The following is a 144,179-nucleotide window of genomic DNA, read 5'->3' as shown; positions in this document are numbered from 1 at the left end:
ACTCAAATTCCTTTCGAAATATCTAAAAAAGACAAACCTCGTCAAATTTCTTTTTGTGCCTTTGTGCACTTTTCTTTTAAAATCTTTTTTCAAGAAAGGTTATTAGTTTATTCTAGTAGTGATGCAAACCATTATACTTCTACAAGGTGTTGTGAAGTGATTGACATTTTCCACATGAATGTTGAGACATGCTTGTGAGAAAGTCCAAGTAAAAGTTCTCCATGTCAAGATGATGCAAATCTCACTTCTTTGTACTTGAGGGTAGTAAGTTGTGTTTTCCACTCGAATATGATAAAATGTCTTTTCAATTCAAAATCAATCAACAAAATTTCATGGTAATTTTTACTACGATCTACAAGGCTTTGATTCTTCATTGCACATGGGAATATGTAGGCACAAGACTCTAGAAGTCTTGGCGAGCATAAAAATAATGAAATACTTATTTTCTCATCACCCCAATCCTTTTGCAAACAACACATTTTTATCATAACGCAGATTTTCAAGAGGTTACTATGGTGTACCATAGATGTGATGAGTGTTAATACCTTCCCCTTGCATGACAAACCCCCGTATTTAAATCTCTCTTTTGTTTTATTTTTGCGTTGGATTTTATTTATATTTTCCCTTTCCTTTGGAAACAATAAAGTTCGGCGGCGACTCTCTATTTTTTAGTTAAGTTAATCAATAACTTAATCTCAATTTTCCCCCGAGTCATGTTGCTAAAAGCCAATGTTTTAAAAACCGGACCGGTCATCAAACCGGTGAAGGTATTGGGTCACTGGTTCATCGATCGAATCACTGGGTCACTGGTCGAACCGCATGACCAAACCGGATTAAACCGGGTAACTCGGTTTAGTAAACCTGTCATTATAACCAAACTATATAGGTATAAAACCGGTCGAACCGGATCATTCAATCTCTAAAAAATCTACTTTAAAGCAAACTTAAAAGTTTAAACGGAATCTTATAGTCATTCACAAAAAGCAGAATTTCTACAGTCAACACTATAAAAAATCTACTTTCTCCGAACAAAAAAGTAGAATTTCTATAGTCAACAAAAACAGTATTAAGTATTATCAATTTCATAAAATTAATCTTGAATCCTAATACAAATTTAGCATTATTAAAACTCAAAACTCAAAACAAGATGAATGGAACAAAGAACAGAGATGGCGGAAAAAAAGAACCTGGAAAGTGAAAACAAATCAGAAAAGACACGGAGGAGAAAGATGCACCGCGACAGAAACCAATCTTCTCTTTCTGAAGTTCTTCTACTTCTCTGCGTTTTGGTCTTTTGGATTTTGGAATAACATTTTTTTGTTTTATTTTTTTTAATACTTAAAAGTGGTAAAACGTAAAAAAACAGTTTTGATTAAATTTTATAAAAAAAAATGCAATTAGACCGCCGGTTTGCGGTTCCCGATTTTTCCTGGTCCAACCTGGTTTTTACCGCTTTTCACCGATTCAACGGTGCAGACGATCCAACTATTGGACCAAACCGGTACCTGGTCCGATTCCCGGTTCAACCGGTCCGACCGGCCGGCCCGGTTTTTACAACACTGCTAAAAGCTACGCTGGTACACGTCTCCTCTTTTTCGAAGATTTTCACAACTTCAAAGCGGTAAGTCGAGTGGGGAACAAAAATTTGTCCAACATGGTGGAGAGGCATCTAGTCTCGGATTGATGCATGCACTTGTATTATTCAACACTGGTGACCAAGATGATAAGTTCACTTGTATTATGAAGTTAATGAGAATATAATATTAATAATTAATTCTACTAGAACTAACTCCCATCAAAATAGAATGACTCTTTTAATTGTTAAGTTTCCAACCGTTGATCCTGAGAAACAGTGTGATGTTCAATAACAATATTAGTGACGTAGATAATATTGTTGCAAATACTAAAATTGTTTCATGATATTAGCTATAAGTAGTAAGTGTAGGTTTGGTGGAACCTTTTATGATTTGTGCAAATACTCAAAATTTCTTATGGTAATTTGATGCTTTCATATTGGATTTGGGTATCCTTGTACTCCAATAGTATTTGTTTATAAAAAAGACTTATTTAAATAAATATAATAAATTTATTATTGTTACTATATTATATTTTGTATTTTGAATAAAAAATACAACAATAAAGTTTAATTATCTTTCAGTGCTTATAAAAATAAAGTAAAATTTCTTTATAAATAAGAGTTAAAAGGTAGTGCACAAAATAATTTTACACTGTCATCCAATAGAAAATCATAAATGTGCCATGTCATTAAGTTTTTTTTAAATAAAAAAATTATTTAATTGGATACATGGGTGGTGATTGGTTGACAGTATAAAACTATTTTACACTGTCAGTGCATCATCCATTTTCTCTATAAATAATATCAAAAAGTTGTTTCATAAATTTTAAAAAAAAATAATATCACAAAATTTATAGTAAACAACGTCAGACTTAAACTTTAAAATTAAAATTTTTAACACATCATACTTAAACTTAGCAACCTAACTCAGTCCAACTGATTCGTACCCATGCTTGTCTCCTTACTAGGTTTTCACTGAAAGATTGTGGATAAGTTATTGTCCAATAAATTAAAATTAATCCTATGTATTTCACTAAGTATGTCATACATAAAGTTCTAAAAAAGTTTAATGTAATCCATTCACTAAGCATGTTAAAACATTAACAACTTTATATTTGTCTTTTCAACTAAAATCACTTCATTCAAAACTGACTCTCATCACCACAAAATCAAACATATATTAAAACATAGCATTCCCTTGTAAAGACTGTCTCTATTGTTTCTATTATAAACACCATTAATTCTTAGCTCATTGGACTCATGGGACACCTTCTTATAATCTCTATTACAGATTCACCAACTTTGATGATATATATATATATATATATATATATATATATATATATATATATATATATATATATATATATATATATATATATATATATATATATATATATATATATTGAAAAAAGATGCTAAGATGAATGTTATGCATAGTACTAAGATCCGAATATATGTCCTAATACTTGTATTTAACTTAGCAGACAGACAGGGAGACACTGAAGCGAAAGATAAACACCAAATGAAACTCAAAATATGGTCCCACTTTTCAACTACTATACTGATTTGAAATACGTCTGCCTCAATGTTTGGTAAGCAAATTACCCACTTCATTGGAAAATTATTTACCTTGTCCATCCTTCGTCGTTATTCATTAAATTATACTAATTCTTTTAAACTTGACCCAACAAAGTGACAATTCAGATGCATATGCATATGGAATATTGAACATTTCAAACACATATTGTTTATAAATTCTGTGATGGGTGACTACTGAATGTAATGAGCAGCAGCAACAGTTTTTTTTCTTCTTCTTTCCGACATCGATTCATGAAGTGACAAATCGAGTATCAATGGGTCTATAATTGGACATTAAAGTTTAGTGTTGCATACTTATTTTGTTTACTATATATGTTTATCAAGCCTGCCCTACAACTTCCAAGAGTACAGTCTTATTTAAAAGAATAAAGTATAGGCACGGTCAATATTCACCACTAATATTTTTATTACATTTATAGAGTACTTCTTTGTATTGCATTGAATAGTTATACTCATGTGTGATATAAATTCAAGATACGTTTTATGTTAAGCTACATTTCTAGTATCTACATTCAATAGCATAAACTATTAGATGTATAACATTTGTATTTCACACTTGGACTTTCGGTTATTAGATTGGGCCATTATTGTTTAGGCCCAAAGCTGATAACTGTAGCAGCAGGACAATGTATTCGGTTTTTTTTTTTTTAACTTTTTGCGAAACATTATTCAAAAGTTTTTCTTCCTGGCATGGGAATTCAAACACTTTATTCATATCATTCATGTAATATGGTATCAGAAGATATTAACTCCACTCTTTTCATTCATCATCTTCATCCTCATCAACATTTATAAACCTTTCACCGCCCTTTCATAGCTTTTGGAACGAAATCTGATCACAACAATTTCGTTAATGAAGATCCCAAGAAACCAGAAACCGACTCAATCTTGAATCGTCACAACCCCTATTATCTTCATCCCGGTAAAAATTCAGGCGCCACCATCGTTGCTCCGCCCCTCGATGACAACAACTATCACAACTGGAGCAAATCCATGCCGCATGCTTTAACCTCGAAGAACAAGCTCGCCTTTATCAATGGTAATCTCCTGCAATCCTCAATCTCTGACCCTAACTATGAACTCTAGGATCGTGTAAATAGCATGGTCCTTTCTTAGATTAATCATACACTTTCACCACACATTGCACAAAGCACTGTATGTTTTGACTCTGCATATGATCTATGGGAAGATCTTCGTGAACGATTCGCCAAGGGTAATTACTTCCGCTTCTTTGATTTTCTCCGTGATTTACATTCAATTTAACAAGGAGATCGATCTTTATCCACATACGACACTGATCTCAAGATACTCTGCGATGAGTTAGAGGCTCTGTGCCAACCCCATCTCGCACGTGTCCTATCTAGTTCTCATGTTCCCTATCTAAATTTGTGCACAATTCCAAGCATACGGAATACGTCACTTGCTTCTTAAAGGGTTTGAGTGATAACTACCACAATATTCGTACGCAGATCTTGCTTCTAGATCCTCTCCCTAGCATTAGTCGTGTGTACTCTCTTATTGCATAATAACAAGTGGCTACTTCCATGGTGTGTGCACCTCAATCGACCATTCTCTTTGCCAACATCTACAACAACAAACCTAAAGGAAAATTCAATTCCAAAACCCCTATGTTGTGCACAAATTTGTCACAAGAATAATCATACAGTGGAAACATGTTACTTTAAACATGGATTCCACCTGGCTTTAGGAACAAAAACCCAAAGCCAACTTTAGAAGCCAAACCTCTTTCTGCACCAACAAAGGCAATCTCATCTCCAAGGAGGATTATTAATGTCTAATGCAGCTTCTTCAACAGTCAAGGAAGGAACATCAAAGTTCCAGGTCATCCAATACTGATAAAAGCTTAATCTCAAGTATAGTCAATACAAGTAGTATTCTCCCTCTTTCTAACATATGGATATTGAATTCAGGAACATCACATCATGCCTGCCCTGATATCCAATACTTCTCTGCTATATCTGCCATTAAATTTGTCAACATTAACCTACCTAATGGCAATCATGTTACTGCTAATTATGATGGCTCTGTCATTCTTGATACTTTCCTGGACTTAACATGATGTTTTCTAAATCCCCCCATTCAAATTTAGCCTTACATCCATATCTAAACTATGTCATACATCTAAATATTGCATCACATTCTTACACAACTCATGCTATATTCAGGATGTGTATACCAAGCAAATGATTGGACAAGTGACACAACATAACAATCTCTACATCTTACATAAGCTACATGTTCCCAAAATCACATTTGCCATTGTTGAAGCGGTTAAGCGGCAAGCAAAAGATTGGAATTATTCCAAGAATTATCGTCTCCACATGGATCGGTGCGAGGGAAAAAATATCGTTCAACGGTTTCCGTGTTTATGAGCTTGGGTTTGAATGGTTTAACGTAAAAGCGGGAATTAAAAGATATGAACATAAAAAGAATTCCCTCTTTGAATCCGAGAAAATTTGACAGGTTTGTGTTACAACCACTTATCAACTACCTAAACCTACTTATCAGTTACACTCAACCCAAATCACCCGTTAATATCTTCACGTATCGCTCACAACCTAGGCCATTTCTAACACAAAGCTGAGAGAACAATCATGTCATCTCGAAGGCGATGTCTCGCACAACTCCACAACACAGAAGCATTAAGCTTCGATACCCAAGTAAATATTTGGCCTAAATCTATCTCTAGAGTCCAAAATCTAACAGATAATCATCCTAGATAGAGATTCGAAAAGTATATGTTTATAGCAACCCAAACCATAAGCATAAAACAAAAAATCAAGGATAATCACCAATAATAATTTTTTTCAAATTTAAAATTAGTTGAAGTTTTAGGATTAATTCATTAACATTTTATTCTAAATAAACTTTTTAAGGTTATGTTCAATTGTGTTTCTAAAACTTATTCTAATGGTCGGTCTAGCAAGTAATTGTGGTAGCTCATGTGATGTATTAGGGTGTCAATTTGTACCCACTAATGTGAATTCACGCATGGCTAGAGACAGAGAATATGCCCCCTCGCCCCGTCTAGAGTATCATAACATCTTTGAAAATATATAACTTTAAATTTATATATTTTCATATAATTATCAAAACATATATTCAATGGTAGAAAAAGAGAGATAAAAATAATTATTTTAAAGCTTTTGAAGTATTGATTAAGTATCCTCAAAACTATAAATTTGTTAGATTAGTTTCTAGACTTCTTTGTTAGTTTTTGAATTTTTTACTATTAATTTTATTACAATAAAATATTTATTTATTTTTATTAAGTTCATTCGTTGGATCCGCAAGGACAAAACGAAAGAAAAATTCAAATTGTGAAAGACTTTGAAAATGAGGACGAGAAGTGATTTGATAGCGAGGATGGGACAAAGAATACATCTTCATCCTACACATTGACATCTTTATCAAATTCAAATGGGTGTCAAAATTTTCACATATTGTTAATTTACAATAAAATATTTATTTATTTTTATTATTTTCACATTTTGTTAATGGGTAAATTTACAAGTTACACTTTAACATATTTTTTTATTATAAATTTTAATATCTTTAATTAAAAGAAAATAAACTAAATAAAATATCACATCTCTATAAGACTTGCTAATAGATGTCTATAAATCTTCTTAAGCTCTGCCGCTGAATTCTGGGTTGGTTGTAAACAATGTATGTGTTGCATTATTGAAACATGTGTATTCTGTCAGAAAATATATGTATTGGTTTCTGTCCAAAAATATGAATATGTGGTGTTTGGCTGTGTGTCGTCGGTTGAAAACATGTGTATAGGTTAATGTTAGGAGTGAATTAATGGTAATTTAATGTGTTAGATTAACTACCTTTTGAGCTAAAAGTGAATAGATCTTGTGCATTTTACGGATTTTATAGTTAGAATTGGACTTTCAAGGTTCGAAGCTAATTTTAGAACAAATTGCATCACTTTGGGTGTTAATTGTGCAGATATTGAAGCTAAGAGGCAAAGACTAGGAAACACGCTGGCGTAAAGCTCTAGAGAGGAAGAATCACAAAGAAGGAAGAAGAATTAAAGGGCGAGCCGCGCCAATAAAGGGACGAGACGCGCCAAACTCTCTGTTTGGGTTCGCGCCGCGCCATTGCGTACCGAGGCGCGGTGGCTGCGTTACAAGGCCCAAAACTTATAAATAGAAGCCCTAGCTTCCAAGTAAAGAGAGATCCTTAGTGAGCGAAATTAGGAGAGCATTCTGAGTTTGCAATCAAGAACAACAATTTAAGGCCAATTCTTTACCAATCGAAGACATTCCATTGATGAAGATGAATCCCTCTATTAATTCTTGCGTGTTCTTCATGTCTATGGAGAGCTAAATTCCTCTTGTTGAGTTTAAGGTAGTACTTAACCTATGAATATACAATATCATTGATTCTTTCCTATGAACAATTGTTTGAATTTATTATCAATAAGAAACCTTGTTTTTACTTTACACCATTGTTGAATCTTTGATCGAAAGAAAGGATTTAACTTTTTCCCTAGGTTGCTATATTGATTCAATCCCAATTTGCAGAGATGGAATTGTGATTGAGTTTTCATAATTATCGTTCCTTATTACTATTATCGATATTGATATTTGGAGAGATCGAATCTCATATCGGTAAAAGTTTATCTAATTTGATTTGCAGACATGGAATCAGATTTGAGGATAAGTGAAGATAGTAATTCAAATGATTGTTCAATTGTGAATTAATTGATAAGTTGTATAGGAATAGGTTGATGAACTCTAAAGCTCAACATACCTCCTTAATCGTTAACAAACGTTCATTATTTGCATTTAAATTATTGTTTAAATTTGATAGTAACATAATCATAAAACAAATCCAATTACTTTTTCTAACTCAAAATAATTAACTATAGAACGGCAGTGATATTAACCAATCCCTGTGGATACGATATATTACCGAAAATATTTACCCACAAATACTTTCAACAAATTGGCGCCGTTGTCGGGGATTGGTGTCAATATTGCACGCATTGCAATAGTTTTTTATTTTGAGTTATTTCCTTATTTTTAGTTATTTACTTATTTTTAGATTTTTTTTTTGGTTTAGTTACTTATTTTAGTTTTTTTTTTGTTTAGTTACTTAAATTTAGATTTTTAGTTTAGTTCCTTTATTTTAGATTTTTAGTTAGTTACTTTATTTTAGATTTTGTTATTGCAATAGTCTTTTAATTTTGATTTTTTTTATTTATTATCATTATTTTTATCTTGTTATTTCACTTGTGTGCTAGTTTTGTAGATTTTTGTTTGTCGGAATGTTTGACCCAAACATAAATGCCAGGATTCATGCTCATAACGAGATCCTATTCCAACAAATGGAGTACCTCCTTCAAAGTGTGTCACAGTTCACACCTCAAGTTAATGAGTTTTATGATAGCGGATGGGGCACACCGGAAGATGCGATGGAGTATCATATGGCTAACCATGAGTATCAACAACAAGCCTTTCAACCTTACACTCAACCGTCGCCACAACAACAAGGAGGACAATCTAAGTTGGAAGAGACCATGAATCAGTTCATACAAATGTCAATGACAAATAAACAAGGGCTTTCACATTATAATCAAGGTTATCAAAGAAGACCCACTGAGTTAGAGGAAACCATGAATCAATTCATGCAACTCTCTTTATCCATTCAACAAAACCCGGAGACGCGAGATGTTCAACTTACCCAATTCTTAACCGAGCAAAACGAAAGTAAAATCCCAACTTTTCAAAACCCTACGACTTATGTAGAAACTTGCAATACTACTTCTATAAGGAGTGTAAAAGTGTTTGGTGAGGATGTTGGAAAGAAGAGAGTGGAAGAGGAAGTTGATGACAAGGAAGATGTTGTTGAAAAAGAAAATATAGAGCATATAAACATCAAGAAAAATATAGAAGTTGAGTATGAGCCCTCAATGAAACTACCTTATCCAAGACCTCCTAAAAAAGTAGATGATGTGTTAGTCGAAGGAACAAAAAAGGAGGATATAATCAAAAAAGTCGTGAATAAGTTAGAAACTTCAAAAGTTGAAACTTTTTCAAAAGAGAATAGGGTGGACTTAGAGTTGAAGAAGAGTAGTAATGCAAATGAGCATAAACTCTCATTGGAATTACTTCCTCCACAAGTTCCTAATAAAGAATGGAAGGAGAGTCATTGCTTTCGACCAATGGAAATGTTTAGCCGTTTGCAAATCACCATCCCATTTTTAGAAGGTTTAAGAGTTAAAGCCAAAATGTGTCAAATTCATCAAGGATAGGTTCTCATCGACGAAGAAATTAATGGATAAAGAGGTTATCTCTCTTGAGGAGAGGAAAAAACATATGAAGGAAGAAAGATCGCAAGTTGAAGTGGTAAGAATTAAGGATGAAGAAACCAAACAAGAAAACATGAAATACTTTTGGGGCTTCACATTGGTAAGAAAGGTGCCAAGAAAACGAGACAATGGTTGATGATTCAACCATGAATCGTCGAGCCATGCGACGTTAAACGAAGCGCTTCGTGGGAGGCAAACCACGCTTCTAATGTTTTATTTTGTTTTGTTTATTTTTATTTCAGGAAATAATAAGGGAACCTTTCTGGTGAAAGCTAGGAAGAGGCAATTGATATTGCAATACCCTCTGTGAGTCAACCCTCTCGGGCTTGTTACGAAACATTGAGGTCAATGTTTAGTTCAAGTTTGGGGGTGGATTTACTCTTTTGCATTTTTCAGTTTTCAGTTTATTATTTGTTTGTTTTATTCCCAGTTTAGTTCAAGTTTATTATTTGTTTGTTTTATCCCCAATTTAGAATGAGTAGTTTCTACAACATAATGAAAAGCTCGAGTGAAACAATGAGAATATCAACAATGGAGCAACATGTATGAAAGTGGTAGTGAGTGAATTTTCAAAAAAAAAAAAAAAATTTTTTTTTCAGTTTTCACTTTCTTTTTCAATAAGTAACAAGTCAGGTATGAATTTTCAAACTCAAACTTCTACTGTGTGCATGAAACGTAAGTTGTCAGTAAATACTTTGCAGAAGTTCTTTATGGTACACTATTCTGTTGGATCGGCTTAGCCTTAACCATTATGAGGAAAGCTTTCCATTGTTTACTATATGCAGGAGACCATCAATTATTTTGACTTGTTTGTATCATGCTAAACCGTTTGTCGCATCGCTTGTGGAAATCTGTGAAAGTGATTTAAGCATTTGTTTGAATCTGAGAGTTTTTTTTCTGAGTCGATTCCATCTTAAAAGAATTTTTCTGTGAGAGTGTGATCCCTTGCTAGCCATTCTTTGAGCCTGAGATCAAGGTAAAGTTCATCATATGCACCAAGGAAAAACCTGGTGAGTTTTGATCTCAATAAAAAAGTTTTGTTTTGGACCATCAACCATAAAATTTGGTGATGTGTTTTCTCTTTGACCTTCATAGAAGTAAGGGAGCATTCATATAATCTAAATACAGGTTGATCTCCAAGTTGGGGAGAGTCATGATCAAAAGAAGAGTAAGTTTGTATGTGGTAATTTGCAAAGAACGAAAGAAATTTGTAGCTTGAAAAAAAAGGGGGAAACAAAAGAAAAACAATGTTTGAAAGAAAACTATTGTTGAAAAAAAAAGAGAAACATCGAGCTACGAATGAAAAAGAAGAAGGGGTGAAAAAGTTGAAGGTATGAAGGAAAAGGAAAAGAGTTATGATTCGGATGCTTCCCTAAAATAGGAACAACCCCCGTTTGTCTTCTTTTCTTTGAATCTTAAACCACATTACAACCCTGGAAAGACCTTCTGATTCTCAGATTCCACAGGACTGGATGCAAACAACATGGTGAACGTATGATATGGATTTTTGTTGATTTAATTGTTTGGATGAGTGTTTAACCCCTCTATTATTCATCATACTTTTTGATGCGAGTGATTAGTGCTGATTCAATTGCAATTGTGTAGTGTTTTGAACTTCTGGAGGTAATTTCCTTTCAAAATTTGTTTCATGTATATGTTCTAAGTTTGCAGGGAGATGAGGAGTAGCCGAATTGGTTGCTGAATTGAACCACTTGAAAAAAAAAACCTTTGTGAAAAACTTGTGCATGATTATTGATATGTTGTGTTGAGGTAAGTAATTTTGTTTAGGGACAAACAAAACTCTAAGTTGGGGAGAGTTTGTTAGGAGTGAATTAATGGTAATTTAATGTGTTAGATTAACTACCTTTTGAGCTAAAAGTGAATAGATCTTGTGCATTTTACGGATTTTATAGTTAGAATTGAACTTTCAAGGTTCGAAGCTAATTTTAGAACAAATTGCATCACTTTGGGTGTTAATTGTGCAGATATTGAAGCTAAGAGGCAAAGACTAGGAAACACGCTGGCGTAAAGCTCTAGAGAGGAAGAATCACAAAGAAGGAAGAAGAATTAAAGGGCGAGCTGCGCCAATAAAGGGGCGAGACGCGCCAAACTCTCTGTTTGGGTTCGCGCCGCGCCATTGCGTACCGAGGCGCGGTGGTTGCGTTACAAGGCCCAAAACTTATAAATAGAAGCCCTAGCTTCCAAGTAAAGAGAGATCCTTAGTGAGCGAAATTAGGAGAGCATTCTGAGTTGCAGTCAAGAACAACAATTGAAGGCCAATTCTTTACCAATCGAAGACATTCCATTGATGAAGATGAATCCCTCTATTAATTCTTGTGTGTTCTTCATGTCTATGGAGAGCTAAATTCCTCTTGTTGAGTTTAAGGTAGTACTTAACCTATGAATATACAATATCATTGATTCTTTCCTATGAACAATTGTTTGAATTTATTATCAATAAGAAACCTTGTTTTTACTTTACACCATTGTTGAATCTTTGATCGAAAGAAAGGATTTAACTTTTTCCCTAGGTTGCTATATTGATTCAATCCCAATTTGCAGAGATGGAATTGTGATTGAGTTTTCATAATTATCGTTCCTTATTACTATTATCGATATTGATATTTGGAGAGATCGAATCTCATACCGGTAAAAGTTTATCTAATTTGATTTGCAGACATGGAATCAGATTTGAGGATAAGTGAAGATAGTAATTCAAATGATTGTTCAATTGTGAATTAATTGATAAGTTGTATAGGAATAGGTTGATGAACCCTAAAGCTCAACATACCTCCTTAATCGTTAACAAACGTTCATTATTTGCATTTAAATTATTGTTTAAATTTGATAGTATCATAATCATAAAACAAATCCAATTACTTTTTCTAACTCAAAATAATTAACTATAGAACGGCAGTGATATTAACCAATCCCTATGGATACGATATATTACCGAAAATATTTACCCACAAATACTTTCAACAGTTAAGTCGCAACATGAGTATGTAATATTAAAAAAATTCTCTTTGGTTGGAACCAATGTTTTAAAAATCATACCGAATCGTCCGGTTCAACCGATTGGACTGGGAACCGTAGGTGACTCCGATTCTGTCAGCTTTGTAAAACTGCATGTGGGTCAAAACCAAATTAAAATTGGAAAAACTGGATTAAAACGTTCACAATCGTTTGAACCAAAGAACCGGAGTCGATTTTGTAATCCTCGTCTAGTTCAAATAAATGCTTGTCATTGGCCCATTTTAGTATTTTTTTTATTAAAAAATTGAAAATGACTAATATGTTAGCATCAATACTTAGAGTATGTTCCCTTCGCAAAAATGACCTTCTTGTATAACACAAAAGAGTGTATCATTATATTGTGTAATTATGTCTACCATTAATCTCATGGTATTAAGTTTGTAATAGATTTTTAAAACATTTATTTTATTAGTTGTGAACATATGATTATGTAACTTATCCATCAAATTTAGCTTTATATTTTTAATTTAATTTTGTTTAGGGACAAACAAAACTCTAAGTTGGGGAGAGTTTGTTAGGAGTGAATTAATGGTAATTTAATGTGTTAGATTAACTACCTTTTGAGCTAAAAGTGAATAGATCTTGTGCATTTTACGGATTTTATAGTTAGAATTGAACTTTCAAGGTTCGAAGCTAATTTTAGAACAAATTGCATCACTTTGGGTGTTAATTGTGCAGATATTGAAGCTAAGAGGCAAAGACTAGGAAACACGCTGGCGTAAAGCTCTAGAGAGGAAGAATCACAAAGAAGGAAGAAGAATTAAAGGGCGAGCTGCGCCAATAAAGGGGCGAGACGCGCCAAACTCTCTGTTTGGGTTCGCGCCGCGCCATTGCGTACCGAGGCGCGGTGGTTGCGTTACAAGGCCCAAAACTTATAAATAGAAGCCCTAGCTTCCAAGTAAAGAGAGATCCTTAGTGAGCGAAATTAGGAGAGCATTCTGAGTTGCAGTCAAGAACAACAATTGAAGGCCAATTCTTTACCAATCGAAGACATTCCATTGATGAAGATGAATCCCTCTATTAATTCTTGTGTGTTCTTCATGTCTATGGAGAGCTAAATTCCTCTTGTTGAGTTTAAGGTAGTACTTAACCTATGAATATACAATATCATTGATTCTTTCCTATGAACAATTGTTTGAATTTATTATCAATAAGAAACCTTGTTTTTACTTTACACCATTGTTGAATCTTTGATCGAAAGAAAGGATTTAACTTTTTCCCTAGGTTGCTATATTGATTCAATCCCAATTTGCAGAGATGGAATTGTGATTGAGTTTTCATAATTATCGTTCCTTATTACTATTATCGATATTGATATTTGGAGAGATCGAATCTCATACCGGTAAAAGTTTATCTAATTTGATTTGCAGACATGGAATCAGATTTGAGGATAAGTGAAGATAGTAATTCAAATGATTGTTCAATTGTGAATTAATTGATAAGTTGTATAGGAATAGGTTGATGAACCCTAAAGCTCAACATACCTCCTTAATCGTTAACGAATTGGTTGCTGAATTGAACCACTTGAAAAAAAAACCTTTGTGAAAAACTTGTGCATGATTATTGATATGTTGTGTTGAGGTAAGTAATTTTGTTTAGGGACAAACAAAACTCTAAGTTGGGGAGAGTTTGTTAGGAGTGAATTAATGGTAATTTAATGTGTTAGATTAACTACCTTTTGAGCTAAAAGTGAATAGATCTTGTGCATTTTACGGATTTTATAGTTAGAATTGAACTTTCAAGGTTCGAAGCTAATTTTAGAACAAATTGCATCACTTTGGGTGTTAATTGTGCAGATATTGAAGCTAAGAGGCAAAGACTAGGAAACACGCTGGCGTAAAGCTCTAGAGAGGAAGAATCACAAAGAAGGAAGAAGAATTAAAGGGCGAGCTGCGCCAATAAAGGGGCGAGACGCGCCAAACTCTCTGTTTGGGTTCGCGCCGCGCCATTGCGTACCGAGGCGCGGTGGTTGCGTTACAAGGCCCAAAACTTATAAATAGAAGCCCTAGCTTCCAAGTAAAGAGAGATCCTTAGTGAGCGAAATTAGGAGAGCATTCTGAGTTGCAGTCAAGAACAACAATTGAAGGCCAATTCTTTACCAATCGAAGACATTCCATTGATGAAGATGAATCCCTCTATTAATTCTTGTGTGTTCTTCATGTCTATGGAGAGCTAAATTCCTCTTGTTGAGTTTAAGGTAGTACTTAACCTATGAATATACAATATCATTGATTCTTTCCTATGAACAATTGTTTGAATTTATTATCAATAAGAAACCTTGTTTTTACTTTACACCATTGTTGAATCTTTGATCGAAAGAAAGGATTTAACTTTTTCCCTAGGTTGCTATATTGATTCAATCCCAATTTGCAGAGATGGAATTGTGATTGAGTTTTCATAATTATCGTTCCTTATTACTATTATCGATATTGATATTTGGAGAGATCGAATCTCATACCGGTAAAAGTTTATCTAATTTGATTTGCAGACATGGAATCAGATTTGAGGATAAGTGAAGATAGTAATTCAAATGATTGTTCAATTGTGAATTAATTGATAAGTTGTATAGGAATAGGTTGATGAACCCTAAAGCTCAACATACCTCCTTAATCGTTAACAAACGTTCATTATTTGCATTTAAATTATTGTTTAAATTTGATAGTATCATAATCATAAAACAAATCCAATTACTTTTTCTAACTCAAAATAATTAACTATAGAACGGCAGTGATATTAACCAATCCCTATGGATACGATATATTACCGAAAATATTTACCCACAAATACTTTCAACAGTTAAGTCGCAACATGAGTATGTAATATTAAAAAAATTCTCTTTGGTTGGAACCAATGTTTTAAAAATCATACCGAATCGTCCGGTTCAACCGATTGGACTGGGAACCGTAGGTGACTCCGATTCTGTCAGCTTTGTAAAACTGCATGTGGGTCAAAACCAAATTAAAATTGGAAAAACTGGATTAAAACGTTCACAATCGTTTGAACCAAAGAACCGGAGTCGATTTTGTAATCCTCGTCTAGTTCAAATAAATGCTTGTCATTGGCCCATTTTAGTATTTTTTTTATTAAAAAATTGAAAATGACTAATATGTTAGCATCAATACTTAGAGTATGTTCCCTTCGCAAAAATGACCTTCTTGTATAACACAAAAGAGTGTATCATTATATTGTGTAATTATGTCTACCATTAATCTCATGGTATTAAGTTTGTAATAGATTTTTAAAACATTTATTTTATTAGTTGTGAACATATGATTATGTAACTTATCCATCAAATTTAGCTTTATATTTTTAATTTATTCAATAAACGGTTCGATGGTAGGTACAACCAGTTGAACCAATTGAACCAAAAGTCTTGTCGATTTGATATCCGTCTGATTTTTAAAACATTGGTTGAAACTATCAACTAAGGTAAATACTAACTTTTTACTAACTTTTTACCTCGAGTAATAAAAAATATTAAGAGATAGAGTTGTGCGCGCTTTTGAATATACAAAAATCTAGTTTTGGGTGATAAAACCCATGACTGGTACAACTTTCCTCTTGGTTGGTATATCAACATATGGAAACATGGTGTACTTTCCATGACACTCTTCTTTACAGTAAACCGAGATAAAACCCCTTTCCTAATCGGGGCAAAAACACTTATTTGTAGTAGTGCTTGTTTGTTTGTAAACAGAACTCTGTGATTGATTTTTAGTCACAATATAAAGCAAACTGAGATTACCAATTGAAATTTTAAGATTTATTAATAGAGAAAAGAAAGCGGTTCTAATTTGGCACATTGAGAATTTAACACCTATAACTTACTCAAAAGAATTATGTTCTCTTTATTTCTTTACCAACTTTCAAATTCATGATTTTCAAATAATAGGATATCTTCTAAATTAAAATTCAAAGAAGTTGGGTTAATGATTCAGAAACTACATTCAACCAAACCGCTTTAATAAAACAAATGATTTCTGTTTATTTAAAACTAGTTTAAAATCAAGGTTTAAATGCATTTTTGGTCCCCTATTTTTTAATTTTTATAAATTTTAGTCCCACTATTTATAATCCGCCTTTTGGGTCCCATGATTGAGATAAATGAATAATTTTAATTATATTTTTTTTATGATTGAGATAAATGAATAATTTTAATTTTTTTTTAAATAATTAGTCAAAATGACTAAATAAAACATATTGGGCCAATCCCTTGTAAGCCCATTTGTGTTGATTATTATTGCCTTTATCTCTGAATCTTGGTAGAAGAAACACATATGGTGTTAAGAAAAATGACATCATTAAATGTTTTACAATCAAAAGAGAAATCTTATTTACAACATATATTCATATGGAGGAGTCTTCTCAAGAACCAATTCATGTAAATTAAGTTTTAATTATAAAATCTTTATTTAGTATCTCTAAGTTATTTCAGTACTTTTACATTTTAACCTGCTACAAGTGATTATCCACCCACCCATTTTAAGGAATTGATGAACTTTCCAAAGAACCTTGGTGCTCTTAGTGTTGGTGTGCATGTGTATAGGCATCACAAAAGAAGTATATTAACATAACTAGCTTTATCCATTTCTTCTTCCAACCCCTCTAATTTCTAGTAAATATCTAATATAAGCAACATAATCATCTTAATTGAATCGTTTAACTTCCCCACACGACCAAGCAAATTAACCATGGTGGAATAATGTTGAATCATACTATAATCCTTCATCAACTCAAAGTAATACTTACCCTTCTCTACCAACCTTGTAGAAAAGATGGGATTAAGTGTGACTGATGCCGTCTTTAATGCTTTAAGCAAAGAAGGTTGAAAATGTTTAGTCCCGCGTCGTTTTCACAGAGAAATGTTCAAGAGTTGATAGAGTTCAAACAAACATCACTAAATGAATACCTGTGGTCTCATGGGATTTTTGATTGTATTGGGCCTTTAATCCCAAAAATTAGTCATCTTTTAAAATGGAGGATTAAAATTTTTATACCAAAACTGCTAAGTCTAAAATTAATTTGTAGGTATAAATCAGCCATTTTCATTTATAAATCGATTATAAATTTTTGTTTTCTAAATATTAAAGTAGAGAGAATGCCAAAAGTCTAAAATAACGAAATAATTATGTAACATGTAACAATAAATTTATAATTTTTTTAATAAAAAAATATAGAAAAATAAATTAGGAGAAAAGATTATACATATATTATTTAATTCTTAGTTACACTTTTAACTCTAGTATACGAATAAATATAGTAAAAATAAGATGGTGTAGAATTGAGATAGAAAGTAAAATACTAATAGAGAGTTTTTGTAAAAAAAATGTTAACAAATAAAAATCAATTCAAAGCATTAACTGTGAGAAAATATTTATATAGCATCATTTTTACATTTTTACACAACTTCATAATTAACACATGTGATCATATTTTGTATGATGTTATGAACAAAACCTCTTAATTAACACATGTCAACATTTTGGTGTGAGTGTTACAAACAAAATTATAAAATATATAAAATTTGCATGTTATTTATGTTGGACATGAATTTTTTATTTTCATCTGGTTATATCGCATAATGTTTATGAATGAATATTAACATTCATACATACAAATATTATAAGATAGATTTATGGGTGTAATCGATTTGATTTGGATTGATTTTTCGTTAAAAAAGATCTTAACCCATAATTCCTCCATCGGTTTAGTTTGGTTCGATTTTTAACATTTTAAAAAATGAAATCGAACCAAACTAATTAATTTGGTTTTGTTTGATTTGATTCAGTTGATCGGTTTTTAATGATTTTTTCAAACATTACCTTGCGGTTCCTCAAAATACTGAGAGTGGTAATTGTAGAGAAAATTTAGGTAATCCGTCTATCTAGGATTATAGGATTGTAACAAGAGTACTTTAGTCTATACAGTGCAACAACGAAGTTACGGTATTGACTAAATTGGTCACCGGCGACGGCGCCTAGAATTTGATGCGTTTGCAAGTGCACGAAAATATCGAAGTAATATAAAATATTGTCAAACTCACATAGACCAATAGTCAATTTTATCGTTATCTATTATTGTTTTGTAAATCTAAGGCTATTAGAAAGGATTTTTAGTTACAAAAGGAATTTTAAAACAAGAAAATAAAATTTGATTAAGAAAATACTAATAAAAACGAGACCGAAACGTGGTTTAAAGCGTACATCTAGGACTTATTGGTGTAAGCCCTAGAGGCCAATACTTATGGTACTTGTATCGAATTATTTATTAATAATAAAGGGCATTTTTTTATTATGTTTGTTTTTCCAAAATAATAAAGTCCATAGAATAGCTAAGTCTGTTTAATGAAATGTTAAGTGCAACTTAATCTTGAGATCCCATTAAACATAAGGACACTATTCTTAAACTCTCCATAGTCGAGCTTTATTGTGAAGCGGGATAACATTAAAGCATCAAGACTATTATGAAGATAGATTGATGATCGCATCTCATGGATCATGGATAAAGAGTTATCAAGTCTTGACATAGATATAAATATTAGGAGTAATTAATATTTATACTAGATTGGCCCGCTATGAGAATACTACATAGAATATTAGCAAAGTGTCATAAGTTATTCTCATGGTGATAAGTAGTGTATACCACCCTTCAACCTAAAACCACTATGGACCCTAGATGTGGAGTCAAGTGCTTTATTGTTGATCAAACATTGTCAGTAACTGGATGACCATAAAGACAGTTGATGGGTACTTCATAAAGCATGTTGAGGGACATGAATGACCAAGATGGAATTTGCCCATTCTCCATAATAGGATACATGTCCAAGGGCCCAATATTGAACTGGACAATGGTGACACGGTCTATGCCTTGTGTTCAATATAGATATAAAGGCAAAAGGGTAATTGTACACACAAGCATTATCACAGAAAGATTTTTTGTCAGATCACATGACATTTTCGTGACTTGGGTAGCATTGATGTGTTGCTAGATACTGCCCACTGTTTATTGTGTTAAATGTGTGATTTAATATAATTGTCAACGTCGCGAAAACCTACAAGGTCACACAAATAAGGACAAGTAAATGAGCGACAGGGTAAATAAGGAACACCGTAAGGTGCGGTGTACTTAAGTGAATTCAGAATGTGGTAAGGTATCACACGTTTAAGTGATATACAACTTAATTGGGCTTTTAGCTTGCAGCCTTAATTGTACGTTTAGCTTGTAGCCGACACAAGTGGTTCTATAAATAGAGCCCTTATGCTGACGCATTTCACTTGATGAAAATTCAGTCTGAGAAATCCTAGGCGTATTTTCTTCTCTCTCACTCAAAGTCGTCAGTAAGACTGAAGGGATATGTTTGTGAGTTATTGACAATGATTTGGACATTATTGTTGTTCTAAAGAGAAGAATAGACATAGTGGTTTTGGAAGACAAAAGTTGAGGAAGTTGGTGGAAACTAAGAAGAAGAAGAAGAAGAAGAAGAAGAAGAAGAAGAAGAAGAAGAAGAAGTTCCTGGGAGAGAAAAGGTGGCAAATAATTAAAAAGACAAATATACCCTTAATTGTAGTGATATGTTAAACTTTAAGAAAAATGACAAGGTAATGATTTTGGCTATGTTTGGAATGATGAAATATGATGGAATTGAGCATATAATGGAATGAAATAAAGTTATGTTCCATCGTTTGGATTGGTAAAAAGATGATGAAATTGGACGAAATATTATGGGATGCATTTCATCCAATTCCATTACTTACCCTTATTTTTGTTCCTTTCGATTTGAACAGAATAACATCTTTTTTTGCTATATTCTATCCTATAACATCCAAATAATGGATGGGTTATTTATTTTGCTCTTCTCTATTCCATTTTGTTCCGCTTGAAATATCTGAACATAGTTTCATAGATTCTTTTATTAAAAAGAGCATAACTAAAATAACATTTTCGTAAAAGTAAAACTTCTTATAAAAATGAGAAAGTGTTAAAAAGAGGAGAAATTAACTTGCCACCCTCTAACTTATCCCTAGTACCCCCAATTTTGCATGTTTTTACCATTATACCCTTGCCTAAAATTATCGAATTTCAAAAGTATGAGTTTTTATTGGAAATTTCAAAACTATACCAAAAATTTCAAAATTTCCATGAGTTTTTACTAGAAACCATGAGTTTTTACTAGAAACCATGAGTTTTTACCGGAAGTTTATGGTAAAAACCCATGAAAATTTTACCAGCAATTTCGAAATGTGTGCGATTTTACCACAAATTTTTGGTAAAAACTCTTGTATTTTTTACCAAAGTTTAGACATACATATTTCTAAAAATTTTGAATGAACTATCGAAAATTTTGTTCAGCAATTTTTTTTATTTTTATCAAAGGTATTTTAGCATTATGAAAATATCGGGGGTGTCAAGTTTTAAATTTGGGGTGGCAGGTTAAATCCTCTAAAAGAGAGTCTTCTTAGTATACAATTGTGATGGTTGGGCCATTCATCTAACAATGCGTGAAGTTTGGATTTTGTAAAACCGAATATTGTTTATGTGGAACAAAGTTTGGCATCATTGTCGTCAATGACCAGAATCAGAGTTTCAAAGCTTCATGGATTTCTCAAAAGCCTTTTCATTCCTTCTCCTTTCACAAAAACCCATTTCCTTCATCAACCTCAACACGCACAATCAAATTCAACCAAACCCGTCACTCCATTCAACCAGAAATACAACTTGACATGTGCACCTCTGGTGCTCTCACGCTGCATTAAGGCTTCTATTGGTCCAACTCCCAAATAAATCACTAGCATATCCACTACTTGCCTCCTCGCGTATGATCCTAGAATGATTAAGTAACCTTCCTCTGATGGGAAGGTTTGAGAGGTAAGCGATATCATATGATGTAATCGTTATCTCGCCAATTAGGAAGTGGAAAGATGATAGCAAATGGCATATGCATGTCATAGCTGATGATGTTGTACCCGAAAGCACATAGACCAACAAGATAGAAGTTCCATCCATTTTCCTTGAAAAAAACATAAAAAAAGATATTAGTGCATCGAGATGGAAAAGAATTCGGATATGCGTCTTCAAACACTATAAAGGACTCATTTCAGAGATGTTTCTCCAAAAAACTTTGTGTTCTGCTTCAATGGCTGCAACATGTCCTACACTTGCCCTAACCATTCAAAAAACCATTTCAATCATCCAAATCATTTTCAAAGATACGTCTTTTGGAAAATACATTTTCAAACTAAATTTAGTCATAAAAATTTATTCTAAAAATATATTTTCAAACTAAATTTAGTCATAAAAATGAAATTTGACTCAAAAACAAATAAATAGTGTATATTTGGACGTGTAAATCCACCTCTAAAATTTGAAGGTATGTTTGTATTTTCATGTTGCATTTAAGAAATCCCCAAACACAATTGTGTTTCACATCATTGTCGTCAATGACCAGAATCAGAGTTTCAAACCCTCACAGATTTCTTAAAAACCTCTTCGCTCCTTCTCCTTCCACCAAAACCTTCCATTCCCTTCATCAACCTCAACACACACAATCAAATTCAAACAAACCCAACACTCCATTTCGCAGCAAAACCACCCAGAAACCCACGAAATCCAAGAAAAACGGTTCACATTCTCCTCCTCCTGTTACCAGAGAATACATGAGGAACGTAATTGGGAATATTCACAAAACCCTAAAGTATTCATCTTGGGATTCCGCTGAGCGAGAGCTTGAAAATCTCCCTTTGAAATGGGACTCATACACTGTGAATCAGGTTCTGAAATCACACCCTCCAATGGAAAAAGCATGGTTGTTCTTCAATTGGGCTTCTCGTCTCAAAGGGTTCAAGCACGACCAATTCACTTGCACAACCATGCTTGATATTTTCGGTGAAGCAGGGAGAATTTCCTCCATGAAACATGTTTTCAATCATATGCAAGAGAAAGGGATTACGATTGATTCTGTTACTTACACTTCGATGATGCATTGGCTTTCGAGTTCCGGGAATGTGGATGAGGCAATTGCGTTGTGGGATGAAATGAAATCGAAGGGATGTTACCCAACTGTTGTTTCTTACACTGCTTTTATCAAGATTCTGTTTGATAATCATAGAGTTAAGGAAGCTACTGGTGTTTACAAGGAGATGCTTCAATCTGGTTGTGTTCCGAATTGCTACACTTATACAGTTCTCATGGATCATCTCATTGGCTCTGGTTAGTGTTGCCATCAACCTGTTTGTTATATTGCCTCTGAGAGCATGCAAGTGTATTTTTTTGTTGGTCTTTTTATCCTCTTTACGGATACCAAGTTATAACTCCAGCTGAACTTACCACGATTCTTTGCATTTGAGTTTGACGCGTAAATCATAAGTATCTTACATTCACATTCATGAATTCTTCTTAGGACTTATTGAGAACTCAATAATATAAGTACAAAACCATTTAAAAATAAAGGATATGAATAGAAGCATGACCTTGGATAGAACATTATGCGGAAGTTGATCCATGTAGCCGACTGCCCGACCCCACTTAGTGGGATAAGACTTGGTTGTTGTATCTTGCCTGCATTATTTATAAGAGAAGAGTGTATTGCTTCTTCCGTTTAAAAGTTTCAGCTGATCAGAATGATAGGATAGGGTTTTGTGCCGTGCATTTTTTGCTTAGTTAAGTTGAAAAACGTCTAACTAACTGCTTCACCTTATCACCTGTCCTAGTTTGTTTAGTATTTCGTTTATGAAAATTTTAATTCTTGCTTTTGTGCATTTTAGGAAAGTGCAAAGAAGCTCTTGAGATTTTTGAAAGGATGCAAGAGGCTGGAGTTGAACCTGATAAAGCCGCATGTAATATTCTGATTGAAAAGTGTTCTAAAGTTGGTGGGACTGAGTTCATGACCCATATACTTCGGTATATGAAAGAAAACCATTATGTTCTTCGTTACCATGTTTTTGTGGAAGCAATTGAAGCTTTTAAAATTGCTGGTGAGAGTGATACTCTTCTAAGGCTAGTCAATCCACACTTTTATTTGGATTGTATTTTTAGGAAGAAGGCAAATGACAGTGACAAAGTCATTGATGATTCCTCTGCTAATATTGATAAAGAACTTTTATTTGCTCTCTTGAAAAGTAGAAAGGTTGTTGCTATTGACCACTTACTTCAAGCAATGATGGATAAGAAAATAGTTGTAGATAATAAGGTTATCTCAACCATTATAGAGGTCAATTGTAATTGTTCTCGGCCTGATGGTGCTTTGTTGGCTTTTAAGTATAGTGTAACGTTGGGAATAAGTCTTGAGAGAACAGGATATATTTCCTTAGTGGGATTGTTAAACAGATCAAATATGTTTCCAAAACTGGTGGAAATTGTTGGGGAAATGACTAGAGCTGGGCATTCTCTTGGAATCTATTTGGCGTCGCTTTTAATTTATAGGCTTGGTTGTGCTAGGCAGCCATCTATCGCTTTGAAGATTTTCAATTTATTACCTGATAATCATAAGTGTATTGCTTCGTACACTGCTTTAATTAGTGTTTACTTATCTGCTAAAAGAGTTACTAAGGCACTTGGAATTTACAAAATCATGCATCGAAAAGGAATTTGTCCTACATCAGGCACTTATAATATATTAGTAGCTGGTTTGGAAAAAAATGGCAGATATTCTGAAGCAGAACTTCATAGGAAAGCAAAGAAGAGCCTACATTCTAATATTGGTTCTCGAGAAAATCTTTCCATAGAGGGAAAGATATGTAACCTTCTATTTGCTGGGGATGTAATACTTTGAATTTGATGCACTAAGAATTCTCATTGTTGATTCAAGATGAGGGCATGTTAAGCAGTTGCTATTGGAGAATCAAATATGTCATTTGTGCCGCATGGCACGAGCTGCTTTTTTGTTGAGAAGTCATGCATGTTTTGATCCCAAGATCAAGTTCATGAGATATTCCAACACAGTCTAACTGTACATGTCTATCTGCCTTTGCAACATCTTGCAGGAAATGCTTTGGAATAGTTTAACTTGAGAACCAATATTGGCTAATATTCCGAAGCAGAACTTCATGTTGATTAGATGCCAACACGGTATAACTGTACATAAAACAAGAACTCTGTAAAGGATGCTCCTATGCTGCTGCTCATAACCTTGATGTCCCAGCCAGAGACATGATGTGGGGGCACTGCTCTACGCACATAGTACTGAAAAGTCCCTGACTTACGCTGTTACGCATGGTTACTTTTAAAGTATGTCTTCTCCATCATAGGCATCCATGGAATTTTTTGGAAACCAGTCTAATTCAATGGCAATTTTTCTTTCAACTGAGCAGGTGTCAATTACATGGATGAGCAAGATCCAAGTGTGAAATTTCCATTATTCATTTCCATGGGAAAATTAGGACTTATCTTCCTCTCTCGTTGTCAATGGTGCCACACAAGTGTAGTAGTTTATTTTATCTACTTCTAGTCTTATATAAATGATAAATATCTTTTTATCCTCATCTTCTTTTGTGCTTGTTTGCGCGCATATTAATGAATAGTTATGAGGATATACCTATGAGAAACAGATTTTTTGTGATTTTTGTGATGATCCTTTAGTTTTAGTTGAACATCTAACATATTTATATTTAAGCTTTGTTTAGACTAGTTTTTGCTTAAGCATACATAATACAGAGAATATGAAATGTAAGTTTAACAAAAGAAACGTTTCTAACCTATCGGTGAAAGTTGAAAATCATATTATTCTTCAAATCACACGATTTAAATATTTTGGGTCCAATACAAAAATGATGGGGAAATAGAATGGGATGTAAATCATTGAATTCAAACGGGGTGATTGAAATGGATGAGAGCTTTAGAGATTTTATGTGGTAAGACCTACGTTGTTGTATAAGACAAAATGTTGGGTGTTTAAGAATCAATACAAGAATAAAGTAGGTGTAGCAGAGATGATACTACATTTGATAAATAGTAAGACTAGACGTTTGATGAATAGTAAGACTAGCCAGGATATGATTAGAGATGAAAATATATTAGAGAATACATATAGCAGAGAAATGGTAAACGTTTGATGAATAGTAAGACTAGACATGATATGATTTAGGGGTGTTCGTGGTGTGGTTTAGTTCGGTTTTAAGCATAAAAGTCATCCTAACCGCGAGATAAAAATGCATGTGGTTCGGTTTGGTTCAGTTAATTTTTAAAAAGTCATCCAAACCAAACCAAACCAAACCAATTAGGTTAGGATCGGTTCGGTGGGTTGCGGTTTACACCATAAAATAAAAAGGTGAACTCTTATCTACCCAACTCAAAAAGTTGGGTAAGGTTACATTCTGTGTAAAATGTCTTGAAAACAACAATCAATTGTAATATTTAATAAATAATTAATTGTGTTAAAATTAAATGGCATCATATGATTGGTTGAATGTACACTACCCAACTTTTTGTGATGGGTAGAGAAGTTGTCCCCAAATAAAAATGTACTGAAATAAAAAAAGGAAAATAATTCATTATTCCATACATATATTACAGTACCATAAAAAAAAAGTTTTTCATACTAATTACAACAAAATAATTCATTCTTCTATACATGTATTTTACACCAAAATTACTACCATATAAGTATCAGTATCATATATTTTACAGTACCATATCATGTATTTTACATATACTACATACTAAATTACTAATATAACTTCAGTTTTTCATACTACATACTATATACAGTTTTTCATACTAATAAACTACATACTACATATACAAGTATCAGATAACTTCAGTTCTAAATATTAATACAACATTACAACTTCAGGACTAAATATTATCAGTACTACATATACACCAAATGCGTCTCTAGAATGAGTGAGAGAAATCAGAGAATGATAACTTCAGTTCTAAATATTAATACAACATTACAACTTCAGGACCAAATATTATCAGTACTACATATACACCAAATGCGTCTCTAGAATGAGTGAGAGAGAAATCAGAGAATGATAACTTCAGTTCTAAATATTAATACAACATTACAACTTCAGGACTAAATATTATCAGTACTACATATACACCAAATGCGTCTCTAGAATGAGAGAGAGAAATCAGAGAATGATAACTTCAGTTCTAAATATTAATACAACATTACAACTTCAGGACTAAATATTATCAGTACTACATATACACCAAATGCGTCTCTAGAATGAGTGAGAGAGAAATCAGAGAATGAAGTTGAAATGTTGAATAGGAAGGAAGAATGAAGGAATAGTGAGTCACGTGACGTGAGTGTACAATATTGCAATTGGATTGGAAATATAATAAATTAATTATAGAAATTCAAAAGTTTAGTTAAATATGCGGTTTGGTTCGGTTTTGTGAAATGAAAACCGCAAACCGAACCGAACCGTGCGGTTCAGCTCAAAAATCATCCAAAACCATCCAAACCAAACGCGGTTTTTATGGTTTTTGGTTTGCGGTTTTTCTTTTGGATTGGTTCGGATACGATCACCCCTAATATGATTAGAGATGAAAATATATTAGAGAATACATATGGCAGAGAAATGGTAAAAAATAGTGGTTTGAACAAGTGGAGAGAAGACCTACAGATTCGGTAGTAGTAGATCAGATGGAGAGAAGTCAAACAACTAGAGAAAAATAAATATATATAAAACTGTGAAATTATTAAGAAAGATTTTGGAATTAACGATTTAGATAGAAACATGATCCTAGATAAAATATTATGACGATAGTTGATGCATGTAGTCGATTAATCGTTAAGCTTTGTTTGATGGTTGTGGTGAGAGAATTGAGTAGACTGGAGTAATAAGGAAGTTAGAGTTCGATATTGACCGGTTCAAAAACTTGTTTTTTTCTTCAAAATTGCAGGCTTTTTTGTGAACTGAGTTCCTAGAACCTAAAGTGGAATAGTTCAAGCTTTTTTTCCTAATCGTAACTCTTTACTACGATTTGTATTCCCAAATTCTCAAATTCAGTCTCCTTTCTCTGTCACTTTCTTTTAACTCTTTCATCACCATTTTTTTCTCTTTGCAGTCACGTTGGAATGAAAATGGACAAGAGAAACGCCGTTTAGGCCTCCCAAGTGGCATCACCCTTGATATTGTCAAAAGAGATGCTAATATTATTATATGCTAATAAATAAAAAATGACAAGAGCTAACACAAAATAAACTTAATATCTTATTATCAAGTTGCTCTATGTCAGTGATGTTTGCACATATCATACAATTCCTTATTCCATGCTGTTACTATTACTATTACTACATCAAATAAAATGATGTGAAGTGAAGTGGACTTTCTTAGCAATGTAGAATAGGCCGGCGGTGTTGCAAGCAGTGGCTTACATCTGGCAATCATTCATGTAATCATCACCATGTGATCTCATCCTCATCCTCCACTATAAATATGCAACCAAACCAACCTTTGCTTCTTCCAAGTTCAAGCTCTGATAGAATTCGACAGTTGAAAAATCAGTTTAGTTTCCATTTTGCGTCTGCTAAGTTAGTTATATAGTTAGTGCTGAAAATGCGTGAGATTCTTCACATTCAAGGAGGACAGTGTGGAAACCAAATAGGAACAAAGTTCTGGGAAGTGGTATGCGAAGAACACGGGATTGACCCTGTAGGACAATACATAGGGAACTCTCAACTTCAACTCGAAAGAGTGAATGTTTATTACAATGAGGGATCCTCTGGTCGTTACGTGCCACGGGCGGTGCTCATGGACCTTGAGCCAGGCACCATGGATGCTGTCCGGACCGGTCCTTACGGGCAGATTTTTCGGCCAGATAACTTTGTATTCGGACAGTCTGGTGCTGGAAACAATTTCGCCAAGGGACATTACACCGAGGGTGCTGAGCTCATTGACTCTGTCCTTGATGTAGTAAGGAAGGAGGTTGAGAATTGTGATTGCTTGCAAGGTAACCAAACTTCTTCCGGTAGACACAATACTATATACTGTTTCATTAAAATAATATGCAGAATTTAATTAAAGATGTTGGTTTTTTGTGATTGATAAATATAGGATTTCAAGTGTGCCACTCTTTGGGAGGAGGAACAGGTTCTGGAATGGGAACTCTGCTGATTTCAAAGATCAGAGAGGAATACCCTGACCGAATGATGCTCACTTTCTCTGTCTTTCCATCACCAAAGGTGTCAGACACTGTTGTTGAGCCTTACAATGCAACACTTTCTGTTCACCAATTGGTCGAAAACTCTGATGAATGTATGGTCCTTGATAATGAAGCACTCTATGATATCTGCTTCAGAACTCTCAAACTCACCACACCAAGCTGTAAGTAATTATAACATATAGTACTAGTATAAGATACAATATAATTGATACGGAAATTGATCACATATGTTGTATTATATATGAATTGTTTTTTTCTTGAATATGCTTTACCAAATAGATTTATTTCCAGTTGGAGATTTGAATCATTTGATATCAGCTACAATGAGTGGAGTGACTTGCTGCTTAAGATTCCCGGGTCAGCTGAATTCAGACTTGCGGAAGCTAGCAGTAAACTTGATCCCGTTTCCACGACTTCATTTCTTCATGGTGGGTTTTGCTCCTCTGACATCTCGAGGATCGCAGAACTACCGAGCATTAACTGTGCCAGAACTTACACAACAAATGTGGGATGCCAAGAACATGATGTGTGCAGCAGATCCACGCCATGGCCGTTATTTAACAGCCTCGGCGGTGTTCAGAGGGAAAATGAGCACAAAAGAAGTGGATGAACAGGTGTTGAATGTGCAGAACAAAAACTCTTCTTATTTTGTTGAATGGATTCCCAATAATGTGAAGTCAAGCGTCTGTGATGTACCGCCGAGAGGCCTTTCCATGGCTTCCACTTTTGTTGGCAATTCGACTTCTATACAGGAAATGTTTAGGAGAGTGAGTGAACAATTCTCTGCCATGTTCAGAAGGAAAGCCTTCTTGCATTGGTATACTGGAGAAGGAATGGACGAAATGGAATTTACTGAAGCGGAAAGCAATATGAATGACCTTGTTGCTGAATATCAGCAATACCAAGATGCCCCGGTCGAAGAAGATGCTGAAGATTACCTAGAAGAAGAGGATGCTCAAAACTGAAGATGTTCTACAAGTTTGATGCTTCACATACTGCAAGCAATGTTTTCGTAGACATTAACATATTTGTTCTTTGATTATCAAAAAATATGTACTCGAGTTCTTTGGTTTTCAAAATGTATGGTCATGTTTGCGGTTTGCTGTTGCTGGCAATTCTACTTGTTTTTATATACATTTTTATACAGTTCAATAACAGTTTCTTGATATAATAACAGTCACTAACACTAAGGCCTAACACCATTAAGTTTGGTTTCTGCTTTACCTCAACATCAATTAAATAATATAAAAACAATTAGGCTTTGGAAATTGTGTAAAGTATATAAAAAACAAAAGCAGATGAAACTACCTCAAATTCTTACCTGACATGTTATTCAATGCAAATTCTAGATATAGCATCTGCATATAGTAATAACTAAATAATTGAAGTCTGGCCAGTGGCCATGAATTTAAAAACCTCATATGAACAGCATTCATTGGGACAGACAAGTTAACTGCATTTGCAGTCTTAAATATGTTTACAATTGCCCTTCCTTGTGAATCAATAAGGCACTAAAGTCTATCTAAATTTAAAATTTTGCTATTAACAAAAGGGAGCGTGAAATCTAAGGACCTAAAACCAAGTTAATCATGTTCAAAGCTCTGGCTGAAGTTCCATTTTTTATAGAACAAGTACCTTTTGCTGCTATCATTTCCACATGACTGTTTGTTGCTTGTGTTCCTTTTGACCAAACTTTTGAAATGAAGAGCAATAATATGCTTTTTAGGTCCAAAAATGCATTTCTCCCTTGAAAATTCCACCACGATTCAGTCATTTATTTCAGAACTCTTTGGTTTGCTTCATTATTGATGTTGTGTCTAGATGAGATACGATTTAGCTGATCGTACCCAGCAAGCACCCCAGCTCCAGCCATTCCAAGAAGCATATTTGCGGTAACTCCTCGAAATAGGGCTAAGAAACCCTCTTGTGCAACAATCTCACGGAATGCATGCATTGCATTATTATACTTGATATGGTGTCCGGAGGTTAGCATCATACGCCGCCGCAGTGTGTCAAAAGGGTATGCACAGACGCCAGATACAGTTGTGATGCTCCAACCTAACAAGAAACTAGCAAAGAAGTTCCCCTGCAGAAAATAAATCAAAAAACTCATTCAAATGCAAGGGTATAGATGAACAGAACCAATGCTCTGATCTGAATCCATCCGAGTGCTATACCATAAAGAGATATACTATGAAATTTTTATGAATGTATTTGAAATTGCCAACAAGATGAAAGATTTCATTGTGACAGAATATAGAAGGCTTGTTCAGGAGAACGCGTTTTAGACATTTTCAAAATTTCTAGAAATACTGAATTTGTTTTTAAAAATTGTAAGAAAATGATGAGGGAAATACTGAATCTTGTTTTCTCTAATGCTTTTTAGTTTCGGTGGAAATGAAAACATAAAATAAGACAAGTATTTGGGCCATTATTTTTCCAAATTACTGCTGTCTAACTTGTCATGTGTCTTACTCTTGAAGATGCATGTTCAAACTAAATAATGTTTCAAAAATTAATGCAAGTATTAAGTAGCACAGTATAAAATAACTCTAATATTGGCTTGCATACCAGCACGGAACAGACCAACCAAACCACTCGTTGAGTAGTACTAATAAATGGCAAAAATTCCAGTAAAAAGTATCAATTGTTCGTATATTTTCCCATTGGCTGTGAATTATAGATTGCTGTTATAAATATAAATGTAAAAAAGTTTACCTCAAGAGCCCCAACTAAAACAACAGGCTTCATGGTGTCATAGATCCCAAAGTACATCCCTCGATACATGGTGATTCCCAATATCGAAACCCCAAATCCTCTGTACAAGCCAGCTATTCCATCACTTGATAAAGTCTTCCGATACACATCAATTAGTCCTTTAAACTGACGCTGACCAGTAACATGGCACACGACAGCATCGGTGGCCAATCTTGTACGTGCAAAGTCCAAATGATACAAAAGCATTGAAGTAGTGGCTCCTGCAGCACTGCCTGAAGCAACATTCCCAGCAAACCACTTAACGTACCCGTCTTTCTCTTTGGAATATCCAAAGATGCTTTTGAAGTATCCTTTGAATGCAAAATTGAAAGCCTATAGACCAATCAACTGTTTGCTCAAACATTATTTCTAATATACAAAAAATACATAATCTGTTGCACAAGACTTGATTGAAATACAAAGTATGTGCTATTATACAAGTGCCAATGAACAACGGCGAACAATGATAATGTCACGAGATGAATAACTCACCTGTGTGGGAAAATATCTTATAACATTGGCCTGGTTGCCTCTCCAGAAGGCAACCAGACCCTCTTCCGCGAAGACTCTCTTAAAGCCATTAGTCACGCCGAGGTATGGTCTTTTGAGCTGTCCTCTTTTGATCATTTCACTTTGATTTTGTAGTAAAAGCTTCACTCTCTCAATCGGTGCTACTGCACTCTTCGATACGATTGCCGCTGCGCCTCCCATTGCAAAATCCTTCGAAAATCTATCATATTGGGGTGATTTTACCATTTTTTCCCCCTCTCCTCACTAATCCTGATAGATGTAATAAAACTTGATTAATTAGAAATTTCCGATGCAAATAATCACATGCAATGAATCAAAAGGGATAATTGAAAGGTAAGAAAATTGAATAATTATTGAATGAAAAAGTACCTGAAGAGAATGGAATTAAGGTAGAATTAATTGGAATGCATCGGTGATGGGAGAAGTTTCAAGTTTCACCTTCACTTCACGTCAGGTACCAAAATTTGAGGTTGGTGAGTTTGTTAAAATGAAGAGCGCGATTGTAATTTTGCTTATTTGTGTAAGGGAAAAGCAGCGTCACTCGTGGTATGAAAGAGATTTTGTTTGGGAGCGGGTAGGAATCTTTTCCGTTTAAATATTTGCAATTTGCAATTGCACAGCCAATAACAACTCACGTGATCCATACCATAGGTACATGTTTGTATCTATCAAGCTTGGGCTTTTAATTCATTGTTTTCTTTTTAGGATTTTCTTAGTCCAACATATGAGGTGGAAAATACCTCTCATTTTTTAGAAATTAATTTTCGAAACGCACCGTTTATATTAAATTGTATGTAAAAAATACTGTCACCCTATTGGTCAAAGAAAATTTTATTCTATATCTTTATTACAGCATTTGGATTAAATTTTTGTTACACGTTTCAATGAGTTATTCAAAGACGTATCTCCAAACATTTGAAACAGAAATTCAATGGTTTGTCACCTTAAGCGTTCCGGTGAGTATTTACGAAGATACATCTCTAGAATAAAATTTGGCATAAATTTAAGGCATGACTCAAAAACAGACTAATCAGTATGCATTTGGTGTGTCCGGAATATGAGGACATAATCGTATTTTCATGTGGTGTGCTAGAGATGTCTAAAGTGCATTACGAAATCTCGTTTCTTTTTGTTACATAACCAAATGAAAAACAACCTTCATTTTATAAAATTTCATGAAAAATGTTATTTTCACCTTATGCGTGTGCACTACGGGTGTGCAAAAATATGGTTAATTGAACCATATTCTTAATCAGAATTGCATTGAACTACAAAAAACGTGAACTATTTAAATGGTTAATTAACTGAACCATATATTAGAAACAATCTAGTAAGCCAAATTTAAGTTAAAGACCACTTTAAACCGTTTAACTAACTGTTTTTAAAAACATCAAAAATACTTTTTAATCAAATTTTTTTTTTCTTTATGAAAATTAAGTTTAAAAAGATCTTTTTATTTAAAAAAAACTGTAAACTTTTTTCCAAAAAATAATAAATAGTTAATTTCTTTCTCTAAATATTAAAATAAATTGTTTTTTCTGAAAATAAAATAATGCTATAATATTTCAATTACTTGCACACCGATATGGTAAAATACGATAAATGTTATAGGAAGAAAACTTCATTCTTGTATTTTATCACATCAACCGGATCTTGTATTTTATCACATCAATCGGGTCTGCATTTCATCTACCATATCAAGTTGTACTCAACCTAAATCACTCGTCAATATTATCACGTATCACTCACATAGAGGTTATATCTAACGCAAAGTGAGATATTAACCATTTTGATCTCGTTGGCGATGTCTCGCGAAACTCATTCAACACGGAGTCGATGCCCAAAGTGAATACTAAGCCTAAATCTATCTCTAGAGTCTAGGACCAAGTAAATATTCATCCAAAAACAAGATTTGATAAATTTATGTCTAAAGCAACTCAAATCCAAGCACAAAGCAAAAACAAGGATAAACATCAATATTGATTTGTAAACTAGATTTTACACAATACCATGAGCGATGAATATACATATAATTAAGGTAAAGTTACATACAAACTCCAACAAATAGAGATTACAAAGAAAAGAGAAGAAGAAGAACCAAACATTTCTTGGTTTGTCAACACCAATAAATGAGAAATTTGACTTCAGATCATTCAGATGCAAACTTCATTGTTGCTTTCTAAGCTCTCTAGACCAAAAAATGAAGGTTGGTGGAGTAGGGAACAAATACCCAAAAACCATACCGAAAATATGTGTTTTTTTTTTGCCCTAAATACACAATTTTGCCTAAAGCCCACTCTGGTGCAACTTGAGATCTTGTTTCAGCCATAACTTGAGAACCGTAACTCTGATTTACACCCGGTTTGAAGTGTTGAAAAGTTTATTCAATGATCTATCTAACAGTGCCTAAATATCAACCAAATTGATGATTTTTCTCATCTTTGTTTTAAGCATTATTCTTTGATGAATTGTTAAAAATTGCATTCTTGAAGCTTAGTCTTTGGCCTTTATTACTCAATGCTCCAACCATGCATGAATACCTACAATATATTCAACACAAAGGCCCAACAATTATTTGCATCAATATATTATATGCCACTTAATCTAATAACAAATAATTAATAATTATCTTAATTAGATTGATATAAATGGAAATTTTTCCTATAGTAAGAATAACAAAAATATAATACTCTCTAAAATGTTGACATTTGACAAATTTGTCAAAATACTCATTTTGCTTTATTCTATTGTATGATAATCAATTATTGAATTGAATTAACGATAACTAGAGCCAACAATCAAGAAAATGTTTATTCATATAGAATATCTAAGTAAAAGTTAACAAGAAAGCCCCTTACAATTTAAAAAGTGGATCCGTAGCCACAAGAAATTTATCCGAAATTATCTATAAAGTATCAATACATAAACTATCGCTTGCAAAACCGTAAAAAATTTACTTTCACTTATATGTTATAACTAACAAACAAATTTTTCATAGAAAATAAAATAAAAAGAAAATAGTAATAATTTATACACTACACTGGATCTATTATGGTTTTGAAAATTAATTTATATATATATATATATATATATATATATATATATATATATATATATATATATATATATATATATATTGAAACACTTTATAAAATAAATCTAATTTTTAACTAGTTTATAACTAAAAACTAAATATAAATCAGTTTATAAATACAAACTGATTATGAACTAATTTAAAACTGAATTGAAATTGTTTTATCAGTTAATTGGTTTTTTATTAAAATGATTTTCAAAAACCGAATTGAACCATTAATTTGGTTCAGTTCAATGCAGTTCATGAACCATGAACACCCCTAGTGCGTGCCTTACATCTCTATAGAAATTCAAAAATATATTTCTTATGTTTGGAGATACATCTTCGTACGCACAAAAAATCACATCAGACTTTATCTTTCTGGTATTCATCCTATTTTGAACAAAATATAGTTTGGAGATGCATCTCCATATATTATTTTGGCATGTTCGGAGATGCATCTATGAAGTACTCGTGTACTTATTTATGGTGTTTTTATTCTCTGAATCATTTTAATTAATCATTCAGTGATGTTTTCGAAGATGCATCTCCGAAAATGACCAGCGGAAAATTTGATAAAACAAAACATTGCATGATCTTCTTCTTCATGCTAAAATTAACTTCACTCTCAAAGCCCTTAAAAAAATTTCTATTCTCAATCAACTTTTTAACATAAAAACTTCATTCTTGTATTTTATCACATCAACCGGATCTGCATTTCATCTACCATATCAAATACTTAAACTTACTACCCAGTTGTACTCAACCTAAATCACTCGTCAATATTATCATGTACCACTCACATAGATGTTATATCTAACGCAAAGTGAGATATCATCCATTTTGATCTCGTTGGTGATGTCTCGCGAAACTCAATCAACACGGAGTCGATACCCAAAGTGAATATTAAGCCTAAATCTATCTCTAGAGTCTAGGACCTAGCAAATATTCATTCAAGAACAAGATTTGATAAGTTTATGTCTAAAGCAACTCAAATCCAAGCACAAAGCAAAAATAAAGATAAACATCAATATTGATTTGTAAACTAGATTTTACACAATACCATGAGCGATAAATATACATATAATTAAGGTAAAGTTACATACAAACTCCAACAAATAGAGATTACAGAGAAAAGAGAAGAAGAAGAACCAATCATTTCTTGGTTTGTCAACACCAATGAGAAATTCGACTTTAGATCATTCAGATGCAAGTTCCATTGTTGTTTTCTAAGCTCTCTGGACCAAAAAATGAAGGTTGATGGAGTAGGGAACAAATACCCAAAAACCATACCGAAAATATGTGTTTTTTTTGCCCTAAATACACAATTTTGCCCTAAAGCCCACTCTGCTGCAACTTGAGATCTTGTTTCGGCCATAACTTGAGAATCGTAACTCTGATTTACACCCGGTTTGAAGTGTTGGAAAGCTTATTCAATGATCTATCCAACAATGCCTAAATATCAACCAAATTGATGATTTGTATCATCATTATTTTTAGCATTATTCTTTGATGAATTGTTAAAAATTGCATTCTTGAAGCTTAGCCTTTGGCCTTTATTACTCAATGCTCCAACCATGCATGATACACAGACATAACACCAACATAACACTAAAAATAAAGAAAAAACAATAATAAAACATGTGCATCTTAAGTCAAATATGTAGTGTGTTTTGGTGTTATCAAACTCTCTCACACTATAACCTTTGATTGTCCTTAAGCAAAACTTGTGTTAACAAGAAGGAAAATATTGGTGTTCAGATAGTTATTCCAGGATATAAACTTTGCATTGGTCATGGTTATGTCAACAGGTACTAACTCAAAAAATAAGGATGTTGTAACAACACATTCCGCATTTGCGGTCATAAGTCTCCTTCCTATACAAACCAATTTGTATAATGGTTTTATGCTTAGGCCCAATTTACTCATCCCATTTTTCTCCCCATTTTATAAATATGACAATTATTATGTGAAAGATGAAATATATTTTATTAGAATAATATACTTTTGAATTAAAATGTTAAATTAACAATTAATATAATAAATTTCAATAAATTTAATATTTAATAAATTTCAATAAATTTAATATTTAATAAATTTCATCAATTAACATTTTTATTTTGTTATAAATTTCAACTATAAATAACATTTTTATTATAGTTAATAGATATAGATAACAAAATAAAAGAATCCAAGCGACGGAGTGAAGGTCGGTAATACTAATAATAAAACTCAAATGAATTAATTTATATATTTTACACCTCCAAGGTTTGTACTTAGTACGAGGAGATAGAAGAGAAGAGATAGCGTAGTAGAGGTTAGACAGATTATAGATAGATAAAACTCATAACAACTCGAGGCGGCGTCTGGGAAAGAAGTTATCATGAAATCTGTGGCTTCTCCGTCGAGCCAACTATGGGTTATATTAGGTTTGGGTTTAGCCGGAATTTACGTTCTCACCAGAAAACTCACACAAGCTGTCAAAGAAGATTTCGGCGCTTTTATCCAAAAGCTTAAGTTACTTCCTCCTCCGCCTCCCGCTCCTCCCAAAGCTCCCCACCATCTCACCTCCCTCAATTTCGCCATTTCCGATATGTATGCTTTCATTTCTAATAACCTAATCTGAATTTGTTACTATTAGTTTTCTTCAATTTGAATTATGTGAATTTTGATTTTTGTTTTGTTCAACAGTTTTGATGTAGAGGGACGTGTATCGACGTTTGGGCATCCGGAATGGGAAAAGACACATGAGCCTGCTTCTTCTACGTCTCCTGTTGTTTCTGCTCTTGTTGAATCTGGTGCTACTTGTATTGGAACTACCGTTGTTGATGAATTCGCTTATGGGTTGGTTACTCTCCAAAAAAAAAAACCTACCTAGGGTTTTACTCTGTTTCATTCGTTTTTTATTTTATCACCATCATATTGTAACAATTATAATAATTGCTTGTTTGTTTTTATTGTTTCAGTATTAGTGGCGAAAATAAGCATTTTGGAACACCTACAAATCCTGCTGTTCCTAATCGGGTACCGGGCGGTTCATCTAGTGGTGCTGCCGTAGCTGTTGCTGCTAATTTTGTTGATTTCTCTCTGGGTAAGCTTCTTCTTATCCTTTCAATTGATATTTGTTGATTTTTTTGGTTATATATGTTTTCAAGTATCTGTAAAATTATTTGATTTCATTTTTCTGTCACTATAACATAATCTCATTTTTTACTCCGTCAAAACTATCATGCAAGCAGTTTTAATCTTTAATGTTGAGTAAAACTATGTTTTTGAATGTTTTTTTTTTAATCTTTATTGTTAAGTAAACCTATGTTTTTGAATGTTTTTTTTCCCAGAAATGTTTAGAATTCATTCACAAAAAGTTGAACTTTTTGAAAGAGGTGAATGGATTTAAATTTCTTAAACTCAATAAACTCTAGATAAAAGAAACAAAAATTACTTAAAAATCAAATTTTGAAATCATTTTTTGTGCATGGACTTTTTATAGTGTGCAAACATGCTTGCAGAAAATATAGTATGTTTTTTTATTTCAAATGAAATTCAAAACAATGTATGTTGCCTTATCAGCCGTATAGAGTAGATCCCAACTGAATCTGGCTATATCAATACACATATGTTACTAATTTGAACTCACTGACACACTGAATTTGACCTGTTAAGGATCTTCTTCTTTTGTTGAGCAGACTGTTGTCTGGTTTTCTTCTTTGCACATGCCTCTGCTTCTCAATTTGTCCGTTGGTCTCAATTTTGTTGTTTGATACCATATTACAAAGTGACAGGAAGTTGGGATATATGAACTATGGGCTCTTAAAAGGGTGAATGGATTAATTCAGATTTGGAACGTAAATAATGTATCAGTATTGAATGTGCAACAATAACACTCATAAAACTCTGGGTTTTCGTGAAGTCCCGACATCCCAATGGTCCAAATGGCCCCAAGTATATTTAATGACAAGATAGATCGGTCCCTAAGGTTTTCCTCTTATTTTTAGACGACAAACCTCATTTATTCCTTCTAAAAACTCAACCTAACAAGGGGAAGGACCAAGCTACTTAAATACTCCACCGAGCAAGCCATACTACTTGATGTGGGATTTGAGGCACCCTATGATATCCAAGTTCCAATCCTAATGTTTGATGGATGATTTGTGATATCAAAAGGCCACTACAGTTGTAAATGAAAATATTACCAACAAAAATAAAATTTACAATGTATGAGATTGAATGTTGGGTGGTGAAAAAGATAGCTAGAAATTAAGCTTAATGTTGCATATGTGAAAATGTTGAGATGAATGAGCGGTCATACAAAATATGATAAGATTAGATTTTGGAATGAAACCATTTTAAAGAAACTCATGATAGTTCTCCGTGTACAAAAGTTGGTAGAGAAGACAAATATGGAGGATAATCCAATAGTAAGAAATAAAGTGGCACCAAATAAACTATAAGTTGAACCATTAAGAGAAATTCAGATTAAAAAGATCTATCATCAAACATGATTCTTGACGAGGCGTTAAAATATCATTCAATTCGTATTGTTGACCCTACAGGAAAACACTGTTGTTGTTGAATGGATAACTCAAATGTTTATAATGTACTTTAAATCCAGACATTTAAATGTTTAATTGATTGTGCAAATAAGTTTTCTGTCTTGGGATGCTGCAATGATTTCATGACTTCAGAATAAGGTAATCAAAACATGAAATTACATATTGCACAGACAAATATAACTCAAATGTCTCGTGTATATTTATAACTTTCTGGTTCCATGTCACCAATATGCTTACATGTACATGTGTTCGATACATCATTGTGAATTACAGGCGTTGATACTTCTGGAGGTGTGAGAGTACCTGCTGGATTCTGTGGGATACTTGGATTTCGACCTTCACATGGTGCTGTTTCTCATATGGGAATCATACCCGTTTCATCAAGTCTGGACACTGTTGGTATGATTGATTCCATTATTTATTCTCGTTTCATATATGGGCTTCTATGCTTAAGTTGCCGCTTTATATATTTACTTCGAATGGTTAGTATATTTGCATGGTGTAAAGATCAAGTGCAAGTTTGGACTTCTTAAATTTGTAGGGAATTTTGTAGATGCTTTCTTTGGGAATATTTTGATTATAAATATTTGAACTCAAAATCGCAAAATGAACTAAACCATACTAGAAAGAAGATAAAGCCGGTGTTTTCTTACAGCCGTTTTAATTAAAATTTATTCATATTGTTGCTGGCACTTTCTAAGCTTTTATATACAGATGCTATACTTCTACCATCTGCTTCAGTTTTGAAACTGATTTTACCCCTGAAATGCTCTTTTCAGGTTGGTTTGCGAAGGATCCTGATATATTGCGTCGAGTTGGGCATATACTTTTGCAAGCACCATTTGTAATGCAACGCAATCCCAGGCAAATAATTATAGCCGATGACTGTTTTCAACACCTAAATGTTCCTCTTGACAGGACTTCTCAAGTGGTGATCAAAGCTACTGAGAAGCTTTTTGGAAGTATGTTCTTTTGCGGTGTACTTCTTTGCAGTTTAATATTATCCTTATCATTTTGGTTATCATTGATAGCTCTTACCTCAGTTTGTGTGTTGGCATGTTTTTTTAATAACTTGCGCTAGTTTTTACTATATTTTTTTTAATAACTTGCGCTAGTTTTTACCATGTTTCTTTCTGTTCATTTTTTAATATCAATTATCTTCAGAGCAAGTATTGAAGCATATTAATCTTGAAGACTATATAAGTTCTAAAGTTCCCAGCTTGAAGGCTTGTTCCATCCAAAAATCAAATGGCGTACTAAAATCTTCTTCATTAAAATTGCTCGCCAATATTATGCAATTTCTACAAAGGTTAGTTGGAAATATCATTGTACTTTGCAATTTTATTTCAAACTTCGAATGAAAGTGGCAATTTTTTCAACTTATCATTTGGTAGAGTTGTTTTACATTCATCTATTTTGTTCTGTTATGTTTTGATTTGATCTATCTGTAGTTTATCATTTCACTAGTTCTTTTAATTAGTCTTCCACATTGTGGGTTTACTTGTTTTGTACCTGTTCTGTATTATGACCGTTGCGGAAGCCTCAAATTGAATGATAGTATGCTCATTTTTTTGCCATTCTATTTGTGCAGACATGAATTTGATCATACACATAATGAGTGGATGAGCATAGTAAAACCTGATCTTCATCCAGCTGTTTCAGCACAATTGCATGAAAAATATGAGGTGTCTGAAGTAGAGATTGAAAATTCTAAATCTGTTAGAAGTGAGTTGCGTGTTGCTGTAAACTCACTTTTGAAGGTAATCATTTTACTATGCTCCTTAGATATCTAAAATCCTTTTGATTTAAATTTTAAAGTCAATCTTCATGCTGCCTCGTTCTAATTTGAACTACATTTTTAAAGCGTTTTATTTTACTAGTGGTTTATCCTTATTGCTTTCTTAAAGAAACAGATGAGTGCATTCACATATCATAGTTGGTGAAATTTAATATGATTGTTATCAAGTTAAAAGCTGCACTGAATTTCAGCAGACTTGTGGTGAATGAAGCATTGTTAATTGCCATTGTATGAAATGCCAATAATTTTGTTTCCTATCCTATTTTCTTTATAAAAATTGTCAAGAATATATTCACAGACAAATAAAGAATATAATATTGGGTATCAAATTTTATAATTGTGGTTGTTTAAGTTAAAATAACATTGGGTATTGAATAGGAAGAAACCATTCTAAATTATATACTGAAAATAATAGAAAAAATACTTCAGAAAGCATGCAGAAAATTCTTCTATGGACGAAAGTGGATATGTTTATGGTTGAATAGACTAATTCTTATAAAGTTCTCTTTTAGTTTTTAAGTAATTTATATTCCAAAAAGGGAAACATAATTGTTCTGAGTTTAATACATTTTAATGCTCTTAAGGACGAAGGAGTTTTGGTGATCCCTACTGTAGCTGATCCTCCTCCAAAATTAGGTGGAAAGGAGATCCTATCCCAGGATTATCAGAGCCGTGCATTGAGCCTGCTAAGTATTGCTAGCATATCAGGTTGCTGTCAGGTAAAGATTTCGTCATTAAACTTGCCTAATGTTATATTTAAAAAAAAACTTGTTTCCTCCATCAACATCATTGCACTCTCTTTAATTTTCATCAGTGATAGAACTTAATTTACTACTTTGCTCTGTTTCTAATGGGTAAAATATTTGGCAATTACGGTGGTAATTCATCTTTTATTCATATTCTCCTAATTTATCCATTCAGGTCACAATACCGTTGGGATTTTATGACAAGAATCCTGTTTCAGTATCCTTGATAGCGCGGCATGGTGGTGATCGCTTTTTGCTTGACACACTAAAGACCATGTATACAGTTCTCCAAGAGCAGGTTGATATTGCTGCCCCAAGTAAATCATCAAAAAGTGTTGTCAGCAAGGAACAATCCGCTGAGATTGCAAAAGAAAAGGTATTGCTGTAAATACATCAGAAAAACTGGGATGTTTATAGTTCTAAATCACCAGACACCAGTGACATTTTAAACTATACTGTTATAAAATCATAACTATCTTTAATTCGTAGCCCACAAACTTCTCAGCGTGTCTCTTGGGTTCAAGTGTAGTTAGTTTTTCCAATTTGTGTCGAATGTGTGTGATGCTGCTAATTTTGATGCATATATTTTGGTTTATTACAACAGTTACTTGGTACATGTATACATCTAAATGTCAAGCATCTATGGTCTCTCTTTTTGTCCTCCCACCATTATACATAGAAACATTTACTTTGCAAACAGCTCATAAATTCCGAAGATGGCATGCTTTTACTTTCTCCTGGAGGACATCCCATGCATTCGAGTTAACATTAAATTTTGTTCCTTCCATAAGCATCTCTTATGTCAAAAGGTTGATGCTTTCTTTGACATGTTATAATTTTTTTTTCCTTGACCTTCCCCTATAATTTATGTTGTCCTTTTTATTAAGATGCATCTGATAGTTTTGGCCGATAATTCTCAGTTCCTTTTGTGCTTGTTTTGTTCACTCATTATTTTTGGATTCATAATTCAATGATTCAGGGAAATCAAGCCTACAAAGATAAGCAGTGGCAGAAAGCCGTTGGATTCTATACTGAAGCTATCAAACTTTGTGGCAGTAACGCAACATACTACAGTAACAGGGCTCAAGCATTTCTAGAACTGGGCAGGTAGTGTGTCAGTCTTTGTGTATTTCTCTTGAGGTTTCCTGCAAACTAATGGATTTTTTCTGTGTTAATCCAGTTATCTTCAAGCTGAGGAAGATTGTACAAAAGCAATAAGTTTTGATAAAAAGGTGACTTTTATCTTCAAAGAATTTTATCCTTGGAAGCATTGTTGCATTATTTTGATTGATGGCTATGTTAGATGAAAATTAGTAATTGAATTTGTATTCAGTTGTGAAGAATATAGACATTTTGAGTTGTATAAATGAATACAATTTTTACTCTTCATACAAAGTTCAATAATTTTCTAGAACGATAGCCAAGAGCATTCGGTAATTCCTTTCTTCATTATTGTTTTAAACAGAATGTGAAGGCCTACTTTCGCAGAGGCACAGCTAGAGAGATGCTAGGCTACTACAAAGAAGCAATTGATGGTAAGATATTTTATTCTCAAACTTATTTACAATTTTTCATTTCTTCACGAAAATTGAAGAGGTTTCAAAATCGAGAATCAGTCTCTAGCTATGAACTGCTAGCATGGTTAGCCACACATTTCTTTTTTGGTAAAGTTCAGTTCACCTGGTTTTTACACTATCTAAAATTTAAGATTTAACTTGACTCTCACTCATTTGGATACATTTGATCTATCGATTTCTGTTTGGGGGCTTCTAGTGTTTCTTTTATTTTGTTATGGTAACTCAAAAATCATGTTTTGCTGATGATTGGAAGACTGTTAAAAATTTAAGTGTTAGAATTGTTTGCAATGAAATTTGGTGTTTACCATCACAAAAAGAACTCGGGTATATTGACATGCGAAATTTGGTTTGCAGATTTTAAATATGCCCTTGTACTTGAGCCAACCAACAAAAGGGCTGCTTCTGCTGCTGAAAGGTTGAGGAAACTATTTCAGTAGATAAATAATTGGGAATACAAGATTTGAGAGCTAAACAATTGGTCTTCTTTGGGTGCTACCGCTGATACATGCTGCTGTTATTTGTGCCCTGAGATGATTGATGAGTTTCTAGTTACAATAATCATACACGAGCGATTTGACTTGTGGTTTCTACAAAGATGATATTGATTCTTTTATCATTCGAGGCTCGGTAGTTCATACCTGAAAACCAGATTGAATCACAATTTTGTTCGAGGTAAATATATTAGAATTGTAATATCAGTCAAGTGAGGTGAATGGTCTTGGTAATAGCTCAGGATTCAGCTGTGCATTTATTCTTAAAAATACATTGTACTAGTACTTCTTCACTGGATTTTAATCTTTGCTCAAGTACTTTTATTTGTTAGTGCTTTCAGTTATTTGCTGCCGGCTTTAAGATGCAAGATGTTTTGTTTCGTAGTAGTACTTTACATAGTGGAAAAGTTCAAACTACAAATCAGCATGCAAAATTCTGAAAGTTGCATTATATTCTGCACATCACTTACACAATATGATGCACACTAAATAAGAAGAAAACCAAGCAATCCCCAGATGATAATGGGTGAGTATGTGTTAAACCATTCACAATGAAAGAATGGTACTTACCCTCTTTCTCTCATAATTTTCACACATAAGGAGTATTAAAAGTACAGCTTTGCAATTCTACATCCGAATTTAAATGGTTAAATATTATTATATTTTTTTAATTTGTTTTTTATTTAAAATATTTATTTTTAAAATTTATTTTATAATACATATACAAGATTAAAGATTAAAGATTGTATCATTAACTAACTTCACAATTGTATTAGACAATTTTTCATTTCATTCCACAAGTCTCTTATGCACCATCGAATTGGCCAAAATGTCCTTGTATTTTCGTAGATGCACTTTCGGAAGTATTTTTTTCAAAAAAATAGTTTTTTTCGAAGGTGTATCTACAGAGTTAAAACATAGTGAAATTTGAGATTTTTCCTAATTTGGGATTAAATCTCGAATTAATTAAGCTTATCAAATATTCCGTAGCTACATCTACGAAAGAGTTTGAAAAGAGTGTTTTGTAGATGTGTCTACGGAGCATTCGGATTTTCTCAATTAATTGGGAAAATCAAAAAAGTGTTTCCGAAAGTGCATCTATGGAAGTAGGGGCAAAAATAAAATTTCGTGCGGTGTGTAAGAGATTTATGAGGTGCATTGAGATATTATCTTGTATTAATCACAAAAATGTAAATCATGAATTAATTATTTTACTTATAATTTATTAACCTCTTTCACTACTTCATTAATTAATAAAATACACACTATTAACTATGTTCCGACATTAAATTATAAATATATTAATTAATTTTATTTTATTATTTAATATTTTTTTTATGTTTGAGGATTTATCAACCGTAAATTTTATAAATATGATTAACTAGTATCATACATATTAATTTTTTATCTAAAAATATATATTAACCAAAGTTTAAATTTTAAATTGTATTAATTAAACTTTAGCAATTCATTAATCAAAATAGTTTTAGGAAAAAATATAAAAAAGTTTGTTTACGTATTTTTGATATCGCATATTTTTGATGAATGATATGAGTGTTAGTGCTAGGAATATTCTTATCTAAGTTTATCCAATTTAATGAGATATTTTTCTTATTTTGTCCACAATTTCTCAAATTTGATACATTTATTTCTTTTGTTTTCATTTGTCTAGCATGTTTTATTTTGGTAAAACATAGCAATACAAGGAAGTGGTTGAGTATCTCCTAGCAACTTGTAAGGACTTACAGCAGAAAACGAACTTGATAGCCATAAAGCTAAGAAGGCTATGTGTTTAACATCAGAGACATCTTCCCCTTCGACATGATAAAGGTTGATATAAGTGCTAAAGAATGCGTTTTTGACATTAAAGTCAATTGTATTGTCAAAATTGAGGTAAGGGTCAAAGGTTTCCCCAGTATGAGGAAGTCCAGTTATGACAGCTATGTCAAAGAAAGTTGAAGTTATCATCCTACAAGGGAGATGAAAGGTATTATAAGTGCTATCTCAGAAGTAAATGGATGCTAGCAGCACAAATTGACAATAACTAAAACTTAGTTTCGACATTTGAATTGAGTTGAAGATTCCTAGGTCTTTTCAGGTTTGGCTTTTCTTCTTTTCAACCTTATTAAGCCAGAACAAGTAGGATTATCCAAAGTAGGGCAAGATAAAAAAGGTCTAAAATTATCAATGATATAATCTACCTGAAGGGGCACTCTAGCTACTTTGGGTTTCAAGGAACTTTCAACAGATTTATCCTTAGAGGATTTGCTGGTTTTTTAACAGAATCCTCAAGATTCTTTGTAGGGGGTTAAATTTGTTTGCTATGGGTTTAGTAACATGATAAATATGAAAAAATCTATATATTTCTCTAAGTGTCCAACAACAATTAAAGGCCCTAAAAATCCTAAGGTTTTTCTAGAAAGTGAAGAAGGGATGAGAACCTGTGAAGCATAAATTGCTTTCTGTTCTTGTGTGAGTTTGAGAGTATGATGAATTCTTGATTCCCAGATGTAATAAGCTTGCTGCTCGGGACGTTTTGAGAAGTTGAACCTTTGGAGGTTCCTACATTCTCACTCTTAGACTTCTTTTGCTTGTTGGGAGACATTGTTGCAGAAAGCTTGAAGCTTTAATGGAGTTTTGGTGAAAAAGGAACGCAGGAGAAGAAGAGTGAGTTTTTTCCTGAGTGATTGCTAAAAAGGAATATAGAGAAATGAAGAAGAAAGATTTTATTGTGAAGAATGAAGAAGGAAGTGGTTACAACTCACTCAAGTAATGGGACACGTGTTCCGATCCTGGAAGAGAAGGTAAGAAGTTTGTCAAATGAATTACATTGGGAGTTGTTGCTCACGATGATAACTGATGCACACACGTCTTGAAAAGACGCTTTTCAAGAAGCAAGACATAATTGCTTGTGACGTCATGATATGAAGGTTACTAAAAGGTTTTTTGATCGAAATTTGGAGAATTACAAGAAATGTCCATTTCTACTTTCATTCGAAATAAACATTTATTTGGGGAAATTTGTTAGCTGGGAATTTCGACCAAGGTTTAAGAACATCATATTCTAAAATAGCTTGAAATATGGCTTTATAGAAGCTATTTCTTTTTTGGATTTTTTATCGTATGAAGACTTGATACGTCGAAGTAAATACAACTTCAAGTGTGTAAAGTGAAAAATCTTGAATATGGAGAAGTATGCTTCGACAGATACGTTGGATGGTTTCAAAAAGGACTTCGAGCGAGAAGAGTTTGAAATTTGAACTTACGTCTATTCGCCAGAAGAACACGTGGTATCATCAGAAGATCTTTCGTTTGAAATGTCAAACGTGGCGCTCATCTCTATAGAGACCGTTAGGGTCGAATCATTATAAATAGGAATCTTAAGTTTTAAGATTTGTGTGTTTCACACATTGTATATAAAAATCACTCAAATACTCAAAGTACTGGCGCGAGAGAAAAGAGTCTGTTGATCATGTATGTATGAAAACACCATTGTTTTCTTTACTCTAAAGTCATTTATGGTTTTACTAATTTTAGTGTTTCCCCATTTACTTTTTTTTTAAACGTTCAATCAGCCCTTTTACTTTTTGTCAAAGTCTTTACTTTCCTACACTTTATAATCTTTACAACCCATTTAGATTCAACTTTTATACTTTACAGTTGAAGGTTTCTTCTTAATCATTAGACAATACATAGTTTCTTTTATAGAAGACTCTTATTCTTATTCATAAATCAGAAACATGACCACTTATGAAATGAACTTAGAGAATACTAAAACTTTGAGATACATGTCCTAGAATCAATCTAGTCGATCCTGTAAGTTACCAAATTAAACAGTTTGGAAGACTAGCGCTTGTTTATCAGAAATCATTGGTAAACAGCTTCATATTCCATTAACATAGTAAAACAATTTTCATTAACATAACACAAATACATTACAAATTATCTTCGATTAATTCAAAACATAACAAAAATCTATTATCTATTACATGAACCCTAACACAAAGAACAACTAGCTATTGAAGGAGTGAAAAACACTTAGAAAAGGGGGGGTTGAATAAGTGTAACTCAAAAACTTGGAAGATAAAAATAATCAACACAATTATTTTTATCCTGGTTCGTTGTTAATCAAACTACTCCAATCCACCCCTGACAAGGTGATTTACCCTCTAAGTCTTCTAGAGTATCCTGATTACAACCTGATCACTCTAGGAATTCTTTTACAATCAATGTAAAATAAAGTTTACAAGAGTTTAGATTTGCTTCTAATAAAGCTGTAATCACAACTGTGATATTTCTCTTAAGTTCTAATACTTAACACCCACTAAGATATTACAAAGTTTGTGAGGTTGAAGATGAAGTTCTTTAGCTTTTGAATTTGACAGCGTGCCTGTATGTTTTTGCGCAAGTTTTGTGTTTTGCTTTTGATCAGAATTTCTATATATAGGCGCTTGAGAGGAAATGACTGTTGGGATGCATTTAATGCTTTACGTGAATAGTACAACATTGCATTTAATGTTTCACACTTTTGTCAACTACCTGGAGCCATGCTTTTGCTTCTTTTACTGACTTTGCCTTTTGTATCTTCTATCGTTCCTTTTGTCAGTCAGAGATTTGACGTTACAACCTTTCATCTTGTACTTTCTTCTGGACTCAGATTTGTAGATAACAACGTTTGAATATCAGAGTCATCAGCTTTGGTGCAGAGCATCTTCTGTCTTCTGACTTTGAAGTGCTTTGAGCGTGATACCATCAAAGCTTCAGAGCTTGTACTTATGACTACCATTTTTCTGATGCTTTCCAGTTCATGTTCTGATTCTGCAGGACCATCTTCTGATGTCTTACCAGAGCATGTTTTAATGAAGCCATCCAGAATATTCTGGGTCAGTGCTTCTGAATGCTAATTTGTACATACTCTTTATATATTTCCTGAAATGGAAAACTTAAAGGATTAGAGTACCACATTGTCTTATACAAAATTCATACTTAATGTTATCATCAAAACTAAGAATATTGATCAGAACATTTCTTGTTCTAACAGCTATAATTAATTACAACTATCAGAAAATTCATCTTCTTCTTTAAGCCTTCAACCTTTTTCTTCAATTCATCCATCTTTATCGCAATTTCTTTGTCCATTTGCTTCAAAAGCTCTGACATATCTCCACCTGTATTTGCACAACTTTCACAAAAAAAAAAACTCATCATTTCAAATAAGTAACTCACAATCATCTTCTTTACCTCAAAACTTGCACTTCCAATAGTTTCTACCATGATTTGCAACCGATTTTGAAACAAACAACTTCATGGGGAGATTATAACCACATTTAGGAGTTCTTCTGCCGTTTGAATCTATGCCGGAGATGCTTGACCGTGAACAACCTGACTTTTTATGGATCTTTAGTGAATGTCATAAATAAAGAAGACGAGCAAGGAAGACGAACAAGGAAAGAGAATTAGGAAGGAGAATTTGAATTAGGGATTAGAGGAAACGAGATAATACGCTAGAGGGAGAGGGAAATTTAGGGATTCCACCCAACATGTCGGAGCTTTTAAGAATAAGGTTAAAAACAAACATGAGGGTAAACACGTCCTTCCATAAATGACTAAACACATGTGACATTTTAAAAAAAATAGAAAAATAATGACACGTTAGCATTTTGGATGACTTGACCTGGGAAAGGTTTTAAGAGTAACTTTTTTAAAATATTAGGGTCATCCATGTGACTTTTTTTTATAGGATTTTCCCCCCATAAACGCCCTATATGGCAGGGGATAAATAACTATTAACCCTTAAAGTATATCTAAGCAACAAATACAAAAGTAATAACTATAGCTTAAACTTCAATCATCTTGAATATTAAAAGCAATTTAAGTTTGCTAAACTTCTCTCTGCATGTAAAGTATTTCATCACATTGAATACAAGTTTGAGAAAATATCACATACTATCAATAACCAACATTGAATACAAAAAAATGGAATCATCACTATCATAGAATCATAAAATAGAATCATTACTATCCTAGAATCAACTAAGATTGAATACAAAAAAATGGAACAATCACTATCCTAGAATCAACCAATATCAAAGTGAAAAAAATGGATAAAATTGAGTTTGACCAATACTCAACAAGTGGCAAAATGGCCAATAGACATCCAAAAATAGCACCAACAAAGACTTGAGCGATAGTGTCACCAATGTCTTTGACCTTTGGATCCTAATCAATATTAACATATGGATTATGTTGATGCATTTGATCGAGAAAGTATTGAATGACAACCTAGAAAATAAAAAACAAATTCACAATCACATGTCAGCATGAGCCTGCCTTAAGCATGTTGGAGAATTTTGTGAGCTTAATGGCACATGACATTACAATTATACTAAATTCCAACGAGAGTGGAAAAATGAAATCAGCAACCCCTCCAGAGAGAGCCACTAAAGCATTAAAACAACAATAAATATCCAATTGGGTTGACGACATCCCGTCACAACGGTAAATCATTCTATAGTCAAATTCTCTCTCCTTTAGCAATTTCCACAAAAGTTTGGCATACAGGGCTACAATAAAGACCAAGATCAGATAAATAAATGTATGGTTTGATGTCAAAGCATCAAGAATTATCATTTTAGGTGGGTGATGATGAAAAACCCATGGAATTGGGAAAATCAACATGCGACCAGGGACGGAACCAAAAATTTTACATAGTGGGGACAATATAAATTTACTTAGTTATTTTCGAAATCAATAAACTCCAATTTATATTCATATAAATAAATATTCATTTTCTAGCATTTTTTTAATTTAAATACAATTACATGATTTTATTATTTTCAATACAAATAAAAATATTGCTATATAACTTAAATATCATCGACTTCTCATATAATTTTGTATTTATTTTTTTATAATAGTTATGGCAAAAATGATTATAAACAATTAAAATTGTCATCACTAGACTATTAATATAAATGATCTTACCTGATCAGAAGGATCATTGTGACCTGCAACGTATTGGACTTCTACGAATTGGGGGGTGTACCTGCAATATACTCTGATGCTAAAGTAAGTTTGAGAGCAAGGAGAGCAAGCACATAAAAGGTGAGTTAGAATGAATACTGAATACCTGACCCTCTAATGAAAGAGGGTATTTATAGCCTCCAGCGCTGGGCCAAGATTTCCTAATTGAGTCGGATCCATTAGAGACCCATGTGCTAGGAAACTGCCAGAATCCTACGTGGTAGGGCTGAGTTATCTAGTGACTCACATTTTGGGTGGACAGAGCGTAGGGTTCGGAGGGATTTTCCCGAATCCTGCGCTAGTGGGTTTGACCATGTGCTCTTTAGTGGGCATGTGGACTTGGCTCTTGTAACGGCTAGTGTGTGCGTTATTGGGCATGGAGCACGAATGGGCCTGCTCGGCCTCAACCCAAGGATTGGGCCTACTCGTTAGTGATAATTGTTGGGCCTGTTCGGCCCAGACCAGAACAGGAGCCCCCCGAGTCTTTGTTTCTACCAGAAGCAATGACTTAACGTTGTTCGCCGAATGGGGAGCACCGTAGAGATTGAGATCGTTTTATGTAGCATGATCGTAATCGTTATCCGCGGAGGATTATACGAGCGTTCCTAATTGATCGGGTTCCATGTGAGGATGAGGATGAGGATGAGGCCTCCAATGAGCGATGGATCTCAAATTAACTTCTTTGGGATTACTCCCGCGAGATCAAATTGATTATAACATCTCCTATCATAAGTTGCACTCTAATCCGGGTTAGGATTTATCTCACCACAAGGGGAATCAAGCCCTTTCCCAATATAACCCAATAAAATAACAAGTATACACATATGAAAGTAAAAGACAAAAGTTATGTACAAAAATAAATTCAATAACATAACCAAAGATTGGGTCAACCCTTCTAAAGATGTACCAATAGTTTGATCAACATCCCCAGCAGAGTCGCCATTTTTTTGTAGCGGTGAAATTGGTGAAACTAAAGCCATGTGAAAGACTTAGCTCATTTGTTTTAAACAGAGTCGCCGCCACGCTTTATTGTTTCCAAAAGGAATGAGAGAAAGAGAGAATAAACCCCACAGAAGTTTTTAAAATCAAAACTAATAAACTTATCAGAGATTTAGGTACGGAGACTTTGTTATACAAGGGGAAGGTTTTAAGCACCCCTCATATCCATGGTATCCAATGGGAAACTCTTTGAAAATGTTATTGTCTTTGTGTACATTTATTTTGAAAATCATATGTGAACTTGTTTTAAAAAGAGTGTGGGGATGGGAGAAGAATTTTTTGAAAGTGAGCTCGATAAGACATCACATCTTAGGCATACATACCCCTTTTAAAGAAAAGGGAAGTCAGAGCTTTTGTAGTTCCCCTTAAAAGGAAAATAAAAAGGGGGCCAAAGTGGCTAAAATCTTTTTGGTGTTGAGCTTTAACAATACTCAACAATTTTTTTAAAAGGTTAAGCTTTAACAATACTTAACAAGTCTAATAAAAAGAGACCAAGCTTTAGCAATACAAGGTCAATGGACTAATAGTAGTTTCACCAGGAATAATTCTCCTCTTAGTTCCAAGGTTTTAAAACAAAAGGTGGGTTGAGCTTTAACAATACAAAACCAAGGGTGGGTTCAAAAAGGTTGAGCTTTACCAATACAAAACCATTTTTGACAAGTGAAAAGCTTTAACAATACTTTAACACAAAATAAAAGAGATTTGGAAAAGAGTTTGAGTACCTTGACAATTTTAGTCAATACCATTCTCGTTTCTTTGGATTTTCAACAAACGACTTAAGCAATCAATCAATGGATACCTCAAGTGTGTGTGTGTGTGTGTGTGATAACACGTGTCACAAAAGACAAACAAGTGAGTAAGATAATCATCAATGATAAAGAGCAAGGATGTTTATACCTTTGAATGGATTCATATATGAATGAATGATGGATGCTGAATATGAAACTCATGCACGTGGGTTAGATAAACAAAGTATATACAAATGATAATACAATGGATAATAAGTACAAAACACAAGGATAAAATCAACAAGCATATGTACAAGACAAAAGATAATGATCAAGGTAAACAAGTCACATTTAACATGAATAAATAAATATCAAACTATTTTTGGAATTAGGGTTTTGAGATTAACATTTAAACCTAATTAATTTTAATGATTAAATACCAAATTCTAAAAGAGAATTGGTCTAAGGGCTCCATGGAAAAGTCAAAGACCTTTTATCCTAACCCTAAAAATATATTTCCAAAAATAAACAAAGTTGATTTGAAGTAAATATTCGAAAGAACACAATTTTTGTTGATTTTGTGACACTTAAATATCTCTTTTTTGATTTAATTTTTAAATGAAGTAAAAATAAATATTTTTGGGTTTTTAATTTATAACATGAAAATATACAAGTTAAATAAGCTACTAAAAAAAATCAAGCCAAGATGATTAATTTTACTATTTTAAAATGATTTTCAAAGTTGTAAAGAAAACAAAATAAATTAGTGATAAAAAAGAAAATTTTGTGGCTGCCAAGGCTTGAAACCACGCCCTCACATTCACAGCTTAAAACATAAGCCACTGGGCCAGGTACTATGTGTTGATCATAAGGCTCATGCAGTCAATAATATATGAAAACTAGTTCTGAGTTGTTAATATGAAAAATAAAACACAAAAGTGCAAAAGGGGTGGATCGAACCCACGTCCTTGAGTGGAGAGGAGTAAGATGTAGTGCTTGCCAATTGTACTGAAATGATGTAGTAGTTTAGTAAAGGTTACCACTAAATATAAAATAAACAATATTTCAAAAAAACATTTTTGAAACATTTTTGTTATGAGGATCCAAATAGTTCCACTAACTTCCAATGAAGCTAACTGAATGCTTAGACTGACTTGAAGATGCCCAGAACTTCAAACCCGATACCTCCTTCTTCTTGAGCAAGCAACAATGGCAGATGATGAATATGGTGTTACAGATGCTATCTAATGATCTGGATAGCTTCTATAACTAATGTATAAGGTGTTTGAGTGTTTGGTTTGGTTTGAAATGATCTGTAAAGCTCAACACAACTTCAAGTGCAAGTGGTCTATGGAAAAATGGAAGTTGGTGATCTTGATGTTACAGGTCTTAAGTGATGGTTTGGATATCTTCTAATTGATGTATAAAAGCTATCTGAAGTGGTAGTTTGGTAGATTTGTGTTTAGTTTGTGTTTTGGAAGGTTAAGGTCTTTATGACATGTAAATGAAAGTGAAAATGGTGATTTTTGGTTAGAGGGGTTTTGGGAGGTTATGGAAGTGATAGACAGCTTATAAATGATGTTTAGAAGTTGTTTGAAACCTTGGTTGACACTCAGAATTGGTGGAACTCAAATTCACTAGAAAATGCAAAGATAAGGAAAATGAGAATTTCAAAGGAGGTATGACTTGGAGAATTCTGGTGTGTTTGATTATGGGAGAAAGGCCCTCTATTTATAGGCCAAAATTAGGGTTTGTGGGTGAAGGAATCAGATCAACTGGAGCTCCCATGTGATACTTGTACTATTTTGCTTCTTCATGAAGAAACATGAAAGTTATGGTTCCAATGGCATGGTACAAGGCTCAACTTGAGCCTTGTACCATGCCATTGGAACACAAGCATGCTTGAGCCGCTCAAGCATGCTTGTGTGACTTTGTTCTGAACATTATAGGTTTTCTTGCGGTGTTTAACTTGCTTTTTCTGCAAAGGAGACATGTGATAGGCTCAAGACAAGTTGACTTAGCATAAAGCAATGCTTTTCTAAAATGGAAGTGGTGACTTTTGTACACAAATGACATAGAACTTGGATAATGCTTAGAATACATGGATCATAGTTCAAAAGCAAGTTAAATCTTCTGATTTTGGTGCCTTGAACAAGTTAGAGGGGCTGCAAGAAAGGAGTCTTTGCATTTGAGGTGGTTTTGGTTCATAACTTTTTCATGTTCGTGGAGTTTTTCAAGTGTTATGGAGCCTTCTTTACAAAATCATATCTCCTAGCTCAAGCCATGGAATTTCATGCTATTGGTCTCCTTAGAAATCCCTTACTACATACTTCAAGTCAATTGTTAAAAATTTTCTCAATCTCCTTTGGGATCATGGAGAAAAATGACCATAAAGTTAGGAAAAATTCAAGTGAAAACACTCGAAAATGTTTAAGTTTTTTTGAACATAAACCTTCATAACTCCATATCTCTCAAAATAATCATTTTTGATGAAACCTTGAGTAGAGACAAAGTTGTTTATTTGATTAAGATATACAACTTTCATGTTGGGAGATATTTGAGTGTGTAGGTTAAATTTGAAGTTCCCAAAATGAGGTCAACATCACTTAAAAACCTTAATTTTGACTTTTGTTGACTTTTTGATTCTTGATGAGTTTTCTTGATTTTATTTGGTAAAATATCTTCAATAATAATATGTTGATGATTTGAATCCTCAAAAGTTCATGGTTGACCATTTTAATCAAAAGTCAAAGGTTGACTCACACAGTTGACTTTTTTCAAATGAACTGCAGTTTTGTGGATTCCATATGAATCAAGGTCTCCTCTTCAAATGAATGATGTGAATGGATTATAATGTTGATTTGGATTCCCTTAAATCATGGTTTGAGCTTTGGAGCCATGTCCTGATGAAAAATCAACTCTCCAGGTGAATTAGGTCAAAACCCTAATTTGGGCATCAAGTGATCTTGAGAGTTGTTGATCTTGAATTGGACCATCCTTGGACTTAGATATTGATGGGATAACCCTTTGAATCATAGGAGAATGTTGAACTTCCATGTGGGCCTCAAAACCCTAATTTGCTCAGTCTCCTCTTGAATAGTCTCCTGTCTTACGACACAAGTAACAAGCAATATTTTTTGTAATTTTTGTTAGCAAATGATATGCGTGATGATAATGATGATCCTAATATTTGGAAATATGGTGGGATCTCATTGGTAAAAAATTAGGGTACAACACTCATCAAACGGAAGCGTCTCTCGGTGCTCAGCATAACACTCGTATTTGATGTCCTCAGCGGCCATGCGGTCAAGACCGTGCCTGTAGGGATCTAGCATTTGGTTCTTTCTGAGGAGGTGAACGCACTAGCACGCGGCATGAGCTCTGTGTAGGTAGGCACCTCTCCCCAGCTAATAATTTCTGGGAAGTGCTGTAGTATCCAACTCTAAAAAAAAAACAGTTATTTTAAAGTACTATCAGAAATACCTAATAAGTAGAAGAGTATAAGATTGTTACCACCAAAAAGGTACAACTGCCTGCAACTGTCCTTGCCTTCCACAGGCATCCCTCTCCAAGTCTGTAGTAGTTGCACGCCAGTACAGTCACTCCCCAGTTGTACTCATGGATACGTGATGTATCTGATAAGTACGTCAGGTAGACGACGTCTGTGTACGATGAGCTCGTGTCCACAAAGATCTAAGTGCCTATCAAATATAGGAAATAACATCTCAGCGTCCGCTCTCTGTGTATAGCCTGCTCCACCTCGTCATCAACAGTCTGATGTTCCGCAGTGAGCTCCGTATCATACCTCCTCTGCAAGAAGCTAAACCTGACGTGGGCCCCACAGGTCCTCTCCACCTCATCAAACGCCTCATCAAGATCAGCCCCCAGCTCAACAATCAACATCTCCTGAGTTTTCTCCTTGGTCATCCTACCGTGACCAAGGAGGGTACCCCTGATAGGTAGATGTAAGAGACATGCCACATCATCTAGGGTGATGGTAATCTCACCATGAGGTAGATGAAATAAGGAGGTCTTAGGATGTCATCTCTCCGCAAATGCCGCCAACATCCCGTTATGTATCGTCCCGTAGCCGAGCTGACAAAGGTCCCTCATGCTAGAAGCTGTTAGTACCTCCTGAAACCACTATTGTTCAAGCTGCGCGAGATCCTTTATCTTCCGCCCATTGTTGTAGAACTTCTGGGGATCCCTACTCTGAAATTTTAAAAAAATAAAAACGATTAGTAATAAGCAAGGTCAGAATTGAAGAAAATAAATTAATAAGTAATTATCAAATAAAACTTACATCTCCATCCCAGATACGTCTGGCTGCACGATCTACATATCCAGTCAACAAGGTTGCATCTACAGGCTCCCCGGGTACCATACAGGCTCCGACACCGGATCATCCTCGTGCAGCTCCGAAGGTGGCACAATAGAAGAAGAACTGCCCTGACGACGTCTGCAGGAGGGTGGTAACTGTGAGGAACCCTCAGGATCATCCTGAGGCTTCCGTGGTGAAGTAGTATATGGGGAAAGCCCGGGTGAAGGAGACAGAGAAGGCCCAAATGAAGAGGGTGATGGAGAAGGCCCGACTGAAAGGAGACGGAGAAGGCCCGACTGGAGCGGGTGATGGAGAAGGCCCGACTGGGGCGGTTGTATCAGATGTAGAAGGTGCATCAAGTGGAACAACAGCTCCATTAGTGACCTGAGATACTACACACGATCGTTCTCGCCGCACGGATGTGTGTTGTGCAATCCTCCTCTGAATGTCCCTATCCGGGCTGTGGGTCATGATGTCTGTATTATGATACAAAAAATTTTGAGTTAGATACTGCATATTTATAAATAAACAACAAAAGAAAAACAGAAAAATACTCTTCCGTAGATGCACCGACGGAAGTACCTTAGTTTCAAAAACTTTGGGTGCTTCCGTAGATGCACCTACCGAATGCCCTAATGTTCATCTCTTCCGTAGATGTATCTACAGAAGGCACTGAAGCTCAGAAACGCAACAATGGCGTCTGAGCATTGTTCCAGCCACTAAAAACTCCATTTTTGTGGCTTGATCATCCGTTTAAAACCTCAAACAACACCTACATTGTCTCTAAACTATATTTCTAAGCCTATCAAATCATTTTTACACATAAATATCAAATTCTAATTCGATTTTACAAATACTCTAAAATAAATCAAAATGTCGAAAACATACCGATTAAATAGAGATACGAACTGGATGGAATGTGCTGATACTTGATGTTGATAATGTCGCCCGAACTCGGGAGAAAAAATTTTGAAGTTTGATATTTTGGAGTTGAGAGTTTGAAATGTGAAGAATGAGGGAGGGGAAGTGTCTGGCGCGAGTTATAACGTCAAATGCTTCCGTAGATGCATCTACGAAAGCGTTCCGTATGTGCATCTATGGAACAAAACAACGTTAAACAAAAAAAAGGTGCTTCCGGAGAAGCATCTACGGAAGCACGAGGGCATTTTTGCCAATTCAGTGGTGCGTAAGAGACTCATGGGGTGAGATAAGAAATTCTCTAACTATATAATAATTTATTTCAAACAAAAAATATTAGAAAAATATCATAATCAATTAATATAATATTATTAAAAATTAATTAATATATATTTTTTAATTTTTTATCCAATCAATAATGCCACCTCATTAAAAATAAATAATTTATCCTAATCAACACGGTCACATATGTAAAATTGGGAGCGGACTAAAAAATTTCAAAAAAATATAAGTTTAAGCGAAGAAAAGGCTGAATTTTATTAAAGGATTAACAAGTTAAAAATATATAAATTTGTTAGTAAAATTTTTAAGGATAATGCTAATATTTAAGGGCATGTGTTAAGAACTAATGTAAAAATGGTCAATTTTTCCCGAACTGTTTTTCAAAATGAATCACTCACTCTCGAGTCTGTTGGTTACTCACGTTTGTTCAACAACGGATCACTCACTCTTCACTCTCGAGACTCTTCTTCTCTCATAACTCACTCTCCACTCTTGATACTATTGTTCTCTCACATTTCTTCAAACCCACACTTTGTTAAGAACGCTTCAAGCACCTACTTCTTTGAGCTTCAAACAAGAATCGTATTGTTCTTCTTTTGACTCTCCACTCTTGATACTATTGTTCTCTCACATTTCTTCAAACCCACACTTTGTTAAGAACGCTTCAAGCACCTACTTCTTTGAGCTTCAAACAAGAATCGTATTGTTCTTCTTTTGACAGCTATCCGATTTTCTTTCTATTTTGTATAAATTTGTTTCTTTCTATATTCAAACTATGAACTATTGGAAGAGAGTAGAAGGAAGATGAACCCGTATTTTGTAAATTTGATAAGACAAACCTGATTGTATCCGATTTTCTTTGTATTTTGTTTAAAATTGTTTTTGTCTATATTCAAACTATGAACGTATTGGAAGGAAGTAGAAGGAAGGTGAGCCCGAACGTATTCTGTAAATTTGATAAGATGAACCTAAGCATTATGGTTGTTCTATGAGCCTGTTTGAATTGATTTCTAAAAATTGTATTTTAGTTCTCAAAAGTTATAAAACTAAAAACTTGTTTTATAAGACTTTTGTGTTCTAGAGTTTCCAAAATTTATTTTATTATTTTATTTTTAGAAACTAAAAAGTGGAAACATCTTTTAGATATTTTTTTTCTTTCAAGTTTGTGTTTTAAAAAAATGCGAAAAACAAATACTTTTCATTAATGGCATCATCATAAATATATTAAACTTTTTGTTTTTAATTATGTTGTCAATGGATAACAATGTTATGTGCTTTGAGTTTGTTTTAGTGTATCATACTTTTTATTCCTTTTAATCTTAGGATAAAAGCTACTCTAATATAGAATTCTCAATAAGAATTTCAGATTGTTTTTTATTACTTGTAATAAGTGAATTTTATAAAAGTATATTTAAATTTATTATTTGTAATAAGTAGATTATATAAAAATATATTTAAATTAATAAAGTTTATTTTTTTAATATAGTTCTTATTAAATGACTCATGAAAATTATTATATGCTTTATTTGACATTATTTATTTAGACTCTTAATTATATTTAATTTTTATTTTAATTCTTTAATTTCTATTAATTTCTATTGTTTCTATGTTGCTCTTTTATATTATAATACCAAATACTCATTTATAAAATTTTAATTTTAATTTTGATAAAATAGAGCTATTTATTTATTTAGTAGGGGTGTGATAGGAAATAATAATTAAAATTTATTAAATATACCATAAGGTGCTTAATGGTAATGCTAAAACCTTCATTTATAAAAATTAAAGTGAAGGTCCATTTTAATTCCTCACAAAAATTGTAGATGTCAGATTAGTCCATGAAAAAAAAATCTCAATTAAATCCTTTAAAAAATTTAACCGTAGTAATATTTTTTTCAAACCATTTATTTTTCTTTTCTTTTGAACCGTGACTGGACTGAAAGTGAAGATCCATGTTAGTCCCACTTTTAAAAAAAAATTTCAAGATTTTTTTTTCCTATTTGTAAACCCTGACTAGACTCCTACTTTACGACTGTTGGTTTGAAGTTATTTGTGAAGGAATTGTAGATAAATCATTGCGATACCACGATGTTCTTTTTTTGTTGGGTGTGTTGTTATTGTTTTAGTTGTTAATGATCTTTTAGGAAGGTTTAGTTCTGTTACTGGGATGATTTAGGCTAATTTCTTAGTTTAGTAAATAATACTTGCGGAAAAAATAATTTGGGTGATATGTTGGAAGAAAATTAATTTATACTATATTCCTTAGGTTTTGATGATAATAAAGTATTTAATGAACAATTAGGTATACTAGGTAACCTAGCTTTTGATGGAAACTCAAACTCTGAAGACCATGTGCAAAGGAACTTAACCTCTGACGCGTACTCAATTTCTGAAAGTAGGTCCAGTCACGGTTTTAAAAATAGGAAAAAATCGTTTGAAAAAAATATTAAAAGAGGGACTAACATGACTAAGTTAAATTTTGTAAGGGATTAAATGAGGACTTTTTTTCTTAGGGACTAATTTGAACTATCTTTTTTGTGAGGGACAAAAATGGGTATTCATTAGCAGTCCAGTCACGATCCTAAAGTAAGAAAAAAAATCGGTTTGAAAAAAATATTAGTAAAAGGACTAACATGACTCGGTTAAATTTTGTAAGGGATTTAATAAGAATTTTTTTCTCAGGCACTAATATGACCTTTACAGTTTTTGTGAGAGACTAAAATTGACATTCACTCTAAAAATTATTGGGTCTATCTTAAAATTGATAAAATTATCTTATTTAATTGATAGAATTACAACTTTAATTTGTATTTTACTATAAAGCTTAAAATATTAGATTTTAGGATCTTTAAAATATTCATTAAAAAAAAGTTAAAAATCAGAAACAATTTCTTCAAACAAGTTTCTAAATTTTTTATTTTTAAAACAATTTTTAAAAACATAACTACCAAACAGATTTATTTCATTATTTTTTTAAAACAATTTTCTAAAACTAATTTTAAAATCATTTTTAAAAACATAAAATCAAAACTCAATCAAACGAATTGTTTTATTTGATAATTAAAAAGTTTTAATTTTTAATTATTAAATAAACATTATTTAAATTAAATATAACCGTAATTAAATATAATATTAGTGTAATTGAGGTTTCTCAATTTTTTTAGTATTTAGGTATTTTTATTCTCTTTAAAAATAACATTGAATAATTAACCACCAAACAATTTTTTTCAGTTTCACATTTCAAAAACAATTTGTAAAAACTAGTTTATCAAACAAATCTTTTTGTTAGTTCTCTTCTTAAAAACAATTTTTTAAAATAGATTTAAAAAATAATTTTTAAGAACTAAAATTCCAAAGTGTTTCAAATAGGCCCTTTAAGCATTCATTTTTAAAATAACATTGTCCTTTTATTTTTACATAAAAAGAGAGATTACATGATTTACCTAATCACATAACCAAATCACTAAAAAAAAGTTTCCAGTCTTTTGCTATGCGCATGATCACCCATCATAATTTATGATACATCCGTATGGTATATCTGCAAAAGAAGAGGAGCATGTTTAGAGTATGTCCATGCCATATATACATGTACATGATCCAACCACAAGAAATCACGCTTCACACACCACATAGCACAGTCACGATTTTTCTGGACAGCAAGTACATAGCATTTCAAAAACTAAAATTTACACAAGATTTCATCACAATTCAACCCACACCTTCCGTTCATAATAAATCACACGGATCAAGACTTTAAAGTCTTGAAAATCAAGTATGAGTAAAAAGTCCTTGAAAAGAAAAATTGAACGTGAGAGAATCCACACACCTATTACCTTAAGATTTTAGATGAATATGTGGTGTGTCTCTCAAAACTGTTTTCCAAATTTAAAATGGTCTTTCGACTCTCGTTGACCCTTTCGAATTGTCTCCAACAATGATATAAGTGGACATCAAATCGATATTTTTTATTTTTTATTTGGTGGAGTTTTTGAGATGAATGAATTAGGCCATGGTGGTTTTTTTTTTCTTCTGGTTTTGTTACGGGGTAACCGTGAGAAGTGTCCCCTATTTCATTTTCCTTCATTCAATTATTATTATTTTTTATTAAATAATATACATGGCATGCTATAATTATAATTGTCCTTATTTCATTAAAATTAAAAAATATTAAAAAAACAAAAAAACTAATTACATGATCTCATGCCATTTTTTTTCTATTTCATTTTGTTTCTCATTTTTTTCAATTTCAATACTTGGCAATGTTGGTTTATGTATTTATTTATTTTAATTATTTTAAAATAATAATAATTATCAAATATGTTGGTTTACATGATCTCATGGTTCCGACGAATAAGACTCCCCAGAAAAAAATTCCGACGAAGTCACACAGGAGTTTGTAAGTGTTTACCTTTAGGGATTTGAGCAGTGCAAATGGTGCAAGCTCAAGATAGATGCGTCTTCCTTATCCCTCAGTCGGGAGCCCTATTTATAGTGAAATCTATGGTCTAATGACCATTAATCGTCCTCGTAAACGCTGTAACCGCCTCACAAATGTTGTAACATCTGTAACTGATTGCATCAATAGGGAATCATAACCTCCATAACGGTCGCGACCTTTGGCATGTGCGTAACCTCCGTGGCCGAGTTAGAGGTAGGCATCGGCCGAGTTGCAAGTAGGCAACTCGAGGTAGGCACTGGCCGGGTTGTAAGTAGGCAACTCGAGGTAGGCATTGGCTGGGTTGCAAGTAGGCAACTCGAGGCAGGCACTGGTCGGGTTGCAAGTAGGCAAGATCTCTAGGACCAATCCTAGTTAATTGTCCGCCATGCTTTCTTCTAATTTCGGTTCTCCTGATCGGTCTAAATATTCTAAATATGTACAAGCCCCCAATCTAGAATCCTGCAAGGATGAATAGTTTGGTCTATTAAGAGTTTTTTGAGCTGATTTGGGATACCGACATCCACTTCAATCTAACAGCCCAGTCTGTTTTCATTGTGTGTCATAAAGAACCATTTGTGTGGGTTGCAAGCCAAAAAGTCCGCTTAAGTGCACATGCACCATACCTTTATGGTGTAGCGTATATCACTTAAGCTCGTGGTACCTTACCATATTTCGTATTCTACTTAAGTGCACTGTATCTTACTGTGTTCTACAATTCACTTCAGTGCCATTGTACCTTACGATGTTCCTTATTTATTTTATTTCTCATCAATTTATCCTTATGTGTGTGACCCTGTAGGTTCTCGCGACGTTGACAATTATATTAAATCACATATAACATAATAAGCAGTGAGCGGTATCTAGCAACCCCTCACTGCTACCCAAGTCACGAAAATGTCATTTGATATGACAAAAACTTATCGTGATAATACTTGCGTGTACAATTGCCCTTTTGCCTTTATATCTATATTGAACACAAGACATAGACCGTGCCACCCTTGTCCAGTTCAATATTGGTCATCTTGGTCACTCATGTCCCTCAACATGCTTTGTGGAGTATCCATCAATTGTCTTTATGGTCATCTTGTTACAGACATTGTTTGATCAACAATAAAGTACTTCACTCTACTTCTAGGGTCTATAGTGGTTTCAGGTCAAAGGGTGGTATACACCATTATCACCATGAGAATAAATGACATTTTGCATAACATTCCATGTAGTACTCTCATAACGGGTCAATCCAGTATAAATATTACTCCTAATGTTCATACATATGTTAAGACTTGATAACTCCTTATCCATAATTCATTAGATTTGATCATTAGTCTATCTACATAATAGTCTTAATGTTTTAATATTATCCTACCTCATAATAAAGCTCGACTACAGATACTTTAAGAATAATATCCTTATGTTTAATGGGATGTCATGATTAAGTCACACTAAACATTTCATTGAACGAACTAGCTATTCTAGAGACTTTATTATTTTGGAAAGACAAATATAATAAAGAAATACCTTTTATTGTTAATAAATAATTCGATACAAGTACCAAAATATTGGCCTCTAGGGCTTACACCAACAATCTCTCACTAGCACTAGATCTAATCAAGCATACCCGTGATACCCATGGATTTAATATGACCACCATGCTTTTGATGTGCAAGAGGCTTTGTTAGTGGGTCAACAATATTGTCAAGTGTAGATACTCTGCATATCTTCACATCTCTTCTATCTATTATCTCTCGAATGATCTGATATCACATAAGTATGTGTTTGGATCTTTGGTGAGATCTAGACTTCTTAGCTTGTGCGATAGCACCATTGTTATCATAATAGAGATCAATGCGATCCACAATGCTAGGGACTATGCCAAGGTCCCTAATGAACTTCTTGATCCAAATTGTTTCATTTGCTGCATTTGAGGTAGCAATGTACTCGGTCTCAGTTGTAGAAACAACAACTGTATCTTGCTTTGAACTTTTCCATCTTACAATGTCACCATTTAAGCAGAACACATAACCAGACTGCAATATAAATTTATCCTTATCTGTCTGGAAGCTAGCATCGGTGTATCCAATTACAGCAAGCTCTTCTTGACCTTCATATACCAATAATGAGTCGTTAGTTCTTCTCAAGTACTTAAGGATGTTCTTGACAGCTACACAATGAGCATCACCGAGATCAGATTGGTACCTACTCGTTCCACTTAAAGCATACAAGACATTTGGTCGATTACATAACATGGCATACATGATAGATCCTATTGCAGATGCATATGGAATCTTATTCATGCGATCCATTTCTTCCTTAGTTGTAAGGGATTGTGTTTTTGATAGACACATGCCATGTTGCATAGGTATGAGTCCTTTTTTAGAATCTTAGATATTAAAACGTCTCAGTACTTTATCTATGTATGTACTCTGACTTAGGCCAAACAGTTTTTATGACCTATCTCTATAGATCCTGATTCCTAATATATAGATTTGTCTATGTCTTTGGTCAATTAGGTGAAAAAGTAAAATTGTAAAAAAACAACCTATTTATACCAGAGTATTTTGGTCCAAATTTTTTACGCGTAGGAGTATAAAGGCAGTTGTAATGGTTCGAAGTAGAAATTTCTATAACCGAAAGGAAACTTATAATAAAGTAACTCTGGGCCAAATATTAAGCCCAAAAACCCAATCTTCGTTGAGTAGCAAAACACGGGCATTTCAACTTCCCAAAATACCCTTATCGTTAACAAAGCACGATACACAGAACTAGGTTAACCCCAAATATCCCAATCCTCTCTCCGGCGGCAGAAAACATGGCGGCGATTCAAAACGAACCGGCGAAGCTACGTTGGGGAGAATTGGAAGAAGACGACGGCGAAGATCTCGCTTTTCTGTTACCTCCACCTCAGACCATAGGTCCCGACGAAAACGGAATCAAGAGGGTTATCGCGTACCAGTTTGATGATGATGGTAACAAGGTTAAGATCACAACAACCACTCGTACCCGCAAACTCGCCAACGCGCGCCTCAGCAAACGCGCCGTCGAACGCCGTTCGTGGCCGAAGTTTGGAGATGCTGTTCAGGAAGACGTTGGTGCTCGCCTCACTATGGTCTCCACCGAAGAGATCGTCCTAGAACGCCCCAAACCTCTTGGTTCTTCTCTCTCTCTCTTGCTTTTGTTTTTATTTTATGATGATATCTTAAATCGTGATTGTTGTGTTTGAAACCCTAATTTTTGTGTGGAATTAGTAACTAATCAAATGAGCGATTTGATATCGCTGTCAAATGTAACAAGATAACTAATGTATGGCAATATGTTAAATCACAAAAATTTTAGGGTTTTGAAATGTGGTTGTAGGATTTAGATATATTGCTGATAATTTCAGGTCACAATTGTGGATTTTAACATTTGTGGCTGTTACCATTTTTCATGATTGTTCACTTTTATTTGAATCTAGGATTGTTTATTCTCACAATTCAGAATAAGAAATGGGACCCAATTTTTATACACGGGAACTCAATTCAAATGCAATGAATTTCATGTGAATTGTTAATGTATCTGTTCATGATTAAGCAATGTAGTAGTTAATTCTAGCACGAGAATGATTGGATTGTTTGGACTTGGAATAAAAAGAATTATTGTATTGATTTACTTTGCATTTAAATTTTCTTCTTGGATACTATCATTTGTATGAAATTCCTTAATTTACAATTACTGGAATTCCTTTCATATTCATGAATTCAGTTTATTGTCTTAATTAATTTCCCTTTCAACCAATCCTATTGGAAGACTTTTGTATCAGTCTCATGATATATGTAATCATCATTCTGTATTTTCAGGTTCCAGCAAGGAGGATGCAAAGACTAGTGACCCATTGGCTCAGTTCAATAAAGGTGCTGTTCTCATGGTATGCAGGACTTGTGGGAAGAAGGGTGACCATTGGACTTCAAGGTGTCCATATAAGGATCTCGCACAGCCGTCTGAGGGCTTTGTTGATAAACCTCCAACCGCAGATGGTGCTGCGGCTCCTGCTGGTTCGACTAAGGGTGCATATGTACCTCCTAGCCTGAGAGCTGGTGCGGAGAGGACTACTGGGTCAGACATGAGGCGGAGGAACGATGAGAATTCTGTTCGGGTAACCAACCTCTCGGAGGACACAAGGGAGCCTGATTTGCTTGAGCTTTTCCGGCCTTTTGGTGCTGTGAGCAGGGTCTATGTTGCTATAGACCAAAAGACTGGCATGAGTAGGGGATTTGGCTTTGTTAACTTTGTCAGCAGGGAAGATGCTCAAAGGGCTATTAACAAACTCAATGGATATGGCTACGACAATCTCATTCTGAGAGTTGAATGGGCCACCCCTAGAACAACCTAAGTATTCGCTGTTTTTGAATTTTTTTGCCCCCTTTTACTTTATGAAGATCTACCAGTTTTATAGTCTGAGTTTAAAACCATCTGTTGTTTCCTCTGTGTTAATTTATTATTTGTAAAAGTAAATGTTTATTCAAGATCGCTGTTTGGTTATGGATGATAATCAATACCTTGAGGATTGTTTACTCATTATCACTTGTTGGCTATTGATGATAATCAGTATTATGAATATTGTTTACAGGTTGACATTCTTCTCTTTTTATACTTGCACAAGAAAGTCTGAAAAGATTTTGATATCTGTGTGCCATTAAGTTGTCTGTTTTGTTCTTCAAAAACACTCATTTCATTTCCCCTATGATGTTGCATGCTTTATTTTCTGAGACTCATCCATATTGTAGTTAAAAGAAGATTGTTGTTGTTTCAATATTTGTTTTACCAGGAGTGCCTATTGTTACTACCAAAGATTAAGAGCAACTCCAATGTTGTCCTTGGATATCAAGAACACAACTGTTTCAATTTTTATGCTGCTTAGAAGTTGTGTGGATCTGTTTGCTGTGCTAGTGATTCAATTTTATTAACCAGGGTTTGAAGGAAAAGGCTAAAATATAGTGGTTCAGTGGATCAAGAGTGTGCTGCTTAAAGCAACAGTACCCATCTACTAGACCGGATGTTTGATGAAAATAAAGCCTTTGTATGAAATTAATATTTTTAGTATATTTACGAAGACAAAATTGTATATAAAACTAACACAATGTTTGAGCTGTATAATTCTATGCACCGGTATTCATTCTTCAACTCATAAATTTTCTTTATTGTGTTCTTATGGAAATATTAGGCCACGGAAAAAGAGAAAGAAAAAGATTTGTTTTAAATAAAGTTCAATTAAGATATTCCAGATTCAAGATTATTTTATATTTGAGAACTTGAAACAAGATAATATTGAATTGTCTAATTACAATACCAAAAGTTTCTAAATCTGCTTCTATACCCCAAACTCACCTGGAAGTATTATGTGGAAGTATTTACAAACACGTGCACCTTTAAATTCCTAAAAGTTGTACAATCAAAATATATGTAAACTAAGTAAATAGGCATCATCTAATACTTTGCTATGAAAAAATAGAGATTATCATCTCAGTCAAATGCCGACAGCTCATCCAGCTTTTCATCTGTCCAATGTGGAATTGAGCTTTTTGGATTCATGATCTCCTGTCTTTCCAAGTGATTTTCCACATCAGTTTCTCGACCAACAGATATATCTGTTGGGTTCGATGAAGAACTATTGGCTAGTGTAATCCCCACCAGATTGTTTCCTTTAGGATGGTTTTCTTTATCTTCCATCTCACTTTCAAGCTGCCCACCACAAATTGCTTTAACAGGTCCAGCACTATCTTGTCTCGAAGATAAGTTTTCTCTATTTGAAATAGTTCTTTCATCCCTCTGGCTACCATTATCTGCTACTTCTCTAAACCTTGAGTCTAGTCTGATATTATTCAGGATTCCATCCGTTCTTACTTGTGACAGAGATAACAAAGTAGAACCGTTAAGAGAAAACACAGCTACCTGCGCAGTCACGGGATATTTGTATTGTTTATTATAAGAAGAAAAAAAACACCTTCCTGTCAGGGGAGTTGACGATCACCATACATGACGTGGCCTTTCATCTCCACCTGTCGATCAGAGGGAGGTTATTAGACCATTTCCAGATACAGCAGCCTGAGGCCATCGAGTAGATGGTGGATTATTTGGGTATACGAGATAACACTTAGAAGTATAGTCCTAGCCTTGTGATGATTTATGAATTCTTTGTTTTGTTGATCATTCATATTTTTTTCTTTCAATCTTTTGACCACTTTCATTGACCGGATGTTTGTAGCCATCTGTTACCATATCCCAGAGATCAGCATCATGAGCTAGAAAGAAACTCTCGATTCTGTCTTTCCAGTAATTAAAGTTTTCTCCGTCGAACATTGATGGTCTCCCACTGATTTTGTCTCTATCATCATGATTGTCATTGTTGTTGTTCTTGATTGGTTCAACCATGGTGTTTTTCGTTTAGGATCTTTTTCTGACACGGTTAAGTGTATGCACCCAGAACCAGACGCTCTGATACCAATTGAAGGTTCGAAAAACACAATAAGGGGGGTTGGATTCGGTTTTTGATAAAATAAAAACTTAAGACATGTTTGGTTATTCTGGTTCGTTTGAACTCAAACTACTCCAGTTCACCCGCCAATGTGATTTTTCCTCTCTCTTACGAGCACTTAATCCACTAAATCAAACTTGATTACAACAACTTTCACAATGACAACCGTCAAAGTCTTTTTGAGATAAACCACAACCCGGTTTCTCAAGGATCAATTTAACAAAATGAAATCTTATGTGTTTACAAATATTCTTCTAATAAGTTGTATCACAACTGTGATGTATACACAATGTTTAAGAACAATGCACAAAATAATAAGAGAATGAATAGAGATTTTTGATAGCTTGTGCGCGAGTATTGTCTGTTTTTAACTTCAATAGCGTCTTCAATATATAGTGAAGCTTTTGAACCGTTTGAAAGACACACTTTTCACCTTTGGAATGTTGAAATAACATGATTTAAGACCTTTCCAAAGATAGTGATTCTTTCCATAGAATTGATGATTCAGTCGTTAATAGAAGATCTTGAATTTAATGACTTGTAACAGAACTAAGTATAAGAAGATAATGTATCAGAGCATTATGTTAGTGTTTGGTGCAAGAAGCATTTTCCTTATCATAGTTTTATCAGAACTTCTGCTTCTGAGAAATCACAGTCAAAACCTGAGCAGTTGACAACCTTACTACTTTGATCTTGGAGAGCTTGTTGTAGTGACTATTAGAATATGATCTTCTTAGAACGAAGATCAAGTGACAGTTACTTCTTGTTTTTGTGGACTTCCTTCAAAGTCATCAGAACTTCTTGTTCTTATAACCTTCCTTCAAAAATTATATCTTCTTATTCTTGTAAACTTCTCTCTTGATGCAGCCTTCTGATTTGTTTTCTGCTTCAGAACTTCTGAAACACAAATAATCTATTAGGGAGCATATATGTTCTTTTAGAGATATGTGTTTGTTATCATCAAAACTATTTCAAGGATGTAGAACCAAACTTTGTTCTAACAAAATACTCATTGGTTTAACAGCAGAGATTAAAATTACGTGCATAATAATTTTGTAGAGATCAAAACATATCATTTTTGTTTATAGAGACCAAAAGCAAATTTTGATAATTTATAGGGACCAAAAAGCATATTTACCTCAATATAGAAGAAAATTCTAATTAATTAAAATTGAGTTTAGCTTTCCTAATTGGTCAAAATTGCTTCTTAATCGATTAAAATCTTGTCAAGAATAATTTTTAGAAGAAATGAAAAATAGATAAAGAAATTAAAAAAAATTGAGTGCATGAGTGCATCTCCTTACCTTCGTCGGGATCTTGCCCTTAAGAACTAAAGATAACATAAAGGATATATAAATATTTGATAGGTAATAACCCAAATACGGAATTAGATTACCTTCAGTCAGGGTTGGACAATCGGTCGACCTAGATTAATATCAAGTCAAAAACTTAAATTTGATGCAAATTGCAGTTTCATTCTAAAAGCTCGATTTTGACCGATGAAATTTCAATTTTTGGCGAATTCGATTTAATCAGTTTGGTGAGTAAATTGGTTTAATCAGTTTGGCAGATTAATCGATTTATTTATTGGGCTAAACTCATAAAAATGGAACTTTTTTTTATAAAATTTATAAATATTCATTGTTTAGTTTTAAAAAAAAACTATCAAAATTTTAAAAGATCATAACTATTTTTTTATTATTAAAAAAACTAATATTAAGTGATAACATTTTTCAATATCATTTGACATTAATTCAGTAATTATCATACTTTAAACCATGTAATAAGTAACACTAAAAAATCATTGCATGTCCTTGTATTCTTCTGTACACCATGACACTATTAAATTATAAAAATGATAATAATCTATAAATATTATGAATCTCATTTTTATAATGGGCCAGACCTCTAGTAATAAAAATAAATAAAATAAATGTAAATTGATTGGTCGGGTTTGATTTTCGACGTGTCTAAAATAGTCATTTGAACCCGATCGAAGTAATCCTATACTACCCAAATTACGCAACTAGATCAACCGAAACCCGACTTGATCCGTTTGCAAAAAAAATAATAGACCAGTTAGTTTCGATCGAATGATTCATATTTGCCCATCCCTACCTTGAGTTACCTCTATATGTCTTTACAAGTGTTTTTTTAATAATTCATTTTCGGAATCAACTACCTAACTAAGACTGAAACATGCAACCATTTTTCTTAATTACCCTTTTATACAATACTAATTTACAATACATGATGTATTTATTGGTAATCAACGAAGTGACCTCAACTTTACCCAATTAATCACCCTTTTGATCTAGCTGGCATCATCACACGATTGCATCTTTTCGCTCTCTCCACTTAAACCAGTTCAACTAAAGCTTTCACATCCCTTTCTCACATTTCAAACCAAAAAAATTGTATCTCCTCTCTCATCTGATAGTTTGAGAGCATGGAAGAAATTTATTTCCTCTCACCGATTCGAACTTCTCGTCTCCATCTTTGACGTTGTCATAGATTCCATCATTATCTTCATTGTCTATTTCTTCTTTATTTTCTGTGAAATTTGTTTATATCTATATTCTACAATAAGGATTTTCTAGGGGTGGCAATAAAATCCATTAGAGTAAAATCCATCCAATCCATCCACTAAATTATCCATCCAATCCATCCATTATAAAAAAGAATAGTTAATGGATTGAATCAAATCCATCCATTTAAAGTTATGGATGGATCCAATCCATCCAACAAAGTTTAAAAATCCATTGGATTATCTAATGTTTTATTTTAAAACTAATTGATAGTTTTTATTGTTAAATAATAAATATGTGTTTTTGTCAAAAAGAAAAATCAATTAATTTTTTTTAAAATTTATAAATCTCTCTCTCTCATATATATATATATATATATATATATATATATATATATATATATATATATATATATATATATATATATATATATATATATATATATATATATATATATATATATATATATATATATATATATATATATATATATATATATATATATATATATATATATATATATATATATATGGGAGTGTATCAAGTGAGAGAAGTGTTTATAGTGAGAGATGAGAGGATACAATAATAACCAACCGATTTAAATCAACGGCTTTAATTAAAACCCATATCAAGTACCATAATTTATGCATACCTTCTCTCAGATGCTTTCCCTTCATCTTCCGCCTACTTCTTTTTTTTCGTTCTCGTTTTCCTCATTTATGCATAGTAATGCAATTGAATCTCAATTTGATTATGTCATGGGTGGTAGTTATGAATATAGATTGAATCTCTATCTCTTTGGAAACAGATTCAATTTTTTAAAACTGTTTCTCCTTTCCATTATCAGCCACGTGCAACGTAGAGTGAAGTGAGAAAGGAGGTCATATTGGTTTCGTGCATCTCAATGGTTTTCTATTTCTAAAAGTGACTTATATTGGATTGAAATTGAAATTACATTTATCAAATGCAAGAATCTGGGAAATGAAATTTGAGAAATTAAAGTAATTTTCTTATACTCTTAAAATTAGGGTTTTTTATTATGTTACTTTTGATTGAAATAGTAAAATTGATAAAAGAAATTTGGTGAAATTGAAATGGTCATTGTACAGTTTTGTTATAAATTTGATAAGAAAAAAATATGTTATATAGTATGTTCTTCTTGCACAGGTTTTAGATAGAGAAGTTTATAAAAAAAAAACCATAGTTACCGCACCATTAGCATCCAATTAGTTTTTCTCCCTATCGTTTGGTTTTGTGCCGGAGTTGAATTTGTCTTCACCAGAGGTTCTCGAAACTTTTATGGAGGAAAATAATGTTAGATGCAAAACAAAAAAGGTAGGTGGAAGAAGAAGGGAAAGCATATGAGAGAATGTTAATATGGAAGAAATCTCTTTTTATTTGCAAACGAAATAAAAATATAATTAATAAAAAGCAACATTTTCAAGATATTTTAATTTAGTCAATACAGTACAATTTATAGTTTAAGTATTAAATGTGCCAGACCCTGATTCAATTTAAACTGTGAGCAGTGGCCAGTGGGGCAGAAAAAAAGATTTTATCAATCCATGTTTTAGTGATTAAAGAAGGTGCATTGTAAAATTATTAAAAGTGTATTGAAAGATTAATTAAAAAAAATATGCAGTTAAAAAAAAACTATTCTAAAGAAATTAAAAAAAAAAGATTTTCTAAAATTTATAAAATAATTAAAATATTTTAATTAGCTTAGTGGATGGATGGATATCCATCCATTAAAAAGATGTTAATGGATGGATTGGATTGGATTTTATCCTTAATGGATGGATTGGATTGGATTTTTTAAAGGGTATGTTAGTGGATTGTTAATGGATTAATGGATTGTTTTGATCCATCCATTAACAATCCAATCCATATCCATCCAATCCATCCATTTTGCCACCCCTAGAATTTTCTAAAATGAATGATTTGTTCTTTCTTTTAAAGTTTCAAATCTGCTTGTGGGTTGTCATTTTGAGTTCACGCGAAGAAGAAGATGTAGATTACTTATGGGACGTGGTTTCAATTTCAAACAAAGAATAAGATGGAGATCTACTTATGGGTTATGGTTTCAATTTCAAGTGAAGAGTTTCTGGTTACTATGAACAAACTTATGGTTTCAATTTCAAGTGAAGAGTTTCTGGTTACTATGAACAAACTTATATTCATTCACCTTAAGTTACTGTTAAAGAATCTTTGCTTTACTCAACCCTCTTTCAGTTAGTTACCTAAAGAAGTTAGCGATGAAGAAAAGATAATAAGTGTTTCATAATTATATATTTCAATCATTCTTTTCGAAATAGAGAAAAGAGAATATACATTGTTAGTAAAAAAAGTTAGTTTTACAATGATGTTCGATAAGAATTGAGCGTTTTGCATACATAGCAGAAGGAATAGAAATAAAATATTTTGAATTAATTGATGTTTTCAACAATTAATGGATCAAGTGATGGATTTGGTAGAGCTGCAAAGTTTCAAGAATGCTATTGTAGGTCTACCAAGAGTTATATGGTTGTCAACTGAACAAAGGAAGAGGTTGATAATTGCGGTCGAGCTTGTTGTTAATCCTTCGATTATATTCATGGATGAACCAACTTTAGATCTAGATTAAAAAGCAGTGGATATTGTTATGAGGACTATAAGACTGTTGATGCTTGAAGAACAGTTGTTTCCTCAATTCACCATCCTAGCATTTGATATATTTAAAGCCTTGATGAGGTATATAAACCAACCTATAGTTAACCACATTATCATGAGCTTTTCTTATGCTTTTTCCTTGCATTTTTTGTATCAGTTTTCTTTTGAACTGTGATTGTTGTTCTAATAATTTCCTTTTGTACCAGCTCATACTGGTGAAAAGAGGACGACAATTGATCTATGAAGAACCTTTAGGTCGGAATTCACATAAGATTATCGAAATCTTCAAGGTATTACAACTGATTGATTATATTGTTTTTCATCTTATGTCTTTATCCTTGTAAAATACAAAAGTTACACAAGATTTGAGATTCGACAACTCTAAGAAAGGACATCTGTTTATTATAGTCCCTCGTGTTCTTAGATTCTCCGTGTGTTTTCCCGATAAGGAGAATATAACTGAAAAATGAAATAAGAAAATACATGGAGATTTGTTTTAGATTATAACAATTTTATTTTGTGCAGATCTTGGTGATAAAGTTATATTAAAAAAATTAGACATCTAGACAAAGTGATCCATGCATTTGGTCTAGAAATAATTGGAGAAAATGTACAAGGTAAGGTTCTTAGTTCCAGTGTGGTAGAGAATGAAGGAAGTACTTATTATCAATTTGAGCTAAAGTCTCCTCATATTTTCATTACTGCTACTGCTGTCGACAATCGCCTGAACTTTAAGCTTGCAAGTTGTAGACTCTGGAAAAGTGAAGTTATGGACTCTAAACAAGCAACTATGGACTCTGGGCAATCAAACGCACTCTGAACTGATGAAGAATGCAAAGAAGTGTTTACAGCAAACTATCTTCTTCTACAAGTATCAAGTCAACAATTGAAAGAACTTTATCCTAATTGACTCTGATAACTCAAGAATCTCAAGACTCGACGTTTCTCAAAACATTGAAGACTTACTCTGATCAAGCTTTATCATATTCTATCACAAGCCTTTGTCTCAAGTACTTAGATGTGAAGAAATATAGTAACTTTGGACAATGATCAAGCTTCATTATATTCTATCAAAAGTCTTTGACTTATGAAGATTACTATGAAGGGAGATAGTGTGAAAATATTAAAATAGTACAAATCAACATCATTTCCACTAACCTGAGAGATTGGACAAAAAATGTATGTTAGTACCAACTTTTTCAATACGTTCCATCCTCACTTTCCACTATGCTGCTACCACAAGTCTACTACTGTACTACTCAATGTCTTCATGCAAGCTATGGATTATGAAATTTCAACTTCACCCTCAAATGGATCTATTTTCTCATCTATATAAAAGAGTGTTTTAAGCCATGGAAAAAGGAACAACTAATAGAAGAACCACGAACAAACGACAAACTTATATTAAAAAAGAAACCAGTCAAAACACTAAGTCGATAATCAACACAAAGAAGAAAGTTGTTATTATTTTGAAAAAGCTTCATAACTTTCATTCTTTGTAAATATTGTTGTATTGAAGTTGTGTGTATCATCTTTTTAAAAAGTAATTTGTAAACGCAAAACCTTATAACTTAACCAAGTTAGTTAAATTTCTTTGAGGTACTAAAGGTTTAGTCAGGATCCTCGAAAAGTCTTTGACTGGTGTGTTATTGAGGTTGTAATCAAAGATTATCTGATTAGTGGATTAAATCCTTGTTGATAAGGAGAAATCACCAACGTAGGGCGGACTGGAGGTAGCCTAGTTAACGGTGAACCAAGATAAAATATTGTGTTCTTTATCTTTGTTGTTATTGTGTTTCTTTTTTAAAATAAGTAAATATTTCTATATTGATAAATAAATAATTAATTTTAGAATATGCATTTTATGTTAAAAAAATTATTCTTTTATTAATTTGCACTAAAATATTTTTAAATAGGGTAATATTTACTTGTACCATACAGATACAAGTTAAGTATTAAATGAAGAAATGATATCTTATAAATTATGCACTCATTTTAATAAAAGTATAAATTAATTATTTTATTTTTTTCAATATAAATTTTTATGAGTAAATTTCTTAATTTGTGTTTTTAGAGTAGAAGTTAGCTTACCCTTATAAATATTAGTTTGAGATGTGTTATTAAATATTATTTTTATTAATTTAAGAATTTATTGAAAAGACAACCGAAATTTCAAATAATAATATAGAATAATATATATATATATATATATATATATATATATATATATATATATATATATATATATATATATATATATATATAATTGTCTTGTATCTAAACCAAATTTGATGTTAGAATTGACCCTTGAACCGGATTAAACCGGTGGTAATAAGCCAAATCAAATCATTCAAATATAAATTAAATTGAATTTTAAATTTTATAAAATCTAAAAAATTAACGTGTGTGTATATATATATATATATATATATATATATATATATATATATATATATATATATATATATATATATATATATATATATATATATATATATATATATATATGAGAATGCCATATTTATATGAGAATGTGAGAATGAATATGAACTATTGGATTTTAAAATAAATGGTGGAGATTATGGGTGAATATTTTTTTTCTCTCTCCTACATCATTTATTTCAAAATGTAGGAGAGAGAAAAAAAGATTCACCCATAATCTCCACCATTTATTTTAAAATCCAATGATTCAAATTCATTCTCACATTCTCATATAAATATGTCATTCTCATATGATACGCCCTCTCTCTGTATCAAAAAAGAGAATCAAATAAAAGTCCGCTAAGTCAAAACCTATAAAGAAGACTTAGGCAAAAAACTGGGGCATCCCGCTGACTGTAAATCTCAAATAAAACAGTTCAGGCAAAAGTTAGGGATATCAAAAGAAAGATAAAAAATAAGTCAATAAACTCCTAAGCAATAAAATGTTGTAAAAGAAAAGTGATTGTCATCTCAAAGTATATTCCTTGGCTTCCGAATCATCATTGTTATACAAGTGTTGCAGATCCAAATTCTCCTAAAACCTGAATGCATAGGTTGAATTTAATGAATATAGGATGGAAGTTCATCATGAAGAAGGGGTGGGTACAAATAAATTTTGAGCCTTATATCCTTTGTTTCTGAAACCGTGATCCAAGTCACGTTACAACCTTTAAAAGTCCTAATTGAGGCCAGGTTTATTTTGAAAGCATACTACAACAATGTGGTCCGGAGGAGTATCGTCGCATGCAGGTCACCCAGGACTGGCACAGTGTGGAGGGGTATGTCACATGGTTCTATCGGGTGTCACATCTTGTGATGACATCCGACACTCCTGGCGCTCCTAGGCCAGCATACGCGGAGATCCTGGAGAACCAGCAGGCCGAGGATGACCATTACGTTGATATGTCGTTTGTTTTGTTCGGCGTTTTCGTTTTGTCTATATTACTCGTTTTGTATATATTTCGTTCGGGACTATTAGAAGAAGCATAAAAAAAAAGAGGCTTCTGCCTAATTCAGAAATGCACTTCCGAAACCCCCCAAAATGTGAAAAAAAATATTTTCGGAAGTGCATCTCCGAAAACACCCCCAATTTGGTGTTTTCGGAGATGCACTTTCAAAGTCTGAAAAAATTTAGGAAAAAAAAACTTCGGAGATGCATCTCCGAAACAGGGATAAGTTGGAGTTTTCGCTGTGAGTAAACCCCAAAGGGAAGTGGATAAGGAAAATTTTCAAAAAAACCAAAAATCTAAAATTCATAATGAGGTAACTCTGGGGCCTGGGCCTAATATTAAGCCCAAAAACTCAATCTTCGTTAAGTAGAAAAGCAAAACACAGGCATTTCAACTTCCCAAAATACCGTTATCGTTCCCAAAGCACGACACACAGAAAACATGACGATTCAAAACAAACCGTCGAAGCCTCGGTGGGGAGAATTGGAAGAAGATGACGTCGAAGATCTCGCTTTTCTGTTACCTAAACCTAAGACCATAGGTCCTGACGAAAACGGAATCAAGAAGGTTATTGAGTACCACTTCGATAAGGATGAAAATACGGTTAAGATCACAACAACCACTCGTATTCGCAAACTCGCCAACGCGCGTCTCAGCAAACGCGCCGTCGAACGCCGTTCGTGGCCGAAGTTTGGAGATGCTGTTCAAGAAGACGTTGGTGCTCGCCTAACTATGGTCTCCACTGAAGAGATCGTCCTAGAACGCCCCAAACCTCTTGGTTCTTCTCTCTCTCTCTCTCTTTTGTTTTTATTTTATGATAATATTTTAAATCGTGATTGTTGTTTTTGAAACCCTAATTTGTTTGTGGAATTAGTAACGAATCAATGAGTGATTTGATATCACTGTCAAATGCAACAAGATGAATAATGTATGGCAATATGTTAAATCACGAAAATTTTAGGGTTTTGAAATGTGGTTGTAGGATTTAGATACATTGCTGATAATTTCAGGTCATAATTATGGTTTTTAGCATCAAAAGCCCTGGAGTTAAGGGTTTACCATTCATTGCTGTTACCTTTTTTCGTGATTGTTCACTTTTATTTGAAACTAGGATTGTTTATTGTCACAATTCAGAATAAGAAATCATGCCCAATTTTTATACACGGGAACTCAATTCAAATTTTCAAATGCAATGAGTTTCATGTGCATTGTTATATATCTGTTCATGATTAAACAAAGTGGGAGTTATCATTTGCATGAAATTCCTTAATTTACACTATGTATTACTGGAATTCCTTTCATATTCATTAATTTCCCTTTCAACCAATCCTATTGGAAGACTTTTGTATCAATCTCATGATATATGTAATCATCATTCTGTATTTTCAGGTTCCAGCAAGGAGGATGCAAAGACTAGTGACCCATTGGCTCAGTTCAATAAAGGTGCTGTTCTCATGGTATGCAGGACTTGTGGGAAGAAGGGTGACCATTGGACTTCAAGGTGTCCGTATAAGGATCTCGCACAGCCGTCTGAGGGCTTTACTGATAAACCTCCAACCGCAGATGGTGCTGCGGCGCCTGCTGGTTTGACTAAGGGTGCATATGTACCTCCTAGCCTGAGAGCTAATGTGGAGAGGACTATTGGGTCAGACATGAGACGGAGGAACGATGAGAATTCTGTTCGAGTGACCAACCTTTCAGAGGACACAAGGGAGCCTGATTTGCTTGAGCTTTTCCGGCCTTTTGGTGCTGTGACCAGGGTCTATGTTGCTATAGACCAAAAGACTGGCATGAGTAGGGGCTTTGGCTTTGTTAACTTTGTCAGCAGGGAAGATGCTCAAAGGGCTATTAACAAACTCAATGGATATGGCTATGACAATCTCATTCTGAGAGTTGAATGGGCCACCCCTAGAACAACCTAAGTATTTGCTGTTTTTGAGTTTTTTTGCCCTCTTTTACCTTCTGAAGATCTATCTACCAGTTTTATAGTCTGAGTTTAGAACCACCTGTTGTTTCCTCTCTGTTAATTTATTATTTGAAAAAGTAAATGTTTGTTCAAGATTGCTGGTTGGTTATGAAGGATAATCAATACTACGAGGATTGTTTACTCATTATAACTTGTTGGTTATTGATTATAATCAGTATTGTGAATATTATTTACAGGTTGACATTCTTCTCTTTTTATAATTGCACAAGAAATTGTGAAAAGATTTTGATATCTGTGCCATTAACTTCTCAGTTATATTCTTCAAAAACACTCATTTCCCCTAAGATGTTGCATGTTTCAATTCTGAGACTCGTCCATATTGTAGTTAAAAAAAGAGTTGCTGTTTCAATATTTGTTTTACTAGGAGTGCCTATTATTACTACCAAAGACTAAGAGCAACTCCAATGTTGTCCTTGAATATCAAGAACACAGCTTTAATTTTATTAACCAGGGTTTGAATTTGGCCTTTTGCATTATGTTTAAAAATACAGGGAAAAAGCTAAAATATAAAGTGGTTTAGTGGATCATACTCGGAGTGCGCTGCTTAAAGCAACAGTACCTATTTGCTAGACCAGATTATACTATATTTTTGGGATTGGATCTTCTTTCCAACTATCTCCTTCACAAATATGTCACTATTTCTCTCTAACAGCAGAAAATTTCTTTATTGTGTTCTTATGGAAATATTAAGCTACAGAAAAAGAGAAAGAAATAGATCTGTAGATATTCATGGGAGGATGTGTAGCGTAAAATATTCCATTACTCTGTTTAAGCGCATGTTTTATATAAAGTTCAATTAAGATATTCCAGATTCAAGCTTATTTTTATATTTGAGAACATGAAACAAGATAATATTGAATTGTCTAATTACAGTACCAAAAGTTTACAAATCTGCTTCTATACTCCAAACAAACCTTGAAAGAAAAAAGAAAAAACCTAGAAGTATTATGTGGAGTGGAAGTATTTACAATACACGTGCACCTTTTAAACTGCTAAAAGTTACAACCAAAATATATGTAAAGTATACCCGCATCATTTAATACTTTGCTATGACAAATAGAGATTATCATCTCAGTCAAATGCCAACAGCTCATCCAGTTGTTCATCTGTCCATTGTGGAATTGAGCTTTTTGGATTCATGATCTCCTGTCTTTCCAAGTGATTTTCCACATCAGTTTCTTGACCAACAGATATATGTGTCGGGTTCAATGAAGAACTATTGGCTTGAGTAATCCCCACCAGATTGTCTCCTTTGCCTAATGTAGGATGGTTTTCTTGATTTTCCATCTCACTTTCAAGCTGGTATCCGCAAGTTGCTTCAACAGGTCCAGCACCATCATGCATCAAAACAGTTCTTTGGCTTTTATCATCTTCATTATCAAAATGACAGCTACTTAAAGGCAAAATTTCATCCCTCTGGCTACCATTATCTGCTACTTCTCTAAACCTTGAGTCTAGTCTGATATTATTCAGGATTCCATCAGTTCTTACTTGTGACAGAGAGGACGCACTGCTCAACGGCATCCACGATTTTTCACGTGTTTCTGTTTGCAAATAAAACCAACTAATGAGCATATGAATTCAGTATAGTCAACCAAAGGTACAGAGTCCATTCCAAAAGAGACATAAGCCATATTGCTGCTATAAATACATTTTAAAAATCTACCTGCAGTGCTAGTGGGAGCAGTTTGTTTCATGGATATGTCCTCTGATGGAGATCCACTGTCCTTGGAAAATACCTGTAGAACATGAAAAAGCTATAAGCATAGAAACAAATACCTGCCAAAGGATCTCCTTTATCAACAAGATAGGGTGTGTTTGGAAAGTAGACATGTATTTTAAAATACATTTAATATTAAATAAACTAAAAAAACTGAAAGAGTACATGATATATTATCACATCATGAAATAGTTTAATTACGCTTCATTTATTTTTAAAAACTTTCCACAACTTACATAGTTTAGAAAAGAAAAACAAACCTTCCTCTCCCTCCATAATCCCCCTCCCGAACCAGACCCTTAAGAAAAGGGTAAGCCACCATTTTGGTCCCCGAAAGTGTAATTCACTATCACATTGGTTCCGAAATGTATCAAATTTGCAAACACAATAAAAAGTGTCTCTTTTATTAGTCATTTCGGTCTTCAAATATATTTTTAGGTAGTCAATTTAAGCCTTGAAATGTATTTTTAATTGGTCAATTTAATCCATAAATTTACTAACAAAAGAGACGATAAGGATGTCTTTGCAATTTCAATATATTTATGGACTATAGTGATAGTGTCTCACATATTCAGGGACTAACTACTAATTTCCCCTTAAGGAAAAGAAAATTTGGGTTTAGATCCAATCCAGTTGATCCAAAATTTTACTACCACCATTTTTATACAATTTCCTTGTTTCTAATTAGAAAGGTGAATGATACAATCTTACATACTGATACTACTTTCAGTTCAACTCAACTAAGTTTTGTTTGCAAAAAATGCTGAAAAAAGTGTCTCTTCCAGCATGCCAATTAGCAAAAACGAAAATTAATTGAAACGTGAACGCATAGAAGAGAAAATAACCACATACCTTGACAATATTGCCCAGTGTAATATTCAGATAAAAATTAAAACCATTAGGACAAAACACAGCTACCTGCATTCGCCTCCATATATTTGTTCGGTTAATTATAAGCAAATCGAAAAAGAAACTCAATGAACAAAATCAACAAAGTAAGTTTAAGTACCTTTTGGAGAAGAATAACAGAACCAACAGTTATATCCTTTCTAAATTCTCCTTCAGTGAAGACTTTGCGATGGATACTAGCACCAATAGTGCCAGTAGGATCCTGAATCAATGAATCAAACTCTTAACACCAAAATTAATACAGCAAAGTTAATTCAATTGAACTGAAATGAATAGAACAGTACCTTTAGAGTAACCGTCATGTCTCCAAAACCGTTTGGATTACATGATTTGACAACAGCAACTACTCGAGAAACTCTTCCTTCACCGTTACGATGCTGCTTCTTGATCGAGCTCAATTTCGTAAAAGATGCCACATCCACTATAAGAAAAAGACTCAAAAACAAAAATCAGTAATAGCTGAATTGAACATGATATAACTGGAGAGGGAAATTGGTTAATTGACTAACTAACTAACCTTGGGAAGATTGAAGAAATTGAAATGCAGAAAGCCATGGATTGGAGGTGAAATCGCGATCAGTGTCGTGGCCGTTTTGAACGACGCGCCTTACGAATTCTTGAGTGGGAAGGGGGTTGGATGCTCCTAGGGTTCTGCGTTGAATCATGGCGGCTTGAACTGCACCGGCGGGACCGGGAATGAGAGGGGGATCGGTGGTTAGGGTTTGGGAAGGGCGGTTGTTGCAAGGGCGGAGGAAGTTGGAGAGATCGGAGTCGTCGATGTCAAGAGCTTCCCATGGCTCCAATTCCATTTTTGATTGTGTTGGCTCTAAATCAATTCACGTTACGCTCGCGCGGGAATGAATTCACTACATGCTTTTTCTTCTTTGTCTGTTGGGCTGAGCCAGACCCAAATCTCAGGGCCCAATATGCGGGAAGGAATTCACTACATGTTTTTTTTTTTCTTTCGAGAATTTCTCTAAATACCTTTATGGAGTGGATCGCATTTTTGAAAATTTTAAAATAATCTTGAATTTATTTAGTATATCTACGAAGGCATCAAATATCATTTTTAAATAAAATTTAGTTCCGAGATGCAACTCCGAATTTTTATGAGGTTTAAGAACTACCCCATGAAGACATTTCCCAACAATTTTAGATGATTTATCATTTAACTACTTAGTGATATTTTCGGAGATGTATCTTTAAGGCTATGTTTGGGAGTTTTGAGGGGAAGGGAGGGGAGGGCTTTGAAAAATAAGAAGAATTGGGTGAAAATGATAAAAAGATTTTGGGTAGGAGGGTTTTGGAGGGTTTGAGTTTATTCATAACATCAACAACCCCATAAAATGGGGGAACTAAAAAATTGTATTTAAGGAGGGTTTTGAAGGGCTTACATAAATTTTCCAAATTTTTTTTAGGTTGTTATAGTATTCTGAAAATTAAAAATTTAGTAATGATAAATGACTCTTTTATCATTCTAAACAAAATCATTTTTTCAAAAAATGTCAAATATTTTTCTATATTTTTTTAAAATTTCATTTTTGGAAGCCTTTCCCTCCCCTCCCTTCCAAACTCCCAAACATAGCCTAAAAATCTCCAGCAGAAAATTGAATATAAGACTACCTTGCATGATCATCTCTCTTACATTTCGAACTTTTTTTTTTGATAAGACACACTTCAAACTTCCTCCACAATTAAAAACCCTTAAAAAAGAAATTTCATTTCAAACCTAGTTTTCGATTTCAAACCAGAATTTTTGGATTTTATCACATCTAAGGAAGCAAAAAAAGTTACAATTTATGGTAAAGTTCGCTCATTTCATCCCTTATTGTTTGCATTAATCATGCTTTTGAGCTGGAAAAATGTACGCGTTGTTCACATTTCATTTCATCTTTAATGAAGCGAAGCCAGTAGAACAGACAGGCATAAATAAGGCCAAGTGGGTATGACCAGTTAAGATGACTTATGGACTTCCATGTGCTTGTCTCAATGGAAAAAAAGAAAATTAATTCCTCAATACATATGGAAAAGACTTTGGTTTTATGATAATAGTGTGATGAAGGATGGTAAAGCATGTATAACTATCCAACTCGAGTGGAAAATAATCCAAGATAGATTTTCTAAAGCACACGACACCATGAAATTGTACTTCAAAGAACAGTTGAGGAAGATTTAAAATAAGGTAGAAACTTGGTTGGATCAATTTCTGGAGAGAACGGTAGAGTTTGCTAAATTGAGCGAGCTTGAAAGAGAATAAAATCAGGAAAAGTCAAAGGCGGAACCAATTCTAGATCTATGCAATATTGGATCTTTGATGCATTTTATATTGTAATCGATACACTTTTTGTGAATGTATTATCGTCAACGATATAATCTTGATATAGTTTAATACATAACTAAAACATAACCTCAGTAATGATGGTTTAATTCTTGATAAATTTTCTAGTTTGCTTATGGTTTACATTGTATGTGCTAATATACTAAGTTTTAGGTTTGATTCTGGTGAAGGTATGTTTCGGATATACATATCTGAATTAACTCCATGTACTTAAAAAAAATAATTTGTGACATTTTCAGATATTCATCTCTGAAGTCACCCCTTTTTTTGTAAAAATAATTGGGGTTTATTGGGACATACATGTCTTCAATGTAACCTAATGACATGATAGGGTTCTTAAGGTCTGAAGTGACCCAATACTTGTATAAATAGGGTGTCTCTCAACCCCATTTTTTCTACACAACACAAAAAAACAAGATAATGAGTTCATATCCCCACCTCACATTTGTGTATTTCAATGGCGAGAAGCCGCCACTTCCATTTAGGGTCACCGAGGAAACATCCCTCGCAAATCTACTATCCAAATTGAATACTTTCATACACTCTCCAGAAAATCAAAGATTTGCCAAGCTCGAGTATCGATCACCCTCGTTTGACAACGAATGGAAATATATATTTTACCAACTTTGAACTAAAGACGGATGAAGATTTAAAAGTTATGTGGAGTGTTTTTCTCAAATATGAATCAAAGGGTTTGATTGAAGTGGATGCGAAGCTTCAAAGATTCGTCGAAGACATAATCATTATGTTGCAACGTCCCAATTATAACAATATGTAATGTGGAATTTATTTTAATGACCATATATGTAATGTTGAGTGTTTTAATTTAACGTCAAATTGGTGTTAGTGTTTGTTTCATTTTAGGTTCGATGTTCTTATCATGTTTCTGGTTTTTGTTTGATTTATAATATCAAGCAATTTTGGAGATACATCTCCAAAATATACCTTTGCATACGCATCTCTAAATTAAACTTATGTTAAAATTATGAAATGGTGCGTTCAAAGATGTATCTTCGAACTTAAGAGGACATTTTTTACTTTTTGCCAATGGCCCAGAAGGTGACAGGGTGTAAAGAGAAGTTTCCTTTTCTTTTTGTCTGTTGGGCTGAGCCAGACCCAAATATCTACGGGCCTCGATATAAATATTGGAAAACAAAATTTCCACCTTTATGTGTGCTCCCACACCACCGTGAAAAGTTCATAATGCCCCTAGCGTAAGGATAGGGGTGTAAGCGGGTCAAAAAAATCCAATTAAACCGACAATCCAAACCAAACCAACCCGAAATTAAACCGATTATTATTGGTTTGGTTTAAAAACCGAACCAAACCAATAAAAACCGATGTGGTTTGGTTCGGTTCTCGGATTTAGTTTTTAGGAACCGCCAATCCGATGAACCGAACCGATGGAAATAATGACGCTTTAAATATTTTATTCTACCCATCATTAAACCCAATTTTTTTATCGGTCCAACTATTATCCATCTTTGTTTACACTTCCTTCCTTTAAGCAAAACACGCATCTAGAATCAAACTCTAAAGCATAGACAATAGAAACCATAAGTCACAAAAGTTATGCTTTCACAGAACTGCTGCTCTTATTGCCCACAACTATTGTTCCTTTCACTACTGTCATTATGATATGTTATGGTCGTCTTCTTCGTATTCAAGTTCTCTTTGTTAATTTTCATATATTTTTGTACCTTTTTTTTCTTCTTTTTCTTCATCAAAACTCATTTAGATCTTGTTACAAAATAGTTTTGATGTGTGTTTGAGGTGTGAAACATGTTAATGAATGTGTGTTTTGTTATATTCTATATGTTAAGCTTTGAAACCTTTCCAACTTTCTGATACTAAGTGTTAACTTTTATATTTGATAGGAAACTTGCAAAGGAAATGATGTCACTATTTCGTATGGAATAAGAGCAACTTGTAATTTGTTTGAACAAATATAGCATGAAACATATTATTTTAAAAAATAATAGTATAAAATACACCAAAAATACGATAATGGAGAATATACAGATGAATATAATGTTTAAAAAAATAATAGTATAAAATACACCAAAAAACACGATAATGGAGAATATACGGATGAATATAATATTTTAAAAAATAAATATTGTAAACCGATCAACCAAACCAAACCAAACCGAACCAAACCGGTTAGTTTGGTTCGGTTCCATTTTTGAAAAATGTTGAAAACCGAACCAAACCAAACCGATGGAAATATCATTGGTTCGGACCTTTTTTCAACCAAAAACCGGTCCAAACCGATCCGATTACACCCCTACGTAAGGATATACATCTTCAGACGCACCTTTTTTTACACATTCTTCAGTGTAAATTAGTGAATCACCCTTATTTTACAAAAAAAAGCCCGAAGACACATCTCCGAAATATTTCAGAGTTGTATCTTCGTAAACTTTTAAAGTTCTGTGTCGATGTCTTCCCTTTCAAGTTGAGCTTTCTATAGTTCTGTTTTTGTTAACGACATGTGTTGGTGAATACAATGCCAAACCCATCAACATGAATAGATAGAAGAAAAATCATGAGCATGTACTGATTACACCCAAATACTTCTTTCTGTTTAGTGGTCATGTCAAATTAACATTCACATTCTAAACAATTTTACTAGAAAAGGAACTCGCCAAGACATGTTAAGCTTTAGGAAGGACTGTGTCCTTGCTAGCAAAACTGTTAATGCTAAAATTTGGTATCATACCACTAAAATTTGGTATCACACCACAAATATCATTATTACTCAAAACATGGTCTTGTAACATCTAAGATTGTGCCTTTGAAGCCACAAAATCATATAAAGTAGACTCTCTAGCCGAGTACATACCCAACTCCTAACCCTAATAGGTAAAAAATCTTCAAATGAAGAACCCCCACCAACCACAATGTCCCCTCACAAATTTTTATCAAAGTAGTTACCTCCTCCTAATGAATCGGTTGGCACGTCCTTGAGACACTTTAGAGAATAACATTGTTGGAGGTCTATGCCACGAAGCCAACAACATTGTCGGAGGTATCTCTGGGTTGTCAAGTACACCATACTCTAAGGGAAACTTTATAGAAAGACGATGACTACTCCCATGTTGAGGTGTCTGGGCGAGAACGATATCGCCCTAGTAAAATATCGATGTAAAGTATTTTGCCCACAAGTTATTAAGAGCCGGGTATTATTGGCCCACATTAATGAAAGACAACATCACCTTTGTCAATAAGTGTGATCAATGCCAAAGATATGCTTATCATCAACATGCCCTAGCAGTGCTTCTCCAATTGATGGCTTTGCCCATGAATTTCTACTAATAGGGCATGGATATCCCGAGACCGCTCCCCTTAGCACCAAGTTAATTGAAAATCCTGATAGTGGGAGTAGATTACTTCACCAAATGGATAAAGGCAGAGGCAGTACCCAAAATCATGACCGAAAGAGTACGATGTTTATATTGGTAGAGGATTATGTTCCAATACAGACTCTCTGGTTCCATTGTCTCTCACAATGGGACTCGATTTACTAGCACTGTGGTCACTGAATTTTGTAAAGACTTAGGCATGCAAACAAAATTTGTGTTTGTGGTACACCCTTTAGCCAATGGTCAAGCCGAGTCAGCAAAAAAGTAATTCTCAAAGGACTAAAAAACCACCATACACTTGCTGATGTGAGAAAGACTTTACTACCAAAACGTGTTAAACACCTACCAAATGCCTCTGAGTCTCCCTTCCCCCATGCAGGGGAACACACACTTGTATTTTTTGACCAATGCATAACTCTTTTTGGATTATGACCTTAGTCTGGAAATGTGTGTCGACATGTTCAAAAGAGGATGGAAATCGTTTGGTTGAGTTGTCACAAGGTGTTGGTTTGAACTTCTTAAAAACACCCTTTGTTTTAACAAGTTTTGTGAGTGGTTTCAAATCTGTTATTTATGGACATGTAATCTTCTTCAGATTCTCTTTGATGTGAAGTTTCATGTTATCAGCAAATTTCAAAAACCTCTCTTGAATGATATCCCATTGTGTCACAATACATATTTTGAATTACTCTCTTTTACCACATTATCATCATCATCATCAAACCAGAGCCTTTTCAAGTGAAAGTAAACCTTATCTATTTGTATGAGCCTATCGAGTTTCATCGTTTTGCAAGTTACACAAGCGCGCAGAATACCATACGTTCTCCTAAGTGTACAAAAACACTTTGAGCTATTTAAAACCATTTCCATTGCTCGCTTAGCTTCACGATAAATAAAGTTCAGCCCCCTTGTGATATATTGATGACCAAATGTGAATAAATATTTTTTTCTTTCAATAAGTATTATAATATTGTGATTCTTTGACCAAATGATGTTTGGATCTCATTATGTTGATTTTGAGTCATTTTGTTCACTAATTCCTGACCCGTGCATAAACCTCATTTATTATTTCCTAACCAGTTCTTCAATGTCGCATGAGGAGATTCAACTCAACTAGTCGTAGTATTTTTAAAGTGTCTAACCTAATCAGTCTAAGTACAAATAATATTCTCTTTCACGTGGTCTATAATTCTGCATTCAACATATTTCAAGAAATCCAGATATGACATGCATACCTTTCCAAACAATATGACATATTTGACATATAACTCTTATGTGGAAGAATTTTTTATAGCTTTACAGGCATCCATTATGATTTCCAACATCATGCTAGATTTAATCATATTGTTATCTTCATCCTTGATTTGTTTGGTCCCTACCACAAGCTCAAGTATACCTCTCACATTTTTTGTTATACGATACCTACATAATAAATCATATGATGTAGGAAATACCTTTGAAATCAGATTCATTAGTGGAGTATCTCGATCGGTGACAATCACTTTTGGCATGTTTTCTTGGTCTTTTAACATAGTCTGACACACTTCCTAATCCCATATAATGTTGTCCTTTTTTCACTTTTAAAAAATGACACACTTCCTAATCCCACATAATGTTGTCCTTTTTTCACTTTTCAAAAATGAAAACCCAACTGAAAAAGTCATATTTGTAGAAGTAATAACAATAGTTCCCAGAAGTACGCATGTACTTGTTGGTCTTATATGTTGAATCAATTATAAGCACAAAGGGAGGGGTTTCGAACAACTTATTGGAATTATGATGATTCCAAAATATATCTCAAACAATTTTTCCATCCTTACAAACTTTGAACCTTGATACATGATGATCATCATCGAAAAGGTTCAATAATTGATGCATTTGAGATCTTGGATCTCTTGTCGCCTTGTTGTTTTGTGTGCAAACATTGTACACCTGCCTAATAGTTGCGACACTTTTGGGTATTTTCCTTTTCAAAATTGACAATATATTTTTGGGTTGAACCATATTCAATGTCATGCCAGAGACAAGCTCTGGTGTCATCAAGTTCAACTTTTAGATAAGTGCTTTATATTTGCCACTTCTTTAGCATCTCATCAGCACTAATGTTTGTCTTCTATTATAACCAAAAACAATCTCCCGATTACAATCCTGAACCCTAATTTGGAAACATAGGTTCATGAATAGCAAACTCCTATTTATTTGTAAATTATTTTTCCAACATCTACATGACATCCCCTAGTTTAACTTCCACATATGCATTAGCCTCAGAAACAACATTTGGGGCATCCCAAGAGTGCACCATAACTACAACCAATCATAACGTAAGACATTTCAAATTCAATATTAGAATAATCTATATGCAACGTACTAGTTCATGCTAAAAAATATGATCTTAAGCAATTACCAATTTAATACATGTACATTATTTAAAATTCTAACTTCTTTTGCTCATTTTGATACCAAAATACGAATAAATGTTATTTTGAAGTAAAAGTATTGAAAGACAAAGGAAGGATATTTTTGTAAGGTTTTTTAGAAAATAAGGTCATGATAAAAAAACATGAAGAGTGATATACATGCAAGGTAACATACAGAGAATAAATTCCAAACATGTTTTTGGCAAAAATCGGCGTGCCTCAATGATAAAGTGATTTTCTTATAAAATAGGTGCATTTGAATCTTGAAATATGGAAGATATGAAGGATATTTTTGAGTTTATATAGAGTGTGAACATTACATGAGTTGTAACTGCTAGTGAACAACATTTGAAGTGGTTTGACATGGTTGTCTTATGGGCTGACAAGATTGAGTTTAGTCCAATTATTAATTGGATATGTTATTCAATAAACTTGTCTTATATTTTATTATCTATATTATTTTAAAAACAAGATTAAATGTACAATAAAACTGCATATCACATAAATTTTTATAAATCAAATAAATCATACATAGTTATAAACGTAGTTAAGTGATATTTAAAATATTTATAAAATCCATTAGTTGAGATGTCTAACTCTTATCATTTAAAAAAAAAAAACTCTAAAGAGATAAACACCACAAAAAGTTTTCAAGCAAAGGTATAGAATATTTGTCACAACTTACTAAGTGCAACCTTAGATATAATAAAGTAGAATCATACATAAAAATATAATTATTAGCCTAACAATCCAAAATATATAACAAAATAAATTATGAAATATGCAACTTCTTGAATAGAGCTCCTCAAACACTTGGTTTTACGTACAAATTTATCTTACCCACTTATGATATATCTACAAATTTATAAGCATTACAATTATTATCATTTAAAAAAAACCTCTTCACATTGTTCCAATGTTTACTCTTTGACAATTTCAGTAGTTAATTGTTAACAATTAATACTTTCAAGAGCAACACCAACAAATCTATGTTTAACTTCAATAATAGAGATTGATATTCAATAGAATTATAAATAAAACACATGATCAATTTGTGAAATAATGCATATATATAACTCTTGAATTTTCTAACAACACAAAAAGAAAAAGGAAAAATAAAAATTAGAGAGAGAGGGGACCTCCAAAGGCCTGATAAGGAAGTACAGCGTTGAAGTAGTGAGAAAAGATAAAGAAAAGACAGAAAAATTAATCAACTGAGAGATACAAGAATATGGCAAGTCATTTGCGTTTATAAGGAGAGAAGATAGATTGTGTGACTTAGGTAGCCTTTTGATAATATTTGTTTTGTACTAGAATTGGAATTGATTGGAAAGAGTGGACTCATAATCTGTTATGGGGGTTCACAATTTCCGATGCGGTGGACATGGGGATGACCAACAAAGTGACATGTTTTTCTCTTTATATAGGGGAATGGTTGGTAAGCGTATGCTTGTGGAACAATGTGGAATGCAGTTAACCATTAAATTGATTTGAGAGATTAGCATGGCATTCTCACGAGGGATGTTATGTGACACGGGGAAAAGGGTCTACATGTCCCATTGTCCCTCATGAGGAAATTTCTTGCATCATAACTAGGTTTTTGCCCTATGTACCTTACTAACGGCATATAAAAATTTCCTTCCAAGACATTGTCTCTGCTTTGCAAGGTGACAGTTTGTGACACACATCAATATTCGGCCACGGGATCCGTGAATATGAGCGTCATAATTGGGATGTTGTTCTCGAGAATGGGTGAATCAAATGCATCTCTTAGAAGTCAGTGTATTGAATCATTTGTTGATTGCCCTTTCATAATTGTGTCAATTCAGGTGAGCATTGGTTAAAGTCTTCTAAGAGCGGTGTGAGTATAAATGAGGTAAGCCAACACAGACACTATTCTTCAACTTTTTAAGCTTTAAAACAACTCCAATTATCCAAATAGTTCCTAGTAGGACATCTTATTCGAGAATCCTAATAAGAGTTCTTAGACCGCCTATTATCGTAAGATGTGTTCTCCTAGTCCTAAGCCACTCACAGTGACACTTTTCCGTTAGATGAGATATGATTTTACTTTATTTAGATCATATGTAGGTACGTGTTTAGTTTCCCAAACATTCCTCTGTCTTTGTTAGGCATATGATTAGTCAAAAATAGGCTGATAAGAGGTATATTGAGTAACTGAACCACACATTGTGTGTAGATAACTGAGGCACATGTATTTTGCATGTTTGGGAGACTGAGGCAAGATACACGAGGTGGTATTTTGAAATATCACATCTTTATCTATGGACGAAGCACTAGAAATTGAAGCAATAAAAGATAAGGAATAAAATGAAAGTAGTACGTTCATGACATGCGCCCGTATTTTATACTTGGCATATGAGTTATTATTTGATGGGGATGTAGAAAAGAGTAATGTAGTTCACAATGTTGTGCAATGAATTATAAGGGAGGCTAAGAATGTCTTGTGATACAAGATATAAGGAGGGATTGGTCATTGGAGTAGTTTGTGCATGACACAATATGATGTATTTTTATACTATATTTTGCTTAGGATTGTATAAAATTATGTATATGCACACTATCTTATCTATTATGCATTTCAGATAAAGTGTTACATTACATAATTTTTGGAGTACATTTCTTGTTATAATATTAGTTTATGTTACCATGTTATGATTATTCATGTTGATGTTTGCGTAATCAAATATTCAAATATCAACAAAATATGCATTTTATTGTAAAGTATAAGGTCATATTCTATAATTCGAATACATTTTAAGAAGGCGTTTTACAAATTTGGATTGTAAATTCGAACTTGTGTAAATACATCAATCCTAAGTTCAGATTATAGAATCTGAATCTTGAATCTTATGAACACATGATTATTTGATATGTGGTCACATTGACAATTTGTGTAAACTACAAAGCACACGAGTTTGCGTAATTTTATGTGTTTGATTCATTTACAATTCACAACACAAGATAATGAATTCTTACCCAAACCTTGTGAAAATAAACTCTAACCCAACCACAATCTACTACAACAAATGAACTATCCTCCATTTGTTTAGGATCAATGTCAATGTTAAATAATATGCTATTTGAAGGACCAATTGAATCATCATTTCAACCTCACAGATACTATAAGGATGATCCCTGTTGAGTGTCATCGTTCGTTAATCAACGATGATGGGTCTGTTTCCTTCACCAATATGTAACTTCAAAGCGACAATGATCTGATAATCATATTTTCAATACTTAGTCAATATCATATCAAGATGTTGATCAAATAAGACACTACCTTGACCAAATATGCTTTTACTATATTTTCAAGTTTGATTAGTCTTATTACATTTGACAAAAACAAAGCATGATTAATTGAGCCCAATAAAGTAATTTGTTTGTTTTTTGTTTTGTTTTGAAAAGTAAGTGATTTGATTCCATGGTTTTGTTAAAACTCAAAATAAAATAAAATTACATCCTCCATTTTATTTTGTTTTTCACTTTTCACACATTAAATTTTTTAGTTAATTTGTATGAGAAAGAAAAAAATGAGTAATTTTGTAAATTCCTTCTTGCTAATGATTGAAAAGATAATTTATTGATATAATAAAACAACTTAAAGCTATAATAATAAAAATAAAATTAATGATTTATTGATATAATAAAACAGCTTATTATTTAAATATTTTTTCGAAACAATATATAATAAAAAATTACATATATATAAGTACTTATTTTAGGCTATAGAGACTAGTAGGTAATGAGATATTCAATACAAAATTTACTACTATTATGATTAAATAAATTACATTCTTAAATATAAAAATATGCATGTGATGCAAGATCATGCATAAGACTATTGTATGAGATAGAAAAAGGGTCAACCAGCAAAATTTTGGTAAGTAAATAACGTATTTGACGGAGAGATGAAAACAGAGTCAAACACGTTGATGGTACCATGCAATTCTCAAAACCATTACCTTTCATTCTCTTTCTTATTTCACCACAACTAAACCTTTCTGTTCCCAACCTCTTTCATTCTCATAAATTCAACCCTTTCTGTAACTTGTATCTTATCTCCCACACAAACACTCCCTCTCTCCCCATCGTCAAGATTCAGATATTTGATTTAGCCACCAACTATCTGGTAAGAATATATTTTACATATTTTGAATAATGCATATTCGTAATCAAGAATCATTGTGACACGTTTGTTCTCTTTCTTTAAAGAATTAATAAAGGGAGGGGAGTTAGATATTGAATGGGAGAAAGAGATAATTGTAAGTCATTGATGGAAGACCTTCTTGGCCTTTTAAGAATTCGCATCAAGCGCGGTGTCAACCTCGCCATTCGTGATGTTAATACCAGCGATCCATACATCGTTGTTAAGATGGGCAAGCAGGTATACTATCTATACAACTCTGACACAGACACCTGACACGACATATTACAGATATATCCTAAATTTTTTACTTCACATTTTTTCAGAAACTCAAGACTCGTGTGGTTAAAAAGGATATCAATCCTGAATGGAATGAAGATCTTACACTTTCGATCACCGATCCCGTTCTTCCATTCAAACTAGTAAATTTTTCTGTCTATATATAAGATTAAAAAAAAAATCATTTTGTATTATAGACCTAATTGATTTTTTTTGTTGTAGACTGTGTATGATTATGACACATTTAGCAAAGATGACAATATGGGAGATGCTGAATTAGACGTTTCACCATTTATAGAGGCATTGAAGATGAACATAAACGATCTTCCAAGTGGTACTATAATCACCAGAATACAACCATGTAGGACAAATTGTTTGGCAGAAGAGAGTTGCATCAGTTATACAGATGGACAAATTGTCCAAGATGTTGTTCTTAGATTGCGACATGTTGAATGTGGTGAAGTTGAAATTCAATTGCAATGGATCGCTCTTCCTGGTTCCAAGGGTTTATAATTTTAAATTCAATACAAAAAATCACCATTCTTTGTTTCATTAGTTGTTACTGGAAATTGCATTGCATTGCACAACAAACTATTTTTTTATTTTTTGTTCTAGGGCATTGTTAGTAGGGTTGAATTTCTATTTTTTTTTTTTTTCCTTATTCGTCATTGTTCTTTCTCGGCATGTACTCTTTGATACTTGCCGATAAGTATCAACGTACTATATTATTTATAGACGATTAAACGAAATTTTATATTGTAACTGTTTCATGCATTTAAAAAAAAAAATTGAACCTTATTTGAATATGTATTTTTTCCTTATTCTTCATTATTTGAACTTATTAATTTGATTTTAAATGTTGTTGAGTAAATAATTTTATAAGGGTTAATTCTACAGGTGAATAAATAAATTTAAGAATAAAGTGTGAGCTACAGATTATTAGTTAGAATAAATTAACTAATAGTTTGACCTCTAAATTATCATATGCTCTCCTACTTAGTTATTAAGTATATAAAAAAATAAAAAGTTGTTTGGATCATTTGCAGTCACTTTGCATTTAGACAATCCATGTATAATCATTAGTTATTGATTTAGAGTATTCAAACTATTTATTTTTTCCATTAGATTTGCGGAAGACCTTGGTTTATTAAGAGTGATTCAATTGATAGATTCAATTTAGAAAAGAGTGCTCTATTCACTTATGCACAAGAAGATATTCACTTATATATATTAGATAAGAGCACGATCTCCTTCTTCATCTCAATCATTGATTATATCGTCCGATTGTCTACACTCCATGTCAAACAAATCGGGAAAAGTTCTAAACGTCCCCTTTATATAAGCATGACTCTGAATCTCACCCATATATTATTCTTAAACATACACACTTTCTTCATCTCATTTAAACACTGACTCAAGCGTTGTAGTGCTAACATTTTACAGGTACCTCATCTATTCACTAGAAAACCATAACCACTGTATCATAAGCCTTATTGCAGTGGTCATCTTCAACTTTTCTTTTATGCTTGATTCCAGTACAGAATATTGGCGTTGTATGTGAGAATCATCTTTTGATTCTCATGAATTTTCCATCGGATTTCTATTATTCCCTTTATTGCACCGCCATAATTGTTTCTTATTATAGTTTCAACAATCGTATTCGTCTTGTAAATACTCTTTCGATTACCTTTTCCAATGTCCGGTTGAACAATCTCACAATCTGAACACATGTAATAATCTATGGCCGACTATCCACATTTTAAAGACAAATTGCCTCTTTGTAGATGCCTTCAACAATGTCGACTTAAGAAATTTCATTTTCAAAGCACCTCAAGGAAGATATGTCGAGTTAGTAAGGATGTTCAATGCAAGAATTTGCACAAGCTTACAACTTATCTATCATTCAATAATCAAGACTACAATCTATGGGACAGTGTAAAGGTGTGAAAAACACAAGAAGAGGGAGTTTAAATTGATTTTTAAAACAAAAGCTTTTCTTTGAAAATCTCCTTTAATAAAAACAATTATTCTTCACTATTGATAATAAAGTTAAAGATGCAAGAAGGAAAGAACAAGATATGTTTATACTAGTTCACTTGAAAATTATCAAGCTAATCCAGTCCATTTGCCAAGGTAATTTTGCCTTATCAATCAAGGTCTTAATCCAATAATCTCACATATTATTACAATGTACAAGATAACTGCAAGTGAATCACGTACAATATCTAAGACACACTAATCTTAAACTTCTCAAGGATTCTGACCAACTGGTCCCTTAAGACAGAATCAAACAACAATTTGAAAAAGGTTTGTGTACAATATATTTGCTTCTACACAAGCTGATAGTAAACAGTATTTCAAGCTTATGAACAGTCTTGTAAGAACGTGAATTAGCAGCCTTTTCCTTAGGTCTTCAAGCTTATTTATAGCCGATAAAATAATATATCCGTTTGAGGGTATTTTTGGAAATTCCAGAAAGTTGGCAGCTTGAACAATGTGGTGGACAAGATCGAATGACGCGTCATCCTTTCATGCTAGTGGAGCGAAACATTCATTTTGTACCATGTACCATGTACCACGTTAATGTTATCTTGTTATCTTTTTGGGCTTCAGAGGCTTCTGATGAGCATGAGTTAGAAGAAAGAAAATAATCCTTGGGTCATCAGAACTTCATGTCTTCAGAACATCTTCTTCAAAATCTTCAACACTTGGTCTTCAGTACCTTTTATCTTCAGAAACATAAGTTTTCATCATCTAGACTATTCCTCAGAACTTCTATCTTCATATCTTCAGAACTTTGTTTCTTTGATAGCGTATTAGAGTCACAACTTCAGTGCCTTTTGAAGTGGTTTGCTACTGTTCATGAGAACTCGTGTAGCGCAAAAGTGGAACTTAGTCTCTTATGATGTTTTGGCAACTTCTTTCATCAGATTCAGAACCTGTTTATTAAATAATCAAAATAACAAACATTAGAGTACCAAAATTGTTCATACAAACATACTTGTTGATATCATCAAAATTCAAAGGCATTATTGCAGAACAAAATTTTGTTCTAACACGATGAAGGTAACAATTTCAATTTTGTTGTTTATGGCCTATCTTTCTTAACTGGTCCATCTTTTAGAATTCCTTATCCTCTTACCGTCGACGCTATATGCCCGGATAGTCGGATGATTCACTATACGATGAATCATATTCTCTTTCCAAAGAGATTAAATCGAGCATCTTTCAAAAATCGGATATTCACTCGGTTTGGTTTTTGGAAAATGGAATTGAGAAGAATTAGGTACATGTTATGGTTCATCATAAGTTTGAGAGCAAAAGGAAGAACATGATTATACCCTATAGTGGATTAATCACGAAAAATCTTGATGTATTATGATTCCTACTTGGATGAAGAAGAATAGGAAAGTATGCACTCAAAATATAAAAAAAATATCTTATGAGGTGTGACATTAAAGGAAGGGAAGTCTTCCGCATTTCTTCTAAAGCAACATCAAGGGAAATACAACAAATAAACGATGACTTCTCTTCATCCTCCTTGAAATTCTGGTTAAAGATATGTGATGTCGAATGAGATATCACGACACAATATCTGAGTTATGAACAAATATAATCACATCATTAATAAGCGTGCAGAAAGTAAATGACACGGTGATATGTTTACCCAGTTCGGAACAATCCTTCCTACTCTGGGAGCTACCAAGCCAAGATGAAACTAGAGATGGCAAGAAGACCCAAACCCACGGGTCCCACCCGAACCCGAGTCAACGGGTGAAAACCCGAGTTGACTGGGTTTGGATTCGGGTTCGGGTGTCACCTGATATTTCGGGTGCGGGTTTGGGTAGTGTTAAACCCGCACCCGAAATCACATCCGTTTATATATATATATATATTGGGTAATGCACCGACAGTGTAAAAAAATTTTACACTGTCAACCAACCACAACCATGAATTAGGATAAATCATACTGTAATTTTAAAAAATTTATATGACATGGCAAAACGATTTGTTTTTATTGGATGACAGTGTAAAATTTTTTTACACTGTCAGTGCACTACCTTTAACCTCTATATATATAATATCAAATTATATATATTATATTATATATATATATATATATATATATATATATATATATATATATATATATAGTGGATAATTGTAGAAAAAATGTATTTTATGTATTTTGTTGCGGGTTTGGGTAAAAAACTCGAACCTAACGGGTGTGGGCGTGAGTGTTATTTTGCAACCCGAACATCCTCTGGGTTTGGGTTCAGATGTCGATTTTGGGTACGAGTTTGGATAGTGCAAAACCCGCATCCGACCCGACCCGTTGTCATCCCTAGATGAAACCAATATCCAATAGTATCAATTCGAAGTTAAACAGTCTCAATTTACCCTTCTCACTTAATCACTACTCTTTCTATGATTTCTACCTAAGTATGAGGCCCTCCTCAAATCCCTTCCAGTCACAATCCCGTGACAAAATAAAAATAAGCAAACTACTCCTCGATGCTTCAAAGCTTACGAGGATGCAAATACTCTCCTTGCTTACAAGCTTAAGAGATCAAACAAAATTCAACACCTAAAGGTTTATGAATGTACACCGTGGAACATACAAAAATAAGGATTCCTAAACCCTAAAATAAACAATATCAGTTCCATACCTAAACTAGGTTACAACCCTTATATATATATAATTCTATTCAGGGTTGGGCTTCAAAAACGCAGCAGTGAGGCTGCCAAAATTCTGCTACTTGTTCTCCAAGAAATTAGGTTTTCAATCCAATCTTTCCTATAATGTCTCCAATCAAAGACACTGTGAAAATATTCTTGATTGAATCCACCTTGGCAAAAATATCAGCTGATTGATTTCTTCAAATATTCTGAGCTAATTTAAATATTCCTGTAGCAAATAATAACACCTGATTCACATGCCATATCAGCTTTTTGCAGCCAGGATGTCATGACATCTTCTTCAACATGTTGAAGTCTGAATGCTAAGTCATATAGCATCTCTTCCAACATGATCTTCCTCAGTGTATTTTAGCAAAATGCATGCCAACAATCAGAGAGCTTTCACTCCTCAAACATTTTCAATGACACCCGTGAATGATCAGATGACAATGCACTCAAATCATAACAAGCTCATAAAGAAACTAGAGAGAATATCTCTTATATTTCCAATGGTGTCTAGCAAGGATGATGATGAGATTGATCTGCTGTCGCACGCGGAGCAAATACGAGTAATTTTTAAAAGACCGTAGATAGCGACAATGACTCGAATATCGTTCTCAAGGATTCTTGTATTATTATTGACCAATTGAAACGATTATGGGGGGGTTGTTTTGGTTTAGGATTCGATTATGTAAAACAAAGTAACTAAGTGATTATTGAAATAAGTTATTATAACAGGTTAATCTACGGGTTCGACTTCCAACTTATGATTGGTCATTACAATTCCAATTCCCTAAGCGGTTCCAATTCTTATTCGATTGCAATATTGAAGAAATAAGCGTTGACAATACTACACGAGTTATGTTCCTAATCACTGAATTAAGCAAACGGTTCACCGAACTAAGCAAACGATTATAGATAGCGTGAACTAACGAAAAAGCTAAGTTAAACACGATTAAGGCAAGGATATACATAAATCGAAATTAATCCAATCTATAAGAACGAATTAAGAAAACGAAAATTATAGAACAAATTAGAAAGGAACTGAATTAAATTGAAATTGATAAAAACCTCAAAGTCTTGTGGAATTCGAATTCAACTGATTGCCCCTTAGGATTAGTTCTCCATTAACCGATTTGTACAAAGCAAATTTTAGCGTGAAAAGAAAGTAACCTACTGTAGCGGCTGTTAGTCCTTATAAAACAAAATAAGGTTATGTGTCCCCTTAGGATTAGTTCTCCATTGACCGATTTGTACAAAGCAAATTTTAGCGTGAAAAGAAAGTAACCTACTGTAGCGGCTTCCAGTCCTTATAAAACAAAATAAGACTATGTGTCCCCTTATTTAAACCTCTCAAGTGCAAAGTACGGATCTTCTACACTTGCATTGAAGTGGTGACCAAATCAACAACAATTGAAACACTATTTTCATGGCGTGTTGATAACTCATGTCAACTTGTGTGAAACTTTGGTAATGGGAGAAATATGCACAATCCTCAAGTGAAAGTCAACAAAGGGATGCGATAAAAAGCTTAAATATTAGGAATATCAGTACAAAAATTAATAGACCTTAGGTATGTCTAGTGATTTACTCCCTCCAGCCTTATTTATAAGCAAAGATTCTTTTTTTAGGTTCATTGAGTAATGAATGCATCTGGTCTAATAATAGACCAGATACATTTATTATTCAATGAACCTAAAAAAGAAATTTTTGCTTATAAATAAGGCCAGAGGGAGTACCATTTAAGATGACACATGGTGCAAAAAACTTGAGGATCACGGTTTCATCTTAAGATAAACACACATGTACTAAAAAAATTTTGATGTGAGTCCACGACGTAGGTTAAATTTGTTATAAGGGTTGAATCAACATTAAACTTGATTGTAGTTGATGCTAAAAATAATACTAAAAGCAAATCAAAGGACATAATCCTATTAAATACATATGAGCGAAATGAGTTCATGTTTTAAAAAAATAGGCAAACACAAATAGCCACGTAAGCATGGTAGAAATAATTATGCAACATTTTTCTCACGGTATATTTATTATACCTAGGTATAAGGGTAAGTACCTTAAATGCACTAAAAATCTAAAATTTCTAAGGACAAACCTACAAAGATTCGTAGTAGTCTAAAGAGATATGCCAAGAGTCAGTAATGAAATAACCTTAAATAAACCCAACCACCTAGAAAAACATACATCATGTCATAATCAAAGCACAACCCAACATGAACTGGGGAAATTAAAACTATATGGTCCCCACGATCAAAAGTCCAACTTGTAAGGGGTTTAAAGAATTAGTGAAGTCAATTTTTTTAAAAATTAGAGTTAATTAGACTCTTATCCACAGACCAATCCTAGGGAAGCACAAAGACAAACCTCGACCTGATTTCACTGAACCTGACTTGGGGGCCTATTGTCTTGACTTGATTACAAATTATAAATTAGTCGTGATCAAAATTCTCTAAAAGCTTTAAACGTCTAAAGATATTACAAATCGTTAGATCATATCAAATAATCATCAAATACAATTCGTAGTATTTATTACACCTAGATATAAAGGTAAGTACCTTAGATGCACTAAAAATCTAAAATTTCTAAGGACAAACCTACAAAGATTCATAGTAGTCTAAAGAGATATAACAAGAGTCAATAATGAAATAACCTAAAATAACCCCAAACACCTAGAAAAACATACATCATGTCATAATCAAAGCACAATCCAACATGAACCGAGGAAATTAAAACTATATGGTCCCCACGATCAAAAGTCCAACTCATAAGGGGTTTAAAGAATTAGTGAAGTCAATTTTTTTTTAAAATCAGAGTTAATTAGACTCTAAACCACAAACCAATCCTAGGGAATCACAAAGACAAACCTCGACTTGATTTCACTGAACCTGACTTGGGGGCTATTGTCTTGACTAGATTACAAGATATAAATTACTCGTGATCGAGTCTAGATACAAAATTCTCTAGAAGCTTCAAACATCTAAAGATATTAAAAATCGTCAGATCATATGAAATAATCATCAAATACAATCCTATCACCGTGGGGTTAGGTCGAGGACAACATTTTTTTTAGCCATAATTAAAACTTCAAAACTTGGGTGGACAAGGACCACCTTAAAGGGACACCCGATGAAGACAAATGATCAAGGCATAACCGAATAATCTTCTAATATTTGCTCTTTTAATTATAACAATGGTCCTGCATCGATAGTTTTCTTTAATGAGTATCTCCTCTATCTTTTGATGAATGGTCAAAGGCAAAAGCCCCGGACGATGATTTACTCTATATAAGACAAACATATTTGAGATTTAAAAAAAAAAAAACATTGAAATGTAAAGAAATGAAATGCATGCATTGGTTTTATTCTCTTTAGGAAGCATAAAAGCATATGGCAGTGCATGCAACTAAGCAGGGTTCTGATTCTGATATCTAGGAATTCTATATTTACTGACACGCCTTATAAGTAGTAAGTACTGTTTCCGGGTCCCTTTACTTTCATTCCCTGCTCCCCTCAATGCCATCCATCATTAACTTCTACGCATGCCTAGATTAGATTAGGTTATCACTTTTAGGACATACTCCAGTAGATTACTAAGTACAGCTGTATTAATTTTACACATTTATTTAAATTAATTTTCTAAGTTTTTCCTAAGAACATTATTTGAGAATTTCAAATAAAATATCTGTTTGTAAAAAAGTTGAGTAGTGTTTTATTACAAATACTTTTTTTATAAAGATTTCGGTTTTAAATATAATTAAAAGTTGGTCCAAGAAAATTAATGTTTTTGGTTCAAATTGAACTAAATACTAAATTTAGGTATTTTTGTTATTAACTTTTTGTTTATATTTGTGATTGAGTAACATTCTAGTTTTAAAATAAATGTTCTTTAGTTTTATTTAGATTGATGAAATTAAATGGATTGAGAGGTGAAATAGAATAAAAGTTTATTGATTGAATTATTTAAAGTTACACGTTTAAATACTTCTCACCTTTAAATCGTAACCCTACATTTGAAACCATCATAATTGACAATTTGTTTCACTTTTTATATATGTTTGTCCAAAAAAAATACAGGCAGCTCTTCCACAAGGAATTATCCCATTTGTTTTTGCCAAGAAATACAATGTACATACTGATATTCTCAATACAGGGTATGTACTTTTTTGTTCAATGTATAGAAAATTTATATTCACACCTCACCTTTTTTTTTTACCATCAATTAGGTTTCTTCATTGAATGCTAATGAATGAAGCTGGTTGAATTAAATGCAGGGTAATTTTTGGGATGTTGATTGCATTGCCCATAACGTTAGTTTATTACATCTTGTTGGGGCTATGAATGGATATCAAAATGAAGATTACATTTGGCATTCATGCAAGGAATTGCTTAATTGAGGCTTCTAGCTTAGACCAAGAGAAAAAAAAACATCACCTTTATTACTATTTAAGAATAGTAGGAACCAACCAATTAGTTTTAGTTTTCTTTAAATGAATTGTTCTTGTTTAGTGAAAAATGTATAATCATGCTAGTACCTAGTGGAGTAGTTGATTTTATAAAAAAACTATAGTTATTATCTTGTTAGATTTCAAACTTAAAATGTTCCCATATTGCAATTTGCACACCACTCATCAAGTTATAATTTAGAAAAATAAGTCAAACTTAGTATTTGTGGAAATGTTTTTCTTTTAAGTTTATATTCGTTTTAAATTTGTTGATAAAAAATGATAAATTTTTTGAATAAATAATTGTGATAAAAAGTATGAAATGCATTATGGATGATTTTTAAAAACTATAAAAATATTTTTTAATTATTTTTATTGTTCTAAAAAAAACTATTGTTCATTTGAATAATTTATCATCTCTGTATTAATAATTCAAAGTAACATAAATTTGAAAAAATAAAAGTAGAAAATAGTTTTACAAACTAAACAGACTTACCTTCCACTTTATCCATTTAGGATACTTTGATTTTATATATTTTTTAAATAATAATTAATTGAATTGATTTTAATAATAAAATAAATTTAATTTGTTAAGATGTTTTTATTAATAGTAACTAGTGTCTAACTCGTGCGTTCGCACGGGTACCCGTCGTTTTCGCAAATTGTGATTGAGAAAAATAAAAGTTATTATTAAAAGATTAAGTTTTGGGTAAAATTGAAAAGGTTATAAAAATAGTAATATTTTATTTGACAAATTATAATGAAGGAAAACTTTTAAAATCGCATATTCACAAATTATAATGAAAAAATATTCAATCAAATTATATATTTCAATTAGTGTTAACTATTTAATATAATTGATTAAACTATAAACTATTAGCCCAATCTCAAACTATCAGCTAAGGAGAATCCATTATTTTTGGCTAGCTAAGGAGAAAATTAATTATTTTGGCTCAATTATAACTACAAACTATCAGTCCAATCTTAAACTATCGGCTCTCTCTTGTAGGCCAATGAGAAACCACTACAAACTCCATTTATAATAATGATTCATTCAAAATACATAATTAATAGAAAAATACTTTGACCAGTAACTTCATGTTCCCGCTAATATTCACTATTTTGATAAGTAACTTCGTATTCCTGTTAATATTTCAAATTTCTTCCCGTTAATTTTCAATATTTTGATCAGTAACTTAATGTTCTTGTTAATATTCATTATTTTGATCAGTAATTCCGTGTTCCCGTTAATATTTATTATTTTGATCAATAAGTTCGTGTTCTCGTTAATATTCCAAATTCGTTTCCGTTAATATTCAAAAAAATTATCAGTAACTTAATGTTTCTGTTAATATTCAAAATTTTATCAGTAACTTCGTGTTCCTGTTAATATTCAATATTTTGAATTCAACAAACTCTTTTGAAAATAGTTTATTTTGTCCTTTTCCTCATTCAAATTAGTATTTTAAAAATCATTTGTCTACCCTTTTGTTTCATACTACTATTGTATTTAATGTATTTTGTTCAATTACTTAGTATATTTACTATGTCCTTTGACCCAAATACTTGTGAACTAAAATTTTAATTGAAATGTGTTACTACTAAATTCAGCAAATAGCAAAAAAAAAATTAGATTAATTTTATGACTTTCCTCATAGTATTTGTACTCCACACACAAGAAAAGAAGAAGAAGAAAAAAGAGAGTGGAGACATGTATGTACTAGAGTCAGAATCTGTTCACAAAAGTTTAAGCTATTGTCTCCAAAATAAGTACTTATAGTTAAACACATACCTCAAACCCAACACAAAATGCTTTTTCTAGACTAAAAACCCCCCATACAAGATAAACCATCCAAACCAAACCCTCTTTTCTTCAAACATATTTCAGAATAAATTATATTTTATTTCTTGGAAACTGGAAGGTTAATCTTAGTAGCAGCACCCAAACCAAAGCTGAAAATAGTATATTTTCTGTATTCATTCACTCATTCATTCAGTCACTGCACAAAAAACCAAACACAACAACTTAGAGAAAACAAAACAAAACCAAGCAAACAACAACTTGAAGATGATAACATTAACAGATTTCTACCATGTTATGACAACAATGGTGCCACTGTATGTAGCCATGATCTTAGCTTATGGTTCAGTCAAATGGTGGAAAATCTTCACTCCTGATCAATGTTCAGGAATCAACCGTTTCGTTGCTTTTTTTGCAGCTCCTTTACTTTCATTCCATTTCATAGCCTCTAACAATCCATACAAAATGAACCTACGGTTCCTCTCCGCAGACACACTCCAGAAAATCATAGTCATAACCGCTCTAACCATTTGGGCTAATGTTAGCAAAAGAGGTTGTTTAGAATGGACAATAACACTATTTTCCATTTCAACTCTTCCGAACACTTTGGTTATGGGAATACCTCTCTTGAAAGGGATGTACGGTGAGTTCTCAGGGAGTTTGATGGTGCAAATCGTGGTTCTTCAGTGTATAATTTGGTATACTTTGATATTGTTCTTGTTTGAGTATAGAGGGGCGAGAATGCTTATCTCAGAACAGTTTCCAGATACTGCTGGCACCATTGTTTCCATTCATGTTGATTCTGATGTAATGTCTATGGATGGAAGACAATGTTTGGAAACAGAAGCTGAAGTTAAAGAAGATGGGAAGCTTCATGTTACAGTGAGAAAATCAAATGCTTCAATATCGGATATATATTCAAGAAGATCTCATAATTCTCATGCAAATACAACACCTCGTGCTTCAAATCTGACAAATGCGGAGATATACTCTTTGCAATCTTCTAGGAATCTAACTTCAAGAGGGTCAAGTTTCAACCACACAGATTTCTATTCAATGATGGGTCGAAATTCAAACTTTGGTGCTTCTGATTTGAAGGGAACAACACCAAGAAGTTCTAACTATGATCTTCCAACAACGGGGAATAATTATCCTACACCGAACCCTGGAATGTTCTCTCCTAAGAATGTTGCTACTAAGAAGGCTAACAATAGTAGTAATAGTAATGGTCAAGTGGCTGTGAAAACTGATGACCTTCATATGTTTATTTGGAGTTCAAGTGGCTCTCATGTTTCTGATGTGTTCGGTTCTCATCTTGAATATGGAGGAACTGGAACTGGAAATGGAGTTCAAGTTCATCATGATCAGAAACAAGTCAAGATGAATCTCTCTCCTAGAAAAGGTTTTTTTATTTTTTTTCTTCTATTAGTTTAATGACCATAATTTCATGAATAAATAGGATATCGCAGATTCAAACCTAAATCTCTGCAATTAGACTTAGGTTTGAATCTGCGCTTCTGCAGTTAGATGTCTCTGCAGATATAAATGAAGCTTAATTTTTTTTTTGTTTTTTTTATGTGGTTGATTAATATTAATTGATATGATTGTTATTATTATTAGGGGAGGGTGAAGAGGAATACATAGATGAGTCTAGGAATGAGGAAAGAGGAAAGGGGAACCCTAAAGTTATGCCACCAGCAAGTGTAATGACAAGGCTAATATTGATAATGGTTTGGAGAAAATTTATCAGAAATCCAAACACATATTCCAGCATTATAGGCTTAACTTGGTCACTTGTTTCATTCAGGTACTACTACTATACTACATTTTTCACCATTTATTTACAATAATTTTTATGAACAATAGTAATAATGTTTGGTGTTTTGTTTTTCATTGCAATATTGCAGGTGGAATATTGAAATGCCTGTTATCATAGCAAAGTCCATTTCTATATTATCAGATGCAGGACTTGGCATGGCCATGTTCAGTCTTGGTTAGTATATACATACATACACATAGATACATGCATGCATAGCATCTTCATCGTTAGTATTAAATTGAATATTTTATGTAACAAAAAGTAGAGCTTCACACTTGTTCTGACCTTTCTTTACTTGAAAGAGGGGATAAAAAATCTTTTATGATTCCATTTTCACTTTGAATATTATATATGGAATAATTTTTTGTTTGATAAAGAAAGCAAGTGTTTCATTATAGTGTATCAGGCAAAAAAGAAAAACAGTGTTGTTATAATAATCATAATAATAATAATAATAATAATAATAATAATAATAATAATAATAATAATAATAATATTATATGTCTGTTGCTTTATGAATCTTTTTAGGAAAACTTTCGATATGTTTATGTTGTGGTGGGTTGGTGGGGATGATGATGAAAGATGTTTTTTGCACAAGTCAAAGAGTACTAGTAGTAGAGCATGTTTGTATCCTTTATGTTGGTTATGGTTATGACTTATGATGATGCTTTTGACATGAATAATGATAGGTTTGTTTATGGCTTTGCAACCAAGGATCATAGTATGTGGTAATTCTGTAGCAACTTTTTCAATGGCCGTTAGATTCCTTACCGGTCCAGCTGTCATGGCAGCTGCTTCCATTGCTGTTGGTCTTAGAGGAACCCTCTTGCATGTTGCCATTGTTCAGGTATAGTAGTAGACTTGTTGAGCTCTTAGTTAATCACAATTTAACTATGACGACTGAATTGAGAAATTTTAATTAGCCACGCTTTATTACAGTTAAACAGAGTCTTTATACATTTGCCACAGTTAAATCAAATAAATCGTGGTAAAACTTTGGACCTTGTATCGGAGTCTATGACGTACACCTTTATTCTTGTGGTTATGTGTACATACAAGGCCGATCGTCTTTGAGAGTGTGCAAGATGGACTATTGTAAATGGTCAAAAATGTAACACGTTTAAATATTTGTCACATTTAAATCGTGGTTAACCCTACTTAAGACTTCTGAAAACTTAAGTCATTCTGACCCTACTTTTGAAACCATCATAATTTACAATTTGCTTCACTTTTTATATATGTTTGTTAAAAAAAATACAGGCAGCTCTTCCACAAGGAATTGTCCCATTTGTTTTTGCCAAGGAATACAATGTACATCCTGATATTCTCAGTACAGGGTATGTATTTTTTGGTCAATGTATACAAAATATCTATTCACACCTCACCTTTTTTTACCATCAATTAGGTTTCTTCATTGAATGCTAATGAATGGAGCTGGTTGAATTAAATGCAGGGTAATTTTTGGGATGTTGATTGCATTGCCCATAACGTTGGTTTATTACATCTTGTTGGGGCTATGAATGGATATCAAAATGAAGATTACATTTGGCATTCATGCAAGGAATTGCTTAATTGAGGCTTCTAGCTTAGACCACGAGAAAAAAACATCACATTTATTACTATTTAAGAATAGTAGGAACCAACCAATTAGTTTTAGTTTTATTCTTTAAATGAATTGTTCTTGTTTAGTGAAAAATGTAGAATCATGCTAGTACCTAGTGGAGTAGTTGATTTTATAAAAAACCTATGGTTATTATCTTGTTTAGATTTCAAACTTAAAATGTCCCCATATTGCAATTTGCACACCACTCATCAAGTTATAATTAAGAAAAATAAATCAAACTTAATATTTGTTTATTTGTGGAAATGTTTTTCTTTTAAGTATATATTCGTTTTAAATTTGTTGATAAAAAATGATAAAAATTTTGAGTAAATAATTGTGATAAAAAGTATGAAATGCATTATGGATGATTTTTAAAATATTTTTATTGTTCTAAAAATAACTATTGTTCTTTTGAATAATTTATCATCTCTGTATTAATAATTCCAAGTAACATACATTTGAATAAATAAAAGAAGAAAATAGTTTTACAAACTAAACAGACTTACCTTCCACTTTATCCATAGGATACTTTGATTTTATATTTTTTTTAAATAATAATTGATTGAATTGATTTTAATAATAAAATAAATTTAATTTGTTAAGACGTTTTTATTAATAGTAACTAGTGTCTTACCCGTACGTTCGCACGGGTACTCGTCGTTTTCGCACATTGTGATTGAGAAAAATAAAAGATATTAGTAAAAGATTAAGTTTTGGGTAAAATTGAAAAAGTTATAAAAATAGTAATATTTTATTTGACAAATTATAATGAAGGAAAAGTTTTAAAATTGCATATTCACAAATTATAATGAAGAAATATTCAATCAAATTATATAATTCAATTAGTGATAACTATTTAATATAATTGATTAAACTACAAACTATTAGCCCAATCTCAAACTATCGGCTAAGGAGAATCTATTATTTTTGGCTAGCTAAGGAGAAAATTAATTATTTTGGCTCAAATATAACTACAAACTATCAGCCCAATCTCAAACTATCGGCTTTCTCTTGTAGGCTAATGTGAAACCACTACAAACTCATTTATAATAATGATTCATTCAAAATACATAATTAATAGAAAAATACGTTGACCAGTAACTTCATGTTCCCGCTAATATTCATTATTTTGATAACTAACTTCGTATTCCCATTAATATTTCAAATTTCTTCCCGTTAATTTTCAATATTTTGATCATTAACTTCATGTTCTTATTAATATTCATTATTTTGATTAATAACTCCGTGTTCCCGTTAATATTCATTATTTTGATCAATAAGTTCGTGTTCCCGTTAATATTCCAAATTCGTTTCCGTTAATATTCAATATTTTGTCAATAACTCCGTGTTCCCGTCAACATTTATTATTTTTATCAGTAACTTCGTGTTCCCTTTAATATTCAAAATTTATTCCCGTTAATATTTAAAATTTGGATTAGTAACTTAATGTTTCCGATAATATTCAAAATTTTGATCATTAATTTTGTGCTCCCATTAATATTCAATATTTTAATCAATAACTTCGTGCTCCCGTTAATATTCAATATTTTGGCCAGTAACTCCGTGTTCCCAATAATATTCAATATTTTGATCAATAAACTTCATTTCCCGTTAATATTCATTATTTTGACCAGTAATTTCATGTTCCCCTTAATATTAAATATTTTGATCAGTAACTTCGTGTTCTCGTTGATATTCAATATTTTATTGAGTAACTTCATGTTCCCGTTAAAATTCAATATTTTGATCTATAATTTCATGTTCCCGTTAAGATTCAGTATTTTGATCACTGACTTTGTGTTTCCGTTAATATTCCAAATTTGTTCCTTTTAATATTCAATAGTTTGATTAATAACGCCATGTTTCTGTTATTATTCAATATTTTTAGCAGTAACTCCATGTTCCCGTTAATATTATATACTTTGCTCTGTAATTTAATACTCACGTTAATATTCAATATTTTGTTTACTAACTTTATGTTCTCGTTAATATTTAATATTTTGATTAATAATTTCATGTTCTCGTTAATATTCAATATAGTTTGATCAATAACTTCGTTTTCCCGTTAATATTCAATAGTTAGATCAATAATTTCATGTTCTCGTTAATATTCAATATTTTGATCAGTAACTTTATGCTCTCGTTAACATTCCATTTTTTATCAGTAACTTCATGTTTCTGTTAATATTCAATACATTTAATATTTTGATCATATATTTATAATTTGTTTTAAATTTGAAATAAAAATGAAACATATAAACAATATGATTTAGGTAAAAAAATCTGAAATTCAAAACATAAACAAATACTAATCATAAAAACCAAAACAAATTGCTGGTATATCGCAAATAGCGGGATACCCTTTCAGAATGAGCCTCCATTAAGATCTTCACTATATCTACAACAAAGAGAACAAAAATTATTGTAAACAAACACTATGAGTCTTGAAGTTGCCCATGATCAATCTTAAAGTCCAACTCATCTAAACTCTAATTTATAGTATAAAAAGAAAACATAACTGTAATTCCAATGGAAAATCACATGCACATCACAAAAGCACAGAAAACTCACCAGCATAACCTGTCGTGCTTGTGATAGCCATTCATTTTGAACAGAAATAATTTCAGCACTATTTTGGCATTTAGAGTAAGCCCTCAGTAATTCCCTGCAATGGTTAACATACTTCATATGATGCTGGCAAGTGATAAGAATGATATATTCGTTTCCAAAAAAGATACAAATTTATATTCAAGCAGTAGTGTCGTAATCAGTACTAACATAGTCACTGTAGCTATAATATAATACACATGAAGCAGGCTGGCCATCTCTACCAGCTCGTCCACATTCCTAAAAGGAAAAATATTGAAGTACATGTAAGCCGAAAGAAAGTTTTGAAATATTATAATGAAGAAATATTCTATCAAATTATATAATACAATTAATAATAACTATTTAATATAATTGATTAAACTCAATTTACAAATCAAATATAGTATTCCATCCCTATATAAAAATATTTGAATCAATAGTTAATTATTCCTATATATAAATATATTTTTTTTGGAATTATTTATAAAACTATTTAAATCAATTGTAAACTTATTCTAGTTATTATTCAACATTTAATTAAATGTGTTAATATCAATACCATATGTGTGTACCATATAATTACCCGTGAGTATCCGTAATATATTATTTTGTATTTGGATGGAATTGACTTCATTAAAGTTTTAATGGTAATATTTCAATTATATTATATATAGATAAATATATATTGATTATTGATGAACTTGACCCATTAAAATTTTAAATTTTATAAATGACAAACAAATTGTATGATTAATAAAAAATATCATACAATTTTGATATTATTTATTCATATATCACTTATGTTTCATTCTATTACTATTTATTCATACATTACTTATGTTTCATTCTATTACTATTTATTCATACAGTACTTATGTTTCATTCGATTACTTATGCTTATTGACACACATAGTTATTTTTAAATATGTTTTTAAGAAAAATAGTTAATAGATCTAATATATTTATTTTATTTAATAATCTCTAAAAAAAATTCATATATATATATATATATATATATATATATATATATATATATATATATATATATATATATATATATATATATATATATATATAACTTTCATATTTTATATTTTAAATAAGGCTTAAATACACTTTTAATCCCTGTAAGTTAGCGAGTTTTTCATTTTCGTCCCTGCAAGTTATTTTTTTTGGTTTTAGTCCTTATATTTCATTTTCGCATTTGTTTTAGTCCCAAAAATCAAAATCCGCAGAAAAATTTGCAGGAAGATCCACAGGAAACCTGCAAATTTTCTTGCGAATTTTGGCTTTAGGGACTAAACCTCAAGCAAACAGTAAGATATAGGGACTCAGACAAAAAAACTTACATGGACGAAAATTAAAACCTCGCTAACTTACAGGGACCAAAAGTGCATTTAAGCCTTTAAATAATTTAGTAGTATTAGTAAGAAATCTTATTAAAGTGAAAATAGAAAATATTAGTTAGTTTTTCTATACAAAGAATGACGATGGCACATGTTGTAATTTAAATATTTTGAAAATATACTTTTATTAACTATGTAAATAAAAAATTATTATATATTAAATACTTTTATTTTTACTAAATATTTAATATAATGTACATAAGAACCAAATATTATATAAATAAATTAGCCATAATTGAAAATTCTAGTAACACACGCTCGATGTCAAACTGGATGTTATGACATCCACAATTATGCAGCACAGATAGTAATAACATAACAGCATAAAACAGTAAAGAACACACAGAATTGTTTACCCAGTTCGGTTCAAACAACCTACTCTGGGGGCTACCAAGCCAGTGATGAAGTCCACTATCAGTAGTATCAATTCAAAGCTAAACTCCCCCGTTTACAACTTCTCACTTAATCACTACCTAATGACCCTTCTACCTAGGTTCTACCTAGATATAGAATATCTCTATTCCACTCCCCCTCAATCACAGTAGTGATTACACATAAACAAATAAACAATTACAGATAGAAGACACTCTTCAAAAACACACCTTGATCTGCTTAAAAGCTTCAATCAAGAGACACACACTCGTGCTTAAAAGCTTAGAGTGACATTACACACACACAAACTATTCCAAAGCAATCATCTAGGACAATTGCTTGGATCACACGAGACAATTACAGAACAACAGCTCTTCACAATACAAAATTTTATGTCTGCGTTCCAAAATAGGATTGCAGTCCTTTTATATGCGGTCTTGGGCCTTGGGCTTTTTAAGAAACAAATTAGGGTTAATCAAGTTAACCTAATTCACACGCCAATTGTCTGTTACAAAATGAGTTATCTGCAGAATCTTCTGAACGAAATAAGCAGCACTCAATAAAAGGTTTCCTAAACTGATAATTGAGATAAATCAGGAAACACATTTAATAAAAAAATAGCAGCTCCTGCTGTCACACACGGATGTCATGACATCGGTCATGACATTCACTACAAAACCTATATTAGCTTCACACATATGCAGCCTGCATAAGACAATATCAACCAGGTATGTTTTACCATTAATGCAGCCAACTTGAAAACACCTTCAATCTCCCCCTTTGGCAAATTTTTGGCTAAAACAACCCGTCACGCCATATCAGAGAAATACTTGCAGCGGACACAAGATAATCAAAACACAATAAAGCAAGCTAATACAAACAGACAACATACATCACCAGTATGCACACAGTGCTTAGACAAAACCAGACAAACAACCACAAGAGTAGCACAAGCACAAACAGATCAACACAAAAATAAGCAAATTAGTATTGTTGATCACACACAACCACCATTTTTGTTGTTCTGGGGTGACACATATTACTTCTCCCCCTGTTTGGTCATAAAAGTTGCCAAAGCCAACAAAAGTGTCTTCTCCACCTGTATTTATTTATTTATTTTTATTTTTTTTGTTATTGTCGACTCTATGGTTATTCAAGGATGCAGAGTCCCAACTTGCTTCGTAAGTTCTCAACCTGTGTAGCATCAAGAGTTTTTGTGAAGATGCCATTGATTTTGTTAGAAGCATTCTCGTCACTCTTGTTAGGATCATCTTTAATATGCATCATATGTACCATTCGCATACTTGCATCATTCAGGGTTCTTACAGGGTTAGTCCCTTCTGTATGAGTGTGTGGACAAGGTATTGTTTCAAGTATGATGAACCGAGATTGTTGAGGCATCTCAACATTGTGAGTTAGCTCTAAACCTGTTTCTGAGGGAAAATTGCACTCTATGATCACACTAGGGCTATTGTGGTGGGATGTCAGCTGAGAGTCCTCCTGGATATCTAGCTTATTGGCAATATCTAGATCAGTAGTTGACTTTTGCACGAGGTTCCATTTGTCCTCCACCTTGTTTTTGATGTAGTAAGGCATAGTTACGACATTCCACTCTATATTCTGGTGAGATACACCAAGGTGTGTCCAGCTTGATTTAAACCAGTTCAACAGATTTGTAGGAATCATACCTGTCATCAGCTTAGCATCTTCAGTTGTGATTACTAGAATCCTGCTCTCCTTGCTTTCTAGATCTTTCAAGTATGGCTGTGAGTTTAGTGCTTTTTCCATCCAAAATCTTGAGACTTGGTCTATCTCTAATGTCTTCTTTCTCAGGGGATCCTGACTGTCGATGGATACCTTCCTTGGGACACTGTTTGGAGCAGTGAATTCCCTTTGAATGATTCTTTGACTGTTTTCAGAAGAACATTCATCAATCCCGGATGCTTTGTTTGTCTCAATTTGCACAATTGATCTCTCAGCAAATTTTGATGTTAAGACATCTGTGTTGACATTGACATGATCTGCTGAGTGAGTCAACTCACTTCCTTCTACAATATCCTTCATGACTGTTTTGTTCTTGTTTGTAACTGAGAAGCCCCTATCCTTTTTGTGATGTTTGTTTCGCCTGGATTTCCTTTTCTTAGAATTTCCTGCTTTCTTTACAGTCTTCTCTTCATGTATGTGATAGCTTGAGTGATTAGCTTTTACCCACGTCTTTTGTTGCGATGGCTTCTCTTTAGTCAGGTTTTCCTATTGAGGTGTATTTCTATTGGAAGATTCCTGAGTTTCAAGGCAAGAGAACCTCAGGTGACCTAACTTACCACATTGATAGCACCTTTTGGCTGAGATAGGAGGGTGTTGTGCCTCTAGTTCTTCCTTCTTTCCCTTCTTTGTGTCTTGCACCTCTCCTTCTAGATCAATAATGTTCATCATGAGTTTTACTCTTTCTTCTTGTAACAGAGCATAGGCGTTTTCATACATCGTCAATCTCTTGCTTAATTCTCCATTTAGTACACACATCTCAGAGTATCCAATAGCTAGTTCTTTGCTGGTGAGTTCTTTAATATAAATCTCATCTTCAGACTCATATGTTTCTTCTATCAGGAATCTTTTCTGGAACAGGAGCTTCCGATTTGATGGTACTTTCTTGATCTTTTTCTTCATTTTTCCTTTTAGTCATGGGATAAGTAGTCAGTGACTTGGAATTTTTTGGCTCCCATAGATAACAATTATTCTCAGATCTGACTCCTTTCATGATTTCTTCTTTTTCTTTATTGGCAACTATGCACTCTTCTTTAGTGTAACTGACATACATTCCTTCATCACACAGTTGGCTGATGCTTATAAGGTTTGCGTTCAGTCCTTGTACAAGTAACACATTGTGTAGGTTAGGAACACCCTGACCTTCAATCCTGCCAATACCTTTGATTTCTCTTACATCTCCATCACCAAGAGTCACATAGTTGGATCCCTCAAGTTTGAGATTTACTAGTGAGTTCTTGCTTCTAGTCATATGATTTGAACAGCCACTGTCAAGGTACCAATCTTCTTTGGTGAGCATCTTTAGAGAGGTGTGTGCTATTAGAGCAACGTTATTAGTCATCCCTGATTGCTTCCTGTTGCAAGCATTATGTTCTAGTTTGACTTGATGAGTTTGGTCTGGGTATCCAAATAGTCTGAAACAGAACGGTTTAAATCTACCACAGTGATGACACCTCCATTTTTGGAATTTCTTCTTTGAATGCCTCCTTATGTTTCCTTGACGTTGTTGTGACATTTGGATTGACATCTGGTTAGTCACACAAGTCTTGGGTTCTGCCCTCCTGAGTACAAAGTTTAGATCTTCTTTAGCCACAAATCCCACTTCAGATTTGTCTCTTGTTCTTTGTCCAGATTCTAGAATTTCTTCTAGAGTATCAGACCCATTGTTCAGCATTTTGAAAGACTTGGTCATTTGATCAAGTTTGTAGTTCAACCTGCTTACTTCACTACTGAGGGAGTCTATGGTTGCAAGATGTTTAATCTTCTCAGTTTCTTGTTCTCTTATGATTATCTCTTGCTTCTCCACTTGTTTTCAAACTTCAGCATTCTTCATACACACCTTCTTATACGAGGAAGCTAGTTCATCAAAGGTTAGCTCATCTTCACTAGAATCATCATCAGATTCATAGATTCTTATTGAAACTGTGACATGTCTTGTAGTTTCTCTTTCTGAATCTGAGCCTTCATCAGACCAAGTAACAGTCAGTCCTTTCTTTTGCTCTTTGTGGTAGGTGGGATATTTAGCTCTAATGTGTTTGAATCCTTCACATCCATGACATTGCACCCCTTTCCCTAGATAGAGCTTCTCCTCAGCTTTGAATCTTTTGCTTGAGTCATAGGTCTGACTGATGTCATTGTAAGTGTTCTTGACATTGGGTCTGGACTTCTGATTAACTCTTTTAATAATTATGTTGAATTGTTTTCCAAGCATGGCTATGGCGTCTGATAAATTCTCATCACTTCCACCATTGCTTTCTTTTGGATTATCACCTGTGTTGGTGACAAAAGCGATGCTTTTGTTCTTCTTTTCAACAGGCTCATAGATGCTTGACTCAAAAGTTTGTAGAGAACCAAGAAGTTCGTCCAGCTTCATGTTACTGATGTCTTGAGCTTCCTCTATGGCAGTTACCTTCATATCAAATCACTTAGGCAGTGATATGAGGATCTTCCTTACCAGTTTTTCTTCAGTCATTTTTTCTCCTAAGGCTGATGAGTTGTTTGAAATCTCGCGGACATTCATGTAAAACTCATGAATGGTTTCATCCTCTTTCATATTGAGATTTTCAAACTTGGTGGTAAGTATTTAAAGTCTCGATATCTTTACCTTGGACGTGCCTTCATGTGCTGTTTTGAGAATATCCCAAGCTTCTTTAACAAGCTCACAATGTTGCACAAGTCTGAATATGTTCTTGTCAATACCATTGAACAGAGCACTTAGGGCCTTGGAATTTCCCAAAGCTAACTCTTCTTCAGATTTGCTCCATTGAGTTTCAGGAATTAGAACGGTGGTTCCATCTTCCAGAATTTTCTCAAGATGTTTCCATCCGCTTTCAACAGCTCTCCAGGCCTTGCTGTCCACTGACCTAATGACTGCTACCATACGAGGTTTCTAGTAGTCATAGTTAGAGCCATCCAGGATAGGTGGTCTGTTTCCAAACACTAACAGTTCCTTCTCCATAGTACCAGAATTTTGTTATCCCTAGATCTCACCCAGATGTAAACAGGCAGGGTGTCTGCTCTGATGCCAATTTAAAATTCTAGTAACACACACTCGATGTCAAACTGGATGTTATGAAATCCACAATTATGCAACACAAATAATAATAACAAAACAACATAAAACAGTAAAGAACACACAGAATTGTTTACCCAGTTCGGTTCAAACAACCTACTCTGGGGGCTACCAAGTCAAGGATGAAGTCCACTATCAATAGTATCAATTCAAAGCTAAACTCCCCCGTTAAAACTTCTCACTGAATCACTACCCAATGACCCTTCTACCTAGGTTCTACCTAGATATAGAATATCTCCATTCCACTCCCCCTCAATCACAATAGTGATTACACATAAAAAAATAAACAATTACAGATAGAAGACACTCTTCAAAAACACACTTTGATCTGCTTAAAAGCTTCAATCAAGAGACACACACTCGTGCTTAAAAGCTTAGAGTGACATTACACAAACACAAACTATTCCAAAGCAATCATCTAGGACAATTGCTTGGATCACACGAGACAGTTACAGAACAACAGTTCTTCACAATACAAAATCTTCTGTCTGCGTTCCAAAATAGGATTGCAGTCCTTTTTATATGCAGTCTTGGGCCTTAGGCTTTTTAAGAAATAAATTAGGGTTAACCAAGTTAACCTAATTCACACACCAACTGTCTGTTACAAAATAAGCTGTCTGCGGGATCTTCTGAACAAAATAAGCAGCACTCAATAAAAGGTTTCATAAACTGATAATTGAGATAAATCAGGAAACACATTTAATACAAAAATAACAGCTCCTGCTGTCACACACGGATGTCATGACATCGGTCATGACATTCACTACAAAACCTGTATTAGCTTCACACATATGCAACCTGCATAACACAATATCAACCAGATATGTTTTACCATTAATGCAACCAACATGAAAACACCTTCAATAATGAATCTACGTAATTAAAATAAATATATCATATAATATATATTAAAATATTAAAAAAGTATGATATCTTATTTGAAATTTGAAATTATTTATTTGTAATTTTATAATTATTTAAATTTTAATTAATGTTAATTATTATTTTATATAAAATACTCTTAATTATTTTGTAAAATTCACTACAATTAGATTACAAAGAATAGATTGTTTGTTTGGTGGAACCTCCTTACTTCGAATTTTACACCAGAATTATTCTTCACCATGATATGAATTCTTAAAACAAATACTTACAACTTACAACAAAAGATAAAGTAAAAACATATTATTTATGTAATTTAATTTAATACCAATACCAATAATGTGATAACTTTTTCATAATAGTAACTATGTATTTTTTATGAAGAAAATTCATACAATATATAAAGACAAATGATATGCCTAAAACACTTTATTTTTATAATAATAATTATGCATTTTTTATCAAAAAAATACATACAATATATAAAAAGCAATGATATGCCTAAAACACTTTATTAAAATATGTATCTAATAATATTTATCCTTTTGTTAAATGAGAGGTTAGAAATCTTCTAGCCATATGAAATTTGGTTTCAAAATTATGTTAATAAATTCATTATTTTGAAAAGTTTTAATTAAATAATTTTGAAGGAAATCAAGTGAGATAAATTATTTTTATAAATTTTTAATGATAATTTGATTCACTCAATTTTTAGTGATACAACATCAATATAATTGGAGTACTAAATATATTTGTAACGTATTTATTTTATACCAATTAAGATATTGATATGATTTTAATGTATTGATTTTATATCAATTAAATTATTTCCAACGTAATGATTTTAACGTATGAGTCGTTAAAAAGGCTTTTATATCTTACAAAATTAGATAATTTTCTCAAATCTAATAATTTAAAAATACATAAATCTAACCGTCGCTATAATATATGATGAATAAAACAACCCACTAAAATATGCATTTTGGTCTTGTAATTTTTAAAAATTAATAAATAGTTTTTAGAAACTAAATCATGCTATCACATATCATACGCTAACACACCAAAGATATAGACATATGAAGACACTTATTAAACCATCTAAATCTCAAAATTCCTCTCCATTTAAGTAGGTGCATCATATCAGAATATCTTCATTCCAACCTTTCATTTCTTTTTGTTATCTACCTCAGAATGTGTGATTGTTCCTATGGACAGTAGTGAGAAAAAAAATGAAAACAAAAAAAAAGTAAATCCATAAAATTTGATTAATTTTAATATCATATGATTGCCACTTACATTTTATGATGTAAATATCATTATTCATTACACAGTGATAGGTTTTGGACCACTAAACCAATCAATCAATAATATTTTCTCAATTTCCAATTTGAAGAACTGAAAATTGAAAATTGTAATTCTCTGGCCAATTGGAAAGTCAGTATGAATCACTTCTTAACAAAGTAAAATTTGATCAATAATTAAACAGAGAATTTACCAATGAAAACCGTAGCCTTATTCCCCTTTTTGATTTCATGTTATTCTTCGATCGCATATCTACCACTTTCAAACGGCCCATCGAAGAACCGAAAATTGTGATCCTCTGGCCAATCTATTAAACATTACGGAAAGATCGGATATCTACCACTTTCAAACGGCCCATCGAAGAGCCGAAAATTGTGATCCTCTGGCCAATCTATTAAACATTACGGAAAGTTAGTATGAATCAATTCTTAACAAAAGTAAAATTTTTGATCAATAATTAAACAAATAATTTATCAATGAAATATTGTAGGCACGTATCATATTCCCATTTTTGATTTCAGGTCACAGATCTACCACTTTCAAACTGCTCATTGTTGTAAAATGATCTTAACTTTCGTAAATTTAAGTAGAGGGATAATGAAGCGTGGAACCGTTGCAAAATATGGAATACAAGGGTTTCTGGGAACAATCATTGGTAACTGCATATTGTAAGTACATGTTAAATGAAATTAATGGGAAAGGTTTGGAAGGCAGAAGGGTTGGAAGTTATGGATCGAAGAATAGAAGGTAGAGGCTGCTGATGTGGAATATTGTGAAGACAGCAGTTGATGTGGACAGTCCCATTGATCAAGAAAAGGGAGACTTTTCTTATATGATAGATAGCATGATATTAAGTGTGTTGAGGACTTGAGGTACAATTAAATTAAATAAAAATTTATAAATGGAGAAATATTTTATATATTCTTTTAGGAATCAAAGAGTCAAAGTTCGTAAAGAAAACTGAATAGAAATAAATATATGGTGGAGTTCGGAGTTTCCAGCAAGCCAATCATAAACTTAAAAATATTTATATGCGGGAGATTACTCATAATAAATTATTAGTAATGATTGTTACTAGTTTAAGTATATTTATTTAATTTAGTTAATATTTATTATTTTAATCATTAATTAATTAAGTGTTTTTAATAAAATTTGAATATTTAAGTTTTACTTTATTCCATAATAATTTTCATGTTAATTTTTTATTTAGGAGGATTTTGACCTAATATAAGTTTTAGAAAATCAAATATGTTAGAGCGGTGAGACAATTTTGTGAGGAGAGAAAAAATGAGAGAAGTATTGAAAAATAAGGTTTATTACTGAATGATAAAAATTGAATTACATAATATTTATTTATACACAACTAACTAACTTGTATACTAAGTAACAAATCCTAAACCCTACTAACGTGATTTTAGGCTACACAACTTAGATTATATCACAACATACTCCCATGTAATCCATAAGTTGTCGAACACACGTTAATCATAGTCGATTTGAACTATTCCTAATTTCTTTCTCAAGGTTAGGAATCTCTTGATCTTCAATTTTTTGGTAAAAATCGGTCAATTGTGCTTCGTTTGAGCAATGCCTTACTTCAAGTTTACATCGATTTATCTTCTCCCTTAAGAGGTGAAATCTATCTTCGACATACATACTCCTTCCATATAAAACTCGATTCATTGCAAGATCTATGGTTGACTTGTTGTCAATCTGCAGCACCAGAAGTTTCTTTACTTCAACCTCTAAATTGCTTGACATGCACCATAAAATCCTGCTATATATTCAGTGTCACATGATGGCAATGCCACCACATGTTGCTTTCTCTAGCACTATGAGATTAGAGCACCAAATACTTGAAATAAATAACCAGTTGTGCTTCTTCAATCTTCTTTATCTCCACACAAATCAACATCTGAATAGCAAATAATCACAACTTCTTTTCCTTCACAACATCGTGAAAAATAATTCCACAGATTATCGATCCTTTTAAGTATCTCAGGATTCTTCTTGCAGCGTTCATGTATGACATCCTTGGTTCACTCATTTATCTGCTCACTAATCCGATTGAGAAACTTATATCAGGTTGAATGTTTCACACATATCTCAGAGATTCGACAATTTATTTGAACAAAATTACATCGACTTTGTCCTCCTCTTCATGCTTCTCCAGTTTCAAATTTGGTTCGACAGGCAAAGATGCAGGATTCGAATCATCCATCCTGAATCTCTTGAGCATCTCTTTGACATACTTTATTTGATGTAGCACCATACATTGCTTGGTAATTTGAAATTCCATGCCTAGAAAATATGACAAGTTTCCCAAATCCGACATTTCAAATTCCCTCATCATTAGTTCTTTGAACTTTAACAAGTTCTCCAAGCTAGTTCCAATTAATAACAAATCATCGACATATTAGCAGATTATTGTTATATTTTGTGCCACAATCTGAACATAGACACCTCATATTTTTATTTGACAAACCCCAATTTGACTAAGTATGAGTCGATCTTCTTGTTCTATGCTTTAGGTGCTTGCTTGAGACCATGGAGCATTTTATGTAACTTGTATAAATCCCTTCCTTCCTCTTGAATCATAAACCCAGGAGGTTGTGTGACATAGACCTCTTTATCTAAGGGACCATTCAAAAATGATGATGTCACATCTAAGTGAAATGTCGACCATCCTTGCTTTCATGCCAAGGTGACAATCAATATGAAAGTCTCCAATCTTGCGACAGTGCTTCAACTTGAATATCCACTTCACTTTGATATCTTTTGTGTGCGCTAGCAATTCGACTAACTCCCATGTGTTATTTCTTTTAATTGCTTGTAACTCTTCGACCATAGCTTGTTAGAACTTCTGATCAATATTCTTTATTTTGATGATAACATTATGTATGAATTTTGTATAAGACAATGTGGTACTCTAATCCTTTACGTTTTCCATTTCAGGAAAAGTATAAAAGAGTATGCACAAATCAGCGTTCAGAAGCACTGACCCAGAAGTTCTGTATGGCTTCATCAGAACATGGTTTGGCAAGACATCAGAAGATGGTCCTGCAGATTCAGAACATGATCTGGAAAGCATCAGAAGATGGCAGTCAGAAGTGAAAGCTCTGAAGCTCTGATGGTATCACGTTCAAAGCACTTCAAAGTCTGAAGACAGAAGTTGCTCTGCACCAAAGCTGAAGACTCTGATATTCAAATGTTAAATCTTCACAATCTGAGTCCGGAAGAAAGTACAAGATGAAAAGGCTATAACGTCAAATCTCTGACTAACAAAAGGAACGTTAGAAGCTACAAAAGGCAAAGTCAGTAAAAGCAGGAAAAGCATGGCTCGAGATATTTGACAAAAGTGTGAAACATTAAATGCAGCATTGTACTATTCACGCAAAGCATTAAATGCATCCCAACGGTTATTTCCTCCCAGCGCCTATATATAGAAGTTCCATTCAGAAGCAGCAAATAACAAAACGATGTCAAACTGAAAAGCAAACAAGAACTTCATCTTCAACCTCACAACTTTGTAATATCTTAGTGAGTGTTAAGAACTAGATCTTAAGAGAAATATCACAATTGTGATTATAGCTTTTTAGAAGCAATCTAAACTCTTGTAAACCTTTATTTTACATTGATTGTAAAAGGATTCCTAGAGTAATCAAGTTGTGATCTGTAGACTCTAGAATACTTGGAGGTTATCTAAGTGGAAAACCATTGTAATCAGTTGGATTAGTGGATTAAATCCTCAGTTGAGGTAAATCACCTTGTCAGGGGTGGACTGAAGTAGTTTGATTAACAACGAACTAGGATAAAAATCATTGTGTTCAATATTTTAACTACTAAGTTTTAAAGTTACACTTATTCAACCCCCCCCCCCCCCCTTTCTAATTGTTTTCACTCCTTCATAGCTGACTTCCACTATTTATTCTTTAAAGTCTCGCTATAGGTGATTGGTCCAACACCTGCAAGTAAAGAAAAATGAACTAATTCTCCATTTGGTGTTATCACCAGTCACTTCATAGTCTTGAAGTCTTACTGGACGAACTCTAGTTTTTAGAGGTCTTTGGCTTATGATAGTCACACCTTCTTCAACTTCAACAGTGTCGCGCATGTCAGCAACTACTTTGACTTAGACTTCGACTGGAATATCATCAATTTCTTCGACTTTGACTTCATCAATTTCTTCGTCGATGCCATAACTCATCAAAGGCTTGTTAATTGGATCACCACAATTCCAATCCCATACAAAATTTTCATCAATCACAATATCTCGACTCATCATGATATTCCCATTAATTGTATTAAACATCTTGTATGCTCTAGTTTTATGATATCCTACCAAAATTATAGGTTCCTTCTTGTCATCAAGTTTCCTTCTTCTTGTATCAGAAACATGCTTGTGACAAATAGAGCCAAACACCTTCAGATAACTCACTAATGATCGTTTGTCACTCCATACTTTTTTAGGAACCTTGTTCTTCATATTCTTTGTAGGACACATGTTCAAAATATCGACAGTAGTGGTGACTACTTCACCACAATAGGAGTTTGGCCGATTTTTTGCTTCAACATGCATCTCGCCATATCCAATATGGCCATGTTTCTTCTTTTTTCTATTCCATTATATTGATGAGTATAAAGAGCAATTACCTCTTGATCAATACCATGTTCTGCATATAATTCTTCAAATATGTTGGATGTGTATTCACCACCTCCATCTGTTCGCAGAACTTAGATCTTCTTCTCACTCTGGTTTTTAACAAGCATCTTAAACCTCTTAAAGATTTTGAATAATTCATCCTTTCGCTTAATCACATAGATCCACAAATTTTGACTATGCTCATCGACAAACGAAACAAAATACATGTTTCCAACAATGGTATGCTCCTTAAAAGGGCTACATATATTTAAATGTATAACTTTAAGTATGCAGGATGATCTTATTGGCAAAGTCGAAACGAAAGACTTTCTAGATTGCTTCCCTACTAAGCAGCCTTCACAGAGTTTGTCAGGAATCACTTCCTGTTACCATATCCTGAGTGATAAATTGATTGAGTGACTTAAAATTTAGATGGCCAAATCTTAAATGCCACAACTAAATATTCTTGTGGTCGACAATTGTTTTAAGACATTGTACCTCAGTCGAACTATTTTTCAGACAATTGTTTTTAAGACCAAATTATTCTAACTGCCAAACAGTTCCAAGGCTCCATCTTTCATAATCATTAAGAACCCTTTTTCGACCAGTTGTCCAACATTTAGCAGATTGTGCTTCATCTCAAGTACATATAGTACATCTTTAACCATAACTTTTTCTCCATTACTCCTTTGAATAACTATTGTCATACCCCAAATTTGTCCTACCCTTTTCAATATTAACTGGCTTAGACTTTGCATTCATGTACATACCTCCCATTAGGTCATTAACATAACTCATGCATTCATTAATCAATAACTTGGCTTTGGGATCAAGGTTTGAAAGTTTACGGTTGCTACTTTAGATAAGTGTATCTCAACTGGTTTCCCTGTATGTATTGAAAGGCATACTAGGGTTGATTCAGGGATTTCTTCTTCACCAAGTTACAAGGTGTGCATCCATCTGAAGTTTGACTGAGGATCGTTGAATTAGGGTTTCTTATTTGCGGTGTTCGAGTTTGTTAAAGTCCATCAGCAAAGGACAATTGAATTTCCTGATAAATGTTCTCCTACGCTTCAATTCTTATCTTCATCAGAGGATTCCTCGAGGTGTCATATTAAAGTCATTTGTTAAAGGAGACATTTCAGTCAAGACACGATACATTCTTGAGTTGTATTGAGGATACGACTTTGGCAACTCAAAATACTTCATTTAATTAATTGGGCTACTTATGGTTCGAGAAGTTGATCTAAGATTGGCTATGTTCAAGTTCTTTCATGGTATGCATAAAGTATCCATTGATTGACTCGTGTTGCAAGTTTAAGTGCATATGGAACATGTTGGAAGACTAATGGCAAAGTGGTGCGCAATTATGAGTTCAAGGTGAGTGTCCATACAAGACTCAAGTCGTCATTCAATATCCGCTCGAGTATCATTCACAATTCACTCATAAGAAAATTCTATTCAAAGTCGCAAGCATGGATTCAAATATTCAAATAAAAAGTGGGAAAATGCAAGAGCCTTGCTACTTGAAGAGAATTCCAATATTTCAAGTCGATATTCGTACAGTGCAAGTTAACCATACAAGAAGTCATTACAAAAAAAACCAGAATTTGGAAGCGCATTGAAAATTACAAAAAAGGAGAGGCTACATTTGACTTTTAGTCAACAGTCAACTTTTGGTCAACTGTTGACTGAGACCACAATTCTGAATCAGCACCTTCCTAAGCCTATTTCCACCAATTCTCCAAACTTTGCGTTGCATAAAAAGGACTTCCATGAATCCCATCCGGTTCCGGTGACTTCTTCAATCACCCTCCACTTCTAGCATCAACACTATGTGCAGCATATCATCATTGCATGTTATTGATTTCACATGGCAGTATATCATCATTGCATGTTACCCGAAAAAGACACTCATAGCAGCATTAACATTGACAATGGGAATTCTGTTCACCAGTACTGCATGGAGTTGGATACCTGGTTTAGTTTTCTTTGTTATCTGCAGCTGTGAGATCAATATGTGGATTATGGGTAAAGGACAATAACAGATTCAAATAAGCCACAAAATGTTTCAAGATTCGATATCTTATCCTTCTGCATAAACCGAATATAACCAGCCCCTGCTACATTACAAAACCGGGACTTGCATAACACATATACCACACGTCATTAGTTCAAGCAGCAAATCGTCAAATCCAGCCCCTGCACAAATTCAAAACCATTTCATTCAAACACTGAGAAACCAAGAAAAAGCTACAAAACAGAACAGGTTGAGCGACACAAAATCAATACGACAACATTCATCAAGACCTGGCCATGACCACCTCACTAGCGCACCATTTCAATACCAGCAGCATCGCTTTCATTCGAGTTCAACACAGTAGTCTGCAAATAAAAAAACTCAGTTCATGCTCATAGAGAAACAGTACGTAAATATTCAGCATATTCAAAGCTCACCATGCTCACTTTTAGCAACCTCCTAATTCACCTAACTGTCAGCTAACATTTCATACATGCCAAACCAAACCCATCCGATTTGACTCGTCACCGTACCGCTTATTCCGAACCAGCATTGCACTAAGCCTTACTAATATAAAACCTTGCAGCTTTTCACCACCATAAACCAAAACAAAACCAGTCCCTGCATCAAATTCAGACAAAAACAGTTGTGCATTAATTCCCTAGCATACTAACGGTTTTAACAGAGCTCCCATCCAATAAACATACAGCTCAAAAGAAAATAATTTACTAACTCTGTTTTTTCTAACTAACTTTCACCAATCCTAACAACCTCCAAAATCAGTTTATAACTAACCTCCTAACCGATTCAGTTACAAACTCCTAACTACCAAAATCAGTTACAGCCCATAACTACCTCTAACAGATTGAAACAGAGCTATAACAGAAACAGAGTTAACTCAAAACAAACTAACCTTCAAGTGCAACTGAACTCAGAACTCCACCTATATATTATCTTCTCCACCATCATTCAACGTTCTTCACCACTCCGCCATTCACACACCATCTTATTCACCTCCCTCCACCACTTTCAGTCTTCAAACACACGCACCATAACCACACGCCATAATCCATCATTCTCCATCTTCATTCATCTCAACCCTCACCTTCTTCTTCCTCCGTTTCCCCTCTGAACCTCATCACTACTCTTCAATCTCATCATCATCATCATCAACAGAAAAGAAGCAGAAAATCAGAAGAGAGGAAGAATTCTCAGAACAGAAAACGAAAGAGAAAATTGCAAAAGAAACTCACCGAAAGAGACGTAACAAATTCTCTGAATTTTCGAACTCAATCTTCATCAACAACTTCAATCGCAGCAATCTTCATCGCACCTCCCGGCATTTCTCCAATCTTCTCCATCTGCCATAGCAACTCCGCATTGCAACGTTATTCTTCAATCTCCAAGAATTTGTATCTTCGAGTTTCAACATCTTCACTCAACCTACCGCGATAGCATTCACCTTCTTCACAAGCGCAACAACAACTTCGACGTTATGGCACCAGCTACGTCAAGCGATTTCAGATCGCGACCTTAATATCGATTCAAGATCTCATCAACGTAGTAGCTTTTCCCCGTCCGATTCGTGTGCGGTTTTTGTGTGTGAGAAGAATATGAGACGGAGAGAGGACACCACAAAGAGTGAGAGATGTCAGTGGCCGAAGGGTGATATGGAAGTGATGAAATCTGGTCGCCGGTGCCGGGAAGAAGACGTCGTCGGCCAAGATATGAGAGGGAGTTCACCGCCGCCGCTGAGTTCGTGGGAGAGAGGAAGACGAGTTAAGAGAAGCTCAGAGGTCACAACGTTCTAAACCCTATTTCCCCTTTTAATTTCAATTAACGTTTTAAATTAATTAAAACTTTTTCTAATTATCATTAATTGCGTTAATTGAGGTTATTAGGATTAATTTAACATAAAGTCTGTTAATTTGATTTCATAAGGTGGATTTAGTGTAAGGTTTCTTTTGGATTAATGGGAATAAAAACAAATAAGTCAATTTGGATCAAAAGCTTCTTGGGCCACGAATATCTTCTTTACACCCCTATGGGCCCGTCACACATCTTTTTCTTTTTGTCAAAAATCTGAAAATAATCCCCTGGGCCGAATCTGTATATACACCCCCATAGGCCCGTAACACTCTTTTGGACATAAGGAACTATAACAAAAACAAGCATTTGGGCCAGATTTAATTGGGCCCTGCGCCCTTACTTCTGTCAGCACCACCATAATTCAAATTTCACCCCTGACTCCTTTAGATTCACATTAGATTTAGTTTTTTACATAGTTTCCCCTTTTTTTTAGGTTCTAAAATCATAAAACCAATAAATTTTGTTAGACTTTCTAGGCCGCTTTTAGGAATCAATTTTAGTCTTTTTTGATTGGACATTCCTTCATAAAAAACTCATAAAAAGAAAATAGTAGATTCTTAGGTTAATTTTGACATAAATCCTTTCAATTCTCCTTCATGAAAAAACTCATAAAAATAGTAGTCTTAGTTTAATTTCGCATTAATGCTTGAATTGTTTCTTGTGCTATTTCCATGTTATTTTTGTATGACTCTTGTATGATTTTATCGCTTGTATCTTTGGCCTTATTTTAGGCCTATTTCGTTTGTACCATTTTAGTTTCCTTTTGTACATAGATAGGAATTAGAACAACTTAGATTAGAATTTAGGATTAGTTCCCTATGGCATTCTTTTTCTTTTTCAACTCTTTAAAACATTAATAAAAGGAAGATGCGAATCACATTAAGCAAGTGATAGAGAAATGAGTGGGATTCATTCCCTAATCTATTTCTCAATCACTTAGTGGCATAGAAACGAGTGGGATTCATTCCCTAATCTGTTTCTCGGTCACTACTTAATGGGAGAGAAACGAGTGGGATTCATTCCCTAATCTGTTTCTCAAACATTAATTAATGGGAGAGAAATGAGTGAGATTCATTCTTTAATCTGTTTCTCGAACATTACATAATGGGATGGAAGTGAGTGGGATTCATTCCCTAATCTGCTTCTCGATCATTATACATTTTATGTGATTCGAATCGCAGATTAATTTCCCTTAAAAAATACACAATCAAAAACACTTTAAAACATCTAATAATGGTTCAGACTAAAGCAAAGTAGAGAAAGTGGTGAGTGGCCCGGTATTGGGAACTGTTCATCACTCATCTATCCTAAAAGAAACAAACCAATCATTTCTTTTTCTTTTGCCTCGTTGGCACTTAAGGGCAATGTCATTTCCGTTCGTACGCATCGTAGGTCTTCCCTTATGCAAGAACGTGAACGTTGACTCCGCCCAATAAAAAACACAAAAACAAACAGAAAATCTTTAGCCGAGCTACGGTAACTCTGATTCCTGAAAAGGATACGTAGGCAGCGGGGTAGGGCCCGTGCGAGTACAATTCTTTATTTTCCCTACATTTTGCATTCATTTCGCATTTAGACATAGACATAGTTATACACCCTTTAGATAGAAACAAACATAGGTGGATACCATCGAGTACGATGGGCGAGAGGGGTGCTAGTACCTTCCCCTCGCGTAACCGACTCCCGCACCTAGATTCTCTGGTCGCAAGACCCTGTTCCTACCCTTTGTTAGGTTTTCTGATATTCCTTTCCCTTATGGGATAAATATATTGGTGGCGACTCTGTTCATTTTTCGCGAGCGTGCGACAGCTGACGACTCTGCTGGGGATGTTGCTAGACCTGTTGCTGGTCCATCCTTAGTGAGTCGATCCTAGCCTATCCGTTTGTTTGTTTATTTACTGGGTGTGCTATGTTTTCTCTATACGTGCCTTTATTTATTTTATGTATTTATTTTATGTTTCGCATGTCCTGTTTATTTTTTGCTTGCATATCATGTTTATTTCTGCTTGCACATCATGCATATGGATTATATTTTGTGTTCCTTGGGGTCTTCTGTTCTGTTTTGCAGGATGGGTGGGATGTTCTATGAGGTAAAAGGCCCAATACCCAGGCCAGAGTGACACATAGGATACCTAGGACAGAGTGGATAGTCATGACGCCAACAGAATGTCAGGTTCTGTTGATTGCGATCATGAGACCCACGACCAGTCGAGGTTCAAATGAGATACCGTTGTTGGCATGTATTTGCGACAATGATGGTGTTTCAGGAGAACTGATAACGCTGGAAGCCATTGACCTACCTTGACCTAGACTACACCTGTGAGTGGGGTGGGATATACGTGACAGGTACCGTTGGTGACTATTCTGTTCTGTTGGTGACTATTGGTTTTCCTGGTATTCAAAAAGGTGTCGGACCTTTGATCCTGTGACATTTGACCTGTATCAGTTATTCAGAGGATTGTACGGTGGTTACTAAGATTATATGGACCGTTGATCCCATGCCTTTGTGTTGCATAACATCATTGCTTCATCCACTTCATTTATGAGGGATCCTAAAGTCTATTTCCAAAAAAAAGGGGAAGGAGAAAAAGAAAAAGGAAATAGAAAAGCGAAAAAGAAAAGAAAAGATACTCTATACAAAATAAAGCTTAGATTCCAAAAGAAAAAAGAAAAAAAGAAGAACAAAAGTGTGTGAAAAGACTTTAGGATCTCCCATAAATGAAACATGCATTCATACTATCATGCATTTCATGGTTCTATCAGAAGCTTGTGGGGGCCTTTTCTACTCAGACTTTGACCTCAACAAGACGATTGGCTTCTTACCGCTATGTGCTCAAAAGTTAGCATTGGAACAACTCTGTGGGGTTTTGACGGAGATGAGAACAGAAATGAGGACTAACATGAAACAATGTATGGAGGTTATTCAAGCCTTTTCTCTTTGATAAGAAGAATTGAGACAAGTTCCTCAGAGGCCAAATGCAATGTTAATCTCACCTCAAGAGAAGGTCTTATGAATCATAATGTTTGAAATGATGTTGAGATTCTTGTTCTTAGTAAGGAGAATTCACATCACTGAAGTCTTCAAGTTTTCGAGTATTGAAATTGACAAAAGGTTCACCTCTTGGAGATATGTTTGGAAGCCATAAAAAGTCGTGACTCTGATGATTTAGATGTTGTTGGTTTGTGCCTAATGCCTGATATCAAGAAATGCAAGGATCATCCACTCTCACTCCTAATGATGGATATTGAAGCTAAATTGATAATCATCTCCTGTACATGTGTGGAAGTTGCTTGGGGCTCCCGATCGAGGGATAAGCAAGACGTACTCTTATCTTGAGCATTGTACTATTTGCATTGCTCGAATCCCTTAAAGCATTACAAATTCCTGGGTGACTTCGTCAGAATCTTCTTCCGTGTGGTAATCAAGAGTGTTCTACACAACGCTTCTCATTCACAAGGTTCTGCTTCATATCTCAGTTGCCTCCTCTCGGAATTTCCTTCTCAGTGGCCTTCGCTTGTTAACAGAGAGAAAAATAATGTGAGAAACAAATTGATGTGATTCTATTGCCTTGTGCCCAGTCGCTTCCTCGTTTGTCAGAATTTCAATTGGTTAAGATTCGAGTATTGGGTCTTCTTCACCACAAGTAGATCTCCTCAATTTGATGACCATGCAAGGTACTTCCATTTAGGATGGCAATTACTAATCTAGCAACTATGCTTGGGGCTCCCGCACGAGGGATAAGCAAGACGCACTCTTATCTTGAGCATTGCATCACTCGCATTGCTCGAATCCCTAAAGCAAGGCAAAAGTTTACAACTCATGGGTGACTTGTCGAGGTTCTCTTTTGAAGTAATCTGAAGTATTTGGAAGGAACTGCAGAAAGTATTCAAGCTCAATAAGTCCAGACGGAGTCAAGTCTCCTCAACAACGACATTCATTTAGTTTCTTACTGCATTCTCATAGTAATTTTTCCTTTGTGTGTTTAAGCATCGATAGCATGTAAAAACTTGTTAATTTCTGAATGAAAATCATAATGCATTGTTTAGGTTTGTCTTGAAGCAATCCATTCATTTACACTCATAAAAATGTTTTTGGCATTACGATACCAACTTTACTAATCACTTGCGTAGGCAAAAAGCTGAGGGAGAATGATGAAAAATAAAAATGCAAAATCTCCAATTGTGTACTTTTGAATAAAACCCTACTGAGGATGTACAGGCATTATTTCAAATCCCTAAACACCGGAGATATAAGGGAGATAGACCCTCGACAACCCCTTTGAGCCTTGAAGTAGGAGTTTCTTTTCCAATCATAAAAACCCTTATTTTGACCTTGGGGCAGGGTAGTGTTCATTTAACTTGATCGAGTGTTCAAAACTCACCAGAAGGGCATGCATTTAAGGATACAACAATGGTTATCCTCCAAAAGGTTGAGGAATATCAAAACCGCAATGATTATCCTTATTCCATCAGGAGATCAAGAGATGACGATACCACAATGGTAACCCCTCATCAATCAAAGACTCAGGAAGTCACTCATTTCCAATAAATTCAGAGATTCAGGTCACACGACTTGTTCAAAAAAAAGGAGAGCAAAAAAAAATGGCGAAAGAATAATGAAAATAAAAAAAAAGATGAAAAGAAAATGGCAAAAGAAAAAAGATGATGAAATTGCCAAGCGAGAACAAAGTCGTGTGATAATGAACCAGAAGAGAAAAGGTGAGTGACCGCCATGTCCAAAGAACCTCATTGATTCCTCAACCATTTCAAATTCCTTGTGAGGGATGAACACTCGTGTCGAGTTAACTGAACATAGGAATGGAGAACATCGCGAAGGGGGTGGGTACAAATAATTTTGAGCCTAAAATCCTTTGTTTTCTGAAAACCGTGAACCTGGCCAAGTTACAACCCTTAAAAGTCCTAATTGAAGTAGGGTTTATTTTGAAAGCACACTCCGATGAGATATCGTTTAACTGACTCCTAATGAAGCGAGACTCATATCCATGTTGGTATCGTATGCCTGCTGTATCTTTCATGTGCGAAAATTCGAGGTTGTGTCAACTAGTGACCCATTCACGAGAGGTCGCAACCTCATTTCAATAAAAAAAAAGGGTTTCTTTAAACTTCAAGGCTAACCTAGGCTTTGCATTAGAATCATCATTCTTATAATTAACATTCTTTTGCATACAAAATATGTGCCTAACATAAAGGAAATTACCATGATGAGAATCAGTAAGTAACTCGACCATGTCAAAGTACAAGAGACTTGAGAACTCCGAGGAGGAAAAGCTAATCATTTCAAATGTTGACCATCAAGGGGCAGGTTCTCTAAAAAAAAAAAAAAACTCCGTGGGGCATGAACAGTTAATGCTTCCTTTGATTACCTCGAGGGGAAGAGTTTGAAGACTCCGTTGAGCGTGGTAAAGTTGTTTCCATATTTGTTTGACTTCAAAACAAAGAAAGCTTGAGGATTCTAGTAAGATGTGCCTAATCAGGGGCAATTGAATCGAGGTTTGACCTCTCTAATTTGGCATATCTAGGGCATTCAAGTCGAGGAATCTCTCTCAAATTCAACCAATCTGGGGCAGTTACGTCGAGATTTGACAAATCTCTCCAAGGATCCACTGGGGCAATTTCCTTCATGGGTCATGAAACTTGGGGCACGATCTTCTGAGTTTTATTGTCCTCTCCCTAATCATAGGAGTTTATTTCTCCTGGAACCTTGGTCTCTCCCCAAGCATGGAGTTTATTTCTCCCGAGAGTTTGTTCCATTCCTCAAGCATAGGAGTTTTATTTCTCCTAGGAGTTGTCCTACTTCCCTAACCAAGGCTCATTACCTGGATTTCTCATCCCCAACATGGTGGATTGAGGGAATCTCCTCAAGTTGAAAATCTTCCAAGCAGTGGCACATGGTGAGAAGTCCAAAGTTATTCTACACTCTACAAGCCAACAACCAGAAGGTGTATCTTCCAAATCAAAGTCCAATATCTATTGGCACCTCCACATGGTCCTTAACACTAAGGGGATTCTCCCTGGTGTTTACCTATCTAATGCCTTTATTTGGCACTCTGCATATAGTATTCACTGCATATAACATTGCATCCTCAAAAGCGTAGCATATCCATCAAAATGGAGCATTACGCCGTAGAAAAATTCAAACATGCATACAAAGCATAAGCCAGATAATACAAATCAATGCTAAATCAAGCCAATGGCGCTTCCCCACATAAAGTGTTGTCCATACAAACACCGATTGATATCTGCTACTACATCACAAATCTCCTTCACCCATGGTGCCGATACTTGGTTTTACCAATCCCCAATCCCCAGTCTAAGCGCTTTTCGATAATTTTCTTATGGATCGTAGGTCCGTTGACCTTATCCTCATCTTTCATTTCTTGGGGATCGTAGGTCCGTTGACCTTATCCTCATCTTTGCATTCTTGGATCGTAGGTCCGTTGACCTTATCCTCATCTTTTTCATTTCTTGTGGATCGTAGGTCCGTTGACCTTATCCTCATCTTTTCATTCTTGTGGATCGTAGGTCCGTTGACCTTATCCTCATCCTTTTTCATTCTTGGGGATCGTAGGTCCGTTGACCTTATCCTCATCTTTGCATTCTTGTGGATCGTAGGTCCGTTGACCTTATCCTCATCTTTCATTTCTTGGGGATCGTAGGTCCGTTGACCTTATCCTCATCTTTGCATTCTTGGATCGTAGGTCCGTTGACCTTATCCTCATCTTTTTCATTTCTTGTGGATCGTAGGTCCGTTGACCTTATCCTCATCTTTTCATCCTTGTGGATCGTAGGTCCGTTGACCTTATCCTCATCCTTTTTCATTCTTGGGGATCGTAGGTCCGTTGACCTTATCCTCATCTTTGCATTCTTGTGGGTCGTAGGTCCGTTGACCTTATCCTCATCTTTTCTTTCTTGTGGATCGTAGGTCCGTTGACCTTATCCTCATCTTTTCATTCTTGTGGATCGTAGGTCCGTTGACCTTATCCTCATCTTTTCATTCTTGTGGATCGTAGGTCCGTTGACCTTATCCTCATCTTTTTCATTTCTTGTGGATCGTAGGTCCGTTGACCTTATCCTCATCTTTTCATTCTTGTGGATCGTAGGTCCGTTGACCTTATCCTCATCTTTTCATTCTTGTGGATCGTAGGTCCGTTGACCTTATCCTCATCCTTTGCATTCTTGTGGGTCGTAGGTCCGTTGACCTTATCCTCATCTTTTCTTTCTTGTGGATCGTGGGTCCGTTGACCTTATCCTCATCTTTGCATTCTTGTGGATTGTAGGTCCGTTGACCTTATCCTCATCTTTCATTCTTGTGGATCGTAAGTCCGTTGACCTTATCCTCGTCTTTTTCATTTCTTGTGGATCGTAGGTCCGTTGACCTTATCCTCATCCTTTGCATTCTTGTGGATCGTAGGTCCGTTGACCTTATCCTCATCTTTTCATTCTTGTGGATCGTAGGTCCGTTGACCTTATCCTCATCTTTTTCATTTCCTGTGGATCGTAGGTCCGTTGACCTTATCCTCATCTTTTTCATTTCTTGTGGATCGTAGGTCCGTTGACCTTATCCTCATCTTTTTCATTTCTTGTGGATCGTAGGTCCGTTGACCTTATCCTCATCTTTTCCAATCCTTGAGGATCGTAGGTTCGTTGACCTTATCCTCATCTTTTTCATTTCTTGTGGATCGTAGGTCCGTTGACCTTATCCTCATCTTTTTCAATTCTTGTGGATCGTAGGTCCGTTGACCTTATCCTCGTCTTTTTCATTTCTTGTGGGTCGTAGGTCCGTTGACCTTACCCTAGTTTCGAGTCACAGATCGTAGGTCCTACCTTTCCGTCTTTCCAACCACAGTTTCATACAACAATCATTTCCATTGAGAACCTTGTATTGGCACCTTGGCTACATTACATACTACCACCATTCAAATCCATTACTCACTATAAACTTTTCCACCAGAAAAAACAAAATTCTCTTTCCCCAGCAGATATCAAGGCAAAAATAAAGGAATAAAAACCACTTCATCTCCTCAGGACAAATTCCAGGTCTTCGGTACTTAATCTTCCTCTACTTCGAATGTTCGAAAGGCTGGCGCCAATCTCACCTTCGAGTATAAGACGATTAAATAGGGGCAGCTGTCATACCCCAAATTTGTCCTACCCTTTTCAATATTAACTGGCTTAGACTTTACATTCATGTACATACCTCCCATTAGGTCATTAACATAACTCATGCATTCATTAATCAATAACTTGGCTTTGGGATCAAGGTTTGAAAGTTTACAGTTGCTACTTTAGATAAGTGTATCTCAACTGGTTTCCCTGTATGTATTGAAAGGCATACTAGGGTTGATTCAGGGATTTCTTCTTCACCAAGTTACAAGGTGTGCATCCATCTGAAGTTTGACTGAGGATCGTTGAATTAGGGTTTCTTATTTGCGGTGTTCGAGTTTGTTAAAGTCCATCAGCAAAGGACAATTGAATTTCCTGATAAATGTTCTCCTACGCTTCAATTCTTATCTTCATCAGAGGATTCCTCGAGGTGTCATATTAAAGTCATTTGTTAAAGGAGACATTTCAGTCAAGACACGATACATTCTTGAGTTGTATTGAGGATACGACTTTGGCAACTCAAAATACTTCATTTAATTAATTGGGCTACTTATGGTTCGAGAAGTTGATCTAAGATTGGCTATGTTCAAGTTCTTTCATGGTATGCATAAAGTATCCATTGATTGACTCGTGTTGCAAGTTTAAGTGCATATGGAACATGTTGGAAGACTAATGGCAAAGTGGTGCACAATTATGAGTTCAAGGTGAGTGTCCATACAAGACTCAAGTCGTCATTCAATATCCGCTCGAGTATCATTCACAATTCACTCATAAGAAAATTCTATTCAAAGTCGCAAGCATGGATTCAAATATTCAAATAAAAAGTGGGAAAATGCAAGAGCCTTGCTACTTGAAGAGAATTCCAATATTTCAAGTCGAGATTCGTACAGTGCAAGTTAACCATACAAGAAGTCATTACAAAAAAAACCAGAATCTGGAAGCGCATTGAAAATTACAAAAAAGGAGAGGCTACATTTGACTTTTAGTCAACAGTCAACTTTTGGTCAACTGTTGACTGAGACCACAATTCTGAATCAGCACCTTCCTAAGCCTATTTCCACCAATTCTCCAAACTTTGCGTTGCATAAAAAGGACTTCCATGAATCCCATCCGGTTCCGGTGACTTCTTCAATCACCCTCCACTTCTAGCATCAACACTATGTGCAGCATATCATCATTGCATGTTATTGATTTCACATGGCAGTATATCATCATTACATGTTACCCGAAAAAGACACTCATAGCAGCATTAACATTGACAATGGGAATTCTGTTCACCAGTACTGCATGGAGTTGGATACCTGGTTTAGTTTTCTTTGTTATCTGCAGCTGTGAGATCAATATGTGGATTATGGGTAAAGGACAATAACAGATTCAAATAAGCCACAAAATGTTTCAAGATTCGATATCTTATCCTTCTGCATAAACCGAATATAACCAACCCCTGCTACATTACAAAACCGGGACTTGCATAACACATATACCACACGTCATTAGTTCAAGCAGCAAATCGTCAAATCCAGCCCCTGCACAAATTCAAAACCATTTCATTCAAACACTGAGAAACCAAGAAAAAGCTACAAAACAGAACAGGTTGAGCGACACAAAATCGATACGACAACATTCATCAAGACCTGGCCATGACCACCTCACTAGCGCACCATTTCAATACCAGCAGCATCGCTTTCATTCGAGTTCAACACAGTAGTCTGCAAATAAAAAAACTCAGTTCATGCTCATAGAGAAACAGTACGTAAATATTCAGCATATTCAAAGTTCACCATGCTCACTTTTAGCAACCTCCTAATTCACCTAACTGTCAGCTAACATTTCATACATGCCAAACCAAACCCATCCGATTTGACTCGTCACCGTACCGCTTATTCCGAACCAGCATTGCACTAAGCCTTACTAATATAAAACCTTGCAGCTTTTCACCACCATAAACCAAAACAAAACCAGTCCCTGCATCAAATTCAGACAAAAACAGTTGTGCATTAATTCCCTAGCATACTAACGGTTTTAATAGAGCTCCCATCCAATAAACATACAGCTCAAAAGAAAATAATTTACTAACTCTGTTTTTTCTAACTAACTTTCACCAATCCTAACAACCTCCAAAATCAGTTTATAACTAACCTCCTAACCGATTCAGTTACAAACTCCTAACTACCAAAATCAGTTACAGCCCATAACTACCTCTAACAGATTGAAACAGAGCTATAACAGAAACAGAGTTAACTCAAAACAAACTAACCTTCAAGTGCAACTGAACTCAGAACTCCACCTATATATTATCTTCTCCACCATCATTCAACGTTCTTCACCACTCCGCCATTCACACACCATCTTATTCACCTCCCTCCACCACTTTCAGTCTTCAAACACACGCACCATAACCACACGCCATAATCCATCATTCTCCATCTTCATTCATCTCAACCCTCACCTTCTTCTTCCTCCGTTTCCCCTCTGAACCTCATCACTACTCTTCAATCTCATCATCATCATCATCAACAGAAAAGAAGCAGAAAATCAGAAGAGAGGAAGAATTCTCAGAACAGAAAACGAAAGAGAAAATTGCAAAAGAAACTCACCGAAAGAGACGTAACAAATTCTCTGAATTTTCGAACTCAATCTTCATCAACAACTTCAATCGCAGCAATCTTCATCGCACCTCCCGGCATTTCTCCAATCTTCTCCATCTGCCATAGCAACTCCGCATTGCAACGTTATTCTTCAATCTCCAAGAATTTGTAACTTCGAGTTTCAACATCTTCACTCAACCTACCGCGATAGCATTCACCTTCTTCACAAGCGCAACAACAACTTCGACGTTATGGCACCAGCTACGTCAAGCGATTTCAGATCGCGACCTTAATATCGATTCAAGATCTCATCAACGTAGTAGCTTTTCCCCGTCCGATTCGTGTGCGGTTTTTGTGTGTGAGAAGAATATGAGACGGAGAGAGGACACCACAAAGAGTGAGAGATGTCAGTGGCCGAAGGGTGATATGGAAGTGATGAAATCTGGTCGCCGGTGCCGGGAAGAAGACGTCGTCGGCCAAGATATGAGAGGGAGTTCACCGCCGCCGCTGAGTTCGTGGGAGAGAGGAAGACGAGTTAAGAGAAGCTCAGAGGTCACAACGTTCTAAACCCTATTTCCCCTTTTAATTTCAATTAACGTTTTAAATTAATTAAAACTTTTTCTAATTATCATTAATTGCGTTAATTGAGGTTATTAGGATTAATTTAACATAAAGTCTGTTAATTTGATTTCATAAGGTGGATTTAGTGTAAGGTTTCTTTTGGATTAATGGGAATAAAAACAAATAAGTCAATTTGGATCAAAAGCTTCTTGGGCCACGAATATCTTCTTTACACCCCTATGGGCCCGTCACACATCTTTTTCTTTTTGTCAAAAATCTGAAAATAATCCCCTGGGCCGAATCTGTATATACACCCCCATAGGCCCGTAACACTCTTTTGGACATAAGGAACTATAACAAAAACAAGCATTTGGGCCAGATTTAATTGGGCCCTGCGCCCTTACTTCTGTCAGCACCACCATAATTCAAATTTCACCCCTGACTCCTTTAGATTCACATTAGATTTAGTTTTTTACATAGTTTCCCCTTTTTTTTAGGTTCTAAAATCATAAAACCAATAAATTTTGTTAGACTTTCTAGGCCGCTTTTAGGAATCAATTTTAGTCTTTTTTGATTGGACATTCCTTCATAAAAAACTCATAAAAAGAAAATAGTAGATTCTTAGGTTAATTTTGACATAAATCCTTTCAATTCTCCTTCATGAAAAAACTCATAAAAATAGTAGTCTTAGTTTAATTTCGCATTAATGCTTGAATTGTTTCTTGTGCTATTTCCATGTTATTTTTGTATGACTCTTGTATGATTTTATCGCTTGTATCTTTGGCCTTATTTTAGGCCTATTTCGTTTGTACCATTTTAGTTTCCTTTTGTACATAGATAGGAATTAGAACAACTTAGATTAGAATTTAGGATTAGTTCCCTATGGCATTCTTTTTCTTTTTCAACTCTTTAAAACATTAATAAAAGGAAGATGCGAATCACATTAAGCAAGTGATAGAGAAATGAGTGGGATTCATTCCCTAATCTATTTCTCAATCACTTAGTGGCATAGAAACGAGTGGGATTCATTCCCTAATCTGTTTCTCGGTCACTACTTAATGGAAGAGAAACGAGTGGGATTCATTCCCTAATCTGTTTCTCAAACATTAATTAATGGGAGAGAAATGAGTGAGATTCATTCTTTAATCTGTTTCTCGAACATTACATAATGGGATGGAAGTGAGTGGGATTCATTCCCTAATCTGCTTCTCGATCATTATACATTTTATGTGATTCGAATCGCAGATTAATTTCCCTTAAAAAATACACAATCAAAAACACTTTAAAACATCTAATAATGGTTCAGACTAAAGCAAAGTAGAGAAAGTGGTGAGTGGCCCGGTATTGGGAACTGTTCATCACTCATCTATCCTAAAAGACACAAACCAATCATTTCTTTTTCTTTTGCCTCGTTGGCACTTAAGGGCAATGTCATTTCCGTTCGTACGCATCGTAGGTCTTCCCTTATGCAAGAACGTGAACGTTGACTCCGCCCAATAAAAAACACAAAAACAAACAGAAAATCTTTAGCCGAGCTACGGTAACTCTGATTCCTGAAAAGGATACGTAGGCAGCGGGGTAGGGTCCGTGCGAGTACAATTCTTTATTTTCCCTACATTTTGCATTCATTTCGCATTTAGACATAGACATAGTTATACACCCTTTAGATAGAAACAAACATAGGTGGATACCATCGAGTACGATGGGCGAGAGGGGTGCTAGTACCTTCCCCTCGCGTAACCGACTCCCGCACCTAGATTCTCTGGTCGCAAGACCCTGTTCCTACCCTTTGTTAGGTTTTCTGATATTCCTTTCCCTTATGGGATAAATATATTGGTGGCGACTCTGTTCATTTTTCGCGAGCGTGCGACAACTATGTCTCCAGTACCTTCTACTTGCAACGAGATATTATCAACAAGTTTGACCTTGCTCTTCTTCGAATCGTCGAAATATGCTAACCATACTTTTCGACCAATCATGTGATTCGAGCAGCCTGAGTCGAGGAAGCAGATCTTAGAGTTGACATGATCATCTACAACTGCAGCTATAACCACCATATCTTCATAATCATCTGAATCTTGGCGTACAAGGTTTGTTCTTTCATCCTTGCCTTTTTTTTCACTCCCTTATCTTTCACGTACCAATAATTCTTAGCCAAGTGACCCCATTTTTCCCAGTTATAGCAATGCACACCTTTTTTTCTCTTCGTTGTCTTTTTGATAAGAATTTCCTTCTCCTCTTTTTGAGGATTCAAAATCCCTATCATTGGCCTAATGCTTTTGAGGGTTCGAACAAGACTTCTTACTTTGAGTCTTGTCTCATTTGCCTTTGAACTTGTTGGAATCACCATGCTTCTTATGTGTCTGAGCCATCATTTCTTTTATTGAATCTTAAACCATTTTATTTCAACAATCCTAATCTCATGCGCCTCCAACGAACCAACCAAAGCTTCCATCTTTAGGGTTTCAAGATTGTCGGGTTATTGAATAGTTACGATAACGTAATCAAAGTGGGAGGTCAATGTATGCATTACCTTCTCAACTATCATCTTATCAGTTAGGGTTTCCCCAAAACCCTTCATGAGATCGACGAGATTTTACACCTTCAACACATAGCCCGCATTCTTTTCATCTTCTCTCATATGCAACTATTCATAATGTTGTCGTAAAGTCTGCAATTTGACGACTTTGACTTTCTCACCTCCTTCATAGTACTTGACAAGAATACCCCATCCCTCCTTCACCGATTCAACATGAGAGATCTTGATAAAATTTGCCGAATCTACTGCCGATTGAATGCTATATGCAATCTTACAATCTTTCTTCTTCATCTTCTTGTGTGCAGTTTTCTACATGTCAGTTGCATCTTGAGAAAGCTCAAGAACGACTTTTTTACCACTTCTAGGGATTCATGAAAACTGATCGAGGACTTCATCTGTTTGCTCCATCAGTTCCAATTTTTCCCGTCAAGAATTGGAAGAGAATTCAGAATGCCATTAATATCATTCATCTTTGTAGTGATTGATTAACGACCCACAACCCGGAACGATCACCGACGTGTGATTCTTAAAAACACAATCAAGAATCTAATCAGAGCTCTAAATACCAATTTGTTAGTGCGTGAGGCACTTTTGTGAGGAGAGAGAAGTATTGAAAAATAGGATTTATTATTGAATGATAAAAACTAAATTATATGATGTCTATTTACATACAACTAACTTACTTGTATACAAAATAAAAAAATTATCTTAAATCCTAACTAACTTGAGCTTGGACTATACAACTTGAATTATATAAAAATAATAATAATGGACCAAAAAAGGAACTTGGCAAATTTTTAGGAAGATTCACAACTCTACTTATAATCCATTTTATATCATGATGTTTATGCGATATTTTCACCATATCTAAATTTT

The 144,179-nt window shown here is 33.7% G+C and overlaps 10 protein-coding genes across 11 annotated transcripts; 7 read left to right on the top strand and 3 right to left on the bottom strand.

The window, feature by feature from the left end:
* The first annotated feature begins 21,928 nt into the window (after positions 1–21,928).
* Positions 21,929–25,647, top strand: LOC131603961 (pentatricopeptide repeat-containing protein At2g01390). The gene is made up of 2 exons (XM_058876441.1): positions 21,929–22,769; positions 23,324–25,647. Exons 1-2 carry the CDS (start codon positions 21,947–21,949, stop codon positions 24,328–24,330), a joined length of 1,830 nt encoding a protein of 609 aa, XP_058732424.1. The 5' UTR covers positions 21,929–21,946; the 3' UTR covers positions 24,331–25,647.
* A 2,141-nt stretch (positions 25,648–27,788) lies between these two features.
* LOC131603958 (tubulin beta chain-like) lies at positions 27,789–29,834 on the top strand. Of its 2 annotated transcripts, none has more exons than XM_058876437.1 (3): positions 27,789–28,466; positions 28,571–28,840; positions 28,959–29,834. In XM_058876437.1, exons 1-3 carry the CDS (start codon positions 28,073–28,075, stop codon positions 29,642–29,644), a joined length of 1,350 nt encoding a protein of 449 aa, XP_058732420.1. In that variant the 5' UTR covers positions 27,789–28,072; the 3' UTR covers positions 29,645–29,834. The 2 variants fall into 2 exon arrangements, with proteins under 2 accessions (XP_058732420.1, XP_058732421.1); XM_058876438.1 differs by having other exon boundaries at positions 27,795–28,466; positions 28,971–29,834.
* A 224-nt stretch (positions 29,835–30,058) lies between these two features.
* Positions 30,059–32,579, bottom strand: LOC131603960 (ADP,ATP carrier protein ER-ANT1). Its single transcript, XM_058876440.1, has 4 exons — positions 32,337–32,579; positions 31,929–32,216; positions 31,398–31,769; positions 30,059–30,765 (listed from the first exon to the last, which is right to left on the bottom strand). Exons 2-4 carry the CDS (start codon positions 32,190–32,192, stop codon positions 30,454–30,456), a joined length of 948 nt encoding a protein of 315 aa, XP_058732423.1. The 5' UTR covers positions 32,193–32,216; positions 32,337–32,579; the 3' UTR covers positions 30,059–30,453.
* A 4,733-nt stretch (positions 32,580–37,312) lies between these two features.
* On the top strand, positions 37,313–44,536 carry LOC131603957 (translocon at the outer membrane of chloroplasts 64). Its single transcript, XM_058876436.1, has 13 exons — positions 37,313–37,635; positions 37,732–37,884; positions 38,007–38,131; positions 39,867–39,992; positions 40,373–40,555; positions 40,758–40,902; positions 41,185–41,353; positions 41,976–42,110; positions 42,313–42,513; positions 43,117–43,244; positions 43,318–43,369; positions 43,603–43,672; positions 44,069–44,536. The coding sequence occupies exons 1-13, from the start codon at positions 37,424–37,426 to the stop codon at positions 44,149–44,151; spliced, it is 1,782 nt and encodes a 593-aa protein (XP_058732419.1). The 5' UTR covers positions 37,313–37,423; the 3' UTR covers positions 44,152–44,536.
* Positions 44,537–64,674: 20,138 nt separating this feature from the next.
* On the bottom strand, positions 64,675–65,217 carry LOC131606026 (secreted RxLR effector protein 161-like). Its single transcript, XM_058878313.1, has one exon. The coding sequence runs from the start codon at positions 65,215–65,217 to the stop codon at positions 64,675–64,677; it is 543 nt and encodes a 180-aa protein (XP_058734296.1).
* Positions 65,218–65,617: 400 nt separating this feature from the next.
* LOC131603956 (uncharacterized) lies at positions 65,618–67,525 on the top strand. The gene is made up of 2 exons (XM_058876435.1): positions 65,618–66,063; positions 66,751–67,525. The coding sequence occupies exons 1-2, from the start codon at positions 65,724–65,726 to the stop codon at positions 67,281–67,283; spliced, it is 873 nt and encodes a 290-aa protein (XP_058732418.1). The 5' UTR covers positions 65,618–65,723; the 3' UTR covers positions 67,284–67,525.
* Positions 67,526–78,406: 10,881 nt separating this feature from the next.
* LOC131603955 (uncharacterized) lies at positions 78,407–80,144 on the top strand. The gene is made up of 2 exons (XM_058876434.1): positions 78,407–78,811; positions 79,423–80,144. Exons 1-2 carry the CDS (start codon positions 78,475–78,477, stop codon positions 79,953–79,955), a joined length of 870 nt encoding a protein of 289 aa, XP_058732417.1. The 5' UTR covers positions 78,407–78,474; the 3' UTR covers positions 79,956–80,144.
* Positions 80,145–80,777: 633 nt separating this feature from the next.
* Positions 80,778–83,484, bottom strand: LOC131603954 (uncharacterized). The gene is made up of 6 exons (XM_058876433.1): positions 83,167–83,484; positions 82,934–83,070; positions 82,750–82,851; positions 82,593–82,658; positions 81,687–81,759; positions 80,778–81,564 (listed from the first exon to the last, which is right to left on the bottom strand). Exons 1-6 carry the CDS (start codon positions 83,456–83,458, stop codon positions 81,092–81,094), a joined length of 1,143 nt encoding a protein of 380 aa, XP_058732416.1. The 5' UTR covers positions 83,459–83,484; the 3' UTR covers positions 80,778–81,091.
* An 11,281-nt stretch (positions 83,485–94,765) lies between these two features.
* Positions 94,766–96,020, top strand: LOC131608216 (protein C2-DOMAIN ABA-RELATED 4-like). Its single transcript, XM_058880136.1, has 4 exons — positions 94,766–94,922; positions 95,006–95,177; positions 95,264–95,359; positions 95,439–96,020. The coding sequence occupies exons 2-4, from the start codon at positions 95,037–95,039 to the stop codon at positions 95,727–95,729; spliced, it is 528 nt and encodes a 175-aa protein (XP_058736119.1). The 5' UTR covers positions 94,766–94,922; positions 95,006–95,036; the 3' UTR covers positions 95,730–96,020.
* Positions 96,021–106,150: 10,130 nt separating this feature from the next.
* Positions 106,151–109,690, top strand: LOC131608215 (probable auxin efflux carrier component 1c). Its single transcript, XM_058880135.1, has 6 exons — positions 106,151–107,555; positions 107,774–107,960; positions 108,061–108,146; positions 108,662–108,819; positions 109,233–109,309; positions 109,426–109,690. Exons 1-6 carry the CDS (start codon positions 106,421–106,423, stop codon positions 109,490–109,492), a joined length of 1,710 nt encoding a protein of 569 aa, XP_058736118.1. The 5' UTR covers positions 106,151–106,420; the 3' UTR covers positions 109,493–109,690.
* The last annotated feature ends 34,489 nt before the right edge of the window (positions 109,691–144,179 follow it).

Source organism: Vicia villosa, linkage group LG5 (assembly GCF_029867415.1).
Source record: "Vicia villosa cultivar HV-30 ecotype Madison, WI linkage group LG5, Vvil1.0, whole genome shotgun sequence".
NCBI lineage: Eukaryota > Viridiplantae > Streptophyta > Magnoliopsida > Fabales > Fabaceae > Vicia > Vicia villosa.
The sequence above is the reverse complement of the archived record's forward strand: the minus strand, read 5'-3'. Positions and strand labels throughout refer to the sequence as shown.

Excerpts from the sequence above, each read along its gene's own strand:
- LOC131603954 (XM_058876433.1), bottom strand. The coding sequence starts at position 83,458 with ATGGAATTGGAGCCATGGGAAGCTCTTGACATCGACGACTCCGATCTC. Across the intron at positions 83,071-83,166 it reads ATTTCTTCAATCTTCCCAAG|TGGATGTGGCATCTTTTACG; the intron begins GTTAGTTAGTTA and ends TTTTTCTTATAG. Across the intron at positions 82,659-82,749 it reads CTGTTATTCTTCTCCAAAAG|GTAGCTGTGTTTTGTCCTAA; the intron begins GTACTTAAACTT and ends AGGCGAATGCAG.
- LOC131608215 (XM_058880135.1), top strand. The coding sequence starts at position 106,421 with ATGATAACATTAACAGATTTCTACCATGTTATGACAACAATGGTGCCA. Across the intron at positions 107,556-107,773 it reads GAATCTCTCTCCTAGAAAAG|GGGAGGGTGAAGAGGAATAC; the intron begins GTTTTTTTATTT and ends TATTATTATTAG. Across the intron at positions 107,961-108,060 it reads TGGTCACTTGTTTCATTCAG|GTGGAATATTGAAATGCCTG; the intron begins GTACTACTACTA and ends GCAATATTGCAG.
- LOC131603960 (XM_058876440.1), bottom strand. The coding sequence starts at position 32,192 with ATGGTAAAATCACCCCAATATGATAGATTTTCGAAGGATTTTGCAATG. Across the intron at positions 31,770-31,928 it reads TAAGATATTTTCCCACACAG|GCTTTCAATTTTGCATTCAA; the intron begins GTGAGTTATTCA and ends ATTGGTCTATAG. Across the intron at positions 30,766-31,397 it reads TTTTAGTTGGGGCTCTTGAG|GGGAACTTCTTTGCTAGTTT; the intron begins GTAAACTTTTTT and ends TATTTTCTGCAG.
- LOC131603955 (XM_058876434.1), top strand. The coding sequence starts at position 78,475 with ATGACGATTCAAAACAAACCGTCGAAGCCTCGGTGGGGAGAATTGGAA. Across the intron at positions 78,812-79,422 it reads AGAACGCCCCAAACCTCTTG|GTTCCAGCAAGGAGGATGCA; the intron begins GTTCTTCTCTCT and ends CTGTATTTTCAG.
- LOC131603958 (XM_058876437.1), top strand. The coding sequence starts at position 28,073 with ATGCGTGAGATTCTTCACATTCAAGGAGGACAGTGTGGAAACCAAATA. Across the intron at positions 28,467-28,570 it reads GAATTGTGATTGCTTGCAAG|GATTTCAAGTGTGCCACTCT; the intron begins GTAACCAAACTT and ends TGATAAATATAG. Across the intron at positions 28,841-28,958 it reads CAAACTCACCACACCAAGCT|ATTTATTTCCAGTTGGAGAT; the intron begins GTAAGTAATTAT and ends TTTACCAAATAG.
- LOC131606026 (XM_058878313.1), bottom strand. The coding sequence starts at position 65,217 with ATGGATCGCATGAATAAGATTCCATATGCATCTGCAATAGGATCTATC.
- LOC131608216 (XM_058880136.1), top strand. The coding sequence starts at position 95,037 with ATGGGAGAAAGAGATAATTGTAAGTCATTGATGGAAGACCTTCTTGGC. Across the intron at positions 95,178-95,263 it reads TTGTTAAGATGGGCAAGCAG|AAACTCAAGACTCGTGTGGT; the intron begins GTATACTATCTA and ends ACATTTTTTCAG. Across the intron at positions 95,360-95,438 it reads CCGTTCTTCCATTCAAACTA|ACTGTGTATGATTATGACAC; the intron begins GTAAATTTTTCT and ends TTTTTGTTGTAG.
- LOC131603957 (XM_058876436.1), top strand. The coding sequence starts at position 37,424 with ATGAAATCTGTGGCTTCTCCGTCGAGCCAACTATGGGTTATATTAGGT. Across the intron at positions 37,636-37,731 it reads AATTTCGCCATTTCCGATAT|TTTTGATGTAGAGGGACGTG; the intron begins GTATGCTTTCAT and ends TTTGTTCAACAG. Across the intron at positions 40,903-41,184 it reads ATTATGCAATTTCTACAAAG|ACATGAATTTGATCATACAC; the intron begins GTTAGTTGGAAA and ends CTATTTGTGCAG.
- LOC131603961 (XM_058876441.1), top strand. The coding sequence starts at position 21,947 with ATGTTGCATTTAAGAAATCCCCAAACACAATTGTGTTTCACATCATTG. Across the intron at positions 22,770-23,323 it reads GGATCATCTCATTGGCTCTG|GAAAGTGCAAAGAAGCTCTT; the intron begins GTTAGTGTTGCC and ends TGTGCATTTTAG.
- LOC131603956 (XM_058876435.1), top strand. The coding sequence starts at position 65,724 with ATGGCGGCGATTCAAAACGAACCGGCGAAGCTACGTTGGGGAGAATTG. Across the intron at positions 66,064-66,750 it reads AGAACGCCCCAAACCTCTTG|GTTCCAGCAAGGAGGATGCA; the intron begins GTTCTTCTCTCT and ends CTGTATTTTCAG.